At 43.7% G+C, this 144179-nt stretch overlaps 2 protein-coding genes across 2 annotated transcripts; both read left to right on the forward strand.

Moving 5' to 3' along the window:
- The first annotated feature begins 8110 nt into the window (after nt 1-8110).
- TMEM144 (transmembrane protein 144) lies at nt 8111-45856 on the forward strand. The gene is made up of 12 exons (XM_083172479.1): nt 8111-8251; nt 22516-22686; nt 23753-23875; nt 28651-28750; nt 29184-29264; nt 31858-31939; nt 32322-32395; nt 35135-35253; nt 36962-37081; nt 38417-38514; nt 41713-41766; nt 43103-45856. Exons 2-12 carry the CDS (start codon nt 22548-22550, stop codon nt 43184-43186), a joined length of 1074 nt encoding a protein of 357 aa, XP_083028605.1. The 5' UTR covers nt 8111-8251; nt 22516-22547; the 3' UTR covers nt 43187-45856.
- Nucleotides 45857-62566: 16710 nt separating this feature from the next.
- LOC146057558 (uncharacterized) lies at nt 62567-73813 on the forward strand. The gene is made up of 5 exons (XM_083168932.1): nt 62567-62651; nt 67096-67236; nt 71519-71668; nt 72989-73108; nt 73717-73813. The coding sequence occupies exons 1-5, from the start codon at nt 62567-62569 to the stop codon at nt 73785-73787; spliced, it is 567 nt and encodes a 188-aa protein (XP_083025058.1). The 3' UTR covers nt 73788-73813.
- The last annotated feature ends 70366 nt before the right edge of the window (nt 73814-144179 follow it).

A 144179-nucleotide genomic window follows, 5' to 3' on the forward strand; every position in this document is an offset into this window, starting at 1 on the left:
GCTGGTGACCTAATGATGTCATAATGTCATACCCGCTGACATATCACACCACCTCATTGTGTATGGGTATGTACCTATGTTGTGCACTGCTGCCTGCCCCTGGAGTGTGGTTGCCTACCCTCCTGCATTCTGCAGGAGACTCCCTGAAATAGCAGCAATCAGGTATGAGTAACAAACGGACCCCGGAATGCCGGGAGGTGTCTTGTCCAGGGGGGCTGCCTGTGACAGCTGTCACCAGGGAGAGGAAGAGGGGGAGAATAAAGCCTCCCTGTATGGTCCGGGCATGTAGCAAAAACTGGAACGGTCCGGACCACACGGGGAGGCTGTAATCTCCCCTTCCCCATTTCCCTGGTGAAACTATCACAGGCACCCCCCCGGACAAACCCCCCCCCGCCCAGACAGGACATCCCTCGGAATGGACACTGCAAGCTCTGGAATACAGAATTTGATGTCCAGTCCGGGTCCAGTTTTTACTTAGTCCCGCAGCAATCTCCCTCTCTCCCTGATTAGTCTAGTAATCTCCCTCATTTCACCTAGCCTACATTATGTAGCTGTTACATTTTTGGTAAAAAAAGGAATGAGAGAAAAGATTGTAAAAGATTTGGCCAGAAGGGGTGGGTACCATAAATTCAAGTCACTTTGGGCGAATTGCTGAAATACCCCAAGGGGCTGTTTCGGGCTTCGATCCAGTATCAAATAGAGGTGTTTGTCCAGCAGGGGCTGACTCCTTTCGCCATCAGGCATGGCAAAATGCCTTCTCCCCTTCTGGACAACTCATTTTACAAAATGACTCAGGCTCCACACCGATTCTACCGTGGCCCCAGTGGACTTTCGGTGAATCTACCTACACCTGGGCCTACCACAAGGAGCTCTAACGGATCAGGACTCCTGCCAGTACAATTGGGGTGGTAACTATCACAACTTATTGTTTATTGGGGCATATATATAGGAACGGACTCTCCAGGCCATTGCACTTAGTGGGTGCTATACCACATTGATATACCACATTTGCTAGCTGTTATATTGACATTTTTTGTCGACATCTCCATGTCGACATTTTCCATGTTAACCTTTTGAACATGTCAACCTTTTGGCTGTTGACCTATTGACCCTGTCGACTTATTGTGTCGATCTTTTGATTTTCGACCTTTGGTCCCTGTCGACCTTTTCACTGTCAACCTTTGAACCCTGTCAACCTTTTAATTGTCGCCCTTTAGACCCTGTCGATCTTTTGATCCTGTCAACCATTTGATGAGAGATAGGGATGTATTGAATGTGGCCGGCAAGGGGGTTAAACAGTGGAGATCGCAGAAAACAGGCGACCCTTGCCATTTAACCCCCGCGTCAGCCGCTCACCCTTTTCAATGCATTTAGCTGCGAGTCTCACTTTTTCAGCGACCGCATATGCTGTTTCGTATGCAGGGGGTCAGTTGAATACTGCCCTGCTCGCTGTCACAGCTCGCTCCCAGCATTGAATACACCCCTAAAAATCCAGAAGGGAGTGTGTCATAAGTAGTTGCTGCAGAGATAAATAAACCTGATTAAGTGGTATACAGTCATTAGGTCAACACACCTAAGGTCGACATGCATTGGGTCGACCACTGAAGGTAGACAGGGTCATTATGTTGACACAGTCAAAAGTTCGACATGGGTTTTTCAATTTTTTTGGAGCTGACATGTGCCGACATCAACTAGAGCGTGGAGGGAGAATAAAATAGTGTGCCAACCGTAGCGAGGCACTGTGCCTGAGGCATGGGGGTGCAGCGAGCCATGCCAGGGGATGCAGTGCACCAATACGGTGTCCATGTCGATTCCTGGACATCCTGGATTGAAAAACCCATGTCAACGTTTTGACTGTCGACCTTTCTAATGTCGACCTAATGCTTGTGTTTACCTAATAACCCTGTTGACTTAAGCCCATGTCGACCTTCTGAGGTGTTGACCTAGAATGTAAGCTCTCATTAGCAGGGCCCTCTCACCTCATGTGCCTTTCTTAGAATATATAAACCTCTGCCACCCTGATGCTTGCTTCCGTGTCCTGTCCCCTGATGTAACTATCCATATTTACCATGTACTTGTCCTAAACTGTCTTGTACTATAATTAGTTATCTGTTTTTGCTCATTTGTGGGTACTTGTTTCCTAGCACGGCCACAATCGCATTGATCTTGTGCCCTTAATAGTGGTATGCGATGGCCCCCGACGCGATGGACCCGATTTCCCATTGAAATGCATTGAAAAGTTAAAAAATCGCGTCGGTCGCGTCGCATGCGGCTAAATAAGCATTAAATGGTCCCGACGCGATGCCCCCGATTTCCCATAGGGAACAATTTTAAATGGCTCAATTTACCCAAATCAACAGGGAACAATGTTAAATGGTCCAGAAACCCCCCAAAACACTCCTGAACAGTGAAATGGCCCCCCAAAATTAGTTTACGCCACCCCACGATCAACGTGAACCCGAAGCGTGGCGAGCGCAGCGAGCCCGCGAGGGGCGGCGGTACGCGTCCTCCGACCTTTTCATACCCCCACTATCCACGTCGGCGTGGAGTTGAGAATAGAATAGTGTGGCGAGCGCAGCGAGCCACCGAGCCCGAAGCGTGGCGAGTGCAGCGAGCCCCGCGAGGGGACGCAGATACCTTCACAGGTAAACGCGTCCCCTCGCAGGCTTCACAGGTGTCCGCGTCGCCACGGGAATGTCCCAGTTTTTGCGTACAGCAGCTTACAGACGTAGCCACACAAAATTACTTGATTTGTAGGACACGCCCCTGGCCACTAGGCCACGGCCCCTAACTCACTACAATCAAAGTTGGAAGGTATGCTTCCCGGTCACTGACCAGGAACACACAATACATTTCTCATTTTAAATTATTTTTTTGTGGACACTCCCAGAAAAAAGCTGGTTACTACCCATAAATGCCATCTTCCTTGCAAGGGGATTTCGATTAGATCCGTTCCCTATTTTTGTCACTACAGTATTTTTGCTCGCCTATCTGCACTACAATCTGTAAGTATGCATAGTCATTTGATGATCAACAATTAACTCCAAATCTGGCCCTTGGTGAGGTGTTAAATAAAACTCTGACAATAAATGCCAGACGGTCAGATGGCAGGATGAGTCGGTCTGGCCCTAAAGCCTGTAACGTCCAGGTTTTATGGCTTTCCAGACTTAAGGCACAGATGACTTAATTTGGACCTCAGTCAGCTTGATTATACCATCTGTGCATAAACAGGGATAGCCATAAAACCTGGACTGTTGGTGTGCCTTGAGGACCGCGGTTGAGGACCACTGATGTAGAGCATCAAAAGTGCTGTTTTATATTCTTCTTAAAATAAATGCAATGTGTGATTCATATACAGTCCTCACATTTATATTTTGTAAGCCTATTACTTTAAGATCACAAGACTGTGCTGAAAATCACAAGAAACGTAAAAAACAAGATCAACAGTTTTTTTTTTTTTTTGCAAGATCAGTGTTTTAACCACATGATGGCCCCAGTCAGAGTTCACATGTTCATTTAAGGTTACTCTTATGGTTATGTGGTTAATGATCACACTAAATGGCAATGTTTTAGAACATACATTTAATTGTTGTTAGAATGATACTATATAGAACTGCATGAGGGCCCTCTAGTGGGTCACACTTGGTATTGCTACAGTTACACTTCTAGCAGGACTGCCCATGACAGCCTTATCAAATTTTAAATATCATAGGTGAACAGAGGAAAAGTGTTCGAGATTGCGTTCTAGATCCAAAATACACATAATAAGCTAAATTAAAAATAGGTTTTCAGAAAGTAACTTAAATGAGATGGGAGGGGTGGAGATTACTAATACCACCCCGTTACATATCCTGGTTTATTGCATGTGAACACGCAGCAATCCAGAATATTGTGCAGTGTAAAAGCACCCTGTTGAATTTGCTCTGGTCAAGCAGTTCAACCCGGGTAGCAAGCAGGGTTGAACATGGATTCAACCCAGCAAGGCAGTGTAGACAGGTCAGCCAGGTAGATGTGACCTGGGACCCAGTGCCAGATTAAAACCCTCATGGTCCTGGAGCTGAAATTTATGAATGGCCTATTGTGTGGCCAGCATGGTGGGGAATGTGACTCAGACAAATGCATCTCAATGGATCTGTGTACTGTGTGCGCAAAACTGATACACATCCTCTTGTGGCTACGTAGTAGTCACTAGATAGCAATGGGGTATTTGCACATGGGGCCCGATTCAGACCTGATCGCTGGGCTGAGGGTTATCAGGTAAATGCCATCCTAGGCCGCCCCGCACAAGCGAATTCCTGCCCATGTGCACCATGGAATGGTTTTCTCTTGGTTTGCAGCTCTGAGTAAGCCAGGACTTACTCAACACTTAAATGGATGTAGGGAGATGGGGGCTGCTCTCAATGGTGGAGGAACGTCGATTAGATCTGATTCGGGCCCATTGACAACATTGATGGTAATAACAACATTTGAATGGTGACCATATTCAGAGACTAAGCTGATGTAGGACGGATCCATCGCACCAAGTAAATGTGCACTAATAGCAGCGAGAGAGAGATATCGATGACAAGCGCATGTATGGGGGCGGCACCACTGCGTTGATGCTGGTGACATAATAAGGGAGAGGACAGCATCTATATTACAGCAGCACACAATGGGCGGTATTCAAAGAGGCAGATTCGCCAAGTTTTATGGCGAATCTGTGATTTTTTCGTGTGTGTCTGAGATTTTTGGAGCTCCAAAAGCGAATCACCCTATTCAATGAGCTATATTCGCCGATGGCGACCGGCGAATGAAGGACAATTCGCCATATGTTATTCGCTGCAAATCGCCGGGCTTTGTCAATAGGATTTTTCATTGGGATTCGCTGGGATTCGCCAATAGTGTATTCAATGAGAAGTTGGCGAATCTATTTCTTGATTCTTATCGCCAATCTTCACCGAGTTTCCCTCGTCATCTTTTTATGGTGAACTTTTATATGAACTTTTGAAATAATTGGTTTTAAGTGTTCAATTTAACTCTGCAAGTGTAATCTAATATTATTTGCTGCCCTTGTGTGATTTTATGGTTGTAGAAGTGCTATATAAATATATATTTAATTTTTTCTGGTATTTTTTTTCTCCCACAATGCATTGTTATTACCCATGATTCACCTCAATTACCCATGAATCTCCTCCCCACCCCATGCATGGCGAATCACCGCAAAAAAGCCGGCGAATTTAAAAACAGTATCGCCGTGACTGGTAAAATAAAAGTAATTGAATACCGCCCAATGACTTTTATCGCCAGTCACGGCGATACTGTTTTTAGATTCGCCATCAATTCGCCGGCTTTTTTGCAGCGATTCGCCATGCATGGGGATTTGCCGGGATTCGCCGAGTCACCCTATTCAACGTGGCTGAGATTCGCCGCCCCTAACGGCGAATCTCAGCCAATCCGGCGTATCCCTAAACAGCTCCATTACTGTAGTCAGTGTTTAAGAAATTGCAGTGAAATGCAAAAAAAATGCAAATTACCCTGAAAAAACTATTCCAATACAGCAGACTGCAAAAGCTGTGTAATCTCCTCAAAGGCCAAACGAAGGAGTGAGGTGGGGAGGAGATTCATGGGTAATTGAGGTGAATCATGGGTAATAACAATGCATTGTGGGAGAAAAAAAATACCAGAAAAAATTAAATATATATTTATATAGCACTTCTAAAACCATAAAATCACACAAGGGCAGCAAATAATATTAGATTACGCGAATAACATATGGCGAACTGACCTTCATTCGCCGGTCGCCATCGGCGAATATAGCTCATTGAATAGGGTGATTTGCTTTTGGAGCTCCAAAAATCGCCGACACACACGAAAAAATCACAGATTCGCCATAAAACTTGGCGAATCTGCCTCATTGAATACCGCCCAAAATAGCCAAATGTAATAGGGTGCTATTTTTTAGACAAATTCAGAATTCACTTTCTGGCAATATTTTTAATAATGGAAGTATGTGTTAAAATTATATTAAAAAAATATATAGGCGTGCCCCCCCCAACATTGATATAGGCGAAGGGTCACCCAAACATTGCACCACAACCCCCCCAATATTGCATAATGTGTAAAAATAGAAATGCAATTGTAAAACGTATGACTTATGGACAATCATGTGGCCGTGTAGTGTCTGCCTGGTTATCCTCATGCTGCCATTATAATGGGCCTATTTTTATGTTGAGGCCTGGAGCTGCAGCTCCATTTGCCCCATTGTTAATCTTGCCCTGCTGGGACCCCTTCACAGCAATGGAACAGCCAGCACTTGGAGATGATCTTGTTTACAAGCACCGGCTCAGGACCTGACTCTGGTGACGTCACCAACAGCCACCAGTCTTAAAGTGGTCTCAAGCTGGGTCGCATTGGGTTGGAGCATGGTACAAAATATCAGGTGCGACCCAGCAATGCAATGTAAAGAGGGTAATAGATTTGCCTTTTTTTTTTTTTAGAACATGAAATGGCTTTACAGAATTTAAATAAGAGAACCTAGGGATAATGCAGATTGTTCAGACAAATTGGTTAAATCCACTTCATTTAACAAATGTATTTGTATTTTTTTGTCCTTTCCAGCGTTTGGGAGTAAATGGTTGATTTTCTTCCATACATTACAAGATTTTTGTTCCCACCAGACAGATTGTACAGATAAATCTTTCTGGGTTTGTCCCCAGATTTTACTGTGTGTTGCAGCTTCACTTTCCCAAGATAATTGTGTACCTGTGGGAACTCCAGATTGCTGCAGTAATCACAGACTACAGATGGAGCCGATCTTATTAGAGCAGATAGAATCGCCATGCGCCGTCCCCTGCCCCTCCCCCAGAATTTAGGCACGCGTGTATGAGATGCTCGCATGCCCCATTCTGTGGAAAGTCCTGCAGCCGGCTTCCTGTATCCCCCGCTCTCTCCCCGGTTGCTGGCACTCCTTGCCTGTCTCCCTGAAGCGGAGACAGGCAGTGCAGCACCCGGTCCCCGCCGCCTTGCTGACGGGGATGCACAAGCGACTGAGCCGCATCCCTGGCCTGAGCAACTGCCAATTGAGCCCATATGTTAAAATGACCCTGCTTATCCCAATATGCAGACAGGAACATGTATAATTAGCAGCTACAGATACAACCGCCATTGGCCAGCCTGCCTGATCGCCAGATCTCATCAGCCGGCGCCGGCGGTCGGGGATGCGCAAGCTGTTCACTCGCTTGCTAATTTTGTTAAAGATATTGGCCACGGAACGATCGACATGTGGGTAAAACACTTCGCAATATTGTTAATGATATTGTTCAGTGATATCACTGGAACCACCACCAAACATGCAGTCACTGACGATTTCATCCGAATTGACTACATGTTCAGACGATCTGGCGCACATTGTTATCGTTCTAGTTGGTACATACTGAATAATATGAACAATGATGTCCTTAACAATGTCATTAGCGTACATATATCATATGCTCCAACTCTATGGAACTCTCTTCCCCCCACTGTAGAATCCGTTAAAAATAGACTAAAGACGTACCTATGTACTCAAGCATTTTACGGATATCTACTGTTAAGCTTGTTGTGTATTTTGAGCTGTAAAGACAATGGTAAAGCACTTTGAGTCCTATTGGGAGAAAAGTGCTATATAAATATCATCATAAATTATTATTATTATTATTAGTAGTATTATTAATAATGTAAATTGGATAGTGTGTACCCAGCTTTAGCAAATGGAGCTTATTCAGTCCTGCACAAACCCTAGTGGACTTGCATTCAGAAATGATGGAGGGGGGGGGATGATGAACTTTGCTTTCTTTCATTTAACACACACACACACAAATATATCCACATATAATATATTTATGTTATTATTTCCAGTTATTTAACATGAATAAACACAATGCTATTAAGTCTGCTTCAGCACATGTTGCTGGCTACAGGTGCAGCAGGATGACTGGGTAGGTGTACACCTACCGCACGGGTACGCTGGTGGTGAGAATAGTGAGTGTGATGAGTGACAGCTCGGGCACGCCCACAGGCTGAGTAAGCACACACCCCGACTCTGCCACGCTAGTGTCTGTGATGAGACAGCCGCAGACTATTGGCAGCAGTGCATAAGCAGCTGGGCTGGCTGTCATGTGACCCGGAAGATAGTCACATGACCTGACTAGTTCGAGTCTGTAACTAAAAGAATGGTAAAGCAAAGCTTAATACTAAGCACAGGAACAGAAGTCACCTCCTAGTGCTGCTGCTGGTAAGTGCTGGGTTCTATTTCATACTCAAAATAACACTTTATACTGTAGTTACCATAGTCCCTTCATTTGACCACTCAGAATAAAAATGCAAGTAATGCATTGTGTCTGTTTATATTATTGCTGTTTATTACAAACCATAATTACATCATACTTGCCTACCTGACCCATGAGGGAGAATATGCTCTGTTCCTGGACTTCCCTGGTAATGTAGGATTGCCATCACCTGTGTGGAGCTAGGTAATTGATAAGAAAGGCTACAGGTGATGGCAATCATACATTACCAGGGTAGTCCAAGAACAGTGGGAAGGTCTGGTGATCAGTGCGCTACTAACTGCAGCTGGTACTGAGACTTGTCAGGTCTCGAAATGGGTAAAAAGGAAAAAGAAGTGTACCAGCGCTGGCTGAAGATATTTTTATAAAAACTAAAAATGATGATATAGTAGAACGGTATCCTTTACAGTATTTATTATCAATAAAAAATGCTAAAATAGCTGTACCAATAATAGGTAATATATGTGTAAAACAGGGGGTTACAATAAAATCATGATAATGGACATTCAATCAGCATCATAATAAATTGTGGGCATAGATATATATTACCACACAGACGTCACAGATGGTAGTCCCATAAAGCAGCAGATATCCAGGTGGCCAATGGCAGTCCCAAAACACAGAGTCCAGTTGGTGAATTAGGTTCCTCTGGTGGGAAAGATGGTAAACCTGGATGACAGACAGGAGAGCAACTTGGATTCTAAACAAGGCTGTCAGACACTCCGAAAACTGTGGAACAAAAGGGGGACACCACATACCAAAAAGAATGGGACCAATTGCTTGACACCTGTTCATTATCACTCATGAAACTAATTGTCAGCTGCATCCAATCTGGTAATTACTACCAGGGTATTTATACAGCCTAGCAGGGTGACATACATATACCTGCTCCTGAAGAAGCTGGGTGTTTGACCCAGGGAAACGCGTTGAGCCACCTACTGCTGGACATTCCTTTTCATTGCATCACCATTGGGCTCAATTTCCACCACAGCTGACCACGCACTGTGCACTTGCACCTCCCCATCCGGACTCATTATCCGAGGCAGCGACTGGATACTTCAATCTTCCTCCAGGTTTACCATCTTTCCCACCAGAGGAACCTAATTCACCAACTGGACTCTGTGTTTTGGGACTGCCATTGGCCACCTGGATATCTGCTGCTTTATGGGACTACCATCTGTGACGTCTGTGTGGTAATATATATCTATGCCCACAATTTATTATGATGCTGATTGAATGTCCATTATCATGATTTTATTGTAACCCCCTGTTTTACACATATATTACCTATTATTGGTACAGCTATTTTAGCATTTTTTATTGATAATAAATACTGTAAAGGATACCGTTCTACTATATCATCATTTTTAGTTTTTATAAAAATATCTTCAGCCAGCGCTGGTACACTTCTTTTTCCTTTTTAGTCCAAGAACAGAGCATTTTCTCCCTCATGAAGAGTCAGGTAGGCAAGTATGAATTACATACCTCGAAACATGACCATCTTCAGGAGGGACACAATGCTCTGTTCCTGGACTTCCCTCTTAAATAATGATTACACTCACCTGTGGTGAAACACCTTTCTGATCAATGAACCTGCTCAAAACAGGTGCTGGCAATCATACTTTAAGAGGAAAGTCCAGAAACAGAGCATTGTGTCCCTCCTGGACAGGGTCATGTTGGGAGGTAGTTACCCTTCAGGCAATTATGCTAAAAGTTCTTTCCCTGTGTACAGTTTTCATGATTTATAATAATGTGGAGAAGATAAAAAGAAGACTTGACGAGGCTGAAGTTGGCTTCTTATTCACTTCTTATTTGTTATCCAGCTTCTTATTCATAACATTTTAAGGTACTTCCTCATCTTTGCGGCCACCGATTGCGCTACGGAACTTAGGTAGCATCATTGTCCGCTCACCACCCTTCGGGCTTGGTGGCTCGCCACAACTTTACTAAAGGTGATAGATGGTGGAGTGGACCCAGTTAAGTAGCGGCTAACGTAACTGGCGTAAGCGGTGGCCGCAAAGATGAGGAAGTACCAATGTTAAAAACAATTAAATTAAACAGGATCATTGAATTATTATTGTACAAACAAAAAATATCCATGACCCAAATTTCAATTGTATTTTGCCTGTGCCAATGCCAAATAATCATGAAATAGGCTGGAAAAGGGGCATAAGTACCAGATTTCATTATTTTGAATAAGTAGCTGGTGTCTTCCAAGGGTTAAATCACAGGTCTTCAACCTGTGGCCCTCCAGATGTTGTGGAACTACATGTCCCAGCATGCCCTGACAGTTTTGGCGTGCTCTTATAGGAAATAATGTGGCAATGCATGTTGGAACATGTAGTTTCACAACATCTGGAGGGCCATAGGTTGAAGACCCATGGGTTAAATAGTGTTGGTCACTTACATATGACCCACTTGCAATTTCTATTGACCAACAAGTATTTGGGTAGAAATAGGGCACTAAAGAGGGCATAGGTCCCATCAAAATGATAAAATGCCGGGTAATTGCCGAGCGGGTAGTGTTAAAGGGGTATTGGAAATGCAGCTAAAATGTAAATATTCAGGCGATTGTGTACAGCAATTTACATCAGCCAACCAAGCAGACATTTAAAAGTCCTTACACACTGCACGATTTTGCCCAGCGTGTATGGACCGCCATGATGTGAAAATCACTCATTGGCCAGCGATTTTCACAAAAAGGGAAGACTTTCTTTACCAGGATGCAATGGGAAGCTGTCCACCGCTTCGTTCGTCTGCTGGGAATACCAGGAGATGAGCTGCGGTTGCCGGCGATGATGCAGGAGCGCGCATCAGCACTCACCACTGGCCCCTACACACTGGGCAGCTTTTGAGCTGAAAGCAGCTCAAATGGTAAAACTGATCTGCTTTCAGCTCAAAATCGCCCAGAGTGTATAATTGCTCAGGCTGCAAATTTGCATCCCAGGGAACAGGTCTGAATTAGGCCTATTGAGCAAACATTCCTGTTACTATTGCTCACTTTTTTTTTTTTTTAGTAATAAAAATCTTGTTCGCTATATAGTTTGTGTGTGTGTGAGAGTAACTTGGGAAGAGGGTATAGAGCACAGGTCTTCAACCTGTGGCCTCCAGATGTTGTGGAACTACATGTCCCAGCATGCCCTGACAGTTTTGGCATGCTATTATAGGAAAAAATGTGGCAATGCATACCCTCCAACATTTGTAGGGCAGAAATCGGTACAGGGGGTGTGACCATGTGTGAAGTAGTTAAAGTGGGCGTGCCCCCCTTTCCGAATGTGTAATGTGCGTTTTTTTTTCAATAGGACTCCCACCACTCTAGTAAATGGATTTTAACATATACAACAACCCTGCCCCACACATGCTGATGCTGTGCTATTTCTGCTGCTTACCTTCCCCAGCAGTTGCTCCTTGTCCGGGATAGTCCGCACGCATTCGTGGGTATCGGTCGCTTAGGGGGCCAGTTACGAGCAGGGCTATCACCACTGTTGCCGCAGAGTTGAGCACCGGGCGGGCAGGAGGGAGAACAGCGGCGGCAGCGTCTAGATCACTGGCACTGACACCCATCCCAAGACTGGGCACCTGTCGGCAACAGGAGGACTTCTCTCCAGGGGTGCAATGCTTAGGAGGGAGGGGGCAGAATATGGCTGTACAATTCAGTAACGGGCACAGTGCAGGGTTAGGGGGTACAGTAGTGTGTGTAGGACAGAATACTGGGTGTAGGATTAGGGTTGCAACAATACTGTATTTGGTGCCGGCATACCTTGCGAGATCAAGTATTCTTTTCCAGCCACTCCCCCTCTCAGCTAACGCTGCCGGAAGAGCAGCACAACTGTGAAGCTAGAAATATAAAACTACAACTCCCAGAGTCGGAGGAGCTGGCTCCAAAAAAAACGGTACATTCGGTACAGTTAGATTTAGCCGGTACAGACCATTAAAAAACGGTACTGTACCGGCTAAATCGGTACAGTTGGATGGTATGGCAATGCATGTTGGAACATGTAGTTTCACAACATGTGGAGGGCCATAGGTTGAAGACCCATGGTATAGAGCAAAGCAAGGAGAGGAGAGCAAAGAAGGACAAGGTGCTCAAATGACTTATTTTTTGTTGGGAACAATCTGACTGAACAATCATCCCACAACAGGTACAAAGATCAGCAGTAAAGAAAATATAAATGAAATTACATAAGGTAAACAGACTGGCATGTAACAGTTTGTTTTACCGGAATGTAACCAATAATAAAGTAGGACACGCACGTTTTAGCGGGAGCCGGATGACGCTCCGATAGTTGGGATCCCGACTCACAGGGGCTATTCTCCACGACCCCCATAGAGGGAGAATAGAACCTGTAGCGAGCTTTTTTGCGATCACCCCCCTGTGTCGGAGCACCAACAGTCAGGATCTCCACTGTCTGAGCCCCATACCACACCCATTTTAGCTTAGCCTGCTACTACAGTTGTAGGCATATTTTTAATCCTCGATAACTGAAAGTTAAATAATGTAGTAGCTACACCATAGGGTACTTGTTTCCTAGCACGGCCACAATCGCGGGCATCGTGTACCTTAAAGTTACGCGATGCCCGCGATTTTGCCATAGGCTTCAATGTTAAAATATTTTTTAACATTGAAATCGGGAGCATCGCGTCTGTCTTGTGCCATTATAATGGCACAAGATGAGATGGACTTGATTAAGTCCATCTCACATAGGAAACAATGTGAAATGGGCCAATATGACCCATTTCACATTGTATGTGGCCCAGTCGTCACCCCACGATTGACGCCAACCCGAAGCGTGGCGAGCGGCGGCGGTGTGCGTCCTCTGACCTTTTCATACCCCTACTATCCACGTTGGCGTGGAGTTGAGAATATAAAGTGTGGCGAGCCACCGAGCCCGAAGCGTGGCGAGCGCACGCGTATACCTGTGAAGTTATACGCGTCCGCTTGCCACGCTTCGGGCTCAGTGGCTCGCTACGCTCGCCACACTTTATATTCTCAACTCCACGCCGACGTGGATAGTAGGGGTATGAAAAGGTCGGAGGACGCGCACCGCCGCCCCTCGCGGGCTCGCTGCGCTCGCCACGCTTCGGGTTGGCGTCAATCGTGGGGTGGCGTTGAGGGTGTAAAATTGGGGGTCTGGGGAATATTTTACATTGAATCAATGTAAAATAGGGTCCCAGGGACCCTATTCACATTTGATTCAATTAAAAAATCGGGTCGCATGCGATGCGACCGACGCAATTTTTCCGACACGACCACCCCGATGCAAATCGGTGTGGCCGTGCTAGGAAACAAGTACCCACCATAGTTATTCAACCACAAATTCCCAGGCACCATCACCATCAGTAAATACTGAAGAATGTCCTATGTTTCTATGGGCCCGATTTACTCATATGCCACTTTAGCAGAAGGCATGTATCTAGTTAATAATTTATTTCTTTACAGTTTCTTATATAGCGCAGCATATTCCATTGTGCTTTACAATTGATGATCCCCATGCATAGTATACAGGAGCGTGATGACCTGGAGCCACTGATGTGCAGTAATAATGGAAACTGCACAATACTAGCTAATCTTTGTTCTCTCTCACTTCTACAGAATACAGAGGTGATCTCCAATAGCTTTTTATATTTTGTATGACTAGGAATGTTATTACAAATTACAATTTGTGTACAGAGCATGGTCTCTGTAGCAGGTGACCCTAGGGAGGGTCAGCACTAGCATTATAGGAACCTAGGTGGTTGCCAATGTCAACAATAGTTTAGAGGATGTATGCTCATACCAGCAGTTTACATGAAGTTGCTGTCTGCTCCGTTGTGTCAGGGGGCGGTCCGCTGGGCGGGAAGTGGCTCATCTTTTAGCCCGGTGGCCATACACAAATGGTGATGATGGCTGAAAAATGAGCCATCATCGCTAGACGTGCTGGTAAAAAATGATGGGGGAGCTCGCATCATTGCTAGCCCGCCATCACTGGGGCAGACATACTAAGCAATTTTTAGCTGAAAATCGCTCAAAACAAGCAATTTTTCAGCTGAAAATAATCTAGTGTGTATGAGCCTTTTTCCCTTATTTTATGTTGTAAAACAGGCGTAGGCAACCTGTGGCTCACCAGCTATTGTTAAACTACAAGTCCCAGCATGCCGTGCCAGTTCTGCTAATAGGGAGAGCTACATCTGGGGCACGGCATGCTGGGACTAGTTTCAAAACAGCTGGAGACATGTCTACGCCTATTGAAAAAAGGCTACAAAATGGCAGCATTAGGGTAACCACAAATGTTGGCAAGTGCCCAGATGTAGGAATATCTCGATCTTTAATTTTTGATCATCTGAGGTTTTAAGCAGGCCCATAGTCCAGAGTTTCATTTAATTATGTTGGTTTTAAAAAACATCAGCAAAACATAGAAATGACATCTGCATGTATAAGTGTCCTGCACAGGAATGTCAGAGGTATAAATACATTATGTGCTAGACACTAACGTAAGTTACGTTAACTGCTAGATAATGTTTTGTACAAGTAAATTCACATATGCTTAGGAAAAGCATGTAAGACCCCTGAAATCAGTCATGTTCCGCTATTTATATGGCTCATAAGCTTACATTTGAGCGTATCAGATAATGTGCGTATTATGCAGACATGCAGTAACAGTGTTGTAGCTTCCTCTGGGGCTCCATCTCTGTCACTTTGTGGGATAACTAAGGCTGGATACACACTATATGATATGTACCCAGCCCAAAAGCAGCAGCATGGACCTCGCTAACAACATCTTTCATCGGACCGCATGTAGGGCCCACAGAGGATGTGGCAGATTACCCAGGGGAGCACATATCGCCAGCTACATATTAGGTATACAGTAGACAATGAGCCCGATATATCAAACGACATAGGGGGAAATTTACTAAAGGAAATTTGTAAAAAATAGGTGTATTTGTATCAAGAAATACACTTATTTTTGACATTTACTATCCCGAAAATACGGCAATTCGTATTCGTATTGATAGCACATCAATACGAATTGCTGTATTTTCAGTATAGTAAATGTCAAAAATAAGTGTATTTCTGGATACAAATACACCTATTTTTTTACAAATTTCCTTTAGTAAATTTCCCCCATAATGTCTAGTGTGTACCCAGATTAAGCTTGTGGACATTAATTACAGCAGATTACAGTATATTTTGTTAGCTGGCTACCACATTTTCTTGGGCAGGAGCAGGGCTTTTTTTTTTTTTTGCCTCGCCCCAGGGTCTTCTGAAATAATTGATTTGCATACACAATAAAAGACACTGCAAACAATGCATTGTTGAGAACGATTTCCCATGCCCAGCCTGGAACTGCCAGAGAAACTATATAGTGCATACACACTAAACCATTTTCCAAATTAAATGGTTAGCGGCCACATCCATTAGTATAGCTGTCAATGACGATATCCTCAGAATAAGCTGCATGCACAGATGACAAAGGACATTGCTAACGAGGTGTGCCTAATTTTTTGTCCTTACTCTACAAATAATACATAATGGTTGAGAATCCCTGCTCTAGTACTAGTTTTAGGGAATGCATTTGTAATGCTCCCTGTCACATTATAGGAAAGTGAGATGTTTTGGGACCAATGCAGAGCAGAATGCAAGTTGGTCATAATTGTGCTTGCATTGCTGGGATCTGATTGGTTGCTGTGGGAAACATTGCATCTTCAATAGAACTCCCATCTTAGTAAATATACCCTTAAACGTGCATTTTAGCCCTTGTGCAAAGTTATATTTATCTCTGCGGTAGACTGCACCTATGTGTACACCTAATTTGATTCTAAGTTCTAACTATCAGTGCCTACCTCACACCAAGGGCAAGAGAACAATCTTTTCAGATATACATATGTTTAGGTACATTCCCAAAGCATGATATAGCATAATTGCTGAACATAACATGAACTGAATATATGTAACATGCCCTTCTTGCTGGCATTCCGCTCACCTCGTCAGTGCACATAAAACTCTCTAACAAGATGTTCCTGTCGCACTACTTCCCAAATCCCTGCATTGGCCTCCACTGTCCGTGAAACGGTCATCTGTCAGACCACACTAAGGTCGACAGTCATTAGGTCGACCCCGCTCAGCACTGTGCCTGAAGCATAGCGGGCGATGCGAGGGGGCTGCGGTTCAACTCCAACTGTCAAAAAACAGTGAAAAACTTATGTCGACCTAATGACTGTCGACCTTGGCCCATGTCGACCTTTAACCCTGTCGACCTTGGGGTCAGTCGACCTTCCGGGGTCGACCTAATGACTGTAGACCTAAGTTTGGTTTGACAGATGTACCGATTCCCACTGTCCACCTACAAAACACATAGGGGGAAATTTACTAAGAATACGAATAAAAAAACAAAACGTATTCGTATTCTTAATACGAATGAATACGACTGCATACAGCTGTTTCAGCCGTATGCAAAGTCGTGTTCTGGTGGAGAATTTACAAAGCAGTCAAATACGACTTGGACCCGGACGCCAACATAGACCCGGACCAGGACACCGGACCAAGACCCAGGGACCTACGGGCTCAAGTTAGGTAAGTATCAGTATGTATGGACTTTGGATGTATTAAAGTTTTATTTTTATTGTGTGTCAGTGTGTTTATTTGACTATTTTTATTACTGTGGAACTACAAGTGCCAGCGGGCCCTTTAATGCCCCGCATGCTGGGCCTTGTGGTTTTCCAAGTCCCAGCTTGCGGGGGAGGCTTGCTGGGACTCATAGTTCCACAGTATTAAACAATAGTTTATTCTATTTTATTTAACACTCAATCAGCCCGGTGACCAACGCACAGGGTCACCGGGGACAGCACCAGGCTTCAGCCTGGTCAGGTAAGTCTTGGAGGGGGGGGGTCCCCACTCCCCCAGGGCCCCTGGCTAGGCTGACTGGTCAGTAGGGATGAATGTTTTGGTCGTGAGACCTTATCTAATAAGTGTCCCCCAGCTGTGACATTACCCTGCTGGCTGGTTTGGCCTGGGGCTGGTTCTTAAAATACGAGGGACCCCTAGTCATTTGGTCCCCCGTATTTTGGGAACCAGCCCTGGACGTGGAGCCTGGGGCTGGTTTAAAAAATGGGGGAACCCCTATTTTCTGGGTTCCATGATTTTTTTTATTACCGGCCTGGCTCTTTCAGCCTGGTGATGGTTACGGCTGTGGGGGGACCCCACGCTGTTTTTTTTAAAAAAAAAAATTTTCTATTTTTTTTTTTTTTACACTGCAGCCTGCACGGATCTGACTGATCTGTGCAGGCTTCTGCCAAATACGACAGGAAAATAAAGTGTATTTTCCTGCTGTATTTGCCCGGCCATTTGCGGGCGTTTCACGCCAATTAGCGGCCGTATTTTTAATACGGCCGCTTAGTAAATCAGAAACCACCATTCTTTTGAATGGTGATTTCTGTCGTATTCTTTCGATGGTGTATTCATCCAAATTTGTAAATACAAATATGAATGTCCCATCAATATGATCCGAAAATTCGTATTTTTGGCATAGCAAAAAAAAATGTATTTTCGTATAGAAATACGATTTTTTTTCCACTAAATTTTGTTAGTAAATTTCCCCCATAATATCACTCTTGCTTACAAGACTTCTACTGTTCTGCTACTTACATATGGAATTCCCTATCATGACCCATCATGACATAATAGTGGATGACACTCACAAGTGCGCCTAAGGCTTTCTGTTTTGGACACCACAGTTTAATGTAACATAAAATGTAAAAAATCTTTTTGGTTCTTTTTGTTTGCATATGAAAATTGTGGATTATATATCTGCAAGGAGATGATTTGTTCAATCCAAAACTGACTGTCCAATTTTGATTTTTTTTTTCATAATATACAGTACTTATATGTATTGTTTTGTTTTAGGTTTTACATCCGTGTGGCACAAGGATTAGATCTTCCACTTTACTTTCTTTTTCGTCCATCCTGGTGACACAGCTAACCATGGGATGTAGGAGGGTCCGCAGGAGCAAGGCATCTATGCTGACTTTTTTGAGAGGCAGGCTCCTCCCTTCTGCATCCCAGAATTCCTCAGTTCGTTTTAGGTGCCCACCGGAGTGGGTGCTGTGCTGACTGGCTGCATGCTGCAGCCGTTTTGTGTTAGAGTAGCTAGGTGTTTGTTATTTTATTAATATTCACTAGTTAGTTCAGGCACAGTGTGTAACTTCCAGAAGAAGTTTATGCACACTGACAGTGCATCAGAGTCTGACAGAAGCGCGTCCTGTCAGCTCTCTGTGTGCAGAGGGACTCTGTCTGCCCTCTATGCGCAGCGCTTTAACCTCCATGAAGAGAGGTTTCCTGGGCCTGGGCCTGAACCGACTCCCTGAGTAGGGGGTATCTTGGGGGACGGACCCCCCGCTATGGCGGTCGACATTTTCAGGGGCTTCTAGGCAGAAATCCAGAGATGGAGTTCATGCCTATTACAGCTGGATGCTTCCAAGTGGTCTCAGAAGGAGGGGAGACACTGGAGGTGAGGATAAACACTTGGTATGAGCAGCAAAAGGGGGAAAAGGCGCCAATAGGCTTCCTTCCCCGCTGAAGCAGAGACTTTGGGGATTATTCTGATTCACTCGGAAAGACACAATCACTCTCTAATGGACAAAACCATATGCACTGCAGGTGGGGCATATGTAACATGTGCAAAGAGAGTTACATTTGGGTGTGGGGGGGTGTACTTCAAACTGATATCTATATCTATATTGCAGTGTAAAAATAAAGCAGCCAGTATTTACCCTGCACAGAAACAATAAAACGCCCAAATCTAACTTTCTCTGCACATGTCGGAGCGGAGCTGAAGGAGGATTTACACTGCAGATCAGAGTGAAAGTTTCTCCTGGGCAGCGCTTTCCCTGGTGAACGCTGAGGGACCATTGCAGCAGCGCAGACAGATAAGTACACCAATACATTATTCTGTGCAAACGCCTGACATTGTGCACTGTGTGTAATTATGACAGAAAGGTGTAGTGCTGCTTCTCTTGGGGAGGGAGCGCCTGCCATGTTAATTAACTGCAGATTTTGTGGTGTTAAATTAACAAGTGAACAGATGGATCAGGGGGATTTGTGCCCCTCATGTGAGTCTGTGCCCAGTGGGGCTCAAGCCCAGAGGTCTGAGCAGCCTGAACCTGTGTGGGCGGCTTCCCTGAGGAGATCTATGAATGCTTTGGTGCAGGCTTTAAATAGGCAAAGGGATGATCTTGTAAAATCCCCTGGCCCTTTTTCCCCCTCTCAACCGTCTGTGTGCTCTATCACCCCCTTCTCAGGGGGACCCAGTTTTACTGCAGGTTATGCAGGACACTGTGCAGAGTGTTCACAAAATGAATGCATTTATGGAACAGCTTGCCAAAAACCCTAATGCTGTGTACACACGGGGGCGATAGGGGCTATAATCGCTGGGAATATGGTCGCAGGCGACCATATTGCCAGTGATTGGAGTGCGCATCAGCGATAAATCGCCGGGTGCGCGCTCCCGTTTTCTGCCCCATTGTAATCGCTGGTTGCAGGAGCTTGCTCCTGCGACTAGCTAATTACCTCTGCAGCTCCCCCAGCAGAGGTCCTTTTCATCAGCGACCATCTCTGGTCGCTGATGCAAAGGAGACACTGGGCAATATATTGCTCAGCAATATATTGCTAGCAATATTCTCCCAGACACCCCTTAGCTACACCCCTTAGACACCCCTTAGCTGCTTCTCCCAGACACCCCTTAGCTACACCTCCCCTGTTAAATTTAGATTCTGATGAGGAAGGTGTGTGCACGAAGGATGTCTTGTGGGACCAAAGGGAAGAAGTTGAGTCTTCTGTCCCTGGTACTATGCTTAGGGCTCGCAAGCCTGTTTCCGCAGCGAATTACCATCGCGTTTGGAAAATATATATCTGGTGGTGTGAACGTCAGATAGGTATTCAGCAGGGCTCAGCCTGCAGTCCTTAAAGGTACAGCTGTCGGCATATCCATATTCTTTCAGAAAAGAGTGGCTCTTTTGCCGGAAGTACAGACTTTTTTGTAGGGAGTTATGAGACTTAAACCCCCATATAGGCAGCCGGTGGCGCCTTGGGACCTGTCTCTGGTTTTGTTGGTTTTACAAAAACCTCCGTTTGAGCCTTTGAGGTCGGCTGATCTTAAATATCTTTCTTGGAAACTTACTTTTTTGTTGGCCATAGCCTCAGCTAGGCGAGTTTCAGAATTGGGGGCCTTGTCTTGCAAGTCTCCGTTTCTTGTTTTCCATGATGACAGGGCTGTGCTTAGGACAGTGCTTAAGTTTCTACCTAAGGTTTTGTCAAATTTTTATTTAAACCAGGAGATTGTGCTCCCGGTGTTTTGCCCTCCAGAAATAGGGACAAGTTGAAGAAATTGGACGTAGTTTGCGCCTTGTGCATCTATGTGGATAGAGTAAAGGATATTCGCAAAACTGATTTGCTTTTGGTACTATATGACGTACATAAGAGAGGGTGGCCTGCTTCCAAGCAGACCATTGCCAGATGGTTAAGGTCGGTAATTGCCTTTGCTTACACTAAGGTAGACAGACCAATTCCTTTATGGGATTAATGCCCATACCACCAGGTCGGTTGCTTCCTCTTGGGCTGTGCGTCATGGGGCTACAGTAGAGCAGTTATGCAGGGCTGCCACCTGGTCCTCTGTTCATACCTTTACCAAATTCTATAGGTTCCATGAGTTTGCGTCGGAGGCGCTTCATTTGGGCAGGCAGTGATGAGAACTGCAAGCCTAAGCGTTGTGTCACCAGGATGGATGAAAGTGAAAAGGGGATTTTTATAAGAACTTACCGTTTGAATCCCTTTCTCTGAGTCCATCCTGGTGACACAGCAATCCCTTCCTTACGCTCAGTAAGTTTCTACTGTTCATGTATTATCATGTTATTTGGTTATTATTTGATTGTGCATATTAATATGTTCAGGCGTTGTGCTGAGTAATGTATCCTAGTGCGCTTTAGAAGTTGAACTTAGGAATTCTGGGATGCAGAAGGGAGGAGCCTGCCTCTCAAAGAAGTCGGCATAGGTGCCTTGCTCCTGTGGACCCTCCTACATCCCATGGTTAGCTGTGTCACCAGGATGGACTCAGAGAAAGGGATTTACAAAAATCCCCTTTTACGCCGCTCCCCTTCATATCTGCCCAGATCTCCAGTCTGACTTGTACTCGCTCCTCATGTTTCAGCTTTTCTCCCTTCCAATTTCAGCTCTTGGAGCAAGGAGCGGTGCCCTTGCTACCCTTTGCTTTTAATATCTACTTTTATTTTGTTGACATTACAGATGTGTCCACATCCATCTATCCTCCATGTGCTACAAGTCGTGCTACAAGTCATGTTACCCGTGAGCGCCGTATGACTTGGTAGCACTAAGCTTGTTTATCCTATTCACATCATGTTGTGAATAAGACATATATTTTTATGGAACATTTACACACAAGGATTGTTTAACATGCAAGGAGTCTAGATGTGTGTGGACACATCTGTATATGTCCTTGTGTCATACATTCTTTAGTCCAGCACTGCAGAGCGCAGTGGTGTATTACAAGACAATGATAATAATACAGAGTAGGTATTTAAATTTAATTACCTTTTAGTTTTGTTTGTTAACTGCAATAGATTTGAAAGATCTTGAAATATATTTCTATGAGACATATGAGCTCAACATTGTTTGTTTGTTTTTATTTTAATGAAATGGATACACAATAATATAGACGCATGACATTTATTTGAATTATCAGCGCTGCAATGAGGGCTCCCGGCGCCCTGTGCTGGCCACTCCTCCTTTGCATGTAATGTCGTGCAGTGGCGGTGGCACCCAGAAATCACAGCAGTATCTGGAGCCAGGGCAGCTGTAGGGGCACTGCTGCCGCGCTACTGGCTGCAGGGTGCTGTTCTGTGCACCCATGAAGCCAAAACCATGGGCAATGGGGCAGGTAATAATGCGCCTACAGAGCCTCACCTTGGTACAGCCCTGTGAATAATTGTTATTTTTTATATGAGTATTATATTTTATGGAATAGACTATTTTACTGTAAGGTTTGACATAAATCTTTGCTTATTATAATCTACATCACCACATGAATGAGTCTCTTATTTTAAAAAAGGTCCTTTCAAAAAAGTTTTTTTGTATGGTATTCTTATTTTGTGATGTCTACTTCTTATTTTATTCTAGATGAGTCATTAAATATATATCTGTATGTTTTTATTTCGATTTTTTTAGATAAGGGAAAAGGAATTGAAGACATTGAAGCTATGGAAGACTGGGGGATCCACAGTAACCACAGTGCTGATAACAGCTCCAATCTAGCGCTGGGCTTCACCTCTTCTGTTGTATCTGTTATCTTGTTTGGTTCCAACTTTGTCCCAGTAAAGAAGTTTGACACTGGAGATGGTAGGCATCCTATGTGACCGTGCAATATATTTGTTACAAAATGTCAGTTACAGGTTTTTCTCTTATACCCCTTTCATACCGCACCTTGGACCTGGGTAATTGCCGGGTCGGTGACGTGTCGACCCAGCTTGAGGTGCGGTGTAAAAGCACCAAAACCTATAACCCTGGTCTACCAACCCGACAATTCGATCTGGGTTAAACCAGGTTCTTATTCTGTGGGACCAGGCATTGCGATGTGAAAGGTGTATAAGTTAGTGTGTTCATTATAAGACTAATTTAAAAAAAAAAAAAACTAAACTTTATAAGACTTATAAAGTAATAAAATGTTGTGTTATGGGCTTTTTTGGTCTTTCAAAGGATGCGATTTAATTCAACCCATATACAATAGTTATGAGACAGTAATAAAATTTGATTAACTGAACACATTTGTGCAGGCAATGAACGATAGATATATCACTCAAACATTGTCTCCTGTGTATAGCTGATATAACAGTGTAGTTTACAGACATATCTGCTGTATATCAGCCCTGTAGCACAGTAGATGCAGATATATACTATAAATATATCCACCAGTCTGTACAGACAACCGATCCGTTTCTGGTCACAAGAACCGTCAACAACTGGGCATGCAATTTAAATGCCCGCTTGATATTTCTGGTCAGAGTGTAAAGGGAGATGCTGAAGCGATGCTAGATTGCTCAGCTCGGTTGAGAACACTGGTCCTGACACCAGCAATTAAAGATTCATCCAGCATGCTGTATATTCATCGTCCGGGAATAGCGACACGCATTGCTATTGCTTATGGCCCCTACACACAAAGCGATGTAGGGCCATTTTCTAGTGAAATGCTTCGTGTGTATAGCTTACCAAATCAGTCAGTGGGCCCGTTTAGTCTGTCAGGTGTGTACCCAGTATTAAAAAGGATCATTTAAGTGTTATATAAGTGCTTACACGTTATAGCAAAGCAGTGAAAAGATCCCTACTGTTATGACTTTGTTACAGGGACCTTAATTTTTCCATAATTATCTCTCATTATTTTTTGGGCTTTGTTTTTTTTTTTTGTCAGGCATGTTCTTCCAATGGATTCTCTGTGCCTCAATATGGATCGTCGCTTTAGTGGTCAATCTCATTCTCCGCTGCCCAAAATTCTGGCCACTTGCTATGGTTGGAGGTTGTGTCTGGGCTACAGGTAAAAAGAAATAATCTAGGGCTCCTTCAATATATAAATGGAAATAGTTGTGTAAATGATAAAAAAACATGTGTAAAAGGTTTAATTGTGACATTCCGTGTAGAATGCAGAATAGGTGCAGCCTTACGCCTCTTGCAGCTACATAACAAGAAGATAGGGGTAGAGGTTGCTAGGTGTTTCTAGGAGTGGAGGTTGCAAAATCTTTGTGGCTTTTACCTGCTCCCTGTAGAGTCGTCTGAGGCTCTGAAGTCACACAAGGCAACTTCATTTCTTCCTACTTTTTATGTGAGTAAAAACATTTATAGGCAGAATTTTTCCAACGTGAGGCGACTCCTACAAACTTTCACATGACCTCACACAATGTCCCTTAACTCTCCTAACTAACTGTAGGACAAAAATTAGGTTCCAACTGATGATATTGTATATAGGGCCTTATTCTGTTTGACTTGCTCAGGCGTGATTTTGCACCCTTGAGTCACCCAGAACCCGCCCGGCGAATGGTGGTACGCCCGCCCCTATTCGCACGCCGGGTTACTTCATCCGGCACGCAAATGTATGTCTTACATAAACAACCGTTCGCATTCCAGTGGGAACCTCCCCCATCTTTTGATGGATGATGACCATCGAATGAAGGGAAAGGCACACGCATATGTACGGGTGGTCCAGACCACTCGTGCATATGAACGAAGAAATGCAGTGATATGGGCAGGCAGCTGACATCCGGTTATGTCAGTTGCCCGCCCACCGCACGTGCGTCATGACCGCATAACCATATGTACACCCAGTGATTTCTTGGGAAAGTCCATGAAATACTGGGTGTATGCATATGCTAATGCCCCAGCCCAGCTCCACACGCCCTTCTCCACCCCCCACCCACAAGGCAGGGAGCATGCAATCGACAAACAGATTAAGTGCCGAGCTGGCACGCTCCCAGCATATGCACATGCGCAGAAATGTAGCTGCGCATACGCAAAACATCGGTTCCCCTTGCGAATTCGCGCAAGAGCGAGTCAACCCAGAATAAGGGCCTTAGTGTAGTCTAATTAATGTGTGCGCTGCAGCTGCAGGTGACAGACCATTACTATAGATAATTTATGAATCTATAAAACCAGCAGCAGACAATTGAGGTAATACTCTACCCTCATAGAAAGAAAACATAGAATAAAGAGAAGTCTGCGCTTGAATTTTAAACCACCGTTTTCTTTTCAATGGTAAATTTACCTATTAAAAAATAATGCTAACAATATAAAATATATAAAAATCATTCTAACAACATACTGGATATACCCAATTATTAGTAAGAGGTTATTAATGCATGTGATTGGTATTTGTAAAGGATCCAATTATCGCTGGAATGAACAGTCTCCAATGGATTAGTCATTAGTCTGTCAGTATAACCAATAAGGCAGATCACTACCGTCAGCTGTATAGATTAGAGTTACATTTTTGTTACTCCTTCAAATGGTATTGTATTCGTCCGTTTAAATTAGATTCTTCCTAGGATAAAAGACTTCCGACTGGTTAGGAATCCATTCCCTTATCTGAAGTCCTGTTCGTGGGGTGCAAGGTGAGGTGCAGATGATGCCAATAGAAAACCAATGGATCCCCCAATAAAAGCTCTTAATAAGATTATTTGAGGCCTCATAACCCCTTGGGTGAAATTTACTAAGATGTGTATTCTACTTCACATGTGATGTTGCTATAGGCAACCAATCAGATCCTGTCTACTATCTTCTAGAGCAGGGGTGTCAACACAAGCCCGCGGGCCAAATCCGGCCCGCCAGACCTCTTCATGTGGCCCGCGCAGCTGCCACCAGCCTTCACCTTTTGTTCTTGATTTTTTTTTTTTTTTTTTAAACAAGAAAGCCGCCTCTTCAGCGCATGCGCGGCAGCCTACAAGCCAGAGAACGTCTGCCCTCTAGCGCAGTGCCGCCGGTCGTCAACCCCTCCTCCGCTCCCACCTGCTGTATAGGAGCCAGAGAGAGGAAAGAGCAGGTCCGTCGTGGTGAATGGTGCTGCTGCTGCTGTGAGCTCCAGGTCACTTACTGCTGAGTGTGCACTGCACAGTGACCGGGAGCACGCTGCCCCCCACTCCTGGATAGATAGTGCGAGGAGCGCTACTCACAGGAGGGAGGGGGAAATGCGCCTGTGTGAGAGCGCAGCTGTGTCCTTGGTGGTGGAACAGCTCAGACTGCAGTGGACGCATCAGAGCGGGTAAGTGTCAAACTCTCTGCCTATGTGTGTGTGTGTGTGTGCACTGGCACATTGCAGCCCATCATTAATTGCTGTGTCCCATGATAATAAGCAGGACATATGCCCTAAGACTGAGTGCTGCCCCCCTGTGCAGGCAGCGTGTGCCCTAATGCACTGCAGTTCACCGCAATAGCAGGAGGGAAATGCTACTGCTGAGTTACAGTGGTATTATTTGGGACATACTTGTATGAAGGACACTATTATGATAATAAAGAGTGGACACATAGTCCTACAGATACAACCGGCCCTTTGAGGGTGACCAAACTGCTGATGCGGCCCCCGATGAATTTGAGTTGGACACCCCTGTATTTAGAGGGTGCAAAATAAATAAGAAGTAGATGCTGATTGGTTGCCCATAGCATCATCACATGTGAAGTAGAATACACATCTTAGTAAATTTCCCCCCTTGTGTCAAATTTGTTCGTTGTAGCAGTGTATTTAAGGTTGGTGCAAATCATTGTGAAGGTGCATACAGACGCATCGATTTGCTTTTGATTTGATTTCCCCTCTCCACCACCTTTCGATTTTGCCTTTGATTTTCCATTAGTTTGCACATTCGATCTGCACTTTTGCATTCGATTTCGATATTGAATTCGATTTACATTCAAGGCACAGGGTACACATTCGATTTACTGGATCAAATTTGCTTGCCTGCACAGTCTATTTTTCTATTCGATTATAGAGAAAATGAGAGCGCACATCGAATCGAATGCCAGTCTAAATTGTCCTAAAAACCATTCAATTTTGATTAGGTTTCGATTTTGCTTTTATAAGCAAAATCGAATCGAAAACAGGGAAAAATCGAAGCGTGTGTGAACAGCTTAACATAAATTTGTATGTGTTCTTAGCTGTGTTGAGCCAAAGGAATTTTACTTGGCTGCAGTTGACCATAGGGCTTTTCCATTTGCAGAAGTGGAGTGCAGACAGTCTAAAGCTGTGTACACATGGTACACTTATCGCTGGCAATATGGTCCCTGAGCGACCATATTGCCAGCGATTGGAGTGTGCACCAGCGATAAATCACCGGGTGCGCGCTCCCGTTTTCAGCCCCTGAATGGTTGCTGGTCGGAGGAGCATGCTCCTCCGACCAGCGACTTCCCCTGCCTCTTCTCCCGGCAGTGTGACATTTTCATCTGCGACCATCTCTGGTCGCAGATGAAAACAGGACACTGAGCAATATGATTGCTGAGCAATATATTGCCCCATGTGTACGCACCTTCAGGGATCAATCCAATTACCAGTGAATATATAGCAGGTGCAAGTCAGCACAGAAACAGGCACACTTTTACAGGAGTTTTGATCAAATTCGGGCTTAGATTGACCTATGATTGATGTGAGGTGCAGTGCCATTGCCCGCATTATAGCCTTGCAGCAAAATCAACTCAACCCTTTGCAGGGATTGACACCTCAGTAGCAGATCAAAATCTTCCAGTGTGCCAATGGGCGGTGGTGGGGAATTCACCCCCTTTCCCTGTGAGTCTATGTAACATGGGGCCTGATTCAGACCTGTTGGCAAGGCTGCAATATTTGCAGATGGACAAAACCATGTGCACTGCAGGTGGGGCAAATGTAACGGTCCAGTGTGGGTCAGAGTCGGAGGTCGGACTTGCTGCATGTCCAACCTCCGACTCTACCTCCTTCCCGGCAGTGGAGAATGATCGCATACAATATATCGTATAGTTCAAGGGGCATCGTACACAACTTCTCCCTTTGGAAAAGTCGTATCGTTTATGGGGGGCCTTAAGAATAGAGCAGCCAGTATTTGCCCTGCACAGAAACAAAATAACTCACCCAAATATAACTCTCTGCACATGTTACATCTGCCCCACCTGCTGTGCAGCATGGCTTTGTCCATCTGCAAAAATTGGAGCTTTGCGAATAGCTCTGAATCAGGCCGTACTTTTGGGATCTCTCACCCTGTTATATTTACCCCCTAGTGCTTTAGCTCATTTTGAAGCTGCAGATCTTTACCTGAAAAAGCACCACATCCATTCCCTGCTGGAGTCCCTCTGTCTATCTGCCCTACATAGCTGAATGCACAATACATGGTCCCTGTCACAAACCAAATAATGCCACCTTTGTACTTGTATGTAGATAAAGCATTAGGGCTAAATTATGCAGACGCACAGTAACCTCATTTAACCTTAACATCACTGATGAGGGACTAAAATAACAGCTCTGCACCAGAGGCTCATCTAACGTAATGCTAATGTAAAGCTACGGCTGAACTAGAATGCAAATGTGACTACATTGGGATTCTGGCACATGTACAGGAATAATTACATTTTGTATACAAAAACATGTGCTTAGAGAGGGTTGTTGTACCTTTTCCTCTGGATCAGCTCAAGAACACTTTACTGATGGAAGATTGTTTCCAACTGACATTGTAACACTGATTTTTAAATTCTAATAAAAAATATTTTTACTTTTATTTATTTTTTTATTTTATTTTTTTACTACTACTATATGACAAGGCTTCTTGTGGCCACTTATGACATGCATGTCTGTTTTATGTTTTACAGGTAATATCACAGTTGTTCCAATAGTAAAGACAGTTGGCCTTGGACTGGGTCTTCTACTTTGGGCATCTACCAACCTGTTAACTGGCTGGGCAAGTTCAAGGTATCCTCGTCATCATATAATTAACATACATATTCTCTTCTAGAAGGTGCTAAATAAATAAAGTAGAATTGACAGATTTCTATGAGCAACATCCCATCTTCAATAGCACTCCCATCTTAGTAAATTTGCCCCCAAATCATTCGTTATTGATAAAGAAATAGAACAAGACAGGTGATTTACAAAATAATAACAATTATTTCATTTTACATTTTATAGGGAGTGGGGCATTCCTGCTTCTCCTGTTAGCTGCCAATAGCAGCAACCCTATAACAGATGGTGGGCGTATGTTCCCTCTTGGTTACATTTCCAAAAAAAAACGAAATAATAATAATTAGAACTCTAGTTAGTTAAATCTTTTCAAAAATGTACTTTTGTCAGATAGGATGACCATTGGAAAGTGTACTGTCATTTAACACCTTGTTGTGTATTCAAGGTTTGGGATGTTTGGAATAGACCCGGAAGTAGTGGAAAGGCCATATTTAAACTATGCAGGAGCAGGTCTTTCAGCCCTGAGGTATCGTTTTCATCTCTCTTTCTTCTTGATCATATTTCTGTATGTCATGTACTCAGTCACTGTGTCTTATAATGTGTACATAACTGTGCTATCAATCGCTGACGCATAACAACTAAAGGGTTCGTTGTAAGTATAAAGTGAATGTACTAAATGGAGAAAAGCCAGACTTGCATGGTGCTTTAACAAATCAGATACTACAGATTAAAACGAGACCGGACTCCATTGTGGAACTAAACCCAATATGTAAAAATACTAGAAAAAAGGCATGGGGATGGGCACAGAGAAATGTGGAGCCTTCAGTGAGTGATTTGTGAATATACAGAATTGTGCAGACATTTTAGTTACTTCTAAAACATATAAGAATATTTTGAGAGTTTAGTTTTAACTGCGATAGTTTTGTTGGGGTGCCCGGACGGCTCACCGACAGTCGGGATTCCGACAGTCATTAATTCTACGTCAGAATCCCGATTGCTCCCTCGTGGGAGTCCACGACCCCCATAGAGGGAGAATAAAATAGGTGGCGAGCGGAGCTTGCCACCATGCCCGCAGCGAGCCCGCAAGGAGCTTTATTGCGCTCCCCCCCCTGTGCAGTCAGGATTCCGACGTCGGGCTACTGACTGTCGGAATCCCGACTGTTGGTGTGTTATACCACACCCATTTTGTTGTAGTGTCACTGTGGACTATTTATAGACACTTGGTGAAGGGAAAATAACTTCATAAAGTTGTATTTATGGAAATGCTGCTTAGTAATTAAACATCCATGTTCTCACAATAAGAGGGTATGTTCAAAATGACCATGCATGCATCAATCTAGAGGCATAGGGTGGTGCCATGATCCCCGGAGCAGGCTAATGTTTTGGTGCCCTCCACTACACACTCATATATAGATATATACACACAGACACACTAAGGGGCCCTATATACCGGGCATCATTCAATCATTTTCGGAGCGATTTTACGAAATCTGAATGTCTGAAAACGTATATAAATCGCTGTGTGTGTGTGTGTGTAGACCACACAGCAACTTAAATGCACGCCCCCACCATTCTAAATCTGCCCACGATTCAGTACAGTCCCATCAGATAATGTCATGCAGTCGCTCAGAAGGTCCTGCACATCTCCCTCGTGTGGTGCGGGCAGAGGACCCTGGAGAACTGCACTGCACTGGCCTGACTGCACTGCAGACAGTGATATGGAACATGCAGGCAGTGTGGTGGCCACCCCTTCCTTCAATTCCTCTCCTCCTATTCTGAGTCTGGACCCTCAGCCTGTTACAGAGAGAGCCTGTGCCTTTTATCTCTGCCATTACTTGGAGCTCAAGGTTGTCTCTGCCACTGCCTGGATCATACCTCCCAACATTTGACTGTCGGCTGGACAGACAGTTCGGGCGCCAATTTTTTTTGGGGGCGTGGCCTGTTCACATGGGTGCGCAGCTGTGCACAAGACAGACATCAGAAGGGTAGGGTTTGGTGGCTAAGCATAGCTGCCCTCCCACAGCCGGAGTCATTAGTAAATGCTCACAGTCCACTCCTGCTTCCGTTTTGTTGTGGCTACATCCCAACCCTGTCCTCCCTTTCTCTTCCAATCCCACTTCCATAAGTAAATCAGTAGCCAGTGCTCCTCTACAGGGCTGTGCTGTCTCACACATTGTGAAAACATGGCAGCCTTACAATATCAAATAATAATGTGTGTGTAAGGGTGTTCTGTTTCAGGAAGGGGAGGGGCACGATCCGGTATCTTGCATAGGGCCCCATGAAGTCTAAATCTGGCCTTGCATTTATGCAAAAAAACAGCAGCAATGTTTCAATGAGACTTTCCCTGGATTGTGATTCACAGCTGAAATAAATCCTGCTTCATTTTCTGCCTGCTTATGTACTGAGTATCCCATATCCAGAAATCTGTTATCCAAATTATTCCAAAAAACATAGTTTCCACATAGTACTTTTTTTGGGGGGTTGCTTACAAGCTCTACTGGGGACATCTGTAACTGGCACTACTGGGGACATGATATGTAACTGGTACTACTGGGGACATCTGTAACTGGTACTACTGGGGACATGATATGTAACTGGTACTACTGGGGACATCTGTAACTGGTACTACTGGGGACATGATATGTAACTGGTACTACTGGGGACATGATATGTAACTGGTACTACTGGGGACATCTGTAACTGGTACTACTGGGGACATGATATGTAACTGGTACTACTGGGGACATGATATGTAGCTTGCACTACTGGGGAGATTTATATGTAATTGGCACTAAAAATGTGCAAAAAATTGATTGCTTTGAATTCAAATTCAGTGCCTGAGAGTCCTTTTGTTTCATGTTTTTGAAATCGTTTCATGCAAAAGTTAATATATTTGTGTGTATTTCATGTGTTTGATGTGTTTATACAACATAAATGGTTGTGTTCACACATCGGTCCCATCCTCAAGATACCTCATTAAAATATAAAAATAATCTGAAATATGGAATAATCCATTATCCAAAATGCTTCTGGTCCTGAGTATTTTGGGATATTCAACCTTTTATAATACAGTAATTTCCCAGACTGATTCATATGCACTATTTGTATTTGCTTTTTAGTGCCATTATTTTTCTGTTTGTGAAAACCGAAGTAAATAGGGTCCCATCGGAGTCAGAATCAACCCCACTTCTAAGGAATAGTGTACGTATTGTAAAGTAACATTTCTGTTTTTTTGTGTATATATACAGTGGGCTACTGCCAGACAGGGAAATGAGAGTTCTGTAGATTTTGTACAGTGTTGGGTTAATAATATTCACTGTTTTTTAAGACCTTATCATGAATATGCATTAATGTTATCTGCTCCACTCCATAGAATGGAAAGTCCAAAAAAGTTCAGGGCTCTGGATTTCCATAAACAATGATGCATAAAATATTTGTTTTATTTAAGTACCGTAAGTATTCGAAAGACCATGTCTATGATGATTTTGTGTGTGTGTGTGAATACGTCCTATTTTGGTTTTGATTGGTTCCATGTAGCTAACCCACCAGACCTGAACAACCTGCTTTTTGTGTTTTCCAACAGATTAACTCCCAGGAACACGCTGTTACAGATGAATCATGGGTAGACAAATTATCACCTTTACAAAGGCGGATAATGTAAGCAAACTGCAAAATAAGCATTAGCTAAACTGTCGTGTACAGAGGCCAAGGTTCATTTTGTGGAAAACTATAGAATGAAATAATCCATTCTAAGAAATATATCTCTTTCATATAATTTTTTGACAGTAGCCAGAAAATATACTGTAATCGCACCCATTATGAGCTGGATCGCATTGCATGCATTTTGCATGCGATGCAATCAGAAGGCAGTATGCGCAGCACATACTTTTTGTACTATGCGATGCCTGCGGGAGATCGCACGGTGAAAACGCACCATGTATGGGCACCTTTAGACCAGTTAAAAACATTTTTTTTTACAGTGGCTTCGTTTTACTTACTGTATATTGTATTGTAACTTTTTCATTTACTCTGCTTTTGATTTATTTTGTAACTACTATGCAGCACATTGTTGTTGTTATTTATGATCCTGGGCATACACTGACAGATGAAATGCCTGTCAAACCAATGATCGGGCATGCCTGACAGGTTAATATTTTCCAATCGATCACACACATCTGGGTGATCTGGCCATGTCAGTCGAATATGTGGACATGTAGATAAACTTGCAAGTTCTCTCTTAATTGAGTGTGATTGTGCATGAGTAAGCAGCCACAATAACCTCACAAGACTTGAAGGTCAGGGTTTTTTTTTTTCTTATATACAGGTGCATGTGGTTTGCGTGGCTTTATAAAATGGTCTGCATATACCCAAGCCTGTCACTGTGTTTTTGGGGCATCACAATGCTGTCTCCAGGAGGTATTGATAGTCATATTGACTGCTGTGTATCTTCTATTACCTGTGTCCTGTTCATATCTAATAAGTACCTACTAACTTCTGGGCATCTGTCAATAGGCTCCCGCGGAATAATTGCAACCTGTATGCCCAGCATAAGAAATGTTTGGTGTAATTTCTCAAATTTGCTTATTTATTATACACAATGCCATTCACATATAATCTAGAGGAAATAACTGAGAGTTTGATTTTGACAAAATCTAATTTTCCGTTGACCAAAGCTAACCACAGAATCTTACAACCACAGAAATCATTGATTTGTAAATTATAAAGTGTAAAGAAGTAGAAATACCTAACTTTTTTATTTTTTGGCATCTCCATGCCAATTTTGCAGTTTCACTGGCTTCAGACAGCTGAGATTGTGAGAAAACCATAGAGATGAATAAGCTTTCCTATTCAGTCAACATTGTATTTCAATGTTTGCAGAAAACCCATAGTAACACATAGTCAACAGTGATGAATGAGCAACTGCTCCTTTATGTGAACAATAATAACAAAACAACGACCCTATACTTTGTATATTCTTGCGTGGGTTTCCTCCGGGAGCTCCCAACAAAAATGAACCCTAGAATCCATGTACGTACATGTACATGTGGTAGGCAATATAGATTGTAAGCGCCATTGGTGCAGGAAAGGATGTGGATGTTCAAATATTCTTGTGAAATGCTGTGTAATATGTGTGCACTATATAAATAACGGGTTATAAATAAATATTTTTTAATAATGAATTATAGTATAGTATAATAGGGCTATGCTAGCACTTGAGGCTACAAATTTCAACCTTCCATGCTACAGTGGGTTGTAACTTGCTGGTAGGTCTAGCCAGGATTCACTGGAACAGTTACATTGTTGTATTTCTTTGCTTTGCCACCAGCCCAGTTGATTTCACTAAATAACAAGCCGTCAGGATGCTATATTGTAGGTGGAAATGTACTCATTCATTCTTATTAACATTCAGTGGGATTCCTACTCCCAAAGACATGTATTACCTAGTCAAGCAAATTATAAATTTGGCAATTTTTCCTTGCAGTAAAATGTCCCCAAATTGTGATTTATTATTTAAAAAAAAAAAAAAAAATTATGTTGCTTTCCTCAATTGTTTACTGTCGGTACAACAGCTCATAAAAACAAATCATACATAAAACAGCACAAATATATAAGTTAGGTGTAGAAGGTGTAGGGTAGTGAGAGTCTTGCTCATGAGAAATTACAGCATAAAGGGAGAGGATAATGATTAATGGGGAGTTATAGTGGATAGTAGAAGTAATATCTGGTGGGGGTGATAGACCGTAATGAAGAGGTGTGTGTTGCAGACGTTCTTGAAAAATTGAAGGTTGGGAGTGAGTGTGGCCGGGTAGTTTTGTAAGACCACTTGGCTCTCCCCCTGTAGTGTTCATTCTAGCACCCGCTATCTTTAAAACCCATGCAGTTCCTCTTCCCTGCCTGTGGTGTCGCTGTCTGCTGTGGTGTTTCTAGCACATGTCTGGTTTACATATCAGTGCTGATATACAGACCACACTGTGCTAGAAGCACTACAGCAGACAGCGACACCCCAGGCAGGGAATGGGAACTGCATGGGTTTTCAAAGATAGCGGGTGCTAGAATGAACACTACCCCTACATGTAGAGGTAGGTAAACCACAATAACCATGTGTTGGATATTAAAGCTGAGAAGATGTGTTTTTTTTTTTTTTTCTTATGCTCATAATCTCTTCAGATGTACATTAGGTATCTCCTGCTCTTGACCTGTAGAGATGTGTTATTGTACTGAAAGCTTTATTGGGGTCAGCCTCAATACCAATGTCCCTAATGACCTAGAACCATTAGGTCAGCCAGGCAGCATCACACTGACACAGGAAGGACAGTACTGCAGTGCCAGCTTGATTTGTTATTATATAAGAGGGTTTCCTTTTGTTTTACCTTTTGCATTGTCTATTTGTATTAGAGGCTCAGTGATGGCTATTGTAGCAGGAGTTCTTTATGGTTCCTGCTTTATTCCAGTTCTGTACATCAAAGACCACAGCAAGAACAATGAAAGCATATATGCTGGAGCCAGTCAGTTTGGTAAGAGACCTATAAATCCCAGTTCCTGTAATTCGGAAATTATGGTTACATATGAATGGTCTGTGTAAACACCAGCCAAAAGCACTGATTCTTTTTGTAATGGGCAACATGCTGTTTTCAACCACATTTTTATATTAACATGGAGCTAAGATCTATTCTACTTGGTGGTAGTGGACGAGCTGGACCGGTGTTTGCTGAATGCAGGCCAGGTTCCCTGGATGCAGCTTGTAATCAGTTATGAAGTTTGAGTTGTGCTCAGTTAGTAGGTCAGGCCTACTCTCTATTTCAGGCATGTCCAAATTATGGCCCTTCAGCTGTTGTGAAACTACAAGTCCCATCATGCCTTGCGTTTTGCTATTAGGGATTGCTAAAACTATGACAAGGCATGCTGGGATGTGTAGTTTTGCAACAGCTGGAGGGCCAAAGTTTGGACATGCCTGCTCTATTTAGTTCTACATCGCTGCTGATAGAACTAAGTTTTTTTTTATTCCACTAAACAGAAGCAGATGGGAATTTTTTTGTTTATAACTTATGCGAGTATATATTTTTATTTATAAACCTTGTAGGGGAAAGCTTTAGCAAAATTGACAAGAACCAATAAATATACCTCCAATTTTATTATGTCATTTGGGGACATCTATCCTTCCCTACACTAGGTACCATTATGGGACTCCAGAGTTTACCCTTCCACCACGTAATTCAATTTGGGAGAAGTAACCATCATCTAACTGTTAAAAACACGCCCAATTGATCCCTGTATTTAAATCATATCTTTACAGCGCTGCCCCTCTGCACTGGAACAACCTCCGGCCACCCATCAGGCTATCTGATTCCCTTACCTCCTTCAAGCACTCCCTCAAAACCCACTTTTTTCGACTAGCCTATCCCTCCTCCTAACCTCTTTTGATCCTCCTATCCTGCCTCTGTTCCTACTTATCCTGTTGTTTTTCGTTCGTCCACCCACCTATTTTTAGTATGTTAACTCTTATGAGCAGGGCCCTCCTTCCTCACGTACTCATCCTACCTCTTTACCTCACCTGTCCTCCTGTCCTGTTCTTCCCTTCCTCTACTTCATCTTCAGTCTCCTCAACAAATTTGACACCTACTTCTGAACTGATGCTGATTTTATTTCTTCCAGCTATACCCCTATTTATACTGTATTTTTCAACACACTCTGTACGTTACCTTGTCATTTGTTTTTTTGTTTGCTATGTACGGCGCTGCGGACACTTTGTGGCGCCTTATAAATAAACGTACTACTACTACTACAGCAGTAATTGGCAGCACTGTGTGACTTGTCTATTTGGATGGGCAGGAAATATTGGAGCTTGGACTTAAATCAGGCATGTCCAAACTATGGCCCTTCAGATGTTGTGAAACTACAAGTCCCATCATGCCTTGCCACAGTTTTGCTATTAGGGAATGCTAAAACTATGGCAAGGTATGCTGGGTTTTGTAGTTTCACAACAGCTGGAGGGCCACAGTTTGGACATGCCTGACTTAAATGTTTCTTCGATAGCCCACTCTGCAAATGTAAAAATAGATGATGTATGATGAAAGGAAAATGGGGACCATGATATAAAGTCAGATGCCAGTCATGAGTTTGAGGCACTACAAAAGTATAGACCCTCTCCTATGGGCACAGATAGTATGCAGATGTCCACTAAAAATAATGCTGTATTAATTTAACAGTGATTCTCTTTTTCAGATCTGGATTATGTGTTTGCACACTACAGTGGCATTTTTATCACTAGCACTGTATACTTCCTCATTTACTGTGCAGTAATGAGAAATCGCCCCAAAGTTTACCCAGAAGCCATACTGCCTGGTAAGTGTCGCCATGGATACCAGCTCAGATGATGTAATACTGTGCAACTTTAGTATTGTAGAACTATTTTGTCTATGCCTGAATGCTGATTTTTTTTTTTTTTTTTATTAAACCTTTTTCTCACTTCAACACAAATTACAGAAATAAGTATTACTCTATCAGAAAAAAAAACATAAAATAATTAACTTGGCCTAAAGGCTAGCACTATTTCAAAATACAGCACAATCTAGAATATGAGAGAAATCTATACGATTATTATCATACTGGAGCTATGTCACAATGGGTACATATAGAAAACCTCATTGCTTTTATTATCCTTCCTCAAATCAGAGAACTCACTAGTGCCAAGGAGCCTCTTCCATTGACTTGTTTAGAGGAATTTCTTTAGTGCGTTGCTTGTCTTGTTCCTATGACACACAAGGGTTGATGGAGAATTGGCAGCAAAATGAGCATTCGTAACATTATTGCTAAATTGGGAAAATATGTATTTCCACTCGTCTGCAGATCTCAAGATCCGGTTAACTCCAGTAGCATATGTATCTGGTTTATATTAGACACCCATTCACAGACCTGTACATGATATTTACATCTATGTTGTAACCCATTGACTTTATGTGCAACAACCATATTCATTATTAGGGGTCAGTTAAACTACAACAACCTCCCTAATTAAGTAGATACAACTTCATGTATTATGTTCCGAAAGTCAGTTGCTTCCAATAATGCAGAAAACCCAAACATCTAGCAGTGTCAGGGAGCTTTCACAAATAGCTATTTTCAGGTGGTTCAAGCAACCACCTTCATCACCATACACTATAGCACCTGTCCTGGCAGCCTTCAAATAATACAGCTTCTCCCGGTCTAAATGCATCTTTTTTTACAGCAGTCAACCCCCCTGAGAACACTCCCTATTCTGTCTCTTGCTGCACTCAGCCCACCATGTTAGTACACCCCTTCAATCCCCATTTAGTCTATCACTGCACTCAGCCTACCATGTTCGTATACAGCTTCCTATCCGCATTCAGCCTATCACTACACTCAGCCTACAATATTAGTACAGCGCTTCCCATCCCCATTCAGCCTACCATGGTAGTATAGCCCCTACCCATCCCTCTTCTGCCCATCACTGCCCTCAGCCACATCCCTACACGCGGCCTGCCATGTGAGAACACCCCTCCCACCCCATTCTGCCACCCACTGCACTTGATCTACCGTGTGTACACTCCCCAGGATCCTGATGTCTAGGCACACAATGTGCAGCGTGTGTCACTTGGTCTCTGACAAGTCTTTCTTGTTATATTTGTGATTAATATGTAATTTCCATTGTTTTCAAAGGATTTATTTCTGGATTTCTCTGGGCAATTGCCAATTGCTGCTGGTTCCTGGCGAATAACTACCTCAGTGCTGTGGTCAGCTTCCCAATTATCACTGCGGTCAGTTGTTACTGTGATCTTAAATACAAAGATGTGGGGTAAACCAAATTATGCAATTATGTATTTGCTGAATGTCAATGCAAATTCCACAGCATGGACTGACCTTTATACAGAGCATTTAATCAATATATCAGTCACATTGTAGCTCTGTACATAAAACAAAATCACTTTATCAGTTTATGAAGAAAAATGCATGAAAGTATATGGAGAATATCCTATTACACACAAGCTGCATATTGGGGGTTATTCTGGTTCACTCCTTTTGGCAAATTCCTTCTTAGATGGACAAAACCATGTGCACTGCAGGTGGGGCAGATGTAACTTGTGCAGAGAGAATTCGATTTGGGTGGGGTTTTACTTCAAAGTGAGATCTATATTGCAGTGTAAAAATAAAGCAGTCAGTATTTTCCCTGCACAGAAACAAAATATCTCACCCAAATCTAATTCTCTCTGCACATTGTACATCTGCCCCCTGCTGTGCACATGGTTTTGTCCATGTAAGAAGGAATTTGCCAGAAGGAGTGAACCAAAATAACCCCCATTATCTGTGAATCCCTGAAAGAAGCCCCATTTGCAGCATAAGCCAGGCTGAAGCTAGGCCAAAACACACCTTTGTGGCGGTGTTAAAAAATGTCCTTTATAGGGTGATCCATTAGGATAGGCCGATAAAATAACTTTAGTGGAACATGACCAATTCTCGCTCCCAATGTTTTAACTGGGTAATTGGATACTTTCCTATGTTTGTTTGTGGATTCCCAGCTTACTAGGCATGGTTTATGTCCCAGCACTGTTGTGGAGCTTGCCGCTGTACTTTGTGCCTGAACTACACCTTTGTGGCTTTGCAAAGTTGGTCGCATTATGGCATCAGACTGCCAGTGATTGACAGTCTGGTGCCATTGGGGAAGAGGGCGCCAACTGCCTCCATTTCTCAGAACAAAGGCATGTTGCTGCTGCTGTTGTGGCGGAGGGATGAGGCCAGGATTTTCATCTGAGGATGGAGATTTCCTGGATTCTAGGCAAGACCTGCAGAGGGCCAAATTGCGTGACCCCCATGGGTCTCACAGCAGGACGATGGTGTCACAGATGATTTGATATTACTTCCTAGGATGCAGCTTATACATATAACAGTGTTTCCTAAACTTGGTTCCAAGTCCAGGTTTCCATGCTTGAAAGAAAGTGTGTTACTATGCTCAGGCATGTATATCCATAAAACCTGCATTGTTTGAGTTCCTTGTGGACCAGGTTGAAGAAACACTGCTTTATATACTAAATTCCCCAAAACAAGCTAATTATTCATTCTGTAGAAGGTATCCAATCAGCGGGCAGGAATTTTGTCCAAGCAAAGCAAAATTAAGTGCTGGCTTTTCAAGGCTGCGGCAGTAAAAACGCCCAGCTTTCTCTAAACCTGTGTGTTTTCGCATAAAAACAGGAGATCTAATAGGATATTGTGAAAAAATTGCAAGAATCTCCTGTTTTTTCAATCCTGAAAAATGCACCTGCAGTGCAACACGGTTTTGTCAATTAAAGAAAAAATGTGATTTAAAATTCAGTCTGAATTAGGGCCATAGTCAGATACCATGTAATGGGTAAGTCTCAAACCTTCTGAAGTGACAAGTGGAGATGCAGCCAATCAGGATATTATTATAATAATAATAATAATAATAATGATATTTATATAGCACTTTTCTCCAAATAGGACTCAAAGTGCTTCACACATTGTCTTTACAGCTTGAAATACAAAACAAGCTTAACAGTAGATGTCAGTGAAATGCTTGAGTAAATAAGTATGTCTTTAGTCTATTTTTAAAGGATTCTATAGTGGGCGCTTCTCGCACTGTGCGAGGAAGAGAGTTCCACAGAGTTGGAGCAGCAAAGTTGAAAGCTCGACCCCCAGATGAATTCAGGGAGATTCTGGGTACTGTTAGTAGTCCTTCTTCAGTGGATCGTAGTAATCGAGTAGGACAGTAAGGGATCAGCAGCTGTTGCAGGTACCTTGGGCCCTGGTCATGTAGGGCCTTGAAAGTGAGTAAGCCAATCTTGAAAACTATTCGCCATTTTACAGGTAGCCAGTGAAGGGCGTAGAGAATGGGAGTTATGTGGCAGGAGCGGGGCTGGTTAGTTAATAGTCTGGCGGCTGCATTTTGTACCAGCTGCAAGCGGTGCAATTCTTTTGCTGGAAGACCCAGGTAGAGAGCATTGCAGTAGTCTAGTCGTGATTATATAAATGCATGTATGACTTTAGGAAGGTCTTCTGAGGGAATTAAATGCTTGATTCTGGCTATGTTTCTCAGATGATAGAATGAGGATTTGATTGTGGCTGACACCTGATGTTTAAGTGTCAGGCCATTATCCAGGACAACATTATCCAGTATACTGCAAAAAGCATGGGAGATAGTATACAGCCCTGTGGGACACCACAAGACAACGGCACTGGTGGTGAAGAGTATACTCCTGATGCAACTCTCTGTGACCTGCCAGCGAGAAATGATTTGAACCAGCTAAGGACTGTGCCACCCAGGCCACAGAAATTCTTCAGGCGCTCAATTAGAATCCCATGGTCAATGGTGTCAAATGCTGCAGAGAGGTCCAGAAGGATTAGAGACTATCTAGTCAATTTTGGTTGGATACATACATATTTCTAGCTTGTATGTATTCCCTTTTAATAGATATTTTGGTGTAAGCAATACAATGTGGAACTATTGGTTTTCAGAATTACACTGAACTTTATTGTTTTTAACTATTCTTAATTTAAAATAATGTCTGGTTTGTATTCCATTTGCCGATCCATCAAATGATTCTCCTGGGCTTGCAAATAAGTCTGTAAAAACTGACTTTTATTTGCGTGTGCCGGGATGAAGACCGGGCGGACGGCCATCATCCTGTGCTGTCAGCCACCTGCTTTTGGCACACATCAGCCTGCCCGCATTCGCATAGGAACGCCCAGCATTATCATGGGGATGACCATAAAACGCTGGGTGTTCACATGGGCGACACCCGACACCGCCGCCGTCTGGCCCTCCCTGCGAACGGCTCGGCAACTATGCAAGTCGCTGAAGCCATTCGCAAATACATTTTCGCATAAAAGACCATGCACAGTCCCACAATGAACTTGCCACATTCCGAAGGAACCAGAATCACCCCATGTATCTTTTGTACATGTCTTTGTAGATGTGTATTAACTCTATATTGTTATCACAGGGTCCTGGATTGGTTGCTGCTATGTGGGGAGTTTTAGTTTTTAAAGAAATAAGGGTAAGTTTAAAGTATCCGTATCCTTTTAGGAGTGGTTTTTAGTGTGCCTCTACATTTTTTTACTCTAGCCGCATGTAAATCTCCACTTTTTCACACTGCTAAAATAAATTTAAAAACTTGTTTTCTTTATTGTATGGTGTAGAGCAGTGGAAGTCTGCAACAATCAGAACCAATCATACTCAGCAGCCAGACAGTAAGGCGCCGGGAACACAGCACCGCAGATCGGATCGCTCTTACCCATCTAGTCTGCAGCAGCGGGGCACCCTAACAGAAAGGGGGCTAAGTGATACTGGGAAACGGTCATCTGTCAGACCAGACTTAGGTCGACAGTCATTAGGTCGACCCCGGAAGGTCGACAGGGTTAAATGTCGACATGACTTAAGGTCGACATGGTTTTAGGTCGACATGAGTTTTTCACTGTTTTTTGAGCCGACATGTGCCGACAGGCGGTATTTCATGCCCTACCATCCACTAGGGTGTGGTGGGAGAATAAAATAGCACCGTGCCTGAAGCATCGCGAGCGATGCGAGGGGCTGCGGTTCGACTCCAACTGTGTCCATGTCGACTGTGTCGACATTCGGGTCAAAAAACAGTGAAAAACTCATGTCGACCTAATGACTGTCGACCTAACATGTCGACCTTGAGCCATGTCGACCTTTAACCCTGTCGACCTTGGGGACAGTCGACCTTCCGGGGTCGACCTAATGGCTGTAGACCTAAGTCTGCTTCCGTGATACTGACCCCCTGCCCCCCCCCCCCCCCCCCCTTTAGTCTGGTCCTGATCTGGTGTTCAGTACATTCAGAATCTACTTATTTATTTAGCACTTTCTAAAATATTATAAAATTGGATTGGTTGCCCATAGCAACATCCCATCTTCAATGGACCTCCCATCTTAGTAAATAAACTTAAGGCCCATACACACTGGGTGACTGAGCTGAAAGCAGCTCACTTTTACATTTTGCGCTGCTTTCAGCTCAAATGCTGCCTAGTGTGTATGTTTTTTTTTTCACAGTATAAAAAAATCACCCATAAAATCTATATTTAATATATTGGAGTGTTGAGGGAAAGAAATAGATGTTTAGTTATGGAGATGTTTAAGCTTTCTAACTAAATCACCAATTAATAGATATCTACTTGAAAATGGTAGTGATATTGTTCATGATATTAAAAAATTGGCCTGATAACAGCCTGTGGCCTCAAATCAAACACAATGCCAAAACACAGGCCTCATGATAACTAGTTGCACAGCCTTTCCTCTAACTGTGTATAGAAATCTGAATTAAGTTTATGGTGTATAATCTGTGTTTCATAGTCATTTAATTTCCTCTTTTACAGGGCCTAAGGAACTACCTGCTCCTGGTGCTGGCATTTTGTATTGTACTATCAGGTTCCCTCTTAACAGCTTTTTCCAAAACATGAGGAACAATTTTATGGAATATCCACTAGGAGGTGCTGGTGACAAATACAAACTGCATTTTTTTTTTTTTTTTTTTTTAAAGAAATGGAAGCCAGCGTTTATTTGATTTATGTTTTTGTTTGTTTTCGGAATATTATTGCATTTTGATGTTGCAGCTCTGCTCTCAAAACAAAAAGGCAACATGGAAGAACACCCTATCATATAATTTGTTACTGTTACTTTGAGTTAGAGAACTGTATATAGGAACTTGAAACCAAAATTATTTTTGGAAATATGACTAAATCAGTGCTAAACCTGATTGTAAAACATAAAAAAAATAGTGGATGCATTTTTGTTAAGTTGGGATTAACTAACCAATCGGCACGCACCTCACACTGCACCTTTTTATCTGGGTCGCTGCTTGGATATTGTCAGCACTAAACTGGTTTAATAACATTTAACATAACTTAAAAGGGAATACGTTTTAATTACTTTTTATTTTTATTGTTGGATGAATGGTTTACAGAGATGACAATATGGAATAGTTTGAAGTGTCAAAATGGTCTCCAAGAAGCATACAAATTATAATGCTTTTTACTTTACTTTACAAAATGATGTAATCTTGTTGGACATGTGGAATAAGCAGTTGGCATCCAAAACATTTGTTTCAAAGACTTATGGATGGTGTAATGGTTAGTATTACTGCCTCACAGCACTGAGATTATTGGTTCAATGGCCTTAACTGCGTGGAGTTTGTATATTCTTCCCTCCCAGGTGTTCCGGTTTCCTCCCACAATCCAAAAATATACGGATAGGTTCATTGGCTCCCAACAAAAAATTAACCTTAGAATGTCTGTGTGTGCGTGTACATGTGGTAGGGAATAAATATTGTAAGCTCCACTGGGGCAGGGACTGATGTGAATGTTCAAATATTCTCTGTAAAAGCACTGCGTAATATTTGTGATGCGATGCCCACTCCCGTGGGATTTTTGTACTACATTTCATGCTATTATACTACATACTATTGTAGTATATTAAAATCTGCACACAATTTATAGGCGCAAATTGCAACTAGCACACACATCACCGTGTAGTTGCAAGTTACATTGTTTTATTTCATTGTGACTTTTGTCCTGCAGCTTTGATGAGTGTCATTTGAGAATAGTTAACAGATGTTCCTAATATATGTGACACCACTGACTCTATCCCAATGTGTGACTGTGCACAGCATTTTTTTTTCCAAGAAAAGTGCCTCCGATCACTCAGACTCAACCTTCTGTACTTCTAAGAAGTTACCTGCTGCACAGGTCTACTGGAGTGTGAACACTTGCATTCTCTTTTTAAGCTTTATAGCTTTTTGATAAATCAAGTAATTTGTTTCCTTTTGTGGAATAAGGTTCTGTCCATTCTTAATTCTATGTCTGAGCTACCAATATCCATAGACACTTGTACCTTCCCCCTCTATCATCTTATGCCGGCTGAGAGCACACAAGCCAACACATTGATCTCTCATGACCTAGACATGGCTAATGCTTTATTTGTTAAGAATTGAAAGACCCCATCATATTGCAAGCATGGAAAGTATTACCTAATATCTGCAGAATTAGCAGCATAATATAAGCGTGACATAAGTACTTATTCTCTTCCACACCAACTTCTACATTGTCATCACACACACCTTTTGTTGAGCTTGTTTGTGTTCCCCATGCTGGTCTTCATGTCATCGGATAATGTTATTTGAGATTTACTGTGTCATGTCTTATACTGATTGTACAGCATTCTTGTTCCCCCACCCCCATCTCCTCCCGGGTTGGGATCCTTGGTCCTACCTAATGGTGATCGACATACAGCAAGGTCGACAGGTATCTAGTTCGACATGGGACAAGGTCAACATGTGTCTAGGTTGACATGGGTTAGGTTGACAGTCAAAAGGTCGACATGGTGTTTTTCACTTTTTTTTTACCCGAATGTTGACACAGTCGACATGGACACAGTTTTAGGTGCACCGCGTTGACCTCGTCCCATGTCGACCCAACAGTATCGACCTAATGACTGTCAACCATCATTAGGTCGACCATAGGACCTTATCCCCTCCACCCACCTCCTTGTATTTCCTTTCAGTTTTTCACACAAAATACAAAGGGAATGTTTGGATTTCTGTTTGCCATTGTTGATGTCTTCATCTGTTTCCTATTACAAATAAAGAGTTTAAGAAAGAAAAATCCCTACATGCATACACTCCAGAGAAGAGAGGTCACTGCTTAGTAAGATAAATAAAACCATTTGATCAAAATGTAAAGCTCCTTACAAATGGTTAATTAAAGTAGGGGGGTGCTTGGACTGATGTTACTGGGGAGGTACCAAATGCTGAGCCAATACAGAATATACAGATGGAATTTGAAAGTACTGTAAACGCACTTTTTATTTCTAAAGAAAACTGATACCACCAACTGTCCAGACAGATTTTGTTAAAAGATCCGTTTTGGGGTCCAGTGATCTAACTGCAAGTGTAGTATGTTGAGAGGAGTCCTCAGGGGCGGGGTCTAGTGATCTGGCAGAGATCTTACAAATATCTGGGATGGTAATTGTTGAATCCAATCACTATACAGTCTGTCATCTATTTATTGTACGTCATTATGTATTTGTTTTCTACATTTTTAATTAATTCTTAAAAATTAAAGTACAACTCTATATATTTTTCTTTTCAATGTCTGATCATACTCTTTTGGTAAGGGAACATATATTTGCACTTAAACTTATGACTATCAGGTGGCAATTCTATTAATTCTATTAATGGTCATCCAGTACATACAAATATATGTCTGCTTGTGGTGTCCCATTATGACATTCACTGCATTGAGTCCAATGGAAGCTAGTAATGCAGATGCACATGATATGCCGCAATGCATTAACATTGTGATTTTGTTATAACAAACTATAAAATGCTTCAAAGCTGTAGCAAGACACATCTGCATTGTGCAACCACCGATGGCCAATTACCATTTTACCATCTAGGAATGCACACGGATGGTCATGCCTAAAAGGCAGATAGAGCGGGGTCATTGGAATCTAAAAGTTCCATCTCAACTATTACAGCCCTTTTACTGACCATTTAAAAACCTAACTGTCTTAGGGCCTAATTCATAGTGGGACACATGTACTTGCAAAGTGGAGCTGTTGCCCATACCAACTATACAAAGTCAAGCTACTATCTTCTAGAACAGTGATGGATAACCTTGACACTCCTGCTGTTATTGAACTACACATCCCAGCATGCTCTGCATCAGTTTTAGCATGGCTAAATAGTAAAACTGTAGCAGGGCATGCTGGAATGTGTAGTTCAACAACAGCTGGAGTGTCAAGGTTAGTCATCACTGTTCTAGGAGGTACTGGATCAGTGATTCTCAAACTTAGTCCTCAGATCCCCACACAGGTGAAGTTTTCCATGTCACCCTGCAGGAGCACCCTGAGAACCTGTGTACTACTGTAGATAAATCAAAGCAGAATCGGATTGGTTGCTTTGGGACGGTGACTTGGAAATAACTAGCGGTGACCAGACGGATAGCGCTAGTTATTTCCAAGTTACCGCAGGGACCCCGCCAACTTAATACACAGCGCTGCGAGGACCCCTGTGACCGCAGTTTGCAGACAGAGCCACAGGTTCCCCTCAGACCCCATGAAGCTGCCCCCACCGTGCAGCAGGCTAGTCGCACCCCCCCCCCCCCCCATGTAGCCTTGCATCAGCCCTGCCTACATAGTATACAACTTGCTTTCTTTTGGAAAGTACACCGTAGTACTTGTGTGGGTGTAATGTGCATAGCAATATTATTATTATATAATCATGTTTGGCATGAACAGCAACAGATGTGTCAAAACTTGGATCCGAACATTAGGTGAAGAATTGCTCAGCAGGTAAAGCATTTGGCAAGAAAAATATGCCCTTTTGCAATGCAAAATAAATTACATTTGCAAGAAGAAAGCGCACAATAATATAGACTATGTACACAGTGTGGTTAATAAGATATGTCATTGTCACTGTTGAGTTCAGTCCTCATTTTTATTTGCAACATAGAAGCATGTTATTTACTTTATGCATGTATTGTATTTTCATTTTTTTATTATGTTTGTGACCTATAATCTTTTAAAACTGAAAACAGTTATTACTTTTGACATCCAGTGCAACACCCTTTTTTTAAGCTTATTAAAATCTGGGCCAGGTCCGAAAACCCACAAAATGGATATAACTTGACTCCGTCTTGTGAAACAGCTGCCGCTGCTGACCTTCTCCAACCTCAAATGACTGCAGACTGTCAATCACTATGTTCTATGGCAGTGCAGACCCTTACTACACATGCGCAAAGTAATGGTCATCGGTACTTTGTGGACATTTATGGATGCATATAACTGACATATTGGGGAAATTTACTAAAGGAAATTTGTAAAAAAAATCGGTGTATTTGTATTTAGAAATACACTTATTTTTGACATTTACTATCCCGAAAATACGGCAATTCGTATTGATAGCACATCAATACTAATTGCCATATTTTCGGGATAGTAAATGTAAGTGTATTTCTAAATACAAATACACCTATTTTTTTTTACAAATTTCCTTTAGTAAATTTCCCCCATTATGTAAAATGGAATGTAAGAAATTACTTACCTAGAAGCCAGAAAGTGTGATTTCCACAGGTTATCAGAATGACCTTTTTTGTTTTGTATGGAAATATGGACAGTACTGGCTAAAACTGCTCCTACGGCAATCTTTTGTACGACTGACGGTCTGACTGCATACAGTACAACCTTGCGTAGCCTACTATGGGGCAGATGTATTAAGCCTTAACAAGTGATAAATTCAAGTGTGATAAGGAGAGATAAATGTCCAGCCAATCATTACTGACCTTTTTCAAACACAGCCTGTAACATGGCAGTTAGCAGGTGATTGGCTGGCTGTTTATCTCTCCTTATCACACTTGCATTTATCTCTTGTTATGGCTTAATACATCTGCCCCATTGTCTCCTACAGATGGAGCCCCTCTCTTTCAATCTCAGCACTCGTCAGAACCTCCCTGCTGGTGAGCGCTAGCGGAGAGGGGCTCCATCAGACTGGGACGCGTGTGTGTCTCAATCACTGGGCAGCAGGACCCTGGCCAACTCCGCTTCAGGGAGACGGGCAGGGTTAGGGGGGTTTGTGGCAGCGGTGGATGGTGGCAGGAAGCTCCATCGCAACAGGGCGTGCGAGCGTCTCGTGCCCGCTGGCTGGGGCAGGAGATAGAATCGCCAGTCCCTGCAAAGATAAGAGGGGCTCCATCTGTATGTAAATCAAACACATGTGAATTACGTTTGCTGCATGACTTCACTTTGATTAAATATTGCCTGAATTTTATTACACACTAATACAATTTATAATAGGCAAGATGGCCATACAGTAAAGTGGCCATAATTAAACGGGTGTGGTATATTTGCCCGACAGTTGGGATTCCAACAGTCATTACTCAGACGTCGGGATCGCGACTGCACAGCGGGGGGGAGCGCAATGAAGCCCCTTGCGCTCACCACTATTCTTTATTTACATTTTATTCTCCCTCTATGGGGGTCGTGGACCCCCATGAGGGAGCAGTCGTGATTCCGACGTCGGAGTAATGACTGTCGGAATCCTGACTGTCGGGGAGCCATCCGGCACCCAATTAAACCAACATTCTGGACTCCTTCCCATCTCAACCTGGGTAATATATTGATACTGTTTGTACATACTCGGGGGTATAATTGCTAATGTAAAAGGGTTTTTAGAAGTGGAGATGTCACCTAGAGCAGTGGTTCCCAACCCTGGTCCTCAAGTACCCCCAACAGTACAGGTTCTCCAGGTCACCCAGCACCCAGGTGCACTCATCATTCAGATACATTTTAAAAGATCCACAGGTGGAGCTAATTATGAAACTTGTTATTCTGTGTGGAGACCTGGAAAACGTGCACTGTTGGGGGTACTTGAGGACCAGGGTTGGGAACCACTGACCTAGAGTAACCAATCCGATTATAGATATCTCTAAAAAGTTTTAGAAGGTGGTTGCTATGGGCAACATCTCTGCATCTGTAAACTGGGCTTTACTAAATATACCCCTTTATATATTATATTAATACCCCTTTCACATTGCAAATGCCATGTAGCACCTGGGATTTGGACACTGGTCCGTCCTGGGAGTGACCCGGCATTTGCAAGGTTTTAGCTTCCACAGCGACCCGGCAAAAAGAATAGTCACTGAAGCCAGGTGGGGCATAGCGGCAACGCATCATCGGAGGGCATAGGAGAGGGTAGCACTTGGAGCTGACAATGTTTTCAAGCGCTGCCTCCTCCATAGTGGGGTGGCAGTGTAAACTGGTATGCCGGGTCATCCGACCCAGTGTGTGTTTACACCAATGGGGAGCCCAACCTACCGACCGCAGTATTCTGTGGTCAGTAAGAGGGTTGGGCGGGAGACGCACACAGCCTCCGCTGCTGTACTGTGAAGACCCAGCGGAGCCAGGGAGGAGGTGAATGGATGCCTGTGTCCAGCATCCATTCACCTACAGATCTGGGCTAGGGATGCACGGAGGCTGAGGGTAGCCCAGCAGCTTACCTTCATGCTGTGCTTGCTCCCGAGTGTGGCGATTGGTGGTCCCATCACTTGGACATGATGTAATTTCCAAGCATCACCCCCTGCATCGGTGTGCAGTGTAAATAATGGTGCTGCCCGGGTTGGCACCGCAGTGTAAACGGGGCAAATCCCGGATTGGAACAGTGTTCCAAATACCGGGTCTGATCCGGAATTTTGGTTTAAAAGGGGTATCTCACTGCACCTTAACCTGGCTCCGACCTGGGATTAACCCTTCATTTAACTCGGCCGGAATGCCAGTTTCCTGGACCCGGGTTATAGGTTTTGGTGCTTTCACATCAGACCTCGACCCTGGTTGATACATCATCAAGCCGGCAATAACCCGGGTGTAGGATGCGGTGTGAGGGGGGTATTACAAAGGTATAAATTCAGATGAAAAAGTAGCTGTTAACTGTATTGGGATGGACAAGCACTGCTCTGTGGTCAGAATGAGTAATGTAGGTCAATAAGTATTACAATACAATATTCTACATTCTCATCACTTAGATCTCACAAATCTGACTGTAACAACACAGCCCTACTTTAATTACAAGTTAACACCAAGCATAGGGTGTTTTTATTGCAGCATAATAATAGTCATTATCATATGTACATCCTTTCATACATGTTTTCACTTGTTGACAGAGGAGTATAATTTGCTGCACATTACGTACCATACTCCAAGTGTAACAATGGATATGCTCTGTAGTAGACTGGAATTCCTCTCCTGTCGAGCTGTAACTTAACTCATAAGTCTTGTCTCCTATCCATGGACTAGAAATCTATTATGTACTGTTCAGGGTTGGACTGGTCCAGAGGGATACAGGGAAACACCATCCCCACCGAGAGATCCGGTTCCAGATTGTGCTCTTGAATTATGTTATAAGTATGTTACATTATACTGGACAGGACTACAGGGCATTGCAGTTATTAATCTGGGGCATTATCATGCACCAACTACAGTATATTTATCAAGGGGCCCAGGCCATGCATACTCAAATGGTTGGCCAAACCATTCTCTCTGGAGAATGACCACATCCCCTCTGGAGGCTTGCCGTACCCCTAACCGTGAGCCCTTAACACCGCATTCTTATAATGGACTCTTTTTATACCATAGTCCAACATAGTTTATACTTATAATGTATTGTTTGTTTTCCATTGTTTGATAGAATAAATACATCATATGTAGGCCGGTATTCAATTAGCTGTGCTAAATTACTGCATTTAGGTGATGCTATTGGGCTATTCAATTAACCCTGATACATGACAAGTTATAAAATCGATTAAAAAAAACCCCTAAAATCATGTAATTTGCACCTACTTAGATGCAAACCAAAACCCCAGTTTCTTTTTTTAAATCAGAGTTCCGAACTGACAACAGACTCAAGCCAGATCTCTGTTACACTTGGTTGTGTTCAGGTAATACACGTCTCTTACTGTGATATATGGAGCTGTAGTGATGGTTTATTACATTTTAAAACTGAAATTAGAATGCAGAGTGAATTCAACAGCAAGCGAAAGAACCCAGTCAAAAGTCTATGATACACAAAGCGCACATTTGCAATGTCTTGCACATGCACAAGTTCCTGAAGGTTTGATGGTAGTGGATCCAGAATAATCCATGCTTTCGTATTGTCTCCATATCCTCACCCTGCCATCTACTTAGTGCAATTGAAATGTAATTTGCTTTGCAGACCACTTTACCCATTTCCAATAATTTTCTGACTAATTTCCTTGTACAAATGAGACATTTCACCCTAATTACAGCAGATAGAAGTGGAATACGGACAGGCCTTCTGCTGCAGCTGATATAATGTACCATGTGACATGCTATTTATTGAGAGGCATCTAATAGCCATTTACAAAAACCGGTATTGCGCTCAGACCCAGAGTGTCATCCACTGGCCCACTCTGTGTTCACTATAATAACTGCCATCCTCAAACCTTCACTGAGCCAACTGTTGTTTGGGCTCGTATTTGACACTGTAGACCCAAGATTCATCACCACTGATGATCTCCTAGACAGAGTTTGATCAAACATCTTCATGGCCAGCTTGTTGTGGCACCAAGTTTCCCAAGCGTCTTTACACTTTGAAGTCAGCTGATTGCGCATCCAGTGTGCAGAAACCTTGATCAGGTCAACTTTTCCTTGGCGTGTCAAGCAGATGGATCCCAATGAGATCCCTATCTCCTTTTCTAACTGGGTCACAATCCACTTCAAATGTTGCCCGCATGGCAGAAATATTGTCCTGGTGGACACAGGTTGGCAGCATCACTCCTAGTCTTCCAGTGACCTGCTCCCATGCCAAAATTCTTCAATCAAGTTAAATACAGTGGTTTGACATGATACTTCCTCCCTAAAACTCTTGTTCTGTTTTAGTTGTAGAAGACTAAAAAAAGCACCCTGAATGATATAGCAAGATATTAATCCTATATGGTAACAGAATTCAGAGATCTTGGTTACATGTATATTTACGCAAATGTATGAATAAGTCCCTTAGCACTATAATTAGGTGCAACCACCCAAAAATAAAAAAAACACAGCATAATACAGAAAGCCCAGGGCAGCACACCAGTGAAAAACTATAATGTTAATAAATATTAGTGTTAGGAAGCCAAAGCTATATACAGAAAGTGAGACAAAGCTAATGAAATGTATTTACAATATTAGTCACCTGTAGTCTTAACCTGCAAGAACAATATAGTAATGTCACATGTGAGTGCTCAAATGGGTTGCTGTAATTAAAATAAATGTGTCACAAGGTGTTATAAATGAATTAAATGGGCTGCTGGTTTAAAATAAAGATGATAAAAAAATGTGCTGATAGTTTGAAGCTGAAAAATGAGGCGTGGCCTTGTTGGAGCAAGGCATGTGCTCTTTGTCTTACCATAACATATTTTTGTGCTCATTGGTTGACCACTTCTGCCCTAGTATATGCAGCACAATTACTGTATTTTAGATGCAATATTTTCAAAAGTTTTTTTTTTTTAAATTTAGTGATTAACAACAATTACACCTTCCTCACCAACCCAGTCTGCTGCTCAAACTGCCCCCCCCCCCCCCCCTTATCACCCTCATCCTTTATTCATTTCCTTCCCTTCCCTTACTTGCCCATAATAAGCACTATCCCATTATACAAATATCATCCCTATTCGTCTTAAAGCTTAACCCCTTACCGCCGCAGCCTGTTTTTGCCTTCCTGACAGAGCCCTTTTTTTCAAATCTGACATGTATCACTTTATGTGGGGATAACTTTTTTTTGCTTTTACTTATCCCAGTGATTTTGAGATTGTTTTCTCGTGACACATTGTACTTCAAGTTAGTGGTAAATTTTGGTCGATACAGTCTGTGTTTTTTTGTGAAATACCAAAATGTCGTAAAAAAATTGAACATTTTGCAATTTGCAAAATGTTAAATTTTCTGCTTGTGAGACAAATAATCATACCACTCAAAATAGTTAATAACTAACATAGACCATATGTATACTTTATGTTTCAATCATTATTTCAACCTCCTTTTATTTTTTTTGGACACTAGGGGGCAGCAGAGTCAAAATTATACACATAACACAGAAAACGCTGCAATTGGCTGTTCACATTTGAACAGCCAATCGCAGCGATCGCCGATGGGGGGGGCATCGCTGCCCCCCCTGGGCAATGAGGGAAGATGTCTGCTGTCAGGGACAGCAGATATCGTCCCTCTGTCACCGCGTCTATAGACGCGGTGACAGTTTAAAGTCATGACGTACATTTATGCCATGTGTCGGGAAGTACATCCCGACCATGACGTAAATGTACGTCAAATGTCGGGAAGGGGTTAATACCACCAACAACTGAATCATCCTTCATTCTGTCCCACTATAGATGCCATTAAGTTTTAGCCTGCTTGTCTGTTCTTGCTGCATATTGTGTCCATGGTGGTCTTCATTGCTGTCCCCTTTGCCAGGATTTACTAGATTTAGCCTACTTTTGATATAACCTTTTGATATATAGCATGGTGCAGCATTTTTTGTAACCTGATATTACTGTATTTGTCTACCTGGAGCTTTAGAGAGGCACTCGGGCCAGGTGCCAATAGATGGTACATGCATCAGCAAGAGCTACTGGGGAAAGGAATCACAACTTTGTTTTCGCCTCCAGGCACCTGGTATAAACTTACCCCACTATACTGTACAATGTGAACACAGCCTAAAAATGATCAGACAAATGAATAAAAATACTCAACTGTAATGAAAGAGTGTGTTACACTAATGATAACACCGCAATAACAAAGAAGCAGGAAACTACTGTAATTGTATAACTGTGTCCTCACAATACGCTGTAAATATGAAGCATTTTCTCGGATGGGAGTCTCCCCTATGAAGGCACTACACTAGATCTGGACTAAACAAGCTGCTGCTGGTTCACACTGTGATGCAGGTTTCCCTGTTATAGGGTAACCTGATAGGTCTGTCTAGCCTGGTACTGGTTTTCTTTTTATGAGGGAGAACCCACAATCACCATCCCCCTGTTTTATAGGAAACCAGCCCAGGCGATATACAGCGCTATTCATCATTATCAATTCTTCTCCAGACCATTCAAGCCACTTGGCTCAGGGAAGAAGTTGATAATGATGAGTGTCATATATTATACACCTTTTAGACATACTACCTGGGCATTTTGATTTCTGGGTCATTTTACCATGTGCGGCCTGCACCCTTTCTCACTTACAGCAGCAATTTACCAGGTGAAGCAGTTCTACCTGGTAATTTGCTGAAAAACCCTGTTTTTTCTTATGTCTGAAAGGGTCAAACCGGTTCGTAAATCCCGGGTTCTCAACCCAGGTAAAAAGAAGGGTCAAAGATCCGGGTTTTAACACTCGGGTTGACCCTTTCAGACATACCAAAATACCGGGTTGATGCGCGTTCATGTGCAAAAACCTTGGATTTTGAAGTATGTCTGAAAGGGGTAAAAGTTTTGGACATCTACGCATGTATCTTAACCCTTTGAGTGCCAAAGTTGTGGTGAGAGATCCTCAAAATATCCATTAAAATTCCAGCGTCGCTCACATTGACTGTTCAAATACAAATACAGCCAAGTCAGTTAATTGAAGTTTAGTTAAATATTGCACCAAAAAAGAACCGTGTACTGCCTCGGGACCTTTGCAGGAGTGCCTCGGGTTGGTGGATCAGCAGCAATGCAAAATTATTTATGGTCATTGTAATAGGCAAAACCAGAGCTTTATGGCTGTCAATCATAAACTATATGAACAAACATAAGTGAATTCTGTTCTTCCCCACACAATTAAACGTAAGGATGACATCTAATCACTATTTATTTAGTTCAATATTTTTTTCTAATTTTCTCAATAAGAAACTTTTTTTATTCTAGGGGAACCATGATTTTTGTTTTTTATATTCCAGGGTGCCGTGATTCAAAAAAGTTTGGGAACCACTGTTCTAGGTTTATTTTACAGAATTCCCTTGTGGCCACTGAATAAATGCAGATGTGATTTTGACAATTTATAAAAGTTGGATTTTCAAACAAAAGAAGAATAGAAGAATATCTTTTAAAGTTTGCAAGATGTAGTTTTCTAAAGATACAAAAAAAATATTTTTAATTTCTTTATTTCTCAGTTATATAATGCAACTGCCTGACAGCAGCAATAGCAGTTTTGTCCATTTGTATATAAATCTATCACCTTTCAGCTTCCTGCTGAGAGGGTGTTAGCTAAGGGTTTGCAAATGCAAATTAGCTTCTTTCGGTGCTATCCTAGATTATTGATAACTACAAGTTTTTGAATACATTTAGATTTAATTAATTCATGAAATCTCACAATGCACTTTTCACAGTATCCTTGAGAAAATAAACATGTATAATGTTTTCTTCCTTCGTGTGTCCTGGATACAACTTTGTGTGTTCCTGACACTGACAGTCTTCTCTGGTTCTCCTGACACTGTGCTGGCACTTACTGCTGTATCAGTCATTAATTGAACATTCTCTTTCTCTCAGCATGACTGACATTTTATAGCTAGATATTATTTTTCAAATTTAAAATAAAAAAATGTGCTGAAGTATCATGCTTCCAGTTTTGTGTGTGTGTGTGTGTAGAGAGAGAGTGCTTGAATGTAGTGGCACTCCTCTTCAATTTAAACCAATACAAATCGGAGATAAGTGGCAGCTCCTTCCCGACAGCGGCACCTGAACAGCCCCCTGACGAAAATGCAAAAAAAAAAACACATTGAAATGTTGGTATAACATTTCAGGCCTGGCCTGTCATTACTGTTTGAGTGCAGCCATTCCAATATATATATCCTGATTGGGCTGAGGACGGGGTTTGTCCCCAGACACGTCACCAATACACTGAGTTTGTTTTGATGCAGTAATACCGTCTCCTGAGTGCTGTTTATTCCCTTATGGGATTTTGGACCATTATACTATAAGACATTCTGGCACCAGGGGCAGCTGATATATATACACACACATTTATGATTTTTAAGTTATTATACATCAAAAATAATTAAATTAACAATTTCTAAAGTTAATGTGTCATTCCTACGTAAAGCAAACCTCCCAACATATTGGAGGTTTGAATCGTGGCCGAAAGAGGGTGTGGCCATGGCAAAGGGGACATGGCTGCATGATAATAATGCCATTGTGAGCTACCCCTCCCATTCTTGTCAAGGTAGGCATGACCAGCACTCTGTGATCTGCTGACCATGCCCTCAAGTCTCTGTTTCTGTGACTCATCTATTCACCGCTGCTCTGCTAAACAGAGAAGAGAGTGACAGGGACCAGCCTGAGTAAGTTAGACATTACTCAGGCTGGCTGCCCAAGGTGTCTTGCAAGGCCAAGGAAATTGTGCCTTATTGGGCAGTCTTCGCCCTTGCCACTCCCAGAAAGCAGGGGCAAAGCTGGCCACCCCCATCCCTCCCCCTGAACACCTGTCTGTCAATCAGGCCGATGCATTTGCCCAAATGCTATGCAATTGCAGGACCCATAATATAAATGTGCAGAATAGGTCCTGTGCATGCAGTTTCCTGACCATCGGGAAACTGCGCAAATGAAATGCCCAAGAATATGCAGGTGAAGAAATATGTATATGACAACAAAGTGTGGCTAGTGGCTTAGGGGCATATGTATCAATTAGCAGGCACTACGAAATTTAAATACTGCCCACATATATCAACTATATTATGCAGGGACAGGGTCTGAATGCGGCCCATCCCTGTGATGTGTTTGGAGTTAAATAGCAGCATCAACAGTCTCTTCACTCCTCTATGTTACAGGGACATGAATGGGTGCTATCTAGGGGTGTTCTAATGTCTGGGTGTTTCTTGGCTCCATTTGGGGGAGAGGTGAAGATAGTTGTGATAGTCTGAGGATTACGGTAATGAGTATGTCTGCTTAATGGTGGTTTGGGATCTGTGATCAGTCTCAGGTCGGGCAGAGGGGTATTATGTGAAGTGTGGGGTTTTGTGGTTTGTTACAGCAACTATAAGGTCTGGGGCCACTAGACTTCCAAACATTGCAACCAACAGCTTCCAAAAAGGTTCTGTCTTCATTTAATTGGGTTCTGCCCACATGAGGCCACTTTTAGAAATTTTTCCAGGGCCGCTTTTAGTTCCCAATCTGCCCCAGCTCATAGACTACAATGGCTAATTAATGCCTTCATTAGTTTGGTGGCTAAATGAAGAATTCCCGCCCTAAACTAATTGGACTTCTTCACATTCTCTACAGAAACTTATACAGTAGGTTGAACCAGAGGCGTAGGGAGGGCGGAGCCACCGGAGCTCATGCTCCGGGCGGCGATTGGTGGAATGGCGCCGCCGGGCCCGCCCTCCCTCCGCAAATCATCCTTGCATGATTCCCCATACACTAATTGCGGGCAGCATGTGCCGGCACCTGCCCTTCCCGGCGCCTGCCTCCTGCCCCATTTCGGACACTTTTTTTTTTTACTTTAGCTGCCTTCCGCCGCCACCGGAAAGAATTCACCAGCCGAGCAGAGAGCTGCCTGGCTGTATTCAGTGTCAGGGAGGACACTGCAGCAGCAGCACTAGACTAGATCCCGACTCCCGGCTATTTTAAATCTTGCTCTGCAGCAGTCACCTGCCGGGTCTGCGAACCAATCAGAGCTCGTTAGCGCTCCGGCAGCCAATCAGGAGTGGGGTCTCCTGATTGGCTGCCGGGCAACAAGCGAGCTCTGATTGGTTCGCGGACCCAGCAGGTGACTGCAGCAGCGCAAGATTTAAAATAGCCGGGAGTCAGGATCTTCTAGTGCTGCTGCTGTAGTGTCCTCCCTGACACTGAATACAGCCGGGCAGCTCTCTGCCCGGCTGTGAAGACTCTAGCAGGCAGTGCAGTAATCCCTCCCAGAGGCTCCGCTGGGTACAGACCAGGCATCCTGCAAATAATAATGAACTTTGGAGCATTCACTGCGCGTCCTCTTGCGGTTTGACTGACCAAATGCTGGCCTTTAGGGGTGGTAACCTGCTGTTTTTTGAGTGTGATGGAAAAAATGCAGGCATGCCCAGGCATTGTTGAGGAGGGTCTGTGACATCAATAATGACAACTTCCAGCCTGTCTGAGTTAGTGGAAGTCTCAGACTTACATTTGGATAGACCGTAAAATCCGTTTGATGGTTCGTGAATTGCGTATGGATTTGTGTGTGGATACCGATTAGCGATCCATTCACAATTCTCCTGGAATTTTGCAAGGCGCGGTTATTCCTCGCATTCCACTGTGAGTTCTCACATAAGCCGTCAAGTCTGAATAAGGCCCAGAGTACTGTACCTCCTTTATGTTTTGGGTGATACTTAACTTAATATTTGTGGGTATCCCTAGAAAAAGGGTGTTTTAAGTGTAAATGCAGTAAAGTTTGAATGATAAGAATGCCCCCCCCTCCCAGTTTTTTTTTATCATGTATATCACTATGTTTCTGTCCCCAAAGCACACTAGCAGTCCAGGTTTTAGTGATATCTTTGCTTAAGCACATATGTTTACATCCATGGGCGTCACTATAACCTTGTGGGCCCCATATCAAAATACTGAAAGGACTCCACCGTTGTCTCTCTTGCCCATCCCCTCTCTCCTTCTCTCTGACACTCTCTCCCACTCTTTCTCTAATCTTTTCTCCCTCTCTTTTTCTTTCCCCGTTACTGTGTCTCTTTCTCTCTCTCACACCCCCTCTCTCTCTACATGACATCTTTTCTCTGTCTTGCTCCTCTCTCTCATACTCACCAATCGGGATGCTGGCTGTCAGTATTATTGTGTCAGCATCCCACTCTGATCTTCTAAAGACAGTAGGGATGCTAGCATCTAAATACCCTCCAACAGTACCGAATTTGCCGGTACAGTACCGTTTTTTAACGGTCTGTACCAGCAAATTAAACCTGTACCAAATGTACCATTTTTAAAGAATTGGCAGCCGGGCAGAGAGCGCTGCTCGGCTGGATCTAGTTTCTGCTGTATAGTCAAAGCAGCGGCAGCAGCCTGGTCCATTGCTATTATCAATTCTCCCTAGTCAGCTGCTCATGATTGGCTGCCGTACCGCAAGCTCCTATTGGCTCGTGGCCGTCCAGCGCGATAACTGAAAATAGCGATGGACCAGGCTGCTGCCGCTGCTTTGACTATATAGACTATACAGTCGGGCAGCGCACAGACAGCTCTCTCTGCACGGCTGTCCGACGGCTTCCTCTTGGCAACGAGCAATTCCCTCCCCCTTGACAATGAGCAATTCACCCCCCCCCCCCTTTACAATCAACATTTAATTCCCCCTTGGCAACGTGCAATGCTCTCCCTCTTGGCAACAAGCCCTTGGCAATGAGCATGAAGCCCCCTTGGCATCAAACATGAAGCCCCTGGCTTCAAGCATGATGAAGCCCCTGGCTTCAAGCATGATGAAGCCCCTGGCATCAAGAAAGAACCCCCTAGCAATGAGCATGTAGGTAAGCAGCATTCATGTGTCAAATATGTAATGGGCATTATGGTTTGTTATAGAGTATGTAATGGGCATCATGATGTGTGGCACAATGTGTAATGGGCATTACGGTGTGTGGCCTTATGTGTAATTGGCATTACAGCGTTTACTAAAATGTGTAATGGGCATTACGATGTGCGGTATAATGTGTAATACCACGCCCTTTTTTGTGATGCCACACCCCTTTTCATGAGGCCACGCCCCTTTCTGAATGTGAACCGGTTTCTGCCCTTCAGATGTTGGAGGGTATGCGTCTATACACTGAACACCGGAATCCTGACCGTCTGGATGCCTGTATCCCCACACACAATGTACAGGGGCACACTGACCTTATGGGTGAAATTTACTAAGATGTGAAATACACTTCACAAGTCATGTTGCTATGGGCAACCAATCAGAAGCTACTTATTTATTTATCACCCTATAGAAGATAGTAGACAGGATGTGATTGGTTGCCCATAGAAACATGACCTGTGAAGTGTACAGTATTTCACATCTTAGTAAATTTCACCCTATATATCTATAGTATACAGTATATTAAAACAGGACATGGGTGTGGGTGGGTGTGTGTGTGCGTGTCTGTGTGTGGATAGCTTGCTGGGTCTCTGCAGTGAAAGGAACCAGGTGGCACTCCAGTCTTTGAAACCGGTAAAGGTGCTTTGCTCCATGAATACAGTATCAACATTTCAAGACCACGCTGGCATTTCATCAGGATACAGTGCACTATATATATATATTGAACACTGATAATACATACAGAGACTAGTGATCAAAGTCACCACCACCACTTGCCTAACCCCTTCCCCCCCTCTACCTCCCACCCTGCACGAAGTGGATGAAGAGCGCTGCTTTCATGCACCAGTTGGGCCTGGGAGCGCTGTCTCAAATCTGGCCGATGATGGCATTCAGCAGATAACGCTCGTACTGTACATGTTTGGCTCTTTATGATGGGTGATTTCTTAATAGGCCAGTGCAAAATGGGGTCCCTACAGCAGCCACTCTCTCTGGGGGGCAGGATGAAAGGGTTAGCTGCAGGCCCTTGGAATGCCAGTGGTTACTTCAAAATAGCTGAGGTACTAAAAAAACCACCTGTAATAAAGTATTGCTATCATGGAAACCCATACCCTCCAACATGACCCATTCCATTAGGTACAAAATGCTCTGTTCCTTGACTTCCCTGTCAGTGGCAGTTACAGATGTGAGCCTGCAGCACAGTCCAATATTCAAAAAGGGGAGCCACACCTACTGCCACCCCAAACATCACTGTCCTGGACTCACTGGCAGTTGATGTGACCCCCCCTCTTTGAATATTGGACTGTGCTGGAGTCCCACCTCTGTAACTGCCACTGGCAGGTAAGTCCAGGAACAGAGCATTTTGTACCTAATGGAATGGGTCATGTTGGAGGGTATGGAAACCTGGACTGTTAGGGGCCTATTTATTATTGGATCACATATGCAAATCGAACTGGTTGTCATTTACCGCCCAGGATTGCATTTCAATACACGATCCTTTCAAGTGAATGTATTACCCTACAGACGCCGGGACAGGGGCTCTGAAAAGGAGCCTGGCCCTGCAATCTGCTGTGCTGGGGGTCTGTGCATGTGTGGTCAGCACTAATCCCCCCCGCTGACTGCACTGCCCCGCCTCCAGTGCAGTCCTTAGCCGATAGGCTACAATGGGCTACCGCCATCTCAGAATGGTGGTAGCCCAGGAACCTACTGCCATGCTGCTATGGGGGATACAGCTGCAAGGGGAAAAGGAATGATCACAGCAGGTATAGGAGATTCCTGCTATGATCACTCCTACATACATTCAGGGGATACTTAATATTTGCCCTAAACCCCAAAAACGGGTGTTTTGGGGTATTTAGCCACAAATACTACATGCATCCAAATAAGGATATGGGTGGGTCTGTCAGAGTGTATTGTAGTCAGCAGACACCACATTACCCAGGCATGTGTAGCGTGCTAGGGAAGAATCCCCGGTGGTATTAAAAATATACTTTACGTGGTTTTTTGGCCATCAAAGCATATAGGGCATGATGCATTAGTTTAATGACAAAAAATGTATATATATATATATATATATATATATATATATATATATATATACCGCCTTCAGTGCTCTCACAATGATGGGTGGCCTAGGAGGGTGAGATTCCAGTTCCAATGTGTATTTCTTTATAGTTGCATTAATATAGCTTTGGTTGGCACCCGATCCAGGATTATACCATAGTGATGGCTGAATGTGACTAAATAACCCCGCCCCTTTATAGAAGAGTAAGTGTCGGTAATACTGAGCCGCCTTATATTAGTTGTACAGTGTGAGTAATCTGGGAATTAGCACATGGACTGTGAACATACAAAATCTTGTGTCATATTTTGTTACAAGAAGGTCAGGTAAATCAAGCAGATGTCAAAATAATTGCAGACAATGTTATGACAGGATTCGTGTTCTAATTTTTGCTCTCATACAGGTATTTTCACTGCTTAATAAAACTACAAGTAGAACTAGCTTTGAGATGCACTATGTTATAGCCAAATTATTAGTTATGACAAGTGGTTTTACAAGTAGCTTACTAAATCTAATCTTTCCTGTTCGCTTAATGACACCTCCAGTAGATGTAATTATTACAGAGCCATGCAATTACTTAGTGATGATGTTAGTCCTAGTGGGCGTGATGCCTCACTCGGGCTGGTGCATAATATAATGCTACAAAATAGGAGGTGTCTGGTTCTAATTACCTGTTTCCCTGAATACATATTATTCCCATCTAACATCAGCTGGGACACAGAGCTGCTATCCTGTCAGCAATATGAGGGCTTATACTATACTTACTCTATTTACGTTCTTGTTCCTTTGGCTGGAAATTGACTGTTTGCCCAGCAAAACTGGAAAAAGTAAGTTAGATAACAAACCAGTGTTTTGTATTGATTCCTCTGTCTTTACTGGATTTTGTTTTGGATTCTAGTATGATATTAATTGGGCCATATACTTACAGTAAGTGCTGCCTCTGGTTATATATATGCATGCAGGGCCTGTAGGCCTCTTGTTATTTTCACTAGGAAAAATGCATACTCTATTTGATGCTGTTTAAGTATATTCAAGAATAAATATACCCCACTTGGACATTATATTGCCTTGGGTCATTTATTGTATCGTATTTTCATGCCAGAGATGAAGCATCTAATTACAGTACAATATCTATGCAACTATAGAGATGCAATAATGACTGAACTGTTGGAGACTTCATACCATACTGTATTTGCACTGTGAGAATTACAATATAATGCCAGTAAAGCGCTGGACACACGGGGCGATGGGTGCAGGGAGGCTGAGTGACGTGCTTAAGCACTATAGCTCAGCACACATCACGGTACACCCGCAATGCACAACGTGAAGTGTGTAGAGACTGGCTTTGCCTATTGTGCGGTACGGATGGTGTAATGGTTAGCATTTACTGCTTCACAGCGCTGAGGTCATGGGCTCGATTCCCCATAGCCCTAACTGTGCGTAGTTTGTATATGCTCCCTGTGCTTGCGTGGGTTTCCTCTGGGTGCTGCAGTTGGTACTTATATGTTAGTTGGGCGCCCACTATAGTTAGTACGCGCATACCCCCACTATCCATGTCGGCATGGAGTTGATTTTATATAGTGTGGTGAGCGCAGCGAGCCACCAAGCACGAAGCGTGGCGAGCGGATGCGGAAAACTAAGCAAATAGCTTAGTGGGTGCCCAACTAACATATAAGTACCCTACAGTTTCCTCCCACAATCCAAAAATATGCTGGTAGGTTAATTGGCTTCCAAAAAAAAAAAAGAACCCTAGAATGAATTTGTGCGCGTGTACATGGGCTAGGGAATATAGATTGTAAAGCTGCACTGGAGCAGGGACTGATGTGACTGTTCAAATATCTCTGTAAAGTGCTGCGGAATATGTGTGCACTATATAAGAAACTGTTAATAAATGATTATTGGGGCAAAGCCCCATGATCTAGCACTGTCTTTCCCTGCGGATGTGCGGGGCTGTGCATCTCCGCCGCCCAGGGCTATAAACGTGGATCAATCAGTGCTTCATTTCTAAATGATCTAGTCAGGTCACTTAGAAATGGGGTGGAAATAACCCTGTGTGTGCCCCTTAAGTGAGTCATATTTTTACAAGCATCAGACCTGTTATTGTGGTTATTTGAAAGAAACATATTTATAGCAGTTACATATTAAGGGGTGTATTCAATCTTAGGGGCAGATGTATTAAGCTTTAACAAGAGATAAATGCAAGGGTGATAAAGAGAGATAAACGTCCAGCCAATCAGCTCCTTACTGACTTTTTTCAAACACAGCCTGTAACATGGCAGTTAGCAGGTGATTGGCTGGACGTTTATCTCTCCTTATCACCTTTGCATTTATCTCTTGTTAAGGCATACTACATCTGCCCCTTAGATCCATATTGTTGGAACGTTCCGACAGTCAGAATCCTGGCACGTTTTTGTTCTGCATGACAGAGACTCAACACGCTTCGGGCTCGGTGACTCGCTGTGCTCGTCACACTTTATATTCTCAGCTCCACGCCGACGTGGATAGTGTGGGTATGAAAAGGTCGGAGGACGCGTACCGCCGCCCCTCGCGGGCTCGCTGCGCTTGCCACGCTTCAGGTTGAGGTTTATAGTGGGGGGTGACGGGGGGGTGCATTTAACATTGTAAGCACCCATTAGGGTGCTTATACAATGTTTAATCGCATCGCATCGCATTGTATGGCGTATGCCATATACAATGTCATACAATTTTAAAATTGTATGACATTGTACAATATTGCGCGATATCGCGTCGCATCGCATCGCATACCATCGTATGCCTTATGGTGTATTTGGGCGCCGCCAAAATACACAAGTACCTTTATTTCTTTTAGATCTTTTATATTTTGTTAAATATTTTGTGACTTTGTTTCCATAGCCATAGTAAATATTGAGTTATGTGTAACTTTTTATTTCAAATTGTAGTTTTTGTACAGTAAAAATTGTGGTTTGGGTCAATTTTGACCCGTGTTGAATTTTCAGTGCATAATACTGTAATTTTCAATATATTATTCAATTATTATTGCTGTGACAATGCATTCCGGCTCTTGTTCCTTTCCGTATATGATTTTTTCCCCCTGTTGTATGTAACAGAACAACTTGCTGACTAACGAATTTACAAATTTTCTATGACTGCCCTTCAATGTTTGTTCAAAGTTCTAAAATTGTATTGATGGATGGAAGCGAAATTTTTCACAAATATTTTGTCTGTATTGTTGTTGTACAAGTAAAACTTTGTTTTGAAAAGGCAAAACAATGGGGGGTATTCAATACTCCAGCGAGTGCACGGCATCGAATCCTGTTTTGGATTCTCCATGCGCTCGCCGTGATTCACTGTGCCCCGCAATTCGACGCCAGCCCACACTATTCAATGCGAATATGATCCACTACGGCAAATTCCGGTCCCAGCTCTCTACCCCTGCTGCTGCAGCTACACTGCCACTGCTGAGGATGGAGCGGAATCCCGGTGGGAAGTGCTCCGATGACGCCGGGAGCCCCCGCACAGCCTGAGGATGGGGATGGGTCCAGCAGTAGTTGCAGACCTACGGCTCCAGCTGCCCCGCGCAGAGGTCTGCTGCTGCTACCGGACTCCTCTCCCTACTGATCAGACAGGCAGTGTCCCAGCTCTCTGCCCTTCCCGCAGACCTCCATCTCCTGCCTGCATTACAGCAATGGCACCCTCACTGCAGTGTCATGACTGCATCACAAGAACTACAGTATGTTACATTGCATTCCAATAGTACTCCTAATACAGCTGTCCCCTCCAATCTATATATTTATATAATCCAGTGAGCATAAAAACCCCCCGGCAGAGATCTGCCACTGGCCAGCAGCTGACGTTCCCCGCATCGAATCCCCCCCCCAAGCGCTACTCAGCTGGCTGTTAGTTCGCTGAGGGGGAAAAAAATTCTAAATATATTAAAGAGGTGCTTGTGATGCGGAAAAGTAAGCAAGACCCTTCAGATAAAATTAAAACTGGTTTTATTTTTTATATAAAAAAAATGAAAAGAAAACATTTATTGTAAAAGTACACATTACAGTTCACCAAAAAGATGTCCAATGCAAAACGTTGAAACTCAGCGAAAATCACGGTGAAAGCTGTTCTCCATTCTAGCATTGAATACACTCTCGGTGAATTAGAGTCAAAACCCCATTGAAATACTGTACACCGGCGAATTGCAGCGACTATGAAACAGAGAACTGTCCGGCATTCACTGTACAGCGTATATAATTTTCGGTGAAAAGATTCACCGTTTCGCTGAAAAAAAGCCCTGCTCACCGAAAAAAGCGGTGAATCAAGAGCATTGAATACTGGCCAATGTGTCTGACATTATCCCTTGTAGCTTAGTAAAATGGTTCTCAAACTGTGTACCGTGGCACCCTGGGGTGCCTTGGGACATTTGCAGGGGTGATTTGGATTGGTGTTCCAGGACCAATCCAAATTATTTATGGTCATGTAATGAGCAAAAACAGTTCTGCTGGCTGCCAATCATACACTATGTGGACAAACAGAAGCAAATCCTGTCCATCACCACATAATTAAACAAGTGTGACATATAAAAACATTTTACTTAAGATAATATTTATTTTCTACATTTCTAAATAAGAAATTTTGGCCTAGGAGTGCTGCAAAAATAATTCCAATACTCTGAGGTACCCTGATTGAAAAATGTTTTGGAACCACTGGCATATTGTAAAATCGGAAAGTGCTGACTGATAGTATTAAAAGAGTAAAACAAAAACAGACTGACCACACCATTGCTGGGCAACCAGCTCTTGTAGAAAAACAATGAGCCATGGCAGTGAAAGTCTAGTAGAATTGTTGCGGGCATTATTTATTGTTATTTACTGTGTTTAAAAAAAAAAAACATAAAAAGGTACTGGTACTCAGTACTGCCCCAGTTTACATTGTCAGGATCCTATTACCCATTACCCTGACTGACAGCCTGTGATAGAAGTGACTCCTCCGTTATCCTACTTCCTCACTGACCGATGCAGACGTTAGCTCAAGGAATGCTGGTAGGAGGGTTGTCTCCCAGCTGCCTTCGTGTGCGTGAGCGGAGTTGATAATGGATGATCTCCTGGTCCCATGGCAACAACCCTTGCTACACCCATTGCAGTTATGCCCCTTGAATACCTGCCTGCTAAAAGTAACACTGTTTATTAATATGGCAATTGATGCTATATTCATTCACACGTAGACGTTACTAACCATCTACTGTATATACTACAGGTACGTTTTTAACTTTCTCGAATCCTAATTTTTTTTTTGTAGCCAAGAAAGGCTTCTGTCCCAAGCCACAAGTATCACTGAATTCTACAGCTTCCTCTGATAACAAATGTGTAATTGACAGTGATTGCTCAGAGCACATGAGATGCTGTGATACAGGACGTGGACATCAGTGTGTATATGCAGGTACTGCCTAAAAAACAAAATGATTGCCATATATTACACCAAATACAGGTGCAACATGTTATTTTTTGAGGAATCTTAAAACTGTGGTCAGATTACATTGCATATCTCTCATTTTAAACCAAGCTTGGAGGCAGGGGCTGGCTGGCAACTTTTAGCCTAGGGGGCAAGTCCAGAGCACTGGCCCATACCACCACCGCCGACCCCCCCCCCCCCCCCCCCCACAACTCTCTGGAAGACAGAATGCTTGTTGCGCGCCGGCGGTACGCTGAAAAATTAGGCTTGTGACCTGTACCATGATTGTATTGTGTACCTGCAGATTGCACATTGTGATGCTAATTACACATTATGCCGCACACCTTGATGCCCATTACACCCCATACTGTGATGGCAATTACCCAATGCTCCCCACACCGTAATGCCCAATACGACCCATACCATGATGCCCATTACACCACACAATGTCCACAGTGCCAGATTTGCCCCCACGGTGCCAGATATTCCGCCACAGTGCCAAATACACATATGCCCCCACAGTGCCAGATATGCCCCCACAGTGCCAGAAACACACATGCCCCACAGTGCCCGAATTTCCCACCAGCTACTCACCATTGTGCTGCTGGGGGGAGGGGGGGCAGGGGAGAGCGCAGTACATGCCCCTCCTGCCCACCGGGGAGGCTACTACCGACCATACTTGCCTACTTTTGAAAACTAGTTTCAGGGAGATTCCAGGCGCTAATAAAATGCAGCACCATTGAGGCGGGGTCTGCGCATGTACAACTTCCCTGGTAAAATGCCTTCGCTGACTTTCACACTCACTGGGGACGTTCGCTCCAGTATTGGAGGACACAGGGCACTAGCAGGGAAAAGCCCAGCGTTTTATGGGTGCGCCAATAAAAACGCTGGACGTACCCCTGTGAACGCAAGCATGTCTATGGCAGGCGAATGACATCAGCTCCCGGCCTGAATTCGGCCAGGATAAAAGTCAGCCTGTCAGTAGACTGTTTAATCAGCGATGGGGAAAATAAATCATTCGATGGGGAGCGACCATCGAATGATTTCTCTCCCGTGTGGCCACATGCGAGGGGATGTGTAAAAGTACACATCCACTCTCATGCTAATGCGGGGATTCGCACGCAGGGGGGGAGGGGGTATTGGCGTGATGTTGGTTCGCGTCTACCTGCTTGCTAGGCTGAAAATATATGCAACCTAGTGAACAGGTCTGAATCAGGCCCATAGTCTATTATACACAGCCACACCATATAACACACAGCACATTATTACATTATACACACCCCAATTTTAATTTATACACAGCAGCTCAACCCATATTCCATTATAAACAGTCCACTCATTATTGCATTATATACAGTACACAGCCCCCTCCCCCCACACAAACACATTACACAATGCATTATATACAAAGCCCCCCCTCCCCCCACACAAACACATGACACAATGCATTATATACACAGCCCCCCCTCCCCCCACACAAACACAATGCATTATATACACAGCCCCCCCTCCCCCCACACAAACACATTACACAATGCATTATATACACAGCCCCCCCTCCCCCCACACAAACAAAATGCATTATATACACAGCCCCCCCTCCCCCCACACAAACACAATGCATTATATCAGGGTTGCCGACCCTCCTGGAATTCCCGGGAGTCTCCCGAAAATCGGGTCCCCCTCCCGGCCCCCCAGAAGGGTGGGCAACCCTCCCGGAATCTGGGGGACCCCCCTGAACCCACCGAATCGCGGCATGTAAATGCCGCAATCCGCGGGTCTCAGAGGAGGGGGCGGAGCTAAAATGGCACAATCGCGTCATTTTAGCCCCACCCCCTCCATGGATAGCTGTAATTTCTTCTATTTCCCGTAGTGGGGGCGGGGCTTAATGACGTCACCGTCAAGCCCCGCTCCCCGAACGGGTAAGGAAAGTCTCCTCTCCGGGCTTCTCCCGGAGAGGAGCATTGAAAAGTCGGCAACCCTGCATTATATACACAGCCCCCCTCCCCCCACACAAACACAATGCATTATATACACAGCCCCCCTCCCCCCACACAAACACATTACACAATGTGCTTGTGTGATGCCCTCATATTACACCCCCACTCCCCAGCATACTCACCTGCCTGTGTTACTCCTTCCAGGGGAGTGCAGGGACCCTGCAGGGTGGTGGGAGCAATCTGTGTGGTGAGGGGGAAGCAGCATAGGGCAGCCGGTGACAGGAGGACATAGCAGGGAGAGCAGCAGGCTGATGCACGAAGTGTGGTGGGCGGGGCCAACCTCAGAAGCCCTGGCTGCTGCTGACTCCCCTGCTCCTCCCATCCACACACCTCCTGACTGTGGCAGCAGCTCGGCCACTACTTTCCACAACCCTGCGGTGGCAGGCTTTGATGTTACCGGCAAGCCCCCTGCGCGCGGCATCCAGAACACGGCCGCGGCTACAGGAAGATGGCCGCCGGCCTCCCACACTGAGGACATGTACTCAGTGCAGGGGGCCGGCGGCCATTTTCCTGTAGCCGCGGCCGTGTTCTTGCAGCCACGGCCAGCGCAGGAGGGCTGGAGGAGGTGGATCCAGTGCGGCCCGGCGCCAGTGACTGGGTGAGCGGCCCGGGGGGCACATGGCACCCTGCCCCCCGGCCCAGCCCGCCCCTGCTTGGAGCAAACACATAATCAGACTACTGTCTTTAGCATATTAGGCACAGTCACAATCATGAGGTTTAATAACCATTTATAAACTTACTTCATCATAACACCTGTATATATAGCCACCTTGGGTATTACTAAAGCAGCCGAAAACTTGAATGATAGACAGCCAGATAGATATATGCAGATATATGTATGCTATGCAGCATGTCTATATCTTGTATGTAATTACAACTCTATCTGCATACAACATGTTATGCTACAGTGTTTTCCTGCCAAACATTTCAACACAATTTGGTATGCAGATACAGTCGTGGCGTGCCCTATTCTATTTTATGTATATGCATACAAAATGATGTTACAGTGTTTGTCAGGAAAACACCGTTACATAACATTTTGTATAAAGATACAGGTACAATTAATACATGGCCAATTTTGAGAGATCAAAGTATCATTTGGATTTTTAAGGTTAGAAATAATAATACAATTTGTATTTGTTGCAAATGTGCAGTAATTGTGTACTTGTTATTGATTTACAACATTGGTGAATACAACTCAACAAAAAAAAAATCAGTTCTATTTATGTCTGACTTTCTAGAGCTGTTAAGTGTTCGACTCAGACTCATTACCTTGGCTGAGCTGTATGTTTAACATGGGCAAAACATCTGCAACTGACCTTCTACCGACAATTCTTATTTGGAGCTGAAAACAGCTGACATTTAATCAGCTCGGACACTATAGCATTGGCCAACTTTGCAAAATGTCTGACTTTTTCTGGTAAAATCTAACATTTTACAAAACGTGACCAAAATGGTCTCCCATTACATCCTGGCCTATATGTTTGGGTTTTTCCAGAGAAAACTGACAAGGCACAGAGCAGGGCTATGTGTATCCCTACATTATTTCACTTATATCATTAGATACAACTACTGGAGCATCCCTATGGAGCAAGGGATAGATTGTACAGTTTCTCAATCATAGGTGAAGAGATGTTGCAAGTTATTTTCAATAACTTACCATCTTACAGAGAATAATGGGTACTTATGTAGTATCTGGGCTGCCGATTTTTTGATCGTATGCCTTAAGTTAAGGCATACAATCAGATGCGATGCGATATCGCATCGCATGCGACCATCGGATGCGATGACCCGATTTTTCCATAGGAATCAATGTTAAAATGGACTGAGTCCATTTTAACATGGAATTCAATGGGAAAAAGTGGTCCTTTTCATACCCCTACTATCCAAGTGGGCATGGAGTTGGATATAAACCTGTGGCGAGCGTAGCGAGCCACCAAGCCCGAAGCGCGGCGAGCGAACGGTATTCTGTGTCCCCTCGCGGGGCTCGCTACGCTCGCCACGCTTCGGGCTCGGTGGCTCGCTACGCTCGCCACAGGTTTATATCCAACTCCATGCCCACTTGGATAGTAGGGGTATGAAAAGGACCCCTTTTTCGGGTCATCGCATCGCATCCGATGGTCGCATGCGATGCGATGCGATGTGCCCAATCCGACCCTATTTAGAAATCGGCAGCCCAGATACTACATAAGTACCGAATAATGTGTCTGAGTTAATAAGTAGTTTTTAATGTAACTATTGTTTTTCTTTGTTATGGATGTTTCCAACAGAACGGGCAGGATTCTGTCCTTACAATGACCTCCCCCCAGTGACAACGGGTGAAGTACAAAAGCCAAAGTGCAAGAGTGACTTTGATTGTGAGGGTAAGGCTAAGTGTTGTGAGCGGGGATCCTCAAGAGACTGCCTCCCTGCATCAAAGGGTGAGAATCATCATCTAGCATCCTGTACCTACTTACATCACATATAAGTTGTATTACGCTCTGCATGGCTATTCCTGTTAGGGGATGCATTTTAAATCCCGGCGGTCGGGATCCCGGCGTTCAAAATCCCGACGCCGGAATCCCGAACGCCAAATTCCCGACACTTTCTCCCCCCGTGGGTGTCCTCGACACCCTGCCGAGCGTAGCGAGTCACCGGGCCCGCTGCGTGGCGAGCGCAGCAACCCGCAAGGGGGGGCGATCCACGTCCCCCCCTTGTCGGGATTTTGGCGTTCAGGATTCCGGCGTCGGGATTTTGAACGCCGGGATCCCGACCGCTGGCTTTTCATGCCGAATCCTCCTGTTAGATATTTTCTGGGACTATGCTTTATACATAAAGTTAATCTTTTACAAACCAGGCAGGATTTCTGTTTACACACATTTTTCCATTTAGAACTCCATTGAGTACATCTCCTTGCTATGTATGAATACAAGTGCTAATACCATTAAAGCACAGTGCATTACGTTCAGTAGCTGAATTAGCCTTCTAGGAATAAAACCTTTGTACCTGCTTGGAGCACAGTATAAAGTACTCTGCTGTATGTTATGGAAATAATGAAGACGTCAGTCACATGGTTGGGAGGTATGGTGTGTGGTAGCAATACTGTAGGTGAAAACATTAGATCCTTCTCTGAATCATTACTGCCCTTTAGACTTTAGTGCTTACAGGAGCTTCTTAAACGTCCCTCTTTGTGAAATGCTCTGTCTTGCCTACCTACCCTCACCACAGTAGGAATGATTAGTGTGACTGTTCTATTTCTAGAGATGAATGGGATTATTTTTGTAGTAGATGGACAATTCCAGATAAATATATTCACAATGATCCAAATGTTCCTACAGTAGGTGATAACAGTACTGTTTATCCCCTTTATGGCACCCTGCTGTACAGTATGTTTAGAATTTCTTTGCTTCTTTTTCAACTTATTTTTTGTATTCTCTGGAATTCTCCACCTTTCCAGCATCAGACTCTATGGGGGAAATTTACTAAAGGAAATTTGTAAAAAATAGGTGTATTTTTATCCAGAAATACACTTATTTTTGACATTTCCTATCCCGAAAATACGGCAATTCGTATTCATATTGATAGCACAATGTCCTCCTTTAGCTCACCTTAGAACATCTGCATTATGGTTTGAATATTTTCTATCAATTTGCATTCCTCTGACTACATACCTGAAATGTCCTTCTGCTCACTGCTGGTAGAAGATCATTTTACTGAATTCACTACAATTCTACAAGATTTTTTTCTCTTTAATTATCCAGAAAAACCAGGAATATGCCCTGATACCAATGAAACAAATTCCAATGTTGACTGCTCTACTGACCGAGACTGTTCAGAAAGTCTCAAGTGCTGCAGACAGAGGTGCATGATTCCTATAAAAGGTAAAGACCATAAATGTGCGGTGAATGGACAGATTATTTGTCTTCAGTTACAATTTACTATGATTTATGGGAAAGAAGAATACACCTGTAAGGCTTAGTTTGGTCCAGGGATAATGTGATCTCAATATATTAGAGGGCGGGGTTCCTGCTTGCCTCCACACCCTACCTCTAATCATGATAAGAGGTACTACCATTCTGAGACTTGTAGTGCCACCCAGAGAAAAACAAAAATAGAAATTGCAGGAGCATGGTCTAAGGGGGGATGCAGAAGGCAAGATTGATTAGTTAAATCTGCATTCTTCACACTCAACAGTACTAGATAGTACTAGACACTTTTTAATGGTCTCAAATGGCTGATATGTACATTTTAATTTAATAGTTAAATAATGTAAAAAGCAGATTATATCCTCTTTTTCTGGAAGGTGCTAAACAAATAAGTAGTAAAATCTAAATGTTATGGGCAACGTCTCATCTTCAATAGAACCCCCATCAGGCATTGTGTCTGTGTGCGTTTGTTTATGTAATCATTTTATATTTCATGTAAAGTGTTTCACTACAAAATCATTTGTTCATATCTAAAATCTGCCTATTTCTCTTTGTCATTCCAGTGGTACATGCAGTTACTCTGCATAATACGACTTCAGAAGATTACACAACCAAGAAGACACAACCGTTCTAGTGGTTTCTGTTCTGCATTGTTAAACACAACTTCTGAATTATTATGTTTTTTTTAATACAACATATAGTAATATTATACCATGCTCAAAAGTGTTGCTTTCTGAATCAGAAATAAAAATATAAAGTGCAAGGCATTGTTGCATCATAAATATGCAATACAGAAGCATGGAGACTATGGGACTAAATGAAGTGGTTAGGAACTAACAGAAACTTCTAGACCCATTATGCAGTATGCAGATACTTGCCTACTTTTAATAACTAGTTTCAGGGAGATTATAGTTGGTAGCAGAATTCTGCACGATGTCCCAGTGAGGGGGTGTGTCATGCTCCACCCAAAGGGCGTGTCTAATTCCATATATGGAGAGATTGTGAAGAGATTGTAAACATGGCACCTAGTGTGTACTGCTACAGTTGAGAGGAATCTTGTAAAATGACTTATATCCAAATGTAGATGAGCCCCAAAGCAGCTAGTAAGAGCTACTATACTTGCTAAAGTGCTGGGAAATGGTGCTAATGGTTCAATGTAAATGTATCTATCTCTCATTCCTTGGTACTTCTTTACTTTCCGGCTTCTACGCTCGCCACAAACTATGTAAAATAAAGGAACTTAACGCCATGCCAACATGGATAGTTCATACCTCCACTATCCATGTTGGCATGGAGTTGATTTTAAATAGCGTGGCGAGCGCAGCGAGCCACCGAGCCCGCAGCGTGGGCGAGCGTAGCCGTGAAAGTAAAGAAGTACCCATTCCTTTTTCCCCCCAAAATGTAAAAGCGTAATGTGGGCTCTGTGAAATAAGGGAGATTGGTAGACTAATGAGGGAGAGAGGGAGATTGCTGTTATTTCAGGGAGTCTCCTGCAGAATGCAGGAGGGTAGGCAACTATGATTATGCCTTGCTGCAGTTTTGCTATTAGGGAATGCTAAAACTACAGTATGGCAAGGCATGCTGGGATATATAGTTTCACAACAGCTGGAGGGCCACAGTTTGGCCTTGCTTGCCTTACAATAATGTTGTAGCATGTGCTATCTGATATATATATATATATATATATATATATATATATATATATATATATATATATATATATATATGCTGAGGATGGGCTGTACCCTGGCATCATATCATACATTTTCCATCACCCCTTTAGTTTGTTTAGATGGAGCAAATGGAGCCACTCTCAACTATATTCCTTAGGTTGTGGCTCACCATGGCTAGCCATGGCTATCCTATTGTTATCAGCAGCAATACAATACATATAATAATACAGTAGGGGATTAGCAGAGTAATCTTATTACTCACTTAGTCCTATTAAAGGGCTAGATGAAGAGGGCTCCATCTGTAGCACCCCTCACATTTATTATTACCTCTTATGTAAGTCTTATCACATATAATACTATCACCTTAACGGTTTAAAAATAACGGGTCCTGCTTCTCCTGCATAACGAGGAGAAGCAGGCACCCGTTACAGTCTAATGTTTTAACCCCCTTGCAGCAGTTATGTTCTGCCTCCACGGCTCTCCTTATCAGCGCCTGCTCTTTATTGAGTATACCGATTTGTAAAAAAAGCTCTCTCCCCCAATCGGTTGTAATGGGCTTGCGCAAGATCTCACTGTTATCGCGATATCTTGAGCGCAGTCAGGAGCCAGCAGCAGGGCTCGTGTTGTCCCTGCAATAGGAATAGCACAACGTAAGCCCTATGTCTGACAGCCAGTCATACATCGCCCGAGCCGGAAACAGCAGGGGGATTGAAGGGGACAGCCACGCCAAGCATTAATCACTTAAGTGCAATTTTCATACATTTAAAAAATATGTTAATCCCCAGATAACCAATGTTAAGTGCAGCATATGAATCTACCACAGTGTATGGTGGCCTTTATTTTATAATGAGAAGGCGTGCAAGATTTTATTAAGTGTATTTTTTATTCATGCAATAAATCTCCTATGTGCCACTACTTACTGGTATATAAACATTTTCTCTATGCTTTTTTGTAGGGGTTAATGCAGTGATCCCCAGCAGCAGCAGCAGCAGCAGCAGCTGTAGTGAATTGTTAGTGTTTTTATTGAGATTGCATCTGTCTAGCGCCAAGTGATTTGTACATCTTGTTGTGTTGTATACATGTGTTTTAGATTTATGTAACAGGATTTGGAAACAGACTGAACGTGAGGAACAAAGGCCAGTTCAGAGTCAAGTATGACACCTCAGTAACAAGCTTGTGGAATAGAGTTGAATGTCATGTTATCAACAATGACAGAAATATCACTTAGGTAACTACGGTTGGCTGGTGAAAGTATTATCAGTTTTGTTTTGACAAGATTACATTTGAGTTAGCGGGATGACATCCAAAATGAAATTTCAGAACGACATTCAGAAACCCAGACTAATACGGATGGTGACAAATCTGGAGCGGATATGATGATTTGATTATTATTATAAGCTGAAGATACTAAAATCGAAAGTGTGCCAAGAGACATGGAATAGCTTAAGAAAAGCAGAGGACCTAGGGCTGAACCTTGTAGAAATTCAACTGATAGAGCAGGCATGTCCAAACGATGGCCCTCCAGCTGTTGTGAAACTACAAGTCCCATCGTGCCTTGCCATTGTTTTAGCATTCCTTAATAGTAAAACTGTGGCAAGGCATGATGGGACTTGTAGGTTCACAACAGCTGGAGGGCCATAGGTTGGACATGCCTGTGATAGAGGAATCAAAGTGGAGGTGGATTCAGGGGAACAAATTGTATAGTTGGTGAACAGGACCTTCCTACCATTTTGATTGTCTGTAACTACCCAGTTTCTTTTATCACTATTTTCAATTGTAAATTGCAATGGAATTTGCTGAACTATATACCAACCTGTCAAATAAATAAACAAAAGCTGAAAGAGCTATTTGATAAGTAGGGTAGGAACAAGGATTGGACTGTGCCCTGAATACATAGGGATTGTACTGTTTGTATGAAGAAAGCATGGTCAACAGTGTCAGATGCTGCAGAGAGATCCAGAAGAATATGACATGAGTAGTGGCGTGTCTATAATGGGTACAGTGTGCACGGTGCACGCTGGCCCCTGAGTCCCAGGGGGCCTACATCATGCGCACTGCACCCATTTTCCTAATACTTACCCTCCAGAGTACAGCGGCAGCTGCAGGAGTGCAGTGGAGTCTGAGTGCTCTAGTGCTCAGACTGCACAATGGCTGCACTCTAAAATAATCCGTTAAACGACTGCCAGGCTATTTTTCTGGAGATTTGAGCATGTGCAGTAGGGTCTGAGCACACTGAGCACATTGAGACAAGCATATGCTACTGGCAGTATCAACCAGGTAGCTCTCGGGTCCCCTCGTCCCCTCCCCAGGCCCTGAGACGCTGAGGGGGGGACCGAGGTCGACGAAAGCGGACGGGGTCCACCGGGCGCTCCCCGGAGGCAGGGGGCCGGCCCGGGAGCGGGGACGGAGGCGAGGCGGCGGCCTGACGAAGGGGGGGCCACGGAGGCACATGCACTAAGGTTTATATGGGTTCACCTTATGCTTGTGAATATTTTATGTTTTTGTGTTTATTTTTTAGTTTATTAAAAAAATGACACAAGATGGTACCGTCTATATTACAGAGTTCTAATAACTAATGTGTATTTTGCAAGCAAAAATATGCGTAGCATGATATGTGACATGTATCACATTTATTCTGGACATGTATACTGCTAGGGCAGATCTACATGCAAATTGCAATACGTGCTACATGGATATGTTCTTGCGTGGATCCAGGGGGAAAGGGCAACAAGGCACGTGCCCCCCTGTCATTTAGTAGGCTTTTTTATTTTAATGTATAAAGCATTAAGAAGCCAATCTCTCACCAGGATGAGGAATCTAACTGTAAATCAGCCTGATATTCCTCCCCTTAACAATCAGCCCAGCAGCTCTGCCTCCAGAATTGTGCTGGGCTTGATCCAATGGGGCAGATGTATTAAGCTTTAACAAGAGATAAATCCAAGGGTGATAAGGAGAGATAAACATCCAGCCAATCACCTGCTATTTGCCATGTTACAGACTGTGTTTGAAAAAAAGTCAGTAAGGAGCTTATTGGCTGGACGTTTATCTCTCCTTATCACCCTTGCATTTATCTCTTGTTAAGGCTTAATACATCTGCCCCACTGTCTCCAGACACATGTGAAGAGGAGCCTGCATAAACCATGGAAGGATCTTGTCAATGTCAGGTGCTGGGCAGAGTCAGCCTGTGAGTTCTGTTTTGAATGCAGTTGCACTGCTGGTGATGAGACTCTAAAGCTAATGTGGCACAGTGGGCAATGTTGTATGACTGGCAGGTGGCAGAGGGACCCCAAGAGAGGATTTGGCCAGTACCTACTAGCTGTCTGGCTGGTGATGCCAATATAATTTGAGGCCCAGAAGGAGGGAAGAGCAGCTACTTAGTGTGCCCAGAACGTGGGTGGCAAGGGTGTCCAATAAGGGAGAACATAGACTTCATCCTGCATAAGTGAAAGGTAGCCCATCCACCAGCCTAGTACCTGAGGGTGGCATTTAGCACTGAATTCACTGAGCTGATGCTAAACCAGACACCATCACCATGACCCGCCAACACCATGGTCCAGAAGCATATCAATCCAAAACATGAGGAGGATGCTATGCTACTCTTGAATAAGAAGATGATGCCTCAGCTTTCTTATATCTGGGATTTAAGTGGTACAGTATGGAGAAATAGGTCAGGAGTTGAAACATGGAAGGATGCTGACTGCTGCTGAGGAGGGGATTGGATGAGGTGAGCTGCTGCTGAGGATCTGGGAGTGGCTTATGGATACAGCCTTCCCCATAAGGCCAATTCGATTGGTACCGAGACCATACCCTTTCTTCCAGCAGTGTGCATGCAAAACAGACACCACCTCCTTTCCCTTATCATGATTCCCCCCTATAATTTTGTTCGGTATCCGCCGCTGCATATTTTATTTATTAACAGTTATTTATATAGCGCACACATATTCCGCAGCGCTTTACAGAGAATAATTGAGCATTCACATCAGTCCCTGCCCCAGTGGAATTTACAATCTATATTCCCTACCACATGCACACGCACACACAGACTTTGTTGGGAGCCAATAAACCTACCAGTATATTTTTGGATTGTGGGAGGAAACCCACACAAGCACGGGGAGAATACACAAGCTACAGTACGCACAGTTAGGTCCATGGTGGGAATTGAACCCATGACCTCAGTGCTTTGATGCAGTAATACTAACCATTACACCATCCGCGCTGCCCACGGATCCACTGCTGCATATGTTCACTGTTGACATTTTTAGTGAACGTATTTTGGGCAGCCTGATTCAGATGTGGTCATAACTGCAATGGTATTACAACTGAGCCATTATAGGTAGACTGTACATACATAGCAGCCATAGAGGTAGACGGTACATGCATAACAGCCATATAGGTAGACTCCACATGCAATTGGGTTGGTACTGAATATAAAAGTATACACAGACACGTCTGAAGCTGAACGGTTCGGAGAACAACACCACGTGGAACTACACCATTTGCAGTGAGAAATGACAGAGTGATTAGCCCCTTCCTGACACAGCCAGTTTTTGCCTTCCTGACAGAGCCCTTTTTTTCAAATCTGACATGTATCACTTAAGTGGGGATAACTTTTTTTTGCTTTTACTTATCCCAGTGATTTTGAGATTGTTTTCTCGTGACACATTGTACTTCAAATTAGTGGTAAATTTGGGTCGATACAGTCTGTGTTTTTTTGTGAAAAATACCAAAATGTCGTAAAAAAATGGAAAATTTAGCAATTTGCAAAATGTTAAATTTTCTGCTTGTGAGACAAATAATCATACCACTCAAAATAGTTAATAACTAACATAGACCATATGTCTACTTTATGTTTCCATCATTATTTCAACTTCCTTTTAATTTTTTTGGACACTAGGAGGCTTACAATATGAATAGCAAATTCTCAAATTTTCAAGAAAATTTCAAACACTGATTTTTTTAGGGACCAGTTCAGTTCTGATGTGACTTTGAGGGACTTGTATGTGAGACACCCCCATAAATGATGCCATTTCAAAAACTGCACCCCTCACAGTATTCAAAACAGCATTTTGGAAGTTTGTTAACCCTTTAGGTGTTTCACAGGAATTAAAACAAAGTGTAGGTGAAATTTCAAAATTTCATTTTTTTTGCAGATTTGCAATTTTAATACATTTTTCTAAGGAACACAGTAGATTTTACTAGAGAAATGTGACTAAAAATTGATTCCCCCAATTCTTTTGTTTTCATAAATATCCTATATGTGGCCCTAGTGTGCACGTTGACCAAACCACAGGCTTCATAATAGAAGGAGCACCTACTTGATTTTGGAGCCTCCTTTTTATGAGATAATTTTTTAGGCACCATGTAGGTTTCTAGGCACCATAAGATGCTAAAATTTAGGAACCCCAACACAAGTGACCCCATTTTGCAAACTACACCCCTCACGGAATTCATCTAGGGGTATAGTGTACATTTCAAACCCCCAGGGGTTTCACCAATTGTGGTAAACTGGGCAGTGAAAATGAAAAATTAAATTTTTTACACAAAAATGCAGTTCTGGCTCAAAATTTTTCATTTTCACAAGGAATGAAGGAGACAAAGCACCCCAAAATCTGTGCCCCAATTTCTCCCGAGTACGGCAATGCCTCACATGTGACCAAAAAATACCATTTGGGTGCATGGCAGGACTCAGAAGGGAAGGAGTGATTTTGGGATTTTGCAGCTCAGATTCTGGTGGAATGTTGGTGGGTGCTATGTCGCATTAGCAAGACCCCCCAAGCACCAATACAGTGGAACCCCCCCCCCACAAGTGACCCCATTTTGCAAACTACACCCCTCAGGGAATTCATCTAGGGGTATAGTGTACATTTCAAACCCCCAGGGGTTTCACCAATTTTGATACAACTGGGCAGTGAAAATGAAAAATTACATTTTTTGACACAAAAATGCAGTTCTGGCTCAAAATTTTTCATTTTCAGAAGGTATGAAGGAGAAAAAGCACCCCAAAATCTGTGCCCCAATTTCTCCCGAGTACGGCAATGCCTCACATGTGACCAAAAAATACCATTTGGGTGCATGGCAGGACTCAGAAGGGAAGGAGTGATTTTTGGATTTTGCAGCTCAGATTCTGGTGGAATGTTGGTGGGTGCTATGTCGCATTAGCAAGACCCCCCAAGCACCAATACAGTGGAACCCCCCCACAAGTGACCCCATTTTGCAAACTACACCCCTCAGGGAATTCATCTAGGGGTATAGTGTACATTTCAAGCCCCCAGGGGTTTCACCAATTTTGATACAACTGGGCTGTGCAAATGAAAAATTACATTTTTTACACAAAAATGCAGTTCTGGCTCAAAATTTTTCATTTTCACAAGGAATGAAGGAGACAAAGCACCCCAAAATCTGTGCCCCAATTTCTCCCGAGTACGGCAATGCCTCACATGTGACCAAAAAATACCATTTGGGTGCATGGCAGGACTCAGAAGGGAAGGAGTGATTTTGGGATTTTGCAGCTCAGATTCTGGTGGAATGTTGGTGGGTGCTATGTCGCATTAGCAAGACCCCCCAAGCACCAATACAGTGGAACCCCCCCACAAGTGACCCCATTTTGCAAACTACACCCCTCAGGGAATTCATCTAGGGGTATAGTGTACATTTCAAACCCCCAGGGGTTTCACCAATTTTGATACAACTGGGCAGTGAAAATGAAAAATTACATTTTTTTACACAAAAATGCAGTTCTGGCTCAAAATTTTTCATTTTCAGAAGGTATGAAGGAGAAAAAGCACCCCAAAATCTGTGCCCCAATTTCTCCCGAGTACGGCAATGCCTCATGTGTGACCAAAAAGTGGCAGGACTCAGAAGGGAAGGAGTGATATTTGGATTTTGCAGCACAGATTCTGGTGGAATGTTGGTGGGTGCTATGTCGCATTAGCAAGACCCCCAAAGCACCAATACAGTGGAACCCCCCCACAAGTGACCCCATTTTGCAAACTACACCCCTCAGGGAATTCATCTAGGGGTATAGTGTACATTTCAAACCCCCAGGGGTTTCACCAATTTTGATACAACTGGGCAGTGAAAATGAAAAATTACATTATTTTTTACACAAAAATGCAGTTCTGGCTCAAAATTTTTCATTTTCAGAAGGTATGAAGGAGAAAAAGCACCCCAAAATCTGTGCCCCAATTTCTCCCGAGTATGGCAATGCCTCATATGTGACGAAAAAATACCAGTTGGGTGCATGGCAGGACTCAGAAGGGAAGGAGTGATTTTTGGATTTTGCAGCTCAGATTCTGGTGGAATGAATGGTGGGTGCTATGTGGCATTAGCAAGACCCCCGAAGCACGGTGAAATGATGAACCTAATAATCCATAGATGTGTGGTATATTTTAAAACACTCCTTTATACATAGGCCGGGTTTGTCGGGGCAAGTTTCACAGTGGAAAATAGTTTCCTTTCTTATTCCCTTTTTATAGCAAACTTTGCACCTTTTTTGTGTCCTGCCCTTTCTTGCAGTGGAGGGGATTTCGTTAGGAAAATGCTGCCCTGGTACAATACGGGGGCCAGTACTAGAAGTACTGGGGCCCTCTGCCTGCTGGTTCCCAAATATTAGGCCCTTTATGACTTCCTCTTGAAAGTGCATAAATGTCCCCCTCTGGCTGGTAGAACGGAATAGCACGTAAGCGTTATACAGTGCCATCTGGATGATATACACGCCCAGCTTCTTGTACCAGATTTTTGTTTTCCGCAGGGCACTGTACGGCTTCAGTACCTGATCTGAAAGATCCACTCCGCCCATGTACCTATTGTAATCTAGGATACAATTAGGTTTTGAGGTGTGGGTACTGGTACCTCGTACAGGGATGGAGGTGGTACTGTCTCCATGAATTGTTGTCAGTATAAGGACATCCCTCTTGTCCTTATATTTGACCAACAACATATTTTCGGTGCATATTCCCCTGCTTTCACCCCTTCTCATTACTTGGGCAATGTGCGTTTTTGGGAGGCCTCTTTGGTTCTTACGCACAGTACCGCAAGCTGCTGTACCTCTTGAACCAAGGGCCTTAAACAGGGGGATGCTAGTGTAAAAGTTATCCACATAGAGGTGATAACCTTTATCCATGAAGGGGTGCACTAAATCCCAGACAATTTTTCCACTAACACCTACGAGGGAGGGGGGGCATTCTGGCGGTTCAATTCTTGAATCCTTCCCTTCATATACCCTAAACCTGTGGGTGTACCCTGAGGTGCTTTCACACAGCTTATACATTTTTATGCCATACCTTGCCCTCTTACTGGGAAGGTACTGGCGGAATTTAACCCTTCCTTTAAAATGTATAAGGGACTCGTCAATACAAATAAATTTTTCAGGGATGTACATCTCTGCAAATTTGGCACTGAAATGATCAATGACCGGCCTGACTTTGAATAGCCGGTCAAAGGTGGGATCATCTCTGGGTGGGCACAGTGTATTATCAGTGTAATGTAAAAATTTAAGGATTATCTCAAAACGAGCCCGAGTCATGGCCATACGGTAAAATGGGGTGCTGTACAGAACATCTGTACTCCAATATTGCCTAATTTCTGGCTTTTTTACTATGCCCATATGTAACACCAGACCCCAAAACGTCATCATCTCTACTGCATCTACAGGGGTCCACCTAGCAAATGATGACGTGGGGTTTTGAGCAATAAACTGCTGGGCATATAAATTACTTTGGTCCACCATTAAATTTATAAAATCATCAGAGAAAAATAATTTGAAAAAGTCAATTTCTCTGAGACCTGCTGAATCAAATTGGATTCCTGGGATGGCCAAAAACTCAGGAACCTGGGGCTCAAAATTGTCTGGTGGTGGGGTCCATACGGGATCAATCATTTGGGGGGGGTCTCAGCTGCTCTACGGGGGCGTCTTTGAGGGGGTCCCTCATCAGCAGAGGAGGAAGAGGAGCTTAAGGCGAATCCTTCAAATTCCCCGCTTGCATCACTGGCTGTGTCACAGTCAGAGTCAGAGGCAAGCATGGCATATGCCTCCTCTGCTGAATACATTCTTCTGGATGACTGGGATGACATTTGGGATGACATTTGGGATGCCATTTTTATTTTTGTGTTTCTGTAAGTGTAATGTTTCAACACGTGTATAGTGTAGGGGGGTACAAACTTTACTTCAACACGGGGGTATGTAGTGTGTAGTGTGTATGTAGTGCAGAAAAAAAAAATACTTTATACAGGAATTTGATCCCAATAAAAAAATAAATAAATTGAAGGGGTTAAAAAAAAAAAAAAAAAGGTCCTGCGCCAAAAATTGAGCACAGATGTTGGTCAGTAACGTCCGTCACTGAACAGCGCTCAAAGGCAACAGGACACCCACAAAAACAACGTGGGTGTAAAAACAAAAAAAAACAATTTAAAAAAAAATGCAGAAAAAAAATGATATCAACCTGTGCCAAAAATGCTGTTCAGTGATTGTACGTCACTGATCAGCGGCCACAGGACACCCACAAGAGCAACGTGGGTGTAAAAACAATTTAAAAAAAATTTCCACAGCACTCTCCAAAAAAAAAACAATTTAAAAAAACTGCAGAAAAAAAATATCAACCCTGTGCCAAAAATGCTGTTCAGTGATTGTACATCACTGATCAGCGCTCAGCGGCCACAGGACACCCACACAAGCAACGTGGGTGTAAAAACAAAACCCCACTGCACTCTCCAAAAAAAAAAAACTGCAGATCAGTGATGCAGTGATGCAACACTGATTAGCAGTGAGGTGCAGCAGACACACAACCTGACAGGGTATATATATAAAAAAAAAAAACCTGAACCCCCAAAAAGTTGCTGATTAATTAATTTAAACTGACCAGCACAAAAGGGGGGGCAGCAGGGGGGGCAGCAGTCAGTTGCACACGCAGCACAACCTTTGGTGCAACTGACAGGTATATATATATAAAAAAAAAAAACCCTGGACCCCCAAAAAGTTGCTGATCAGTTAATTAATCAGCACAAGCAGCACAAAAGGGGGGGCAGCAGGGGGGGGCAGCAGTCAGTTGCACAGGCAGCACAACCTTTGCTGCAACTGACAGGTATATATATAAAAAAAAAACCTCTGCACCCCCAAAAAGTTGCTGATCACCTCAGATATAGTGATCAGCACAAAAGGGGGTGCAGCAGACACAAAATATAGCACTCTCTATCACTCTCTATCACTCTCTATCACTCTCTGTCACTATCTGTCCCTATCTCTCACGATCTGTTACTCTATGACACTGCAGCAGCAGCACACACAGAAGTCACAAGATCCAGGAAGCATCCAGCTGCTGGCAGCACGCTACCAGCGGTGATCAGCGGTGATCAGGTAAGTTTCAGGCAAGGATCAGGTATGTATCACGACAGATTGGCACGGTGACCGCTCTGCACGCAATTCCAGACCGGAATGGCTGTTCACACTGAACAGCCAATCACAGCGATCGCCGACGGGGGGGCGGCATCGCAGCCCCCCCTGGGCATGCAGGGACATGTCTGCTGTCAGGGACAGCAGACATCGTCCCTCTGTCCCCGCGTCTATAGACGCGGGGACAGTTTAAAGTCATGACGTATATATACGTCATGTGTCGGGAAGTACATCCCGGCCATGACGTATATATACGTCAAATGTCGGGAAGGGGTTAAAGATTCCATTTGCAGGAGGTAATGGGGAGTGTCTGCTAAAACGCAGGCATGTCATGATAGGGTGTTTGTCAATGGCAATCATTTACTAAGATGGGAGTTCAATTTCACATGGGATGTTGCTATGGGCAACTGATCAAAATCTACTTATTATTTATTTAGCACCTTCTAGAACATGGGTCCTCAAACTGCGGCCCTCCAGATGTTGTGAAACTACAAATCCCAGCATGCCTTGCCACAGTTTTAACACTCCCTCATAGCAAAACTGTGGCAAGGCATGCTGGGATTTGTAGTTTCACAACATCTGGAGGGCCGCAGTTTGAGGACCCATGTTCTAGAAGATAATAGATAGTATCTGATTGGTTGCCCCCAATGGTTGCCATCCCATGGGAAATAGAACTCCCATCTTAGTACATTTCCCCCAATGTGTGACTGTGATCTTGCATGCATAAAACATGCACCAACATGGAGGCACTGTGGTTGCCACGGAGTATGCAGATGCTGAGAAGGTCACAATGGCTTTGGTGGGCATTTCTGTTCACTTGTGGGCGGCTGCTACACTTACCCTGTCAGGGGACTGTGTAAAAACCGGACCGGACTAAACCCCGGACAGGACATCAAAATCTGCAGTCCGGAGCTTGTAGGGTCCGGTCTGGGGGGTGTCCTGTCCAGGGGTGTCTTGTCCGGGTGGGGGGTCCCTGTGATAGCTATCACCAGGGACATGGGGGAGGGGAGATTACAGCCTCCCCGGGTGGTCCGGACCGTCCGGTTTTTGCTACATGCCCGGACCATAGAGGGAGGCTTTATTCTACCCCCCCCTCCTCTACCTGGTGACAGGTGTGACAGGCAGGCCCCCCGGACAGGACACCCCCCGGACCGGAGGCTACAAGCTACAAAATACGGAGTTTGATGTCCGGTCCGGCGGTCCGGAGGTTTTGCGTTGGTCCGGTTTTCACCCATACCCCCGTCGGTTACCTTGCAGTTCCTTCACTGAAAAGTTTTGTTTTTGCGTCGGCATTGCGACCGCATCTGAATCTGGCATTTGATTCACACTTCAAAACAGTCCTATTGTGGCCAGCGATTCATAAGATTTGTTTCCATATCAGTGTTATTTGTCTGCTTAAATACTGACTTTTCATTTACTAATTTCAGCCTGAAAATACCTGAAAAAATGTACTTTTCCCCTGAAAATACCAGTAAGCTAAGCATTAAAAGACGGTGATAAGATTTTGTCTGTGACAGACTTTCGATTAAACAGATAGCATTTGGTGACAAAATAGATGTCTCTAATGCTCCCCTCAGGCAATCCAGCAGAACACGGCAAATCTGTGATATCAGAAATAATGTGTAAGGGCTCTGCTATCACAATTTGTGTGAACAATCTCACATGAAAGCCTTTTTTTTTGGAGCTTCACCTGAAATATTAAGCTTTGAGTTGAGATGGAGAAATATTGTTACAGTTACCAATGGGAGATACAAATCCCTCCTGGTATTGAGCACATTATTTTCAATCACTGTGATGTCTCAGAAGAAAATGTCACTGACTCTTCTGGATAAGTGTTTCATGATATGAAACTATATACAGTATAACCATGTGTAGTTACACTAAAATATATGTAATTTCATTATCAAAGGATATATACGTAAGACTATAAATACAAACGTTTTGCTTGTAACTGTAGCAAGCAACATAATATCTCCTATATATTTAGCTACATCTGTCAATCACTGTGTGTATAACGCTGGGAGGAGTTACAGTTAACACTTAACTCTGCACCCCTCCCAGCGTTATATATGCAGTGGAACAGATTTGCCCAGTCCTTCCACCCCAACACACCCTCACCCAACACCTACACACCCTCCGGAATCCGGACTCACCCAACATTACTGCAGCCGCATATACACTTGTCTGCTGCATGCTCTGCTGACGTGCCGCTCTCCATCCTGCCTCCTCCTATCTCTGTGGTGACCCTCCCCACCACCATCATCAACTCTCCTGGTCCCGCCTCCTGCTCCTCTCGGGAAACTGCACGCCGCCGCCGCTGAGATCCTCCAGAGCGGACACCAGGGCTGCTGCTGTAATGAAGCCTGCGGGAGGGAGGACAAGTTGCGGCACACGGGCACAGGCCGCCTCCAGGTACGGGGTCCTAATTAGTAACCAGCTGCTCCTCCGATAAGACTCCTGTTAGTGAGAGCCCAAGTACAAAAGATAGAAACATGGAGGTTATCGAAGTGCGCTCTATCCAGTACACCTAGCCAATGAATGCAATTATTCCATTAACATGATACAACTATCAGATTTTATATAGAAGTTCTCTTTTAATTTTCTAGAATAAAACGTAGGCTTTGTTCAAACAAGTAGTTCTTTATTTAAAACCAAACGACTTCATCAGGGGCGTGGCTAAATGTGATAAAAAAAAAGATACTTTGAGCATCATGGTACAAAATATACATGTACAAAAAATAATTAAAAATACAGGTATATGGTGTACATACCAAGACAAGTCCCCACAGCAAGGTCTGTACAACAAAGAGTGTTCTCAACACACTTAAAATGTTATCAAATCTATAAAGATATAAGATTATGTTGTTCATAGGATGAGCAAGCGAAAGATACACTAATACAATTCAGAATGGTGAAAAACAACAAATACAATTTCTCACCTACCAATCACTGGTCATTTGAAAAAAATTGACCTTATTAAACAGGTCTCGATAGGAATGGAGTCCTTATCTAACCAAAGAAAGAACCTGAAATGGGATATAATTTCCCTTAATTCCCACGAACCATATTGATGATGATGACCAATTACAACAGTGATACTGTGGATACAAAAGAGTAGAGGGGAATAGACACTTACCATATTTCAAATATTAGAGATATGCGCAGCCCACTTCTGAAAATTCTATAAGGTAAATTATCCTTCTCCGTTCCTAAACAGTCACCGGAAAGATGGTACACCTGAGGGATCAGAGGCAGAACTCTGGGAGGCAATGGAGTCATCTGCCGCCAGGCTCCTGCTCCCAAGGGGGCACCTCTCCTCCCCTGCAAGTTTAAATCAGTTAATTGAAAGCCAACAATATTGCTTCTGTGGCTGAGTTCTGAGAAATATGTGTGTTCTCTCCTCTCTCTCTCTATCTCTCTCTCTCTCAATATATATATATATATATATACAGACAAATATAGAGAGCGATATAGATATAAATTGAACACATATATATTTCAGAACAGACATATATTAGGTGGTGGGGGGGCACAATATATATATCTTGTCTCCGGGCAACTGGAGCGAACTTGTGCCACTGTGAGGGATGATAATATAATCCCATTGTAAGGGGCCTAATCTCATAATATTATTTTACCAGTACAGTTATTTTCCATCTGAAACCCGTGTTAAACACGGGTTTTTGAACACGGATCATACCCATGTAAGACACGGGTAAAAACACTGTTCACACTGCACATAGGGCCTTATTCTGATCGGTGCGGATATTCCCGCATGCGGACGGACCGCCGATGTTGATCGTCTGCGCATGTGCAGAGGTCACTCTGCGCATGTGCAGGCGATTTCGCCGCACGGATTCTTTATACGCCGCACAGGGGGCGTAGAGGGGTGTGAGGGGCTACTTAGCCTCATTACCCTATGCATACGCCCCACGTTTCATGGGCGTTCCCATGCAAACGCGGGGCGTATGCATGGTAATGAGGCCGTGACGCGTGGGTACGGGGCGGGCATCTGACATCGCCGGATGTCAGCTGCCCGCCCCCATACATGATTTCACACGGACAAGTGTCCGTGTGGTCTTGTGTTGCGGGACCTGGTGGAGCGTGCGGCCCTGCATTCGATGTTCGGCGACCATGGAATGCAGGGGCTGCTCCCAAGACGGAGGAGGCGTATCCCCGTCCAATTTCATGCGGATCGCCACATATCCGCGTACGGACGGCAGGTGGCGATCCGTATGGAAGTCGGGGATTCGCCTGCACGGTCGCGGCCGCATATTCTGATCGGGCCGCACCGATCAGAATAAGGCCCATAGACCCGTGTTATACCCGTGTCGGAGCCTTTTACACTAAACCCGGGTAAACTTTGAAAAATCCCAAGAATGCCCACAAGACATAGCTTTTTTCCAGTCCAAACCAGTTTGAAGTCACAAAGGGGACAAAGGGGACAAAAGGGAGGGGTGGTGGGTGGGGACTTCTTACAGCATTGCAGCAATGGAGTCTGAGAGAGTAGCTGTGTCTATGCTGGACTTGCAGACATTTTGCAGTATTTTGCTGTACTATTCTGCCATGGACAGCTTAATGAAGCTTATAACACTCTGCTACCTACTGCTGCGCTGGAGCAGGAGGACCCAATTCTTTGCGGAGAGGGAGAGTGCTCGTTGCCATTATTTGAGGAGGAGGAGAGTGCTGTTATCAGCGAGTGTTTCCACCATCCTGAAAATGAGCACTGCACCAACCAGAAGAATGTGGATGAGAGATCGCAGACATGGGGAGGCTTTCATGCAGACAGTTCTAAGTTTCCAGGATGAGCAGTGGATGGCACATTTCAGAATGTCCCGTGCTACATTTTTCTATATTTTGGAACTACTGTCCCCTGCCATCACGAAGCAGACCACCAAGTTCAGGAAGCCTATTGAGCCCAGCAGGAGGTTAGCAATTGCTATTTGGTGGTACGCTACCCCTGGAGAGTATAGAACACTCTCTTGTCTATTTGGTGTAGGAATTGGCACAGTGTGCAAGATTGTATACCAAGTCACACGGGCATTGCTGAAAACCCTATACCAGCGCTTTATATCCTTGCCACAAGGACAGCGGCTAGAGGACACTGTCAAGGGATTCAAGAGGCGTGGATATCCTCAGTGTGGTGGAGCAATCGATGGTACCCACATTCCCATCATTGCCCCCCGTGATAACCCCGCAGACTACTATAACCGCAAGGGGTGGCATTCTATTGTCCTGCAAGCTGTAGTGGACCATAAATACTGGTAAGCAATAGTTTACTATTTTTTTGCATGGGTGGGCATTTTCTTTGGAGGAACAATATGTAATATACCATTCTTTTTAGTTTCACAGATGTGTTCATAGGTTGGCCCGGTAGGTCACATGATGCGAGGGTGCTAGCCAATTCAGATCTGTACAGTATTGCGGAGGACCAGCTAGGTGGATGTCTGTTCCCTAGAGAGGTAAGAAATTTGTACCCTACACTTTATGTTCACCCATAAACCAATATTTATGTTTTGAACCAGGAATAAATATAATTCTTTTTACAGAAATCATGACTGTTGATGGTGTGGAAATTCCAGTCCACCTCATTGGTGATGCAGCCTACCCCTTGCAGCACTGGCTGATGAAGGGCTACACCCAGCATGTTCAACTGTTGCCACAACAGATTGCATATACCCATGCCCTCAGTTCTGCCCGTATGGCAGTTGAAAATGCTTTTGGCCGATTAAAAGGACGCTGGCGTTGCCTCATGAAGAGGAATGATGTGGACTTAAAAATCATGCCAGATATTGTCGCAGCTTGCTGCATTCTGCACAATATATGTGAGCTGCAAAAGGAAAACTTTCTTCCTGAGTGGAATGTGCTGAACCAGGAGTTGTTGGGAAACGTACATGATGCAGCAGGCTATGAGGGGGTGCATAGCGTTGCCGCAGAGCGGATAAGAGCCACAATAACTCAAAACCTTACATCAATGTTGCAGTAGGGGACACAGAGACATATTGCTGGTTGAACAGTTTGTGTTTATTCATTTTTTGTATATTTGAAGTATAATTATAAAACATGTAAAAAAACTTTCGTGTATGTTTTCAAAACTTGACATACAGGTACAAAATGGCTTGGTAAACATTTATTAGTGCAAAAAATATAAGTGCAAAGAGAACACAAGAGGGAGGAAGATGTATGACGCAGTGATGGGGGGGGGGGGAGAAGTCATAAAGTGACAATCCTATCAGCTCCTAACTAGAGATGAGCGGGTCCAGATTCCCGAGATCCGCCAGATCCGAATATCGGGGATCCGGGCCAGATCCGAGCCGGCTCGGGAGTTCCCGCCTGAATTCCGGACCAATAACGAGGCCGAACGTCATCATCACGCTGTCGGATTCTCGCAGGAGCGGGATCTTATAAAAGACGCACGCGCGCCCCGCCATCTTCACTCCAATCTTGGAGAGGGAAGAGGGTGGTTGGGAAGCTCCGTGTGCTCCGTGCTGTGCTCTGTGCCATGTGCTCCGTGACCTGACCTGTGCCCTCACTGCCCTGTGCTATGCTCCGTGCCATGTGCTCCGTGCTGTGCTCCGTGACCTGCCCTCACTGCCCTGTGCTGTGCTCCGTGCCATGTGCTCCATGCTGTGCTGTGCTCCGTGACCTGCCCTCACTGCCCTGTGTTGTAGACTTGTGGCCTGAGCCCTGTAGTGTGATTTAACTAACTAGGTGCTGCAGTGCTCACACGCAGGGGCTGCAGTGTCCACTGTCCAGGGGCTGTCCTGTGGCCCGTGCCCTGTTGTGATTTATTTAGCCCTAAGCCCTGTGTTGTGATTTATTTTATTTAGCCCTGAACCCTGTGTTTTTTTTGTGATTTAACTAACTAACTCAGTGCTGCAGTGCTCACACGCAGGGGCTGCAGTGCTGCTGAGTAGTACACTGTGTACAGGGGCAGCATTAAGGGGCTGTGTCCAGTGTGACAGCCTATATCTTATCCATTGTCCAGTGTCACGAGTCACTCACGACATATATCCTGTGTCCTGTCCTGTGTGACGACTGACGACATATCCTGTGTCCAGTGTGACGACATATATCCTGTGTCCAGTGTGACGACATATATCCTGTGTCCAGTGTGACATGTAATGTGTGCCGGCATATATCCTGTGTCCAGCGTGACCTATATCCATTGTCCAGTGTGACGACATATATCCTGTGTCCAGTGTGACGACATATATCCATTGTCCAGTGTGACGACATATATCCTGTGTCCAGTGTGACGACATATATCCAGTGGCCAGTGTGACGACAATATATCCTGTGTCCAGTGTCACAAGTCACAACATATATCCTGTGTCCAGTGTGACATGTAATGTGTGCCGGCATATATCCTGTGTCCAGCGTGACCTATATCCATTGTCCAGTGTGACGACATATATCCTGTGTCCAGTGTGACGACATATATCCTGTGTCCAGTGTGACGACATATATCCTGTAAGCTGTGAAGTGATCAAAATTGTCTAGAAATGAGTGGAAACTAATGTTATTGAGCTTAATAATACTTTAGGGGCAAAAACAGGCCCGAAAACTATTATTTTAGCAATTTTTAGCATTTTTCCAAATAAATCCAGATCCAAAACCAAAACCCGCAAGGGTGGTTTTGCCAAAACCAATCCAGATCCAAAACACGAAGGGAGATCCAGATCCAAAACCAAAACCCGAAAAAGTGGCTGCCGCACATCTCTACTCCTAACTGTCCCTTCAGAAACCCTTCATACACTTAACAGTTTGGAGCTGATAGGAGGGCCTACAGCACTATGGCCCTTATTCTGATCGGTGCGGCCCGATCAGAATATGCGGCCACGACCGTGCAGGCGAATCCCCGCCTTCCATACGGATCGCCACCTGCCGTCCGTACGCGGATATGTGGCGATCCGCATGAAATTGGACGGGGATACGCCTCCTCCGTCTTGGGAGCAGCCCCTGCATTCGATGGTCGCCGAACATCGAATGCAGGGCCGCACGCTCCACCAGGTCCCGCCACACAAGACCACCCGGACACATGTCCGTGTGAAATCATGTATGGGGGCGGGCAGCTGACATCCGGCGATGTCAGATGCCCGCCCCGTACCCACGCGTCACGGCCTCATTACCATGCATACGCCCCGCGTTTGCATGGGAACGCCCATGAAACGCGGGGCGTATGCATAGGGTAATGAGGCTAAGTAGCCCCTCACGCCCCTCTACGCCCCCTGTGCGGCGTATAAAGAATCCGTGCGGCGAAATCGCCTGCACATGCGCAGAGTGACCTCTGCACATGCGCAGACGATCAACATCGGCGGTCCGTCCGCATGCGGGAATTTCCGCACCGATCAGAATAAGGGCCTATGTCACTTGTTCTCCCTTATCGCTGCTCCATACATCTTCCCCTCTGCTATAAGAATAAAAAAGAATTGTGCCTGCGCTGGCTGCTTCCAATTAATTGTATCAGACGTTTCTCAAAAATTAAACAATTTATTAAAAAACATTCACATAATAAATTTTCACATAAATAAAATCACACTGATTCTAAAATGTCTAGGAGTCCTTTGTTGAAGGTATTATCTCACTGGGATAGCGATATTGCTAGTACTAGCTGAGAATGATAAAGTGCTGTAAGGTTTATATTACCATCCTGGTCGGTCTGGAAGATATTTGTATACCAGAGTTGGGATCACAGTCCTGAATTGTGTCCTATGGCGGGCAGGGGTATGACACTCCCCTCAGGTGGTGATGTCCTTTGGAGACTGGGATTAGGGATCATGCAGATATCCCAAAAGCTGGAACTCCAGTTATTTCCAGGGAGGACTTCTGAAGATGGTAGATGACTGTGTCCCTTTAAGCAGCAAAAGATTTCAAACGACCAAATTTTGGATGCGTCCCATTCAGGGGAATGTGGGGTCTCAGGCACCGGGTCTCAGCAGCACAATGGGGGTGTATTAGCAAGGCTCAACGCGTTTCCCCGGATGTGACCTCCGGCTTCTTCAGGAAGAAGCTGAAGAAGCCGGAGGTCACATCCGGGGAAACGCGTTGAGCCTTGCTAATACACCCCCATTGTGCTGCTGAGACCCGGTGCCTGAGACCCCACATTCCCCTGAATGGGACGCATCCAAAATTTGGTCGTTTGAAATCTTTTGCTGCTTAAAGGGACACAGTCATCTACCATCTTCAGAAGTCCTCCCTGGAAATAACTGGAGTTCCAGCTTTTGGGATATCTGCATGATCCCTAATCCCAGTCTCCAAAGGACATCACCACCTGAGGGGAGTGTCATACCCCTGCCCGCCATAGGACACAATTCAGGACTGTGATCCCAACTCTGGTATACAAATATCTTCCAGACCGACCAGGATGGTAATATAAACCTTACAGCACTTTATCATTCTCAGCTAGTACTAGCAATATCGCTATCCCAGTGAGATAATACCTTCAACAAAGGACTCCTAGACATTTTAGAATCAGTGTGATTTTATTTATGTGAAAATTTATTATGTGAATGTTTTTTAATAAATTGTTTAATTTTTGAGAAACGTCTGATACAATTAATTGGAAGCAGCCAGCGCAGGCACAATTCTTTTTTATTCTTATACTGTACCTTTAGGGCCTGACCGCCCTGTGCCAGCCGCTGTTGATTTGCGCACCACACATCTTTTTCCATTCCCCTCTGCTATGCCCATTCTAGTTATCACGTGGACCTAATTATTTCAGGCCTAATAACGTACATCCTTGAGGTAGGAAAATATATATATATATACTATATATTTGTTAAAATAAAAAAAAATGAGCACCCTAGTACTGCGACCTTTACTTGCCCTTCTATGTTTATATATATCTAAGTATACATGTGCCCTATACTACCTGTACCTGTAATATGAACTTTACTGACTTGTTATGTGATGTTAATTGTTTATATTTCAATAAACATTATATATAAAAAAAAATGTGTACCAACTGGGCCAACTTTGGCTTCTCTACCTACATTGTGCAGAAACCTAACAACCTGAAAAGATACATGCAAACATTGCTGTAGCAACAACAGGCCTAACTCAATTGCCTATAAACCCGATATTGTTCGGGTTGTGGGGTTGATGTGTTAGGATACTGAGCATGGTCATAGTTGTACTGGCCATATGGCACTTGTGTGTGGTCTTTTTGTGGTGCTTGTGTATTGGCAGGCATACGGCTAAACATACGCTCAAACAATGTCATCTGCCTCTCATGCATCTCCGCTATTTGTGACATAAAAGAATCATGCATTTCTTTTTCAGATGCTAAAAATCGGGCAATTCTTGCATCTTCATGAGCGTTCAAATCGCTATCCGCTTCACGTAGATGATCCACAATAATCATTGTCATTGCTCTGACCGATTGTTCTGTTTGGTTTCGGCTTTCTTTTGGGAACGTTATAGACTGTGAAAGGGATAAAAAATGATTTGTTACACACTGATCATATATAAACATTGCATAGTTTAACCAACACATGTTTGCGGCCTTCCGGCACATGCACACTACCTATCCATTACCCATTATGTTTTCAATCCTTTTTCAAAGACAGTTTAAAGGTATTGTGGTGTAATATTGTTCTAGGTTGACATTCAACTATCCACACATCCCACCATGTGTTAACATAAGTTTTGGTCTTACGTATGGACTACTGCAGCAACTATGACACAGCATGCTAGGATGTGTAGTACCAAAGGAGCTTGAAGTGTGATAGTTTTGACACCACTACATAATGTCTGTGTGTGTGCTTGTCTGTGTGCAAATTTAATACTTACTATTGGAGCGCAAAGTTGTGGGCTTGGGTGCCTGGGAAATCTCCGGCGACTTGGGTGCCTGTGAAGTCTCCGGCTGAGAAGCCTCTACCTCCTCATTTAGGACAGCGCTGACGGAATCATCCTTCATGCTTGACTCTTCCAAACTGCAGTCAGATACGAGCAGCGGGGATGGTGGTCCACATTGTGAGCTGGGGAGGCTGTGCTGTGTTTCGGCATGGTCCTCCTCTACTGACATCTGACTATTGGCACAGCTGGATGATGATAGTGCGATGGGATTAGTTAGGGCACTTTTGCCAAAGACACTGTAGCATAGCTCATAATATGGCCAATCAATACGTCCTACGCCACTTTTCTTACGATTATGGTCGTGTGTTTTCATAAATTGTTTGCGTAGTGCCTTTAATTTGTTGACCACTTGCTGCTGTGTTTTTTTTATGCCTCTGTCTGCCAGTATAAGGGATATGTTCTTGTACACAAAGGTATCCTTTACTGTTCCCATCATCTGTCTTCTTATTTCTTCCTCTCCCCGAATATTAAGCAGCTCTCTTATCTCACTGTCTGTCCAACTATGGCTAGACATGTTTTGCTGTTCAAAGGGATTGTGCTGTGATGGCTGCTTGTGCCCAGCGTAGGTAGGAGGCAATGTGCTGCAATGGCTACTTGTGCCCAGCGTGGGCAATGTGCTGCGATGGCCGCTTGTGCCCAGCGTGGGGAATGTGCTGCGATGGCTGCTTGTACCCAGCGTGGGGAATGTGCTGCGATGGCTGCTTGTGCCCAGCGTGGGCAATGTGCTGCGATGGCTGCTTGTGCCCAGCGCCGGAGGAGCTGCTGCTGGGAAGCCTCCTCGTGGTCAGCGTCTCCCAGCATCTCCCAGCGCGTCTCCAGCAGATGACATCATCTTCTGGTGCCCCTGAAGAACCAATTACCGGCCTCAGAGCGTTACCCGGATCTAAAACACGGGTAATGTGCATTTACACTGCGCACAGACCCGTGTCATTGCCGTGTTTTACCCTGGTAGATACCAGGGTAGAATTCCCTGGTCTCTCTACCCGTGTTTTGTGAAAAGGACACGTTCACACTGACAAAAAACCCGTGTCGGTGCACGTCCACGAGCAAAAACCCGGGTAGAATTTGCTAGTGGAAAAGGGGTATCATATTATCTTTCTAATATGATGGAAAAGGAAAGAAAGTTCTCCTTCATGACTATTTAAGGGTTAATTATTTCTTTCTATAATCCCACCACAGGAAAGGATGGCACATGACCAACATGAAGGGTAGATAAATACATAAACCATATATTTAGACAATGTAATATAGTATACATAGGGCCCATAGGTTCAGTATTAAATAATTACAGGACAAAAATATTTTCATAGAAGTAGTAGTAGTAGTACGTTTATTTATAAGGCGCCGCAAAGTGTCCGCAGCGCCGTACATAGCAAACAAAATAACAAATTACAAGGTAACGTACAGGGTGTGTTGAAAAATACAGTACAAATAGGGGTATAGCTGGTTGAACTAAAATCAGCATCAGTTCAGAAGTAGGTGTCAAAATTGTCGAGGAGACTGAAGATGAAGTAGAGGAAGGGAAGAACAGGACAGGAGCACAGGTGAGGTAATGAGGTAGGGTGAGTACGTGAGGAAGGAGGACCCTACTCATAAGAGTTAACATACTAAAAATAGGTGGGTGGACGAACGAAATACAATAGGATAAGTAGGAACGAAGGGGAACGGAGGCAGGATAGGAGGATAAAAAGAGGTACACAACTCAAAGTTTACAAGCAAAGGCAATATGTACACCTTACATGTAGACACTCACCACAATGTAATGAAGTCATTTCAACAAAACTAATTGTTTGAACGAAGCCTACGTTTTATTCCAGAAATTGACAAGAGAACTTCTATATAAAATCTGATAGTTGTATCATGTTAATGGAATAATTGTATTCATTGGCTAGGTGGTACTGGATAGAGCGCACTCTGATAACCCCCATCTATATATATATATATATATATATATATATATATATATATATATATATAGACCAGTGAATCCGGCACCAGAGGGAGGGGGAGGAAGTTGGTGTCGGCGAAGGCGCCAGGTGGGTCAGTGTCACGCAGGACGGAAGTGTATTTTAGTAGGGCGGCCGCGGCAGGTATGATTTTTTGGTACTTATGTATTATCTGGACTCCCATGTTAAATGCACCCCATTTTTTATACCCCTACTATCCAACTAAGCATGGAGTTGATTTTATATAGTGTGGCGAGCGCAGCGAGCCACCGTGCCCGAAGCGTGGTGAGCGCAGCGTGCCCCGCGAGGGGACGCGGTCTCATAAGAAAAACGGGAGTCCAGATATTACATAAGTACCGATTTTTTTTTTATAACTACAGATTCTGCAGTGCTGCAGCGGCCAGCGGGATTCGGGGGGTGGCTGCCAGTGGGTGCTCATGAATTACCATGGGTGCACAAGACCTTGAGCACACACAGAATCGGCGCCTATGCCACATCAGTAATGTGGGCATTATGTGTGACCCTACTACTGATGATATTATGTATATAATGGGCATTACTGTGGGCATTTTGTGCGGCACTACTACCAAAGCCATTTAATTGTATAACGGAAATTACTGTGTGCATTATGTTGGGCACAACTACTGTGGGCATTATGGGTAGCACGGTGTAGAGGGGGGTCAGCCCCCTTAGTTCCACAAGGCCCCAGACCTACTATGTGATTCTATCCACTGGCCACAGGTGGCAGCAACTGGCTGAATCCCCCCCCCCCCCTCATCACCTGCCACCCCTGGATTGTGCCATCCTGGCCAAGGGGTAGATAAACCTCAGAGTGGTAAATAATGATTGCATATAGCCACGTTAGGGTTTCTGTACTATTTTATTTATTAACTGCATTCACTCATCTCACTCAACTGTTTAATACTGCAGTGTGACCCCCTTATGCTACAGAAATTAGAACATGGCATGGTTTACTTAACAAACTGGAGTCAAGGGTATTGTTATCCACACCAGTCTTCTCTGTCAGACAGTGTAGATTGTTATACTGCTATTGTATTGCTTGTAGCTAAACAAACAGCCATTTGGAGTATTTTGGGAACATAAAAGATGGCCCTGAAACATTTATTACATTCAATGCACTGAAATTGGCCGATTATACTTTGAAAAGTAGGGCGAACATATTTCATTTAATAAACTAAAATGTTTAATACATTTCTCAGTAAGACATCAATACAATCATGAATCATAAATATCACACAATGGATTGTGCATTAAACTGGTACAAGGGTATTCCAATGTATGCTGGTATTCTGGCCAAACTTAAGTTCATTACTCTTTGTGTAAATATATAAAATATTGAACTAACAGAGTGTCATGCTGTTTGTGTAAGCCAGTAATATCAAAACAATTAACTCAATTATTTTCCATTGTATATATATATTGACAACATATTTACAATTGAAAAATTGTTTATTCAATAATAACATCTAAAAGATCACATATTAATTTTACATAACTCCCAACTGTCCCGCTTACCGCTGTCGGCTGTGAATACACAGCATCTATTCATGCCCCACAGCGCTGAAAACGGGATAGACCATGCCACCTTTCACTAGGCCGTGCCCCCCCCCCCCCCCCCAAAAAAAATTCTGTCACACCTTTGGCGCTCGTGTAAGCATCCCTCCTATTCCTGCATGAAAGTTGGGAGGTATGATTTTATAGGTGCACAGTGTGCTTTATGTCCAAGCCTGTATACTCTATAACTGCTGTCGGTTCCCAGACTGACTAGTGTTATGCTTTGTTTGCTCAATTTTTTTTTATTACAGTGTATTATGTTATATTGAATGGATGCAATAAAGTGTTTATTTTGTATTTTTATGTTTAAGTGAAAATATGACAATATATATATATGTTACGGTTCTTAATCTCAGGGGCACGCAAAATTGAATGAGGTAAATGGCATACAAACTATTTTGCTTATGTACATCCATGCGCTGAAATGTTGAGATACCCAGATTTTGTGCCCAATGCATGCTGTAATGCTGATTGGTGCTCATTTTACGCCACCCTCAGTTGAAAAACTGAACCAACCCTATGGGAGGTGCAGCTTCTTTTGTTACTATGCTTGTGCATCTGGGAATTGTGGGGTAGATTTATTAAGCTCGGTGAAGTGATAAAGGGGAAAATTTACCAAAATGGATTCGTAAAAAATAGGTGTATTCGTAGGCAGAAATACACCTATTTTTTACACATTTGTATTTTTCGGGATTTTCAATCCCAAAAATACAACAATTTGTATTCCTAAAGATGTAACATTCGTATTTGTATTTACAAATACGAATGTCTACACCATCGATAGAATACGACAGAAATCACCATTCAAAAGAATGGTGGTTCCTGATTTACTAAGCAGCCGTACTGATAATACGGCTGCTAATTGGTGTAAAACACCCACGCAAATACGACAGGAAAATACACCTTGCTTTCCCTGTCGTATTTGCCTTTAGCCTGCACGGATCAGTCAGATCCGTGTAGGCTTCAGTGTAAAAAAATAGAAAAAAAAAATAGAAAAAAAAATCGTAACCAGCACCAGGCTGAAGGAGCCGGGGTCGGTAATTAAAAATCAGGGAACCCAACAAATAGGGGTTCCCCGATTTTTAACAACCAGCCCCAGGTTTCAGGTCCGGGGCTGGTTCCCAAAATACGGGGGACAAAATGACTAGGGGTCCCCCGTATTTTAAGAACCAGCCCCAGGCCAAACCAGCCAGCAGGGTAATGTCACAGCCGGGGGACACTTATGATATAAGGTCCCGCGGCCAAAACATTAACCCTACTGACCAGTCAGCCTGGCCAGGGGCCCTGGGGGAGTGGGGACCCCCCCAATGAAGGGGTCCCCCCCTCCAGGACTTACCTGACCAGGCTGAAGCCTGGTGCTGTCCCCAGTGACCCTGGGCTGTGGTCACCGGGCTGATAGTGGTGTAAAAAAAAGAATAATCTATTGTCTAATACTGGGGCACTATGAGTCCCAGCAAGCCTCCCCCGCAAGCTGGGACTTGTAGAACCACAAGTCCCAGCCTGCGGGGCATTAAAGGGCCCGCTGGGTCTTGTAGTTCCACAGTATTAAAAATAGTAAAATAAAACAAACTGACACACATTTAAAATAAAACTTTAATACATACAAAGCCCTTACATACTGATACTTACCTATCTTCTTCCCGTAGGTAGCCCTGGTCCTGATGTCCTGATGTCCTGTGTCGTCTTCGGGATCCATGTCGACGTCGCTGTCCATGTCGGCGATGGCGTGGGCGTCCGGAGTCCGACGAAATCCATGTGGGAACCTATGGAAGGAAACCATACTCACCTGTCCAAACCGACACGCGAAACCAGACCGGACAGCTGAGCCGCACGGTGTTTGTGTACATCGTGCGGCTCCGCCTCCCGAATGCCGCTATTGGCCGCCTTGCGGCCTAGCGGCTCCTGATTGGCCGCTAGGCCGCAAGGCGGCCAATAGTCGACTGAAACAGTCGTATGCAGTCGTAGGGGAAATACCAATACGAAAAACTAGGTTTTTCATATTGGTAAATTTCCCCCAAAGTGTCTGGTTTTTATCACCGGCCAATCAGCTCCTACCTGTAATTTTTCGGTACTGCTTTCCTAGCACGGCGCCCGTCTCATTGATTGTATGCCTTAAGCTTAAGGTACTTAAGGCATACAATCAACACGATGGACCCGATTTTTTTATCTCATGGATCTTGAGATGCATAAGATGCATGAGATCCATGAGATGCATGAGATGCAAAAATCGTGAGCCCCCAATAACCATTGTTAACGCCACCAGCACTATCAACGCCAACCCGAAGCGTGGCGAGCGCAGCCACGCTTCGGGTTGGTTTTCATTGTTGGGTGGCGTTAACAATGGGGGGGCATTTGTCCTGTAAATTACCCATCAGGGTGGGTATACAATGAAAAATCGGGTCCATTGGCCCATTTAACATTGTTCCCTATGTAAAATCGGGTCCATCGCATCGGTCGCATTGTATGCCATTATAATGGCATACAATGGACCCGATTTTACATAGGAATTTAACATTGAATACAATGCATTCAATGTTAAATCGCGTTGGTCGCGTCGGTCGCATCGCATGCCTTAACCTAAGGCATGCGATGGACGCGATTTTTTAATTGTTGGGGAAAAGGCTAAAAATAGCCCTAAAATCGCGTTGGTCGCATCCTTCACATACCTTAAGTTAAGGTATGCAATCACCCACGACGGGCGCCGTGCTAGGAAACAAGTACCATATTTTTTTCTTCAATGCTCGAGTCATGTCTTTATTTTAATAATTTTGTTACAGGCAGACTGCAGGTACCAGCAGGCCTTTGATGCCCTGACATGATGGCACTTGTTTTTATCCAGGTACTATCATACCAAGATTGTACCCGGCTTAAAGTAGTTCACCTGGAAAAATAAAATATTATTTCTAATATTACACATAACCTTCATACCCACCAGCAGTAAATATAAGAACCATAGTGCCGTTGGTAAAACTGGTTGGACTTAGAACAGTGAATTCTTTTTGGTGGTCCCAGTGCCCTGGAAAAACCAGCCCTGGTACCAACTACAGTAGTTTTGGCTAGTGGAAAGATAATGGGGTCCCATACGTCTATATAGATTCCACTATCCCCGGCTGGACAAGTCTAGTGCTGTAAATGAAAAAATTGAGGGGTCAAACTCATTGTCCCCCTAATTTTCCCAATACCACCTAGACACAGATGTTACAGCTGGTTATGCTTAGAGTCTTTGATTGAAATAAATAGCCTGTTTCCAGCAAAGATTCAAAAACATGCAGGAATGCTGGATCTTAACTGGCCAAACATCACTGAAAAGTTGAAGAGTCAGTCTACACTGCAACCTCATTTGGTGATATAGACTCAGACTTGCCACAGGTTCCAGCGTCACCAGAAACTTAAAACCTTCTACATGCGGTTGTGAGTTGATTTATCTATAAAACAAGTTAATATGATATTTTATTAGCCGATGCCTACAAATTTGTAGATGCAAAGCAGATGCGAACAAGGAGATTATTTCACACTCCTGACTTCTAAAGCTGAGTACATGCTGGACAACATTTTAAACGATTTTGCCAATTTCAAAAGGTCAGAATGACAAAATATTAATATAGACCGGTATGAATTAAAAATTGTGATTAATCGAATCTGATAATATATGTTTAGCAGCTAGTATACATCAAAGCATTTCACAGCAAGACAGAAATTCTGTGGTGCAGATTCAGACTGTGTTCCAAGTGTACAGTAGGTAGTCAGTCTATCAGTGACAAACCAAAGTCCTCCAGTATAGTTTGCCTTCGACCATTGACCAGGAGAGGGCATGTCATGCTTTTAAATCATTGTGAGTGTGCAGACTGGCAGTTCTCAATAATAAAAAACATTAGTAAAGGTATGAAAATGCAGCATTTGAAACATAAAAACGACTGTGCTACTCGTTTAATAAATAGGCAAAATGCTTGCTCAATGCAGACAAAGCGAAGTGAAATGATCAAGAACGCTATATTATTCTAAAGTGATAAATTCAATAGATGTTTAATAATTTAATATTGCATACACGGAATAAAAGGTTGCAGCAAATAAAACAATATAAATTCATTTTGAAATGTTCTTTTCAGATGAAAAGATGTGTGCAAACATGGAATCCTACACAATTCTCTCATAAGCCCTTGTTTGATACAACCATTTTCTTTAGACTATCTGCAGTGTGTAGTATTAAATAACTGAAATCATGTTAAATCTAGTTTAATTGCTGTGACACCCGAATGGCAAAATAAATGTCATTTTATTCTGCTTTACAAGAATAATTATAGAGTGAATCACACCAACTAGTCAATACAACATATTCAGTCCTCCGCACATAAAGAAATGAGTTTGGAATATGGATTTTCAACAAATATACTGTTCTAGGGGTCAATATTATACCAATTTTTAAATTGGTCCTAAGACAGTTAATAATGATTTCATTAGTTTCAACAACAATTTATTTATGCAAATGATTTATTTGTATTTAGGGTACTTCTTTACTTTCACGGCGCCACTAGATTAGGACAGATAGGATATCGCGGTCATCGCGGGCATTGAATTCACTAAAAAATCGGGTGCGACGCGATGCCCGCGATTTCCCATAGGGACCAATGTTAAATTTCTCAATGGACACGATTTTCTGTTCAATGCCTCAATTGACACGATTTTTCCATAGGAAACAATGTTAAATGGCCCACAGAGGCCAAATAGGCACCCTCAAGTGTGAAATGGCCCCCACAATTGTTAACGCCACCCCACGATCAACGTCAACCCAAAGCGTGGCGAGCGCAGCGAGCCCGCGAGGGGCGGCGGTACGCGTCCTCCGACCTTTTCATGCCCTACTATCAACTAGGGCGTGGAGTGAGAATAGAATAGTGTGGCGAGTGCAGCGAGCCACCGAGCCCGAAGCGTGGCGAGCGCAGCGAGGGGACGCGGATACCTGTGAAGCCCGCGAAGGGACGCGTTTATCTGTGAAGGTATCCGCGTCCCCTCGCGGGGCTCGCTGCGCTCGCCACGCTTCGGGCTCTGTGGCTCGCTGCGCTCGCCACACTATTCTATTCTCACTCACTCTCACTCCTTAACATTGGTCCCTATGGGAAATCGCGGGCATCGCGGACATCGCGTCGCACCCGATTTTTTAGTGCATTCAATGCCCGCGATGACCGCGATTTCTAGTGGCGCCGTGAAAGTAAAGAAGTACCGTATTTAGTTATGCTTCATTTATTATTTTCTTCATTTAAACAAAGTTTTGTGTTTATGAATATAAAGATGAATAATGAATTGCTTTTTCATATAAGAAACTTGCATTATAAATGCTTAAGGAGCGTCTTGTTGTCATGTTTCTGTAAAAGAAGCCATTAGGAAATGTAGTGGAACTAGAGATTATATTAAGATAATAAAATATAAAAACATCATTGGTTATATACGAAATGTATAATGAATGGAGAGGATTACAGAACACATGCAAGGGCAACAACAAAGTAATAAACATTCCGCCGAGAGGGGGGGGAGCGGGTACTAAGTACCCGGGACCAGGCTTTCTAGAGGGGCCCGGCGGGAGGCCCTGGTCCTCCCCCCCCCCCCCAAGTCTCTCCCGGATGACTCCTGGGGGGGGGGGGTTTGCGACAATAACACTCCCCCCTCGACTTTAAAGTGTGTTTTCACCCTTCTAGCTGTTTTGGTGGCATGGCCTAATCGCATGAGGTGGCCACGCCTCCTGCAATTATGTGACGCACAAAAATGTTACCGGGGCCTGGCATACCTCTCAGCTGCCCTGTCAATACATACATGCAGGTATGGATAAATAGTCAATTAATCAAGAGAAAAGTTACTGATTTACTGACTTCGGAATTGTTAAAACCCTGACAGATGGGCAGCAGCTATTCTCCCTCGCAGGGGTCTAAGACCCCCATAGCGGGAGAATAGAATAGGTGGCGAGCAAGGTGTTTTTTGCACTCACCCCGTATTCCCGGCAGTCGGGATTCTGACATTGGGCTAATGTCAGAATCCTGACTGTCGGTGTACTATACCACATCCAAGCAACCATCTTCATGTTCTCGATCTGATGAAAGTACTTTTCTCACTGAATTGTGGGTATACAATGGTTGCCAGCCATCCGATGCCCATCCAGTGGCTAGTGGCATCTATACAGTCGTGGATGCCTGGAAGTACTGTCCACAGCACAGCTAATGTGTGAAGCTTTGAATACTTCTGTCCAGGCGCAACTGTTACATCACTTGATTCGATCTCAGCAACCTGGAACCATTTAATGCTGGGTTCCTGATGTCTAGCCCTAATGATGTAAACACAAACAGAGAAACACATATGATTTCCATTAACAGGACAGGCCTACCACCCTTTCTCCTAAATACCCACCTTCTGCACTCTATGGGTGAGATGTAATAGGGTGCGATTTGTTTAGACAGCTACAAAATCGCACCATATCTCACATGTCACATTTGCAATTTTTCAACTGAAAATAGCAAATGTAATAAAATGCGATATTTGAGAGAAAGTCAGAATTCACTTGCAATTTTTTAGTAACATAAAAGTGCAATTTTTTAGTAATGGGAGTGTGGTGATTTGTGTTAAAATTTTAAAGAAATCCCCCCCTTCCCCCAGCATAACCAGCCCTGTGCTCATTAAGCTGGTCATGGTTCCCCAAATACAGGGGGAAAATAGTGGGAATCCCTCTATTTAACAAAACAGCACCAGGCTCTTGGATTGGTCCTTGTTCCAACTAAATAGGGCAGACAAAAAGAGTAGGGGTCTTCCATATTTTGAAACCAGCACTGGGCTCCAACAGTTAGCAGTGTCATGCTACAGCGGGGGGACACTTTTTATACAAGGTCCCCCAGCCAAAAATGACTACAGTGGCTGGTCAGCCCTCAATGGGGTAACTGGGAACCCCAGGCTTTATCTGTCCAGAACTGAAGCACGGGGGTGTCTCCACCACTCATGGGCTGTAGATGGTGGGCTAATCTTTTTATGTAAAAAAATACATTGATTTTCACAGTAGAACTACAATTCCCAGAAGGCCTCCCCACATGCTAGGACTTGGAGAACCACAAGTCCCAGCTTTTGGGGCATTAATGGGCCTGCTTAGAATTATACCCCCACACACACACACACACACACACACACACACGCACACACTTTTGCTGCCGTTAGTCCTGACAATTCCCTAATGTGGCATGACTCCACTGGCTGTTGGAGCCTGGTGCTGGTTTCAAAATACAGGGGACCCCTACTCTTTTTGTCTCCAATATTTTTGAACACAGGACCGGTCCAAGGGGATCTCCACTATTTTTGTCCCCTATATCTGGACAACCAGGAATGGCTCAATGAGGTTATGAGGTTATGCTTTGGTGGGGAAACCCCCACACGTTTTTTTTTTTTTGTTAGATGGTGGCCGATGCTGGAAATCCACACTGTCCGCAGACACCTCCAGCTACCCCGCCAGCGGTCGCCACCTATTGACGACCCGCTGATGTCACCGTCAGCACGGAGGGAGCCGTCCGCCTTCGCAGTCAGCTGAGTTGGAATACGCTGAACGCATTACACTGAGAAGTGTTCCCTAAATCTTAGAATTGTTGGTTACCAGGACAACCGCAAATTTAAACTATTTCAAAGGAGTGTATGTATGTGTATGTTACCTTTCCTTTTTAATGCCTTTTAAAAAGTCTACACAGTTGGTATCGTTTTATATTCTAAACATTGGTTTATTAATAAATACATTTTATAACGATTAAATCCGATTGTGTGACGCTCTCTGGATATATGCGATTTCTCGTATATATCTTTCCCCTCCTTTAGTGTTTTGCATAAACATCCATTTGCAGCTTGCATGTGAGGGCGAAATCATTCGACGGTCACCGAACACCCCTCTGGTGTCTTAGATCTGCGGCCAACCTGTAAGGGAAGAGGGTGGGCAGCCGACACTCGCTGACATCAGCTGCCAGCCCCCTCCCCCCGCACCTGCGTCACAGGTGAATTTCCATGGGAGCGCCTAGCATTTTCATGGGAATACCCATGAAATGCTGGGCATTTCCATGGGTGTGACGCGGCCCGCCACCCAACGCCCCCCACCCGCACTTCTGTGTGTGAGCGGCCAAGGAATAATCAATTCGCCATAGCCGCCTGCACAATGCGGCCGCACCTGCACATAAATGTTTATGCGCAGTCACAAAACATCGCTCCCCTGTGCGGACATGCAGGTGAGCGAGGGAAAAAGAATGAGGGCCCAGGTCTGCAACGTATAACCACCACACTTGAGAGAAATAAAAATAATTTTAAAAGATTTTCCTTTCACTGGGGCTAATTCTCTCTAACACAATGAAATTATAAATCTCTAGCAGAGACAATGTGATGTGTTCCATATTTAAGCGCTCAAAGTAAATATTGATTAGTTCCATGCTCTCTGACAAAGCCCACGTTCCTCGAATGAAAAAAATACTTTGTAATACCTGAAAGGAACACTGAGTCCTGGCCAGCGGATTCATGTCTAATATACTTTTGAACAAATAATTACAGTAAACAGAGAAGGAATCTATGAATCTACTACAGCTAGTTGGAAAAGACTTACTGTAGTATACTGTATATTGGGGTCAAATTCAGCCCCGTTTCCGATGGTGGGGTGTGTGCACATGCACGTATATGCGCATGTGCAGACCCGATGTGTGAACGCCTTCGGCAAGTATGACACTCGCCGAGGTATTGGTATGGGCAGGGGAGGTAGGCTTGTGGCATCAAGGAAACCCCCAGAGTTTTAAGGGCGTCCCCATGAAAACACTGCATTCCCCTGGTAATGCAGGAGTGGCGTTGCCTGATATTGGTGGGCAGCAGATGTCACATGACATCAGGGCCTGCATCAACTTCGGCGATCAGCGTCGGAAACAGTTTAGAGGACGGACTCATTCCCAAAGGGGAGAAAAATCATTTGATGGTTGGCGACCATCGAATTAATTCTCTCCCCTTTGGTCACATCATGTTAGTGAGGGGAGGGGCTGGCATGCGGTGGGGAGGTAAGCGGTGCTGACCTGTTTGCTAGGCTGCGAGTATACGTAGCCTAGAGAACAGGTCTGAATCAGGCCCATGGCGTGGTTTCCAACACCAGTCAATTGTGGCTGTTCTTTTAATGTTGATACAAGAGACACAAATATTATTATAATCTATTGAGCTACAGGAATCAACATATTCAAGCCACCTTTAAAGGGTTGAACATGCTTTTTAGTACTACAAACTCCAACATACTGGCTTAATGGCACTTGAATAACCACAAGTGTCAGTGTGCCATTGCATCCCCGACTGTAGTCCAATCCAATCTGAGATTGGAGAGCAATTCAGAAAGAAGCTATGTGACCACCATATAGTACAGGAAATATATTTATTGCTACAAATTACAACATACCAATATACAATCCAGAGAGCATGCCAATCACGAGTATTCAATACAGAGAACATTTTAATGACTGACGTATATTACAGAAAGCAATCAACAACCAAACAATACAGAAAACATTTTACCGACCATCGAATGATTACTCCTGCTTTCGCAAATAAAAGTCAGTCTCAACTGACTTTTATTTACGAGCGATAGAACGAAGACGGGGCGGACGGCCAACATCCTGTGACATCAGCCGCTCGCACCCCAGGTTGGCATCGGCCCACCCTCATACCAATGGGAATGCCCAGTGTTTTTATGGGGATACCCATAAAATGTTGGGCATTTCCATGGGTGAGGCCTGTTTCCGGCCTCCCCGAAGCTGTTGGGGTTTGCACATGCGCAGAAATGCGCATACATATACCCCAACCGTTGGGGCTGGGGTCAAATTCAGGGGTAGATTTATGAAGCGGTGATAAGGGAGGAGAAGGGATACAGTGCCTGGTAATTTATCACCGGCCAATCAGCTCCTATTTAAACCCAGCCTGTAACTTAACAGTCAGAAGCTGATTGGCCGGTGATAAAGTACCAGGCACTTTATCACTTATCCTTTATCACTGCTTCATAAATCTACCCCTCAATTTGCTACGAGCGCCATTGGCCCTATCTCTTTTTCATAAATCATGAACTCCTTAAACATTGTCTTAACAACCCCATTAAACAAAATTAACCAGTTTATAATCTTTAGCTCTGTCATCCCCAACAATACCTCCACTTGTTAGAATATTAGACTTTTGTGAGATATCTACCAATATAACTGTGGATTATTTGCTTGTTTATTTTCCTTGTGGCACGGCAACTGACCAACCCTTTTTCTGCATAGAATTGTGGGTAAAAAGTTGCTCCGTGATATGTGTTTAAAAACACTACAATCCAATGACAAAGATCTGCCCAATTTTTGTCCTGTAAAGCAGCAATCTGTTTGGAGGTTTTATTGCAATAGTCAGTCTGGTGCATAAGAAATTGGCTAGTGGCCTGCCTAGGTCCATAAACAATTTTTTCCTACCCAGCCATCAAAATACCTGTAGTACTATCTGAAATCTGATTGTACAGTATATCCAATTACCTTGGTTTGATAAACAACTAACCTGAATGTCAGTAATTTCTAACTGATAGTGTAAAAATATTGGCTAGCGACCTGCCTAGGTCCATAAACTATTTTTCCTTACCTAGCCAACCAATACCGGTAGTACTGTCTGAAATCTGATTGTATATATAATTACTTTGGTTTGATAAGTAAATAACCTGAATATCAATAATTTCTCACTGACAGTGTAAAAATATTGCGTGTGGAAAGCAATTTATTGTGACTATGAGCGAATGCTGATATGTTTTGGAACACAATTTGACATAAGAAACTTTAAGCAATCCTTGCCAGATAAAGTTTGATACAGGAAATTTATTCCAGAAATTCTGACATATCATTGCAACGCTAATTATTGTCTTGAATCAAGTGTGCAAATATCAGTCTAAGCAGGGAATTTTCCCTACAAATATTCTATAAAAACCCTTCAGAGGAATCCTAGCTGATACAGCAATTAGCTTTGCTAGGCACATCTCTATATTGTTTGTTCTGATATAGAACTCACCTTCTAAATTTTGCATAGCATATTATAAAAAGCTCACTGCAGAATAAATGTTGTTTGTCCCTATTTGTTTTGTTTTGTTCGTTTGACAGTGTACGTCCGCCTTATCTTAAATAAATAAAATTTAAATTTAAGTTTTAAATCAGTAGTCAGAAACAAAGAGTGCCCCACAAAAAGAGTCCACTTTCCCTTCTCCCCATTAGTGCATACATATCGGACTCAGGGGAGCACCGCCAAAACACAAAGACCCTCTACGCCGCATAGGGACATAACGTCTCAAAAAGTTGGTATTAGGCAACTCAGTCCGAACCCCACCTGAGTGGTGAAAGGGGTCCCTCTTGACCCAATTCACACTTGGTGGGTATAACCTTGTGCGGCTCCCAAACCCCTGCCTTCCCACTGACCACCATATAGTACAGAAAATATGTTTATTGCTACAAATTACAACATACCTATATACAATCCAAAGTGCATGACAATGACGAGTATCCAATACTGAGAACATTTTAACGACTGACGTATATTACAGAAAGCAATCAACAACCAAACAATACAGAAAACATTTTACCGACTATTGAATGATTACTCCTGCTTTCGCAAATAAAAGTCAGTCTCAACAGACTCAACAGACTTTTATTTACTAACGATAGAACGAAGACGGGGCGGACGGCCAACATCCTGTGACATCAGCCGCTCGCACCCCCGGCTGGCATCGGCCCACCCTCATACCAATGGGAACGCCCAGTGTTTTTTTGGGGATACCCATAAAATGTTGGGCATTTCCACGGGTGAGCCCTGTTTCCGGCCTCCCCTCCCCGAAGCTGTTGGGGTTTGCACATGCGCAGAAATGCGCATACACATACCCCAACCGTTGGGGCTGGGTTCAAATTAAATTTGCTACGAGCGCCAATGGCCCCATCTCTTCTTCATAAATCATGAAGTCCTTTAACATTGTCTTAACAACCCCATTAAACAAAATGAACCAGTTTATAATCTTTAGTCATCCCCAACAATACCTCCACTTTATTCTATTCTTAGTTATTAACCCATCACTAACTGTGGGTAATGCAAGTGGGGGCAGAGCATTGTGCGAGGTTGGCCACTACTAAGCGAGAAGTGAATTACTGGTACTTATGTAGTATCTGGGCGCCCGATTTTGTGATTGTATGACTTACCTTAAGGCATACAATCAGATGCGATTTGACACGATTTTCGGCAAAATCGCAACAAATCGCATGCGATGCGATTCGATGCGATTTTACATAGGATTCAATGTTAACAAGGTCCTGTTCATTTCCCCACTATCCAAGTGGGCATAGAGTTGATCTTATATAGCCCGAAGCCCGAAGCGTGGCGAGTGCAGCGAGCCCCGCGAGGGGACGCAGAAAACATTTTAAGTTATCCGCGGTGAGAGATTTTGGGAGAGTTTTCCCATGTTTTTTTAAAGCAGCAATCAATTACACTGCAAAACCAGATTGATTTTGCCATGTAATTGATTGCTGCTTTAAAAAACATGGGAAAACTCTCCCAAAATCTCTCACTTTCTAAAACTCTCACCCTATTACATTTGGCCCTATGTGTACAAAGATAAATCTATTTAGAGCTGCAGTGCAATAATATTATAAGAAATAATATTTAGAGCTGCAGTGCAATGTGGGTACTCAACCACATAAGGAAATTGAAAAAAAAAAAACAAGAGAAAAACACAATGCACTAAAATAGTAAAGAACAATTTATTACATAAATCATAAAAAATATAATAAAAATAGTTTATATATAAAACAAAATCATTGGTCAAACAACCCTCTAGGTAACATAGGCCCTTATTCTGGTTGGTGCGGCCGGAGCCGCACACGGTGCTCCGGCCGCACAAACCAATCCCCGCCCACTAGACGGATCGCCACGGCCGTCCGTACACGGACGGCTGGCGATCCGCATAAAAATGGTGGGGCGTACGCCTCCACCATGGTGGGAGCTGCCCCCTGCATTCGATGGTCGTCGACCATCGAAGGCAGGGCCGCACGCCACAGCAGCTCCCGCAAGCTGAGACCACACGGACAATCGTCCGTGTGATAGCTTGTATGGGGGCTGAGAGCTGACATCCGGCGACGTCAGCTTTCCGCCCCCATCAGTGGCGTCATACCCTGATTAGCATGCATACGCCCCGCATGGGAACGCCCATGAAACGCGGGGCGTATACATAGGGAAATGAGGGTATGAAGCCCCTCACGCCCCTATACGCCCCCTTTGCGGCGGACGAAATACGTCTGCGGCGAATGGGGCTGCACATGCGCAGATTGACCTCTGCGCATGTGCAGACTAAAAACATCGGCGGTACGGCCGCACGCGGGCCGTACCGTCCGATTCAGAATAAGGGCCATATTCTGCAGATATTTGGACCACAATAATCCCACATATTGCAATTAATACTAACTGAGCAGATGGCTAGTAGGTTGCAGTTCATACAAAAGCTTGTAAGCAGCAAGCAAGCAATTGATAATTCAGCTTAATAGGGATAAAACGGTTTAATAGGGTTAAAACAGTTGTAAGGCTACAACTGTTTTAACCATATTAAGCTGTATCACAGGCTAGTCAGGATAGTACAGGATAAATTGGATCAGGGTTAGTCAGGAAAGACTGAATATGCTCGGCTGCAATAGCTAGAAACAAGCTGTATAACCGGCACAGATCTTAGGGCAGGCTGGGTAATATAGGGAGCAATATCCACTCAGAACAGCTGGAATGGACAAGCCCTGTAAATGAGGAAAGTCATTGTGGGTGAGCAGCCTGACACACAAGGTAAAGTACTAATTTCCTAATTATTTGACAGGTGAGCTGCACACAGAACATATATAAGAGTCAAGCTGCATTTACAGAGATCTGCCAGATGAGGCTCATAACATTCAGAGGCTTATTCAGGGTCCCGGCTCCAGTGCATACGCAGTATTTTCCTTGTACTGCAGATGCACACAACCCGTTTTTTGTGGGCTGCTGCTCAGCGGAGGCAGCTGGAGAGGTTGCTGGCCTGCAGCCCATAGGTAAAAACCGCCACTGCTTGTAACTATAAGAACATTGGTGATGGTGCATGATTAGTTGTTCTTTGATGCATTTTGCTTTTATTACTGTAAGTTATGTTTGAAATATGTATTTACGATGCTGGGAAAATGTAGGTATTGTATGTAACTAGTTTAAAGGTATGAGAATGTGCCTGGCATCACAAAGTATCTGAACGTGCAATAAGTAGTAGACATTAATCATCTTTGTACTTTTAATCTCCATAATGCTTTCAATAACACACAAAAACAAGTCTCAAACATTTCAATACACTGGAGACTTCCGTATTATTCTACTAGTAATTAATCATTTTATATTCACATCTATGAAAAAAAAACGTAAAGACATAATTTATAGCTAGTTTCTACCTGTTCTTTAGAAAATAAAACTTTGCATTTCATTATGTAGATAGACTTTGTAATTTCAAAATAAATTATTAAATTGCATTTTTTGTCTTTATTCTGAAATAAATAAATGAAAGATTTTCTGAAAGATGTTATTATTTCTGAAATGAGATAATGTTGCAAAATATTATTATTATTATTATTATTATTATTATTAATAACATTTATTTATATGGCGCCACAAGGGTTCCGCAGCGCCTGACAATACATAGATGAGCAAAAGAACAAAACAAGAAAATAGTGATTTACAGTACAAATAAAAATTAGGATGCAATTATAACAAATAAAAATTAGGATGCAATTATAACAAATAAAAATTAGGATGCAATTATAACAGTGGCAGAGATATATTCTAAGAAAAGCACATGAGGAGAGAGGGCCCTGCTCGTTAGACCTTACATTACAAAAAGCCACTGCGTCTAATTAGATGGCACCGTTTTTAAGAATGCATTTGTCGGAACCAATTTCTTAACACCTGCATAGCATTTGCTGCTGACATGTCAGGGAGCTAGCAAAGGGGTTCATAACTTGTTTGTTATTTCCACAATATATTGAAAGGCTCAACAAATCGTGGCAAATTATGCAAAAGGATGGCAATGAAAGCACCCCTATAATGAAACTGTGAAAAAACATCTGCGTGAGGGAGAAACCACGGAGCGGAGGAGTGTGAAGGTTTCCAGAACCCTGCGCTCGACTGTGGCTCATTATCTGGACCCCGCAAATCACAATTTGATGGGTGATATGCGATTTTTAATTGTTTTTATGTAATTGTCATTTGTAGTAATTTTTTGGGGGTGTGACAAACAGAATTGCACTATGTCGCTGTTGTTTGAGTTCCATACAGCTAAGGACCCTTCCATCTACTGTCAAGTTATCCATTTAAAGGCTCTATATGCAAATTAAGTATAGAAATAAAAAATATTTACATATCTGACAATACTGTACTATGTCTGCCTTTCCATGTGTTTATTTAGAAGGAAGTCTGTGAAATTCATCACAAGGGATTTTCTAATAGTAAAGTATTAATGCATGTTTAAAAGGTGGACGGATATCCTGTAGTAGTGCAAGGGTGGGGCACACATTTTGTTGTTGTTGTGCATGTTATTCGAGCTTTGGTGTCACCACAAGTCTGCAACTTTAGAGGTGTGAGTTTTCGACAACTTTTCCATTCACTTAAACTGTGAAAGAGGCAAACTCCATATCCGGTACCCCTGGGCGCATGGGTCAGCAGAAAGGTTGAAACCTATAACAAAAAAAGTTGTATTCCTCCACAAGGAAGGAAGGGTGGAAGGTGGCGCTGTGACTTGTGTTGAATCACTAGCAGCTGCTGATTTGTGTCGGGTTTGTCAGACCCGAACTGTACAACACCAAAAAAGAAAAGAGAAGCAGCGCTGACTGAATTAATAAATAAAATATAATAAGGATTGGTACACCCACTGGTGAAATACAATATAACTTAGACAAGATATAGGTTATGTAAGTCCAGATAGTCGAACTAATGATCTAAAAAGACTTAAAGACAAAAACAAAAGAACAAGACCATAGTGTAGTATTGTGAGGCACTACAAGTTGGTTTAATTCAATCAGTACACTCACATAAATAGGTCATAAATGCGCATGTCACAAGTCTTTTAGGAAGGTCTGATTTAAAGTCTTCTCCCCGGGTTTAGATGGACCTATAGGACTTTACATGTTGAAAGATAAGGTTCCAACATTACCCAATGTCCGATCCGTTTTACCCACATATCCTTTGCCACAAGGGCATAGAATCAAATACACAATTAATTTTGTGGTGCAGGTTACTCGAAGTCTAATGTAAAACAGTCTACCTGTAGAAGGATGTTTAAATGTCATCATAGATCTACACGTTGTACAATTGACACATTTGTAGCAGCCCGGACGTAAACTCAAAAAGCCAGTACTAGCAGAATTCCTGATGTCACAGTCACATCAGTTTTAACCACCCAACTCCGGTGATTCTTACCCCTGCTATAGCAGGGCATAATATCAGTGGTGTCCAGATTTAAAAGGGGATCTGTTTTTATCATCTGCCATAATTTCTTCACTGATGTATTAATGGTGGCACTAGCTTCATTAAAATGATTGGTACTTGTATACCTTCACGGCTCCCATCGCATGCAATCGCATGCCATATGTAGTGGCATGCGATGCGATTTACCGGGTTTTTTATGCATTGGTGAGAAAAATTGCATGCCATGGCATCGCATGCCATGCGATGCCATGCGATGAGATGGCATGCGATTTTGATCACAAATGCATCCAAATGCATTTAAATTAGTAGCAAACATGTGAAATGCACCCCAAATGTCATTTTTCACACTGTACCACCCCCACTATCAACGCCAACCCGAAGCGTGGCGAGCGCAGCGAGCCCGCGAGGGGCGGCAGTATGCGTCCTATGACCATTTCATACCCCCACTATCCACGTCGGCGTGGAGTTGAGAATAGAAAGTGTGGTGAGCGCAGCGAGCCACCGAGCCCGAAGCGTGGCGAGCGCAGCGAGCCCCGCGAAGGGACGCGGATACCTTCACAGGTATCCGTGTCCCCTCGCGGGCTTCACAGGTATCCGTGTCCCCTCGCGGGGCTCGCTGCGCTCGCCACGCTTCGGGCTCGCCACACTTTCTATTCTCAACTCCACGGCGACAGGGATAGTGGGGGTATGAAAAGGTCGTAGGACGCGTACCGCCGCCCCTCGCGGGCTCGCTGCGCTCACCATGCTTCGGGTTGGCATTGATAGTGGGGGTGGTACAGTGTGAAAAATGACATTTGGGGTGCATTTTACATGATTTCAACACATGTCCATGATTTCAGTGAAAAATGACATGCGATGCGATGCGATTTTTCCCTGTGTGATGCCCATCGTGGGAGCCGTGATACTACACAAGTACCAAATGATTAACCCACGGGAACTTTTTACCACTTTTTTCAAAAACAGTAGTCTATCACCATGACTACCGCATTGCTTACGCTCCAAGTGCGCTCCACGGCAGTTCCCGGATGACATCACTTCCGGGGGTGAGTAACTTCCGGTTCTCGGAGGCAGCGTCCCGGCCGGTGTCAGCAGCAGGGAGGAAGGAGAGGGACACTCAGCACTGTATTTAAGGTATGTCTGACACTGTTTTAAAATTGTTACACTATTTCACCTTGAGAAGGAGAGCAAGAGCTCCGAAACGTTGGTGTGTTTTTTTGAATATACATCTTTTGGAAAGCTTCCCTGGAGTGCCGTGATTTATTTTACAAGATATATATATTAGTGGTGGGCAACGATTACAATTTTTAATCGCGATTAATCGCATGAAATTTTTGCGATTAACTGCGATTAATCGCACTGATAGGCACATAAGTGCCGCTTACCTAAAATCTCATTGCCAGGGGTTCCATGCTCGTTGCCAGGTGGGATAGCATGCTTGTTGCCAAGGGAGATTGCATGCTTGTTGCTATAGTAGGTTTCAGGCTTGTTGCCAGGAGTTTACTTGCTTGTTGCCAGTGGGGGTTTTGTGCTCCATGCCAGGGGGGTGGGGTTACTTGCTCCATGCCAGGGGGAAGGTGGGTTCCTTGCTCATTGCCACTGAACATGTTACTATTGTAATATTTGACAATTTGATTCAGTGTTGGGTATGAAAAGGTTGTATAAAGAATCTGGTGGGTTACTTGCTCCATGCCAGGGGGGTGGTGGGTTACTTGCTTCCTTCCAGGGGGTGGTGGGTTCCTTGCTCATTGCCAGGGGGGGTCCTTGCTCGTTGCCAGGGGGCTGGTGGGTTACTTGCTCCATGCCAGGGGGGTGGTGGGTTACTTGCTTCCTTCCAGGGGGGTGGTGGGTTCCTTGCTCGTTGCCAGGGGTTGCAGGGTCCACAGCGCTCCCGGAATCCGCACTTCCGGGTAGCGCTGGTCACTCTGCACATCCATGACAGACGCTAGAGGTAAAGGAGCACCTCTAGCGTCTGTCTCCTTCACAGCGGCGGCCATATTTGGAGGGGCGCAGGGTCTCCGTCAGCATGTGGACAGAGACTCTGCACCCCTGCGCTGCAGACTCGTTCATTTCCCCGTGCCCGGCAGCCCCCATCTCCCGATCCCTGACACTGCAGCACCCCCATCCCGCCACGCCCCCCCCCCCCTCGCGTTAACGGCGATAATAAATTTAATCGCCGTTAATGTGCTGGCGCGTTAACGCGATATTAACGTGTTAACGTGCCCAGCACTAATATATATATATATATGTATGTATATATGCAGCGTGATTCCGGTACTCAATTAAATGCTGTTGGCGTAGCGCTCCGGTGCCCTCCATAACCTTCATCCGTCAATATATACTTCATGAAAATAGCGGCACTCTCAGAGACTTTGTAGCGGTGAAAGCAAATCAGCGTTTATTCCGACATATGTTTCGAGCAACGGCGGTCGTCAGGGATAAACATGTAATGAACAATGCATACATATATACCAGAACAACCAAGAAAACTCCACCTTCATTAGCAGAAGACTGCGTGAACACCTGAGTCTCCACATTCCCCTCACACAACCTACAGGCGCTGCATACTCACGGAGGTACGCTAGCCAGCTGAGGTGTGATCACATGGGTGCTGCGTCCTGTTGCTATAGATACCAATCACTGTGCATAGTATAAGTGCAATAGATAATATATCTACAAAGAAAACATATAAAAATACAATTAAAAACATCGCTCAGTGTGATAATAGTATAACAGTACTTTTTGGTTAATATTTAGCATAACATAGCATCAAGTTCATTTGTTACAAAACAAGCTACTGTTTACAGATTTATAGAAAAAAGATACATAACATCACAAATATTGATCCATCATTATATCACCATACATGTATATTGTCAACAGTTATTCCCCTTACAGAGAACAATGCAGGCCTAGGTACTTATTAAGTCCCTTTGGTGCTATGGTATCTAATCTATGTGTCCATTTGCATTCAAGTTGTAACAACATCCTGCTATGTTTGCCACCCCTCCTGGGTACGGGAACATGATCAATCAATTTTGCTCTAACACTGGAAACTGAATGGCCTTTAAGCATACAATGCCGCGCTATAGGTATATATATATATATATATATATATATATATATATATATATATGAGAAAAAGTGGAGTTTCAGAGGGCGCTGAGATGGTGAAATACTTTAATTCACATACATCATTTAATATATAAAATGAATAAAAATATCACATAAAAAAACCTATCAAGGTGTAACAATGTACATATAATATTATTTCAAGTACATAAAGGATTGTAGTGGTATCTCTGGTGGATTGGTAAGTTCAGTCTGAAGCAAAAGGCCCAACGCGTTTCGTCATGAAAATGACTTCCTCGGGGGCAACAGTACAATCGATATAACTATGTGTATATCCAATTGTAATAACCAGACACGTATTTCCAATAAGATCCAGAAAATGGGGCATCCAAAAACAACGCACAACACTGATTTTCTTCAAATAAATCTTGTATAGGTTCAGCAGTGTAAAAACCCTCAAAATTAAGAGTTCAGAGGGAAGGTGCTTACTGCATAACTCCACAACAGAGACTGTATATATATATGGAAAAAATGGGGTACCCTTTCAATGCGCTTACAGATGTTTAGGCTGCAACTCTATAAGTCCCCCCTGTTAGTGGGGGAAGGGATATAATTCATATGAATTGAAACACCTTGGGTGTTTTCCTTGTCATGTGAGTTGAATGATTAACTTCAAATGAATGAAAAAGTTTTTACAATTGTTTTATATGAATTTTTATTAAATCTTCTAATTGGAATTTCTTTTCTGTAATAATTGCAGCCTTATACATCTGGTGGTGGAGTTATATTACAGTGGCGCACTCTATCTATCTATCTATCTATCTATCTATCTATCTATCTATCTATGTGTTGCAGAAGGAAGCATTTCTTAGTGCAATAGTTTATTGTAAACCTAGATATCTCATTAAATATAAACCAATAAAGAGATATCCTGGTCTTGTAACCCACTGTTCATCAGTGTGGGCTCGACTACCACATGATATTTAAAAATCACATCAATCACCCGGTCACCGCCATATGACGTCTCCCTGGTCAGTGAGGTCTGCAGCAGCGAACCATCTCAACGCTGGAAGACATCTCTCACCTTCTTGCAACGATGGCCAGTACGTGGAACACAAGCGTCTGATAGGTCATGCCCAGACTTGTTTCGTCATCTGACTTCGTCAGTGGGATGACCTACCAGAGGTTCATTTATTACAGCGAGACACACTCGATCTACAATTTGAAATTGATTACAGCCGATGATGTAACCCTGCTCATTTGCTGCTTGGTAAAATCTATTCACTAGTCACATACTGATGTCTCACTAAAAATACGTACATGCAAAAGTTTAAACTGTCATCTAAAGAAGCGATGGATATCACACAGAGTATCATGATCCTCATATTGTCACTATTAAGCTGGGGAGTTTTCCTTTAGTTCAAAATACATTGAGAGCATCTCTTCATATTTATCTATTACCTGTCCACTAACTGTCAGATTTACCAGTAGCAGCCAATCAGCAGCATATGCAAATTACACCACAACATTCATTATAAATCCTACAAATTATACACAGTGATAAACTTAGAATCCCTCTCCAGTATAGGGCAATCATTTCAAAATCTCAGAGGTCATAACGTATACATTGATTTCAGGCAACATCCTTTCTATTTTTGCAGTTGACAAGTATAATAGAGGCAGGAAAAATGGAGCCTTATTTTACACCACACCAATATATTGACATAAAAGAGAAAAAAATATATAAAGTAACAATAAAGATATACCACATACCGTAGCTTGAGACCTACTTTTTCACAGGACTAAGTTGGAAATGTCTGGGTACACTGTGACCGGTGCTGTCACAGGTGTAAGGTAAATGAGCTTACCTGGGGTGCTCTATGGAAACAGAATGGTTAATTAAAAATGAACTCATATACACATAATGCAAACCAATGCACTCGCCATTCCTACAAATGGGGTGCAATCTGCACTCGCCATTCCCAGGTTAGGGTACAGTGGCCTGTGACACATGCTCTAATAAATCCAGATACAGGGGGCTCAACACTCACCATAATAAACTAACTCACCTTAATATACAAATAATCAAATAAATAATGGGGTTTTAGTTCATGAATTGATCAATGCATTAAAGCTTGCAGCCCACTTCACTGCAAGTCCTACACTAACAACCGGTCTCTTAAGAACCTGGCAACTACTGACACATCATAGGTAAAATGAACATGTGCTCATTTCCTGGTTTAGAGCTCTCCTGCCTCCAGAATGATATGTAGAAGAAGGAGGAAATCCCACGGCAGCACTCAGAGAATTTTCAGGATTAAGTGCAAATCACCTCTGGCACTTTTGGACTAAGATCCCGTTTCACCTATGGCTGCTTAAACACTATCACTCATACATATTGTAATGAAATAATACAATTGTAATCCAATGGGTGGAGGGAAGATTAGGTTTAGGGGAAGGGGTTAATGAGTGTTGGCAGGATGAGTGTGTGTTAATGTGTCCTGGCAGGGTGAAAGTGTGTGGAGGGTTTATGGGTGCTGACATGTACTGGGGCACAGATGTGCAGAATAAATATGTGTTAGGGGCATATTATGGAATTTGGGACACAGATGAGTTCCTTATTATGAATAGGGCGGTAGTGTAATGATCATTGGTGATTTTTACCTATGGGCTGCATGGTGCTCTGCTGTGTGGCATATTCTGTATGGTATATTATGCATTTGGGACATAGCTGTATATGGCATATTATTAATTGGGCACACTAAAGTATAGCATATTATAAATTTGAGGAAACAGGGCTGGTATTGAAAATGTTCCCTAAGGTACAGGGGGTACTTGCACTGGCCCTGTCAGGAGCAAACACCTTTGTCACAGACAGACCTCAGTGCATTGGGGTCTCTCTGTGATCCTAGGCCTAATACCTCTGTTTCCCCTGGACCCCCATAATAGCAGCCCTGGTCACAGCAGACACTTGTAGTAAAACTTAGAAACATCACTTAAATAATTGTGCACAACCTGCACAAAAGCCTAAAGGTGCTTAAATACGGTGCAATATTTCTGTGCATTTAGAACTAGATTGAATCGCATGCAATTTGCGTGCAATGCGATGGGATCCGAACTCAGTTCAAAAGCACGAGCTGCGGAGACTTTATGCACTGTGCGATGGGATGCACAACGCATCGCACGGCGCCCTTTGCACCGTGTATGAGCACCTTAACTCCATGTTTCATGGATTATTTTCCTGTCAGTATTTACATTGAAATATTTGAAGTTACAATTAATAGGCTGATCTGCCTCATCTTGCTAATACGGTATTCCCATTCAAAAGTTATTAGCACCGAAAATAGATGGTTATAAAAGAGAGATCTGTTGGCAGGATAACCGTATAATTATAAAGTCTCGGGTAAGAAAAGCTTTTCTACTAGAAAATCAGGAAGAAACCATTATCTTATATGTCAATACGTCAATACGTTCACTCACATCTTTTTTACATTGGCTAAAAATAAAATAAGCGCGCACCAGGTGTCATCTCCATACAGATATTTTACTTGGAAAGTGACAATATTCTTTTGTCTCTTTTGTATAGTCAATGCAGATTAGTATATTTCAAGCATTCAGTTCAGTCCACTAACATATGGTGCAGACTATAGCAGTACAAAATAAACAGTGTGGCGACTCTCATATTTGACAAAGAATCAGTAAATGACCTTTTTCACAGTGACAAAAGAAATAACTCATTTCCTATAAAGCCACAGTTCTTTCTCCAGCCTCGCATTCAGCAGTTCAAACATAAAGGCTATTCACACAGTTACTGACTATTTTACTGCATTACCTGATAGAAATATTTAACTATAATGTTATACATCAACAATAATATTTTACAATGGAGGATATTCTTAATAACTAAAAAGGTACTTTGAATGTACCCTCCACAAAGCCTTTGAAAATAAATATATACAATAAATGTAAAAGGATTATAACAATATTATAAGAAGAGGCAACTATCAAACCAAAATGATGGCCAGAACAACTCACATTTATTCAGCATAAATGTACGGGGTGGGGAGGGGCAGCAAAAGGCTCCTTTTTGAAAAACAGAGACATACTGGTGCCATTTAGTGAGTGGTAAGAGGCCAGGGATGTAGGGATAATAGGCCAATCTAGAATTAGGGTAATGGGTGGTCCCAGAACCAAAAATAGAAGCAGGGCGGACCTTTGCGCGGCGAAGCCGCGCCAGGGAAAATGGGGCGTGGCCTCATGTAAGGAGGCGTGATATCACAAAAGGGGCGTGGCATTACACTTTAACCACACTGTAAGGCCCATTACACATTTTAGCAAACTGCTATTACAGGACGAGTGCCGCACCCACCCATCTAATTTAATTGATATATATATATATATATATATATATATATATCAGGGGGCACCAACATTCATTTTGCCTCTAGACGACCCCCCTGGCCCTCTCTCCCCTAACATGCTAAGCACTCAGTTACTGCTGCAGTAGCTCCTGCCCACTGACCACCACAGTAAAGTTAAGTGACAGACCTATTTACTTACTATTATTATTTTGATTTTTTTTCTTGCCCCATCACTTTATAGGAGGAGGAACACCTTGCTCCCACTCAGTTGGTTACAGCTGCAGCCCATGCACAGACAGTCAGCATGCAGGAAGTCAGTAACAGCAGTCAGGTCACTCTGAGCAGAGCAGGCGGGCACGTGGTGTAACGTCACCGCGTCACACCGTGTGTTGTGCAGGGATGTCACAATAGAGGCGGGGCTTGAAAGGGCACCAATGCCTCCAAGTGCTGCAACCAGGCCGCAGCGGCATCATGTGACGGCTTTTATCTGCTGCGGGCTGGAGGCTGGCGGCAGCAGGGAAGTATTTCAGACTTGACCGCCCCCGGCCAGTGCAGATGAATGTAACGGCGTGCGAGCGTAAGGGGGTGTGTACGCCTACCACGGCTGCCAAGAGAAATCCTGGGCCCCGGTACAACAGCTTCACGGTGCCCCCCTCGAGTGGCAAGCTACAGAAAAGAGGTGTGGCCATTAAAGGATATAGGGGTGTGTACCACACCATATACCCTTTATGCAACACAATAGTAGACCCCTTATACTTGCCCCTTACACATTATGCTACACAGAATGAGCCAAAATTCACATGGAATGTCTTAAAATTCACATTATGCCACATGGAATGACACACAATGCCTATGATACTATGCTGTACACTGTAATGCCCCTGACACATTGCAATGCCCCTCACACCTAATGCATACCTCCCAACTTTGGCAGTGGATAAAGGAAAATATGTGCGTGCCACAGGCATGCGTCAAAATATTTTGGGCGCCGTTTTGTCGCTGTGAGGGCATGGCCAGTGCTGTGTGAACTGCTGGCCATGCCCTCAGCCCCCCTGTCTGTCTGCCTGCCTGCCTGATTAGATGCATGCACAGTGTCTAATTCCCATAGGACCATCCCAAAAATGGGATGTCTCACAAAAATCGATACACACTGACTATGCCACTCCATGTTGCCCCCCACAGTAAGGCTTCTAATCAATTATAAATTACCTGCTTGTTGCCAAGGGGGTTAATGTCCGTTGCCTAGGGGGGGGGGGGGGGGGGTTAATGTCCGTTACCAAGGGGTTAATATGCATTGCCAGGGGTTATTGTTTGTTGTCAAGGGGAGTTAAGGTGGCCATACATCAGAAAGATATTGTACCCAATCATACAATCTCAACTGATTGTAAGATGGATTGTATGCAGATTGTGTGCACATCTTATGTACATAATCATACAATCAATCAGCAGATGGATTGTATGACTGATTGTAAGATGGATTGTAAGATGGATTGTATGCAGATTGTGTGCACATCTTGTGTACACAATCATGCAGTAGATGGATTGTATGATTGATTGTATGATCGATTGTATGATCGATTGTGTGTAGGTTGTGTGTCCAAAAACCACCAAGGACTGCCGGGGATTTCAAGGGAAATTGTACACAATCATGAGCGCAATCGATCTTAAGATCGATCTTTCTGATGTATGGCCAGCTTTAATGTCCGTTGCCAGGGGTTCTTGCTTGTTGCCAAGGGGGTTATTGTCCATTGCCAGGGGTTCTTTCTCATTACCAAGGGGTTAATATGCATTGCCAGGGGTTATTGGTTGTTGCTAAGGGGTTTATATTTGTTGCCAGGGGTTAATGCTCATTGCCATGGGGGGTTAATTTCTGTTGCCAGGGGTTCTTGCTCGTTGCCAAGGGGGGTTAATGTCCATTGCCAGGGGTTCTTGCTCATTGCTAAGGGGTTAATATGTGTTGTCAGGGGTTATTGGATGTTGCCAAGAGGTTAATATTTTTTGCCAGGGGTTAATGCTCGTTGCCAAGGGGGGTTAATTTCCGTTGCCAGGGGTTCTAGCTCGTTGCCAAGCAGTTAATATGTGCCCGGCCACCTGCCCGCCCGTCAGCTGCTGCTGCCCCTGCCTTCCCCTGCGCACAGAGAGACAGACGCTAGAAGTCCTTTTTCACGTCCTGCGTCTCTGACAGGGAGCACAGCTCTGCAGCGTTACCAGGAAGTGCAGAGCTGTGCTTCCTGTCAGACGCTAGAGGTGAACTATGACTTCTAGTGTCTGTCTCTCTGTGTGCAGGGGAAGGAACAGACAGGGGAAGGCAGGGGCAGCCTCAGCTGACGGGTGGGTGGCCGGACACACGGGTGGGCAGCCGGACAGGTCCTAGTCCTCCCGACGCACCCGCAGCCCCAATAAATATATATATTTTTTAAAGTGTGTGTGTCGGGTAAAATGTACCCGCCCTCCCTCTCGGCGGCCTTGACGCCTATGCTCACAGTCACTCCCCCTTGGCAACAAGCCATTCCCTTACTATACAGCCAGGCAGCACATAGCTCTCTCTGCCCGGCTGTCATTTCTTTAAATTATATGTGGCTGGTGGTCTAATGGGTGGTCCGGTGCACCCCTGGACCACCCCCTAGATTTGCCTATGGTAGGGATGTTGTAGGATGGAGATTTTCTGACTTAATTGGTGAACCCTTTGTGCAGCGTTTTGCTTCTGTTTGGTGACTTCTGTGACGGCTTATTAAGCAACATGGCGCTGCAAGTGTTCTGATCCGATGCAGAGTCTTAGCAGCAAAGACCACTAGTGCATCTGGAGGCGTCTGCTTGAAATAGACGCCTTCAGCTGCATTTACATACAGTATAAAACTATCGCTGCTGCTGCTGCTATAAGGAGCGCAGCTACGTATTATATCGACATAATAAGCACTGACAGTGAATTAATGCACCCACTTATATGGATGTGACTATAAGATTTGACTGATAGGATTTGAAGATAGAAGTGGTGCACTAGGCCGTACGGCAGGTCACCACCCCTTTTCCCTATCTGATACTCACCTGGCCCATGGGCACTTCTTGAACATAATGTACACATGTTAATAGTGGAAATCACTCTCTGAGAGGGAAATATTAACCTCGGGATACACATGTTATTTAAGCCCATTTGAGTGCTAAGGTTTAGCAGACGTGCGATCCAAATAGCGCACTCACAGTAACAACGTGATTAAGCTTGCACTAATATAGTATATACTCCATGGTGGTAGCAATACAGTGAGTGTGTCATCTCGAATGATTACAGACCCCATACACAAGGGGAGATTATTCAATAAAGCACGCAAGACAAGACGATATTAGCTGCAGAGTTGGGAATAAAAACCCATTTATTATTACATTTCAACTTACATTATGTACCATACTTACCTGAATTATTAACAGGAATTGTTTCAGAAATACTCTATACTAACGGCCAACAGAGAACAATTTTAATCTTTCTACAAATTTCTTTTTCTCTATACCTATTATTCTTCTTATTTTAACATTTTCGCCATTATAATCCCTGACACAGGGAAACATATTATCGGGTCAAACATTATTTAATAAATATTAAAAATTTGAAATTACTACTAAAAATAATGATGACCTGTAAGTGATACTTATTACTATAAACTATTTAATAAAGATATATTTGAATTTTAGTCAACTTTGACACTTGTGTGAATTAGGAGTGCGTCACAGTGAAACTGATTTGCTTTTTCTTTTCTACATGAATTCATATTTACTAATCAGTAGACAGCACCCTTAACCTAGGAGGAAAGCGTGTATATATAATAAACTTCCCGTAGGTGGGCTTACTGCCATTCACATACACATTTAAAACCTACATAAACATCTGACGTACCATATTTGGTGCGGGTCGCTCACTCTCTCTTTACACCATACTGATACTGTCAGAAGTTCCGTGTGTTAATAACCAGCCAGCTTGCTGCAGACCTTGGCCTAAATTGAATGAAAACAACATTGTGAGCTGTAAAGTGGTCAAAATTGTCTGGAAAGTGCTGGAAATTAATGTTATTGAGGTTAATATTACTCTAGGGACAAAAAAAGCAAAAATTATGTGATTTGGGCATTTTTTTATCATTTTTGAAAAAAGCAAAACAAATCCAAAGCCTTTCACCGCCGCTTGACAAATCCAAATCCCGGCAACAAATCCAAATCTTCAGCCCTGGCACCCATCTCTAATAATAATAATAATAATAATAATAATAATAATAATAATAATAATAATAATCTAACCAGAAAATGTACTAAGCTTGATGAAAAGTTTTCCTGCTTCAATACTGGCCTGATATAAGCAATAACATGCTCTTGTGGTATTGATGTATATAATCTCTGTTTATCAATATTACATAACAACTCATGTCACCTCTAGCCATTCAATGTCCATCCACTTTAATAGAATGTCTTACAAGTAGGGATTTTCTATACAGTGGCTTGTAATTAACAATCAATAAATGTAGCCAAAGGCTGAAGCAATGATAAATAAGCCCCTGATGCAATGTCCTGTAAATAGCTATAAACCATATGTAAAGGATATTAAATAGGTCATTGGTGATCATTAATTAAACATGTGAGATTTTGTAATTAGTCCATCCAATAAATTGAGATCAATTTATTCATTAGTCCATCTGTATAATAAGCTGTAGTTTAGCCTTTGCTAGATATTTATTCTTATCTATAGGTATTGTTGTGTATCATGAGTCACAGTACAGGGAATCTGCGTCTGAACTTGCAGCAGGTGAAGATTGGATATCTGTGATGTGCTGAAATGTAGAGACATGTTGCCTCCTTTGTTGTCTCCATTTATCCTTTCAAGAATAAACTGTATTCAGTTCATAATCTTCTGTAGTTAATAGGCTCTGGGTGTGTGAGGGGAACTGCTGCCTGGCATATTATAAACTGGGGATACTGCTGCATGGGCATAGGGGCCCTCCCTCTTATTCCTGGGCCCGGCCCCCACAGGACTGACGGCAGAAATGATGGTGGTGGCAGTGGTAATAGAGGTTAACAGGCACCTCTACACTCTCAAATTAAGGGTGAGAGACATTGGGCCATTAAGATACTGCTGTATGCATGCTACAGAGGGAGGAGGTAAAGTCTGAGTCTGGCATATTAATCTCTAAGGCTTAGTACATCTCCTCCAGGGATCTGTACTTGGACCGGTGCTTTTTAATATCTTTATTGGTGATATTGCAAATGGAATTGAGAGTAAAATGTGCCTTTTTGCAGATGACACAAAGGTATGCAACAGGGTAGACACACCAGGAGGGGTAAAACAAATGATTGAGGATCTAGGCAGATTAGAGAAATGGTCAAGAGAATGGCAACTAGAGTTGAATGCCAAAAAATGCAAAATCATGCACTTGGGTCTCAGAAATCCAAAGACTAAATATAGTATAAATGGCACTATAATGGAAACTACTGAGGAAGAGAGGGATCTAGGTGTCACTATTTCAGGGGACTTAAAAGCAGGTAGGCAATGTAACAAAGCAATGAAGAAGGCAAGTCAGATGCTTGGTTGCATAGGGAGAGGTATTAGCAGTAGAAAGAAAGAAGTAATAATGCCACTGTATAGGTCATTGGTACGACCTCACCTAGAGTATTGTGTTCAGTTCTGGAGGCCATATCTCCAGAAGGATATAAATACATTAGAGACTGTACAAAGAAGAGCAACTAAAATGGTGCATGGCCTACATCACAAAACGTACCAGGAAAGAATAAAAGATCTTAATATGTATACTTTAGAGCAGAGAAGGGAAAGGGGGGACATGATAGAAACTTTCAAATATATCAAGGGCTTTAACAAGGTACAGGTGGGAGACATTCTTCACAGGAGGAGGAGCAACAGAACTCGAGGACATGCACTGAAACTAGAGGGAGGAAGATTCAGGGGAAATGCGAGGAAGAATTTTTTCACAGAAAGAGTAGTAGATAAGTTGAATAGCCTCCCAACAGAGGTGGTAGAGGCAAATACAGTAGTACAATTTAAACATGCTTGGGATAAGCATATTGATATCCTTACAAAAAAATAAGGATCAAATATGGTTTGAGGTAACATGTTTAAAAAAAGGGGCAGACTAGATGGGCCAAGTGGTTCTTATCTGCCGTCAAATTCTATGTTTCTATGTTTCTCCTAAGTCACTAGAAAGCAATAAGTGGAGCTTAGTTCTGTGACCAAGTCATTGCGTCAGTTAAAATGATATGAGTGATCTGTAGAATATAAAGCAGATTGAAGCATTGCATGGTACCAGAGAAGGAATTAGACCTGATGGGGCTCTAGGCAAGATACCCCTTTATTGCCCTCCTTCCTCCAACAAACCATACCACTATATTGTTACTGATGATTGCAAGTTGCATCGAGAGAGTACATTGGCCCTTGCACAGTCTACCGATAAATGCTCAGCTGCATGATTTGCGTACAAATGTGAATCAGGCTGTAGGTCTTTTGGAAGTAGGCTTAATACCTGTGTCATATATAAAGTAAACTGACTGCCTACTTTACTTTACAAACATTTGTTATCCTATCAAAGAACATCAAATGTACTGTGGGACTGTGGGCAGGTCCATGTGATGTCATGCAGTAGCGTAATGCTCCAGTGGCGTAACTACAATTTGGTTGCCCCAACGCCACTAAAATATGTGCCCCCCCTTACCACTGCATCTGCCACCTGGTCCTCCTGTCTGTGGTCCCGGCACGGCGTTCCTCCTGTTAGAATGTCACTTGCATTTACAACAGACCGTTATTTAGGATGCAAGAGGAGGTTGCTGCCTCTAGCATCCTTAATAACCAACTGCTGTGAGGAGGGCAGCCATTTTGCAAGTGACATTATAATAGGAGGGACTGCAGACAGGAGGAAGCTCTGCTGGTCCCGGCGGCCTGCAGCAACAGGAATTCGGCGGTGGCGGCACCATTAACAATAGCTTCCGCACTTCCCAAACTTACCTAGCCACCGCGGGGTCTGCGGAGCTATTATTACGCCACTGCAATGCTCCTTTGGGAAAATTTTGAATGGCCAGGATATCTTTATAGAGCCCCTTGGGACCTGCTGGGCCCTAGGCAGACACCTAGGTTGCCTTGTGGAATATCCACCTCTGCATGGTACAGATGTGTACTTACTTATCTAATACATGATGCACCTAGGACTCAGACACCATAAGGTAATGCTCCACATTTCAGTTCATGGACAGACTTGTCGCTGCTATCTTACTGTGATGCGTATGCAGACACATCTGTAGAAGGCCCTATTGGTTGCAAAAATTGACACCCAAAAAACTGAAATTGTTTAACGTGAGACCTATTTTCCAGTGTCAAAATACAGTACCATATGACTGGTCAGAGGTTTTATTACTACATGTTATTTATAAGGTGCCACAAGTGTTTCACAGCGCAGTACATATGGTCCATGTTAAAACAATACAGGGCAAACACTATCACATTACAGTAACCAAAACTAAAACAGAGTACAACAAGTAACAATTAGTATCAAAAATCTCAATACACAATACAGCTGGGTTGTAATTTAAGCAAAGGAATAAGTAGCATTCTATCACGGTGCCCACTAAGCAATTTGCTTAGTGGGCTATTCTGCGTAGGAAAATCACATCGCATCACATGGGCCATTTTAGTGCCATGCAATGTGCGATGCGATTTTCCTATGTCATTTATTCACTGCTCTCTCAGCCTCGGGGGATCGCATTGCATGGCATCGCACCTCCCGCAAAGTCGCATGAAATCGCATGCAATCGCATGCGATTTTATAGGGTGTGCGATGCCATGACATGACCTATACCATAAAATGATTGTATGACATACATTGATGTTTTAGCCCCCCCCCCCACTATCAACGCCACCCCGAAGCGTGGCGAGCACAGCGAGTCCCGCGAGGGCCGGCGGAACGCATCCTACAACCTTTTCATGACCCCACTATCCACGTCAGCGTGGAGTTAATTTTATACAAGCGCAGTGAGCCACCGAGCCCAAAGCGTGGCGAGCCCCGCGAGGGGACGCGGAATACATGTAAAGTAATCTGCATCCCTTCGCAGATCTCGCTGCGCTCGCCACGCTTCGGGCTCGGTGGCTCGCTGCGCTCGCCACACTGTGTAAAATCAACTCCACACCGACGTGGATAGTGGGGGAATGAAAAGGTTGTAGGATGCGTTCCGCCACCCCTCGCGGGGCTCGCTGTGCTTGCCACGCTTCGGGGTGGCGTTGATAGTGGGGGGGGGGCCCTAAAACATCATTGTATGTCATACAATGATATTATGGTACAGCTAACGTCATGGCATCCCACACCCTATAAAATCGCATGCGATCGCATGCGATTTTGCAGGTCATGCGATGCGATGCCCTGGGGCTAAGAGAGCAGTGAAAAAATCACAGTAAAAAATTGCATCGCATAGCATGACCCTTAAATGGCCCATGCAATGCCGTACGTAGCAAAACTGGGTGCCATGATAATACACAAGCTCCCATTCTACTACTTCTTTTAAAACTCTGAAGTATTCTGGAGTATGATAGGAGAAGCCTCCCTTTATTTGCCTCGCCATCAATGCATGTCTTCAGGGCCATCGTATTGGTACACTGATCACCCAATCAGAGTGGCAAGGCAGCATTGTCTACCTGCCTCACAGCCTGCAGGAAGACAGCAAATGGTTGTCAGCATTCTGATTGGTGGATGATTGGAGCTATACACCAATCACGGTACTTGTTTCCTAGCACGGCCACACCGATACATATTGTGTCCATCTTTAGCATTGCGTCGCATCGGGGTCATTTTGGTATATTAACGATGGTCCCGACCCTTGTGATACTCCCGATGCACTTTTCGGTCGCCCTTTAAATCGGCATATAGTTAATCGCGTCAGGTACCTGTAAATATGTACATGCGATGGTCCCGATGGGCGCGATGGTTACGTTTTTGCCAAAGATTGGCATAATCGCGTTGGTCGCATCGCATGTTACTTTTAATGCTCGCGATGGTCGCGATGGACGCGATTTAAATCAGTCCCGTTCCCGCTAGGTTTTTCCCGCTTGATAGGCCCATCTGTAATAGGCCCAATTGACCCTTGTAGTCCTGCCTCCTATAAATTCTGCATAGTAACATATGATTTACTGTGTGTTACTATGTAAACATTAAATCTGCCCTCTGTAATCTGCACAGTTACAGCATAATATTACCTCATCACTGTCAATATTTACTCCGGCCCCTTCCAAATCCGGCCCCTTCTGACAGCTTCTCCCCAAGCTCCTTGTGGGTTTGTCTTGGTTGGAGTAAGACGTGGATTTATTTGCTGGTGATATCTTGCTGATTGATCCTGTGCTTTGAATACTATTTGCTGCTGATCCTGAGTCTTGTGCTGTGGATTGCTGCTGATCCTGAATCCTGTGCTGTGGATTGCTGTGCTGATCCTGAGCCCTGTGCTGTGGATTGCTGCTGATCCTGAGTCCTGTGCTGTGGATTGCTGTGCTGTGGATTTCTTCTCCTCTGATATGGCTGAGGTGAATTTCTTCTCGCTGCCTGCAAGTGAGGAGGAGGCAGTGGCGTTTCTCCAGCGCCATCATTTGCTGTCAGTGGAGGCTACGTGTGGGAATGGCCATCCCATGCGGCTGAATCTTAAGGAGACCATGTGGCGCTGCAATGTGAGGGACCGCCGCCTGAAGAGGAGTCTCCGAGCGGCGCTGTTCTTCCCTGGCTGCCGCTTGCCGTTCGTGACGCTGGTCCGCTTCATCTTCTCCTGGGTCGAGGAGATGACCAGTGTGGAGTATTGTGACAAGCACCTGGGCATCTCCAAGAAAACGGCCGTACTCTACAATAAGTACATGCGGGAGGCCTGCCTGCTCGACCTCATGGCGCAGCCGCAGCGCCGGATTGGAGGTCCCGACAAGATAGTTGAGGTCGACGAGACGCTCTTCGTCAAGAGGCAGGCGAATGTGGGCCGCGTGTTACCCCAGCAATGGGTGTTTGGCGGAATATGCCGGGAAACTGGACAGTGCTTTGCCACTAAAGTGGACACTCGGGACGCCAACACCCTGATGGGGGCTATTTTGCAGTTTGTGGCGCCTGAGTCTATAGTTTATACAGACTGTTGGAGGGCCTACAGTACGGACCAGCTCCGAGTGGCAGGATATGACCACGCCCGGGTCAACCACCGGTATAATTTCGTGGACCCTACAACTGGGGTTCACACCCAGAACATCGAGGGCATGTGGGGGGCGTGCAAATGGAGGAACAAACGTCACCGGGGCACCGCCAGACATATCCTACAAAGCTACCTCGAAGAGTTTATGTGGCGCAAGAGCCTCGCAAGCGATGACCCCTTTGGACGCATATTATATGCACTAACTTTGTTGCCCAAAGACTGAACTCTGAACACTTCCCCCTTAATGTTCACAATTGCCCCATTATTGTTGTTGTCATCTATTTATTTTGTAATGAAATGCCTTTTTTCTTGCCTTTTTGATTTTTTTGTAAAATTCTTAAACTGCTTTAAAAAACTTGTCTTTCCTGTCTCAGCTGAATGATTTTGGAAGGATGAATGGATTGTAGTCACACACCGCCACTATCCACGCCATTCCTGAAGCGTGGCGAGGGGCGGTGTTATGTGTCCTCCGACCTTTTCCTACCCCCACTATCCACGTCGGCGTGAAGTTGAGAATAGAAAGTGTGGCGAGCCACCGAGCCCGAAGCGTGGCGAGCGCAGCGAGCCCCACGAGGGGACGCGGATTACTTGCAAAATAATCTGCGTCCCCTCGCGAGGCTCGTGACCCTCGTCGTGCTTTGGGCTTGGTGGGTTGCTGTGGTCAGCACACTAAATATTATCAACTCCATGGTGACATGCATAGTCGACATGTCGACATGGTACACATGTCAACATGTGGAAAAGTATGTCGTGTCGGATGCAATGTACTGTAAGCTTTACAGTACAATGCGTGCGACCGACGCAATATTTCAATGTATAGGCAGTACACGCACGCATTGTGCTGTAAGGCTTACAGCTCAATGCGTCCGACCGACACGATATTTCATTGTATAAGCACTATACATTGCTTATCATGTCAGTCGCGTCGGGCCCATTGTACAAGGGCTGCGACCGACGCAATGTTTCATTTTAGAAGTACTCCACCGCACTTATCAGGTAAATCGCGTCGGTCGGGTTTTACTGTGCGGTTTACAGTTTAACTCGAGCGACGCGACGTACATGATAAGTGACGTACATGATAAGTGCAGCAGAGTACTTCTAGAATGAAATATCGCGTCGGCCGCAGGCATTGAACTGAACGGAATGCCTCCGACCGACGCGATTTTGCTGCCAGGCAAAGGCCAAAGGCGCCAAAAGGACCCTGGGGAAGGACAACAGCAGCCATTTTAGAGATAATTCATCTGTGGCTGCAGCACCTGCGTCTGGCTCCCTGCCCCTGCTCAAAAAGTAAGTGGAATTTAAGGATTACTCTGCATAGGTGGGGTGTGGGGTTTGGGAGCGGCATATACTGGGTTGTGGGGGGGTGGGGTTTGGGAGGGGCATATACTGGGTTGTGGGGGGTTGGGTTTGGGAGGGGCATATACTGGGTTGTGGGGGGGTGGGGTTTGGGAGGGGCATATACTGGGTTGTGGGGGGGCCCGGGGGGGAGGGATGGGGGGGGGGCGCTTTGGGGGCAATGATATGTATGTATGGCTAGTTTTTATTATGTGCAGGGGCCCTGTTATGCAGGGTGGGGTTCATATATTAATGTTCAGGAGGGGTGGGGGGGTGGGTGCTTTGGTGGCAATGATATGTATGTATGGCTAGTTTTTATTATGTGCAGGGGCCCCGTTATGCAGGGTGGGGTTCATATATTAATGTTCAGGAGGGGGGGGTGGGCGCTTTGGGGTCAATGATATGTATGTATGGCTAGTTTTTATTATGTGCAGGGGCCCCGTTATGCAGGGTGGAGTACAAGTATTAATGTTCAGGGGGGGGGGGGGGCACAGGGGGGAGTGGGGAGATCAAGTAAATATGTGGGGATTGTGATTATTTACAGAAGTGATGAGATGCAGGGTGGGGTACAGGTGCTATTGTGCATGGATCATGTTTATGTGCAGGGGTACTGGTCATGTGATGAGGTGCAGGATTTAGGGTGATGTGAATAATGCACATTTGTGTAAAAAGTGTTTATGTGCAGAGGGGATCATGTGCACGGAAATTATATACTGCGTGGTGTAATACATGCAGAATAGCCTGTCATTTGTGATAGTAATGCAGGGTGACTAGACTGTAATGTTATCTTGGTACAGATATATAGGTACTGTATAGCTGTTTGAGGTGTCATGTGGTTGTTATTGGAATGGTGCAGCAGGCAGCATGATGTGTCCTGTTAGTATTAATGTGCAAGTTGGTGTCTTTTTTTGGGGGATAAACTGTTGGAGTTTGTGTTACTTGTGTCCTATTACAGCACCCATGGCATCGCATACCATTTGGCATGTGATGGTATGTAATGCAATATTGCGCAATGTTAACCAATGCCATACAATTTGATGAGATGCGATGTTAACTTGTATATGCTCCCTAATGACTGGTTATAATGTTAAATGCACCCCTCACGCCACCCCACACTATAAACGTGAACCCGAAGCGTGGCGAGTGCAGCGAGCCCTGTGAGGGGCGGCGGTACGCGTCCTACACCCTTTTCATACCCCCACTATCCACGTCAGCGTGGAGTTGAGAATAGAAAGTGTGGCGAGCCCGAAGCGTGGCGAGCGCAGCAAGCCCCGCGAGGGGACGCGGATACCTGTGAATCCCGTGAGGAGACACGCTTCGGGCTCGGTGGCTCGCTGCGCTCACCACACTTTCTATTCTCAACTCCACGCCGACGTGGATAGTGGGGGTATGAAAACGTTGTGGGACGCGTACCGCCGCCGCTCGCCACGCTTCGGGATGGCGTGGATAGTGGGTGACACATTTATTTTTAATTTTCTAGCTCATGTTACGCTGTGTTCTTGTAGAATGAAATATTGGATTGCATTTGGTGGTACATAACCGTTTGCTATATGTCCGTGCTTGTATTAGCATGTATTGAAATGTGGTGCATATTGCACTTATTATGTAATTAAAGTAGCATGTAAGATTTATTTTTCCCTTTTTTTTTTCCCTTTCTATTCCAGTTGTTGATACAGTATTTTGGACTTATTCATCCAATTTTTTCTTGAAAAACAGACAAATATCTGAGGTAAATATTAGTGGTCTTAGGTTGCATATTAATGAATAACACTACAGTGCATTGTGTTTTGCAGGGATTCTTCATTTTTTACAATGTTTTGGTTAATTTTTGTGTTTAATATTTTTCAGCATGGACCATTCTGTCTATCGTCAGCTTATGGGGAAGTTGATCGACCTTTACAAGGAGAATAGATGCCTGTGGAAACAGGACCACATGGACTTTTACAACCAGGCAAAGCCTAATGAGGCGTTTGGGAAGATATCGGCTTACGCTAGAAGACGTGTCCCTCATGCGGACGTCACATGGGTCCGGAAGAAGTTTACGAATATGCGGACAGTGTTGGTGAAGGAGCATAATCGGGTCCGGGAGTCGCAAGCTTCAGGAACCGATCATGAGAACCTTTACCAGCCGAAGTTGTGGTACTATGACCGGATGCTGTTCATTGTGGAGCAACAAGGAAGGAGAGGAACAGAGGGGACTCCTATGGATGAAGGCTCTTCATCCAGTGAACAGGAGAGCACGGACGTAGTAAGTATTGTGGCGAAATATGTTTTGCATGTAACTGAAAGTGAAATGTACCGATTTTAATTTTTTTTTTACCTTTCTTTTTATTCTAGGGAGTTTCCTCTGAGTCGGTGCAGCAGGCTGAGTCAGTGGCGGAGGTGGCAGCTCCTACGGTGGCGAGCACCTCATCAGCTCCCCCCAGGAGGCGCAGGAGGAGACAGCCGACGAGACCTGCTGCCGGTGGCCAAGAGCATTGCTGCCGGTATAAGGAGGAAGCTCTCGCAAATCCCCTAGATGAATTCCAAATGTTAGCAAATCATGTTGCCACAGAGATGCGGAAGTGGAAGTCAAGCACATACCACAACTCCAAGCGTTTGCTATATGACAATATGTTGCGCGCATCACAGGACGAGTTGTGTGATGAGTGCAAACTACCGTCATGTAGCACGCACGCAAGGCAACTAGGGCCACCACCCCAGCACCCACATCACCCCCCCCCCCCACGTTCAGTGCGCCGGTTTTTCCTCCGCCTGCCCCTTATTATCCGCTGGGACCCCCTATGCCACCTGACACCGATCCCTCGTCTTTGTCTGGGACTCTGTTCTCTGCTATGAGAACTGTGCAGACCCCCACTCCAGATGATGAGCGGTATTATAATTATTAGCTAATTTGATTGTTAATTTGTTATCTGGGTGCAATGTTCTTGTTCCTCTTCTTCTGTTTTTGCTCCATAATGAACTTTATCAGTCATGTACCACAATTTCGGTTGCAGTGCGGTCTTCCTGAAGTTTGTGATGACCGTACTCGTTGTGCTCCTTCACTAACCACTGTTCCGCATATTTGTATTTTCTTCCGGACTCATGTGAATGTTTCCATGAGTGGGCACGGTATTCTAGCGTGCTGTTATCTTCCCATTTGCCTCATTTCAATTTGCCTGGTTGTGATAGTCAGGAATCTATTCTCTTTGTATTTTTCTATCAACTTCCCCATAAAATGATGATCCTATAGTTGCCCCCCCCCCCCCCCCGCTCTTTCTTGAGAAAAAAATAAAAAATTGAAAAAAGTTTGGCCATGAACGGCCTAAAATAAAAAACAGTTTGGCCATGAACGGCCTAAAATAAAAAACAGTTTGGCCATGAACGGCCTAAAAAAAAAAAGTTTGGCCATAAACGGCCTAAAAAAAAAAGTCAGATAAATAAAAAACCGTTACATTTATTTACATGTGTTGTCTGATTTATTGTAATGTAGTACAGTAATTAATTTTGTGTAATGTAGACTGTTTATAATGTACTGCAATGTAATGGGATTTCAAATTGTTCACTTGTGTACTATCACGGCACCCACTGCATCGCAAACCATAAAGGCATGCAATGGTATGCAATGCAGTGGTTGGCGTTCATATTGGTGGTGCCGTGATAATACACCAGATATATTAGTCTTAATGGTTATTGGGTTAGTTAGGAAAAGTGGTACGGGCAAACAGTTAGGAAAAGTGGTACGGGGGTAGGTTAGGAAAAGTGGTACGGGCAAATTGTTGAGAAAAGTGGTACGGGTTGGTTAGGAAAAGTGGTACGGGCAAACTGTTGGGAAAAGTGGTACGGGTTGGTTAGGAAAAGTGGTACGGGCAAACTGTTGGGAAAAGTGGTACGGGTTGGTTAGGAAAAGTGGTACGGGCAAACAGTTAGGAAAAGTGGTACGGGGGTTGGGGAAAAGTGGTACGGGCAAACTGTTGGGAAAAGTGGTACGGGTTGGTTAGGAAAAGTGGTACGGGCAAACTGTTGGGAAAAGTGGTACGGGTTGGTTAGGAAAAGTGGTACGGGCAAACAGTTAGGAAAAGTGGTACGGGGGTTGGGGAAAAGTGGTATGGGCAAACTGTTGGGAAAAGTGGTACGGGTTGGTTAGGAAAAAGTGGTACGTGCAAACTGTTGGGAAAAGTGGTACGGGTTGGTTAGGAAAAGTGGTACGGGCAAACTGTTGGAAAAATTGGTAAAATCTTACGGGTGTCACACTGTTGTTATGGGGGTATTTCATTGTAAGCACCCATGCTAATCAATGCCCCCGACATTTAATGAAAGACCAATAGTCGCGTTGGTCACGTCGGGGGGATTGAATATGGTTATACAGTGTACGCGATGCTCCCGATTACTTTCAATACCACCGATTTCATCACAGACTTCAATTATCGCGTCGGTCGCGTCGCGGTAATTGAAGCATAGTACACGTTGCCTGCGATTGATTAATTCAACAGAATGTTGAAAAAACATCAACTGTCACATCGTATACTGTTAAATTTCTACCGATGTGCAGTTGAGAGCATATTGACCAGCTGTATTTCTGTTTGGTATGGAAATTGTACCACTGCAGAAAAGAAACTTATACAGAGGGTGATTAAAACGGCCCAACGTATAATGAGCACTACACTCCCGTCTGTTGAGGAGATTCAGAGTAAACGCTGCTTACGTAGAGCACACAACATTTTTAAAGACCTAACTCATCCAGCAAACGGATTATTTGTATTACTACCGTCAGGTAGGCGGTTTAGGTGCCTACGGAATAGGACGACTAGGTTGAAGAATAGCTTTTTTCCAAGGGCTATTGTTAATTTAAATAGGGAACGTAGCTTGGGTGGGGGGTTACTGGGTTTTTAGTTTTTATTGTATAATTTGTATGGACTTCTGGTTTTTTATAATATGGTTGTATATGGATAGATGCTAAATTGAATTTTGTTGTCCTAAATTAGGATAATGACAATAAAGTTGTATCTAATCTAATCTAATCGCGTCCGTCGGGGTTGATCGCGGCCCTTATAGTGCACTAAATAAGGGCCACGACCGATCCCGACGGTGGCCGTGCTAGGAAACAAGTACCCCAATCACTGTATGAAAGCCTGTGAAGAAATGTTACTAATTTCATCATACTGTAGGTCCAATTTGGGAAACATGTACATCTCTATTATTGCTTGGTGGTCTGTACACCCCCCTCCATTTTACCATTTTCTCCAGAAATTTAAAACCAAATTTATAGGAAAATAATTCTCTGTAGACGTGTTAAACCTTCTTTGTCATTTATATGGTTATTTGCTCATTAGATGCATTAAAAATAAATAAAAACACGACTAATAAATTAGTAAGAAATGTATTAGCAAAATATTAATCTCATTCCATTTAGTTGTTTTATGACATCATATATTATAATAATTATTATATTTTTAAATGTTTGTCCTTAGTACCATTGAATTCCCTTTCCACAGACAAATAAATGCACAAGGATGAAGAGCTGAAGACATCAGAATGAGGGAATATAAAACTCTATACAAATCCCATTGTGGTTTGACAAAAACTCAAGGCCTCAGCGATACTCCAAAGCCTTTCTGTCATTGTTGTCCTTCTGTCCACTGGCATCCAGCGCTTGCTGCACAGCTGTCTTTTATACGCAGTTTATTTCTATTCTTGTGTGCGCTTCATCATTTTTAAGTGACATTACCAAGATGAGACCATGTCAATATTAGAAAGTAACAAAATATAGAAAGGTTAAAAGAATGACCAAGAATCATGACACTAATCAAATGCCATGCGTTTGTAAAAAGGAGAACGCCATGGAAAATGTTATTTTCTGACATTTATGTCTGTCTATGTAATTTAATCCCATTAAGCATGCACTTTGAAACCGAACGAGAATGCTTGCGAGGATGAATGGCAGTGACTTACCTCAGAGGAATTATATGCACTAATAATGAAAGGAATTAGATTTGCGGAAGGCATATAATGAAGAGAACCAAATGAGCACTAGAAAAACAATGAATCTGTCAGGAGCCTGCTGCGTAGATTGAAGAAACAAATAGTCCAACGGCAAGCTGAAGCATGCTCTAGATTGTGCTGGCTGCTCTTTGGCCGTTGTACTTCCTGCGGCTCTGTAAGTGTTAATAATAGAGATGAACAGAAAGTGGAAGGAGCAGCAAAAAATCTTAATAACACAAGTCTTTACAAAAGCTAAAAGCATCCCTGTGAGATAATTGTTGTTCGGGCAGAGGTGAGAGTAGAAGATTGGGTGGCTACAGAGAGTAATAGACACATGACAGATGACTCTTTTTCTAGGCTTTCTTGGATGCACACTTAGCAGAAGGAACTTACAGAAACGTCTTTTGGTGTTCTAAAATTAGCCTTCTTAGTAAGTGTTTACACTGCCATACTTTCAAGGTGGGTGTTGCACAACTTCCACATTAAAAAGAGTATCTTAAGAAATGTTCTCCTTAGGATCTGGATTACAGAGGGATGTTTTAGCTATTTTAAAGGGGGGAACTGCAGTGGTGTAACTAGAACTGTATTATAAAAATTTTACATAAATTCTTGATGCCAGAGGTTTCATGCTCATTGACAGGAGTTCCATGCTCATTGCCAGGGGTTTCATGCTCATTGACAGAGGTTTTTTATTTATTGCCAGGGGTTTTTTGCTTGTTACCAGTGGGTTATATGCTCTTCACCAGGGTGTTACATGCCCATTGCTAGGGTATTACATGCTCATTGTCACTGGTTTACTCATCAGACGAGACACAGAATAATGACTAGTGAGTCTGGTTTCTTTCGCCGTTTCGGTCAAAGGCCATATGGGCAGTACGGATGGTGTAATGGTTAGCATTACTGCCTCACAGCACTGAGGTCATGGGTTTGATTCCCACCATGGCCCTAACTGTGCAGAGTTTGTATATTCTCCCCGTACTTGCGTGGGTTTCCTCCGGGTACTCCGGTTTCCTCCCACAATCCAAAAATATACTGGTAGGCTAATTGGCTCCCAACAAATTAACCCTAGAATGTCTGTGTGTGCGTGTACATGTGGTAGGGAATATAGATTGTAAGCTCCACTAGGGCAGGGATGGATGTGAATGTTCAAATATTCTCTGTAAAGCGCTGCGGAATATGTGTGCGTTATATAAGAAGCTGTTATTAATAATAATAATAATAAGACCGAAACATCAAAAGAGGCCTGACTCGCTTGTCCTTATTCTGTATTTCTAAGCTAAATGACTGCCACCATTACTACACTGCTGTACCTTGAGACCTAAACCCTTGAGGGCACCTGGGCAAGTACTGTAGGCTGCATCTACTGTGGAGTGCTGGCATACTTCAAATATATATAGTGTGGCAGATACAGCATATTTCCACAAGGGGATAATGTGGAAAATCCAGACCAGGTTTTAGATCATTAGCAGCAATATAAAAATTAGATCCAGTCCAGGTTTCCAACTTGATGTGATTTGGGTTGGACTGATAGCAGCACTTGTGTTCTCCTGATAGGGTTCCCAAGGCAGAGGGTAATTGCTCTTGATGGTGGAATAGCTGTCCAAGTGATAGGCCGGGGTGGGAACTATGGTAGGGACCACTTGTGCTTTCTGAAGTGTTTGTACTATGCTGTGACACCCGGATGCTGCAATGCTGTAACCATTATTGCTGTGCTGATTAGGTGGTATGCTGTTCACCTGCTATATATATATATATATATATATATATATATATATATATATATATATATATATATATATATATATATATATATATGTAGAGCCGGATTAACAATGGGCCTGATGGAGCTATAGCTCCAGGCCCACTCTCCAAATAGGCCCATTTTGTAGCTGAGGGTCAGGGCTTTCCAACGAGACCAGCCCCGCGTCGCTAGCCCCCCGGGAACCGGAGATACCGCCAGGCAAACCTGGAACGGTTTACCCATAGGATAACATGGGACCCGCTAATTCCGACCTCCACCCGGTTCCAACGGCTGCCAGTTCCCCCTCCGGCATCACAGAAGCTCGAGGTTGTATCTCAGTCGAACCCAAATCGCTGGGCCTTCAATCTGATACCAGGCTGGTCCATTTGGGTTCATTGGTTCTAGAGATATTGCAGGTAAAACTTTTTTTTTTTTTTTTTTTCATTTCTGAAATGTGATTTCATGGCTGCTCATGTTGTTTGAGGACTGATTTCTTTGGAACCAAATGGCCCAGGTTCACAGGACCAAAATCATTCGAAGGCTACATGTAAATGGGTCAGTTGGTTCCGAAGATATAGCTGGTTTTTTTAAAGGGGGGGCGGGGTTGTTTTCTGTCCCCCTCACACCAGAAAATGCAGGGACTAGGCTGGTGTAAAATGGGCCAGTCCGAGAATGTCCCTGCATGACCCTGGGACCATATTCCCTGCATTTTCTGGTATGAAAGGGGTATTATTTCAAATAGCCGGGACATGCAGTGCTCTGAATACAGCCGGGCAGCCCCCTACTCTCTGCCCGGCTGTTAATGTCTGTCATTTCTGCCCGGTGGCGACTGTCTCACATGGCAACGACATGGAACCCCTGGCAATGAGCATGGAACCCCTGGCAATGAACAGGTAGGTAAGCAACACTTATGTAGCATAATTTTTAATAGGCATTATGGTGTTTGGCATAATACCTAATGGAGATTATGGTGTGAGGCTTAACATGTAATGGGCATTATGGTGTAAATTTTTAATGTGTGCCTCTGGTGCGCAATGCCCCTATTTATGAAGCATATTGTGCATTATTGCTCAATCTGTTTGGTACAGTGCAGGCATGTCCAAACTATGGTTCTCCAGCTGTGAAACTACAAGTCCCATCATGTATTGCCACAGTTTTGCAATTAGGGAATGCTAAAACTATATCAAGGCATGCTGAGACATGTAGTTTCACAACAGCTGGATGGCCACTGTTTGGACATGCCTGGTATTGTGTGTATTTTGGCTCAATCCATGTGGCAAAATGTGAATTTTGCCTTAATCTGTGTGGCATAACGTGAATTTTGACTCAATGGGGGAAATGTACCAATATGAAAAACCTAGTTTTTCGTATTGGTATTTCCCCTACGACTGCATACGACTGTTTCAGTCGTATGCAAAGTCGTGTTCCGGAGGGAAAAT

This window comes from Crinia signifera, chromosome 1 (assembly GCF_055691185.1).
Source record: "Crinia signifera chromosome 1, ASM5569118v1, whole genome shotgun sequence".
Lineage (NCBI taxonomy): Eukaryota > Metazoa > Chordata > Amphibia > Anura > Myobatrachidae > Crinia > Crinia signifera.

Excerpts from the sequence above, each read along its gene's own strand:
- TMEM144 (XM_083172479.1), top strand. The coding sequence starts at position 22,548 with ATGGAAGACTGGGGGATCCACAGTAACCACAGTGCTGATAACAGCTCC. Across the intron at positions 32,396-35,134 it reads CCTTTACAAAGGCGGATAAT|AGGCTCAGTGATGGCTATTG; the intron begins GTAAGCAAACTG and ends TATTTGTATTAG. Across the intron at positions 37,082-38,416 it reads CCCAGAAGCCATACTGCCTG|GATTTATTTCTGGATTTCTC; the intron begins GTAAGTGTCGCC and ends TTGTTTTCAAAG.
- LOC146057558 (XM_083168932.1), top strand. The coding sequence starts at position 62,567 with ATGAGGGCTTATACTATACTTACTCTATTTACGTTCTTGTTCCTTTGG. Across the intron at positions 67,237-71,518 it reads ACATCAGTGTGTATATGCAG|AACGGGCAGGATTCTGTCCT; the intron begins GTACTGCCTAAA and ends TGTTTCCAACAG. Across the intron at positions 73,109-73,716 it reads GTGCATGATTCCTATAAAAG|TGGTACATGCAGTTACTCTG; the intron begins GTAAAGACCATA and ends TTGTCATTCCAG.